The 144,179-nt window shown below is 44.5% G+C and overlaps 1 protein-coding gene and 1 long non-coding RNA gene across 12 annotated transcripts; one reads left to right on the top strand and one right to left on the bottom strand.

Moving 5' to 3' along the window:
• The first annotated feature begins 37,406 nt into the window (after positions 1-37,406).
• Positions 37,407-52,978, top strand: LOC110213135 (uncharacterized). The gene is made up of 3 exons (XR_002325897.2): positions 37,407-37,641; positions 50,736-50,821; positions 52,658-52,978. It is a non-coding gene; the product is annotated as an uncharacterized LOC110213135 (long non-coding RNA).
• Positions 52,979-77,517: 24,539 nt separating this feature from the next.
• SNX10 (sorting nexin 10) lies at positions 77,518-140,618 on the bottom strand. 11 transcript variants are annotated; one of them, XM_020993395.2, is made up of 8 exons: positions 140,286-140,617; positions 139,622-139,778; positions 109,985-110,037; positions 93,573-93,659; positions 90,179-90,279; positions 88,555-88,653; positions 79,879-80,094; positions 77,518-79,422 (listed from the first exon to the last, which is right to left on the bottom strand). In XM_020993395.2, the coding sequence occupies exons 3-8, from the start codon at positions 110,006-110,008 to the stop codon at positions 79,341-79,343; spliced, it is 609 nt and encodes a 202-aa protein (XP_020849054.1). In that variant the 5' UTR covers positions 110,009-110,037; positions 139,622-139,778; positions 140,286-140,617; the 3' UTR covers positions 77,518-79,340. The 11 variants fall into 11 exon arrangements, with proteins under 11 accessions (XP_020849054.1, XP_020849057.1, XP_020849056.1 ...); XM_020993398.2 differs by lacking the exon at positions 93,573-93,659 and having other exon boundaries at positions 140,286-140,618; XM_020993397.2 differs by lacking the exon at positions 139,622-139,778 and having other exon boundaries at positions 140,286-140,618.
• Between the last annotated feature and the right edge of the window lie 3,561 nt (positions 140,619-144,179).

Raw genomic sequence — 144,179 nt, 5'->3', positions numbered from 1 at the left:
CTTTTTCCCCCTTTCTTTTTTCATCATTGTTACAAAGGATGGTTTCCTAAGTAGGGGAGGATAGAGGAATGTATTCAGAAATGAAGGTGATATAAAAGCTAAAGATATCCACAAACATAAGAGTTTTTTAAAATCTAGAAAGAGGAAGAAAAAGGCAAATTTTATTATGGGCTATGGGGTGTTGCACAGGGAGTCAGAAAACTCCCCTAAGATGACTGTGAGAAGGGCTAAGGTTCCTTTAGGGAAAAATGTCATCTTTCCACCCCTTACATACACACACATACACACACACACACACCCCCTCTAATATTTCCAATCACACATGGCTAAGAAGATTTAGTCTGGAATTAACTTAAAAATCATATTAGGCACAGCATGCTTGGGTATTCTACTCTGTTTGCTATGGTCCATTCAAACAGGACTTCTTACTGTTCCTCCATTTTCTACCTCTTTATCTTTGCATTGACTTTTCTCAATGCCTAGAATGCTGTCTCCTTTTCTCTAGTTCTTCGAATCTCTACTTTCCTTCATTACTCAAATCTTGTGTCACCTTCTCAATGAAGCCTTTCCTGATTCACTCATCTGCTAATGCCTTCCCCTCCCAAAAGGAGCATTTATTAAGCACCTACGATATGTCAGGCACTGTGCTAAGTGCTGAGCATCTTTGTATATACCCATAGAGGTACACACTACTCCTCCAATAAAATGTAAGCTTGAGGGCAGGATTGCTTTATTTTTGTCTTTGTATCAATGTTTCCTAGCTTAATAATTAAGGATTTAATAAGTACTTATTGACTATGACATAGAGTGAGTTTGCTTCCTAGAGTTCATACATTCATTCAACAGATATTACTGAGCATTTATTATGTGAGAGGGAATTCGAGGACAAAGATGAAAAACAGTTCCTGCCCTCAGGGCTCTTACATTCTTCTGGGAGAAACAACACGTATAGAAGTAAGTTGATACACAATATGTACAAAGAAAATGCAGAGTAATATGGGTGGGTAGGAAGGGCACAGAACTGCAAACAGATTCAAGTTTACTCGGAGCACAAGGCTTTCCAACATAAAGAGAAATTTGTATTTTTGACCATATCCAAGCATCACTTTGGCCATTGGGTCAGAAGTTTGATAGTCATATGGAAGAGCCATTATTTGAATTTGCATCCTCTGAATGGAATTAGAAAAATAACAGGCAGAACTGAAACATAAGGATTTCCAATTATAAATTGTATACACTAGGAATTCAAGCCCTGACAGTGTCTGTGGGTAACAATACTTGAAATTCATTACAGTGCAGACATATTTCCATTATCCACCCCTGATTAAATTTTTCAGGGGAAATAAAGAGATCTGTAGTTCTCACCATACGCCTGCAAAGAATGACGATAAGTTCATGTGACTCAGAAAAAGTTTCTTTACTTGTGGGAAACTGCTTGTTACTCAACTAGAAAGGGCTCTTGGAATTGCAGTGAATGGCCAAAAATCTTGGTAGGAAGGTTCTTGGCCTAATGAGGATATCCAACCCCCAGGAAAAGTAGGGACGTTGGCCTCCAACAGAAAATGTCAACGTATTCAACTATTACCCCAGAGGGTGCAACAAGAGCCACAGGAGAGATTCTAAAGGAAGTCAGAATTAAGCTGGAAATCAGGAGAAATTGTCTTACCATTCAGAATAGGGACTGCCAATTGTATTTCCCTACGACAAGCAGTACAAAATATATCCTCAACTCAATGGTGGGAAGGGGATATCCCAGCTCTGACCCTGTTGGGGAGATCCCAAGACAGCAAGAGTCTGAGGAGGAGAAAACTCACTTGGTGTATATTTTTGTACCTTCTACGTGAGGAGAAGCCCTGATCACCTCAGTCTGTCACCAAAATAACTGGCCAACAATAGAAAGTGCTATCTCAGGAGGCAACAGGCTCCCTCTCACTTGGAAGTCTTCTAAGACAGCCCTGTCCTATGAGTGGTGAGTTCCTGCCCAGAACTTCTGATTGAGGAAGTGCCAGGCCAGCCACGTACATTCCTATCCTGATTCCACTCCTGATTTTGTGGACTTTCTCACTTGCCCTTGCAAAAAGGTACTACTTACCTTCTCTCCAATACCACCCCTGTTTTTCACCTCCCTTTTTTGTGCTATCTTCCCCCATTAGATTGTAAGCTCTTTGAGGGCAGGAAATGTCTTTTGCCTCTTTTTGTATGCCCAGCGCTTAGCACAGTGTCTGACATATACTGGGCACTTAATAAATGTTTGTGGAGTTGAGTTGAATTGAATTTGCTTGTATATGTACTCTCAGCACTTAGCACAGTGTCTGGCACCAGTAAATGCTTAATAAATGTTTTATCAAACCTAATCTAGGCTGGAGAGTTGGGTTTTTTTGAAGGTACTATAGAGAGAATTCTACAGTCTATGATTTGAGGACCTTCCCAACATTAACACTCTAATTCACATATATATAGTGCTTTAAAGTTTATAAACATTTCCCTCACACGAATCCTGTGAGGAAGGTTAGGTAAGTACCGTTATCTCCATCTTACCAATGAGGAAACCGTGGCTCAGTTGGGATATCCCCTTCCCACCACTGAGTTGGGGTATATTTTGTACTGCTTGTTAAATGACTTGCCTATGGCCACATAGTGAGCTTGTATCAGAGACAGGATTCAAATTCACATCCCACTGCCTTGCAATGCCAACTAACCCAATATATGGCCAGATGAAGGGTATTCAGGGTTAATCTCTTAAGAGAGTTGGTATTCAGGGATGAGAGTCCTGAAATATCATGGCTGATTCTAGCACAATTCTGCACTATGATTCCCATACATTTGGTTATGTCTCTAGAAAGCCCTGGAATCCCTTCATGTGATGATGGGCCTGCTATGTATGGTCATCATCAAACTTACCTCCCACTGGTCCCCTCTGAGAACTCCCCACTCCAGACCTGGAGTAATAACCTAAGCAGCACAGATTTGGACTAGGAAGGGACCAGAGAGGCCTTCTGGTTAAACGCCTTCATTCTACAGATGAGGAAACCATAGCCCAGACAAGTTAATTAATTTACCCAAGGCCATACAGGTACCAGAAGTTGGATTTGGATTCACATCGTCCAGAACTTCCTGGCAAGCAATGATAGCATTAGTCTGACACACATCTATGTCTTCCTTTTGCTTAATAGGCTGAAGCTGGCTCAGTACCACACAGATGTTGGGCATAATCCCCAGAAAGGAGGAAACCACTGGCCATTCATCTTAGTGACCCTATGAGAAATGATAACTTTCTCCTGAGTTTCAGGTTTGAAACTGACCCATGCATCGAGGTTTCCAACAGACTACAAGATTTCAAAGATGTTATTGTTCGTTCCCATTCAACAAGTATTTACCGTGCTGTCTCTCATGTACTTGGCAGTGTGTTGGGTGCTGGAGATATGAAGACAATGACAAAGTGATCCCTGCCCCCAAGAGGCTACCACTCTACAAACATACACAGATGGGTAAACATGAAGTAATACAAGCTCATTTCAAGAGGGAGAGAAAATGAAGGATGAGAGGATCTGGAAAGATGTCATGTAGGAGACACCAACCAATGCTATGTTTCATGAAGAAAAATGAGATGACTACTCTCTTAGAATCTTGTTACTCTCTGTGGCTGGGGTGAACTTAGTCTAAAATCTGCTGGGCTGCCTACTTCTCAGTCAGTGCTCCTAGACTGTCCCATGTCCTCCCACTAATTCTGCTGCCAGAGGAAGCTTTCCTAAGTACTAGTCTCCTGCACACATCACCACAATACCTCCACCTTCCAAGAAGGGTTGAGATCTCCCCATTAGCTACAGAATAAAGTCCAGGGTTTTCATGGCCAAACCCACACTTCTAAACACTGGAGAGGCAGCATGATGCATAGAAAACAACATTGACTCAAGTCAGAGGAGATGGTTTTGAATCCTTCCTCTAACGTCCACTACCTGGGTGAGCTTGAACAAGTCTTTTAAACTTTCTGGGCCTCAGTTTCCTCATCTGTCAAATGAGAGGCAGACTAGGCCATCAATCTATGATCCTGTGACTTTGAATTATCTCACCAACAAGTTATAATAAAGCATCCAGCCTTGTGGGATTGGCTTTTAGACCCAGGTAGGGCTGAAATTTATCCCTATTAAATTCCATCATATGAAATTTGGTCCAAAATTCTTTCCTGTCCAAACTTATGGGATCCTGACTCTGTCATCAGATAAATTAGCTACCCCTCCAAGCATTGTGTTACCTAAGGGTTTCATTAGAATTCCATATTTGTTTTTAGACAAGTCATTGACAACAACATTAAATAGTCCAAGTCAAAAAGAGATCCCTGAGTCATTCTCCAAAGACCTCTTTCCAAGCAGATTACTTGTTCAATCATTTCAGTCCTGTCCAACTCTTCATGACCCTATTTGGGGTTTTCTTGGCAAAGATACTGGGGTGATTTGCCATTTTCTTTTCCAGATCATTTTACAGATGAGGAAACTGAGGCAAACAGGGTTAAGTGACTTGTCCAGGGTCACACAGCTAATAAGTATCTGAAGCCAGATTTGAACTCAATAAAAGGAGTCTTTCTGACACCAGGCCCGTTGCTCTGTGCACGCTGGTACCACCTAGATGTCCCATCTCAGACACTTACTAGCTGCATGAGCTGGAGCAAGTCCCTTAACCTCTGTTTGCTTCAGTATACCCATTTGTAAAATGAAAGGATTGGATTTGATGACCAACTAAGGTCCCTTCCAGATTTAATTCTATGATCTTATGACCCTAATTAGATAAAACTATGCATCTGTCCAACATGAAAAGTATTTGAAAATTCTGGTGCAAATAAAGCATATTTCTCTGGGTCCCACATCTGATGCCCCCCAAAAATGCAAGAACCCTTTGTTCATCCATAATATGCACCCCTCACATTGTCCCTGCCAGTCCTTGTTCACTGATGACTCCCTTGTCCCCACGGCCTTTTTCTCCATCTGCATCCAAGCAGCTTGCCACCAGCATCTCTTGAGAAAAGGATTATGAGGCATTGCTATATTTTGCCAGAGATTGTATGAAGGGGATGACCAGCATCTATAGGACCTGTCAATACTGCCTGAATTAAACCAGTAACTGCTCAGTCTCCCCTTTGTCTGGCCTGTAGGACCACACAGATGAAGGCATTGCACAGGTGGGAGAACTGAGAAGATGGTCAAGAAAGGAAGAAGATCCGGCTCAGGTCTTGAATAACCTAGAGTGTTAAAATCCTAATCTATGTAATAATAATAATAATAATAATAATGGTAATAATAATAATAATAATATTCAAAAAACATATTACATACATGTGAGGTGAGTTCTACACTTACTGCCCTCATTTTACAGATGAGGAAACTGAGGCTCAGAGGGATTAGGTGACTTGCTCAGGGTCATAGAGCTGTGAAGCATCTGAGGCAAGATTAAAACCCACCTTTCCTGAACTTCAAGTCCAGCACTCTATATCCAACACACTCTACTTTTCTGTACATGTGTCCAGACCTGTGGTTCCATCAACATTTACCTATCAGGTATGGAGTGACTTGTAAAATGTAGCTTAAAGTTACTAAAAGTAACTTAAAGTCTTAAAGAATTGCTTGGGGGCACTGAGCTGTTTAGTGATTTAGCCAAGGTGGTCACATGATACATGTAGGATTTGAACCCAGGTCTTCCTGACTCCAAAGTCAGCACTCTGGCCACCATTCAATACCAACTATTAAGTGTAGCACTATCTGCTATGCTTACGGCCTTCAAGGTACTAAGGAGAGAGCAAAGAATGAGAAAGCTGGGTCTGCCCTTGAGTTAGAGAATGTGGCAAGCACACAAAGAATTCTGATATTTCTTTGATATTTCAATGGACCCTGGGGAGGGAAGGAGGATCCTCTCTCCAAAAGAGCAGCTCATCTACACTTTCCCATTCTGTGCAGTTCTTGAGTTCTCACCCATATGCTCCCAGACAGAGGATGAACCTCAAATGCTGGTGGCTTTCCTCTGGGTATTTAGACCTTTTGTGGGTCCCAGGGCAGCATGGCTCATACTCACAGCTCATAGCATGATCCACCAGCCTCCTTTTCTGATCCTACATTTCCCCAATGATGTCCTTTATACCATTTCTGCTGTGTAATGGGGACTCGGGATACACAAGGCACAAAATTATAAGGTCCTTAAAAAAGGCACAGACCAAGCAACCACCCAGGATCCAAAAGATTGCTCTTCTGGATGCCATTCAGGACCCCGTCTTCCATCTCCAAAGCCCTGCATGGATTATTAGATTCTGCGCTCTCCCTGATCTACTTCTCCAATTCTTAGCTCCCCTTGAAAGCCCAGCCCATTCAATCTCACCCCCCTCTGCAATCTCTCCCTCCTCTGAACTAAGAGCTCAATGTTATCATCTCTCTCATTGCTCTTTCATGTTATTCCTTGTATTCCAATTATTTGAGTGGAGAGGGAGTGGAAAGGTTGTTGGATCAGAGCTCAGACGAGATAGAAGCACTGAGTCCCAGAGTGGGACTTCAGACACCATCTCATCCAACTTGTACATTTATTCCTTCTGTTGATTATTTCCTTTTTCTCCAATTTATGCCTTGTTCGTACATAAGTTGTTGCCTACATTTTCCCATTAAACTTCCATTAAGTTCCTTGAGCACAAGAACTGTCTTCTGCCTTTCTTTGCACCTTAATAATGTACCTAGCAAATAGTAGGTGCTTAATAAATGTTTATTGGCCAAATATTTGACTATCTAACCATCCCCCACCCCCATAAAGTGGATGTCCAGCTTCCTCAGAAGACCTCTAGGAAGGAGGAATCCACTGCTCCCCATGGTGGCTCCTGCCCACTTTGGACCACCCTGCTTGGTAGGTGGATTTTCCAAACATCAAGTTTCAATTTGTCTCTCTGAAACTTCCCATCACTGCTCCTACTTCTTCCCATGGGGCCATGCACAAGAAGGCTGCTTGAGGTCAGGGAGCGTGCCTCATTCCAATTCTGTATCCCCAGTGTCTTGTACATATTAATAAATAATAAATCTTTATACTGATAAATAAATGTCTGTAGAATTGAACGGACACTTTTTCCCTCCTTTCATTTCTGTCTCAGTCACCTAGATTCCAAATAAGCCTCTAATGCATGATAATACAGCTCACTGCTGAATAAAATACTATGATTTTTTTTTTCCAAAATGGGCAATTCTCAACTTTCCCTGCTTTCTTGGTGGTAGTGTCCCTATTTAAATTCTCTCTCTCCAAATTGGACTCCTCCCCTGGCCCCAGTCAGGATTATTCAAAGCCTGAATCTGACGCATATTAACTGTATGATCCTAAGCAAGTCATACAGCCAGACTCAGTTTCCTCAACTTTAAAATTAACACAATAACCCTTGTATTACCCACCTCATAGTTATTGAGAGGAAAGTACTTGGAAACCCTAAATGGGGTAGCATAGTGGAGTGGGTAGAGTGTTGAGCCTAGAGGCAGGAATACCTGGATTCAAATCCTGCTTCAGACACTGACAAGCTATGAAACCCTGGGCAAGTCACAACTTCTCTTTGCCTCAGTTTTCTCATCTGCAAAATAAGAATGTCGGAGATAATGACTTCTAAGGGCCCTTTGAACTCTCTGTTATGATCCTTAAAGCACTGCATAAATGTGAGCAATTGTCTTCAGTGCTAAGGACAGCATCCAAGTGTACAAGACAGTGTGGTTCTTGGATAATGAACAGCATGAGAATCTGATCACTCTTTTTGCTTTCACTCCTTGCTTTACTTTAAGGGCTCCTTGATTTCTATGATTATTTTGCTGAGTGTCTTGACCATTACCAGATACTGCTGGTGATCTTTGTGGAGACATTTGGACTTAAACAAACTATGTTTGCCCAATCTGCTTTTCTATTTTAGGCAGACACTCCTTTGCCTAAATTCCTTGTCCTTTAGAACTGCTAGAGGGGGCAGCTAGGTGGCAGCTAGGTGGCTCAGTGAATAGAGCACTGGCCCTGAAGTCAGGAGGACCTGAGTTCAAATCCAGCCTCAGACCAAACACTTGACACTTACTACCTGTGTGACCCTGGGCAAGTCACTTAACCCTAATTGCCTAAAAAAGAAAAAAAAAGAACTGCTAGACATCATTGCCGCTGCAGCAACCCTCCTCCAAAACACACACACACACACACACACACACACACACACACAGAGAAACCTGACCACTAATTGGGTAGTTCAGTGACATCTAGAGACATCTTAGACCTGAAATCAATTTAAATTCCAAGCCTGATGTCATATTTTTCACTGGGCACTTTTTAAACTACCTATGGAATCTGAAAGATGTAATTAGCAAGGGCTCAAGTGGCTAAGCCCACTGCCAAGCCTTCTGCATGCCATAACACCTGCTGTTGTTCTCCCTCTGTCCTACCCTCTGGCAGAATACGTCCAGGTGCCCTATAAACCTGGTGAACGCTCAGCTTGATCTTATGCTGATGCCATCCACCTGTTAAATATTGGTTCTGAGCAAAAATATTGATAATTTGTTGGAAAATGAGATAAGTATATAGCCTTTATCTTCACAAAAGAGGCCATAAGCTGTCTTTGAGGATTTTCCACTGTTTTATTGCCTCTGGTTGTAGCTTAAGACCAGAGATAGGGATTTTCATGATTACACCCAACCATGTCACTTTCCCTACTTGAAACAACCTCAATGACTCCCTATTACCTCTAAGATAAAATTCAAAACATAACATTTTAAGCTTGACATTTAAAGCCCATTGCAATTTGACTGTCAACTACTTTTCTACTTATTTCATACTGCTCCCATTCTGTTTTAGTTAAATGGGTCTGCTAGCTGTTTTGTGTACATGATATCCCACCTCCCACCACCATGCCTTCATAACCTTCTATAAGAGGCTTTAACTGTGACCAGTGTCTTCCCCATCAAAGTTACCTGGTGTGTGTTTTTTTATTTTTATTTTTATTTTTTTGCCTTTTATTTATTTATTTATTTGGGGGTTTTTTTATGTATAAATTTATTTATCTTTAGTTTTCAACATTCCTTTCCACAAGTTTTTGAGTTCCAAATTTTCACCCCATCTCCCCCCTCCCCCACCCCAAGATGGCATGCATTCTGAATATCCCTTCCCCTACTCTGTCCTCTCTTTTATCTCTCTCCCCTTTTCTTATAAACTTCCCCTTCTATTTTCCTGTAGGGCAGGATAGCCTTCTGTACCCCATTTCCTATATTTATTTCCCAGTAGCATGTGAAAACATTTTTTTTAAACATATGTTTTTAAAACTTTAGGTTTCAAATTTTCTCTCTTCCTCCCTCCCCACCCACCCTCATTGAAAAGGCAAGCAACTCAATATAAGTTGTACATGTGCAGTTATGCAAAACACATCCATAGTAGACATGTTGTGAAAAACTAACTCTATTTCCCTTAATCCTAACCTGCCCTCCCATTTATTCTATTCTTTCTTTTGACCCTGTCCCTCCTCAGAAGTATTTACTTCTGATTACCCCCTTTCCCAATCTGCCCTCCTCTCTATCATCCCCCTGCTCTCTTGTCCCCTTTCCCCCTATTTTCCTGTAGGGTAAGACAGATTTCCATACCCAATTGAATGTGTATGTTATTCCCTCCTTAAGCCAAATCCTATGAGAATAAGATTCACTCATTCCCTCTCACCTTCCCCTGTTTCCCCTTCCACTGTAAGAGACTTTTCTGTTGTTTTTTTTTGTGAGATAATTTACCCCATTCTACCTCTCCCTTTCTTCTTCTCTGAGTATAATCCTCTCCTCATCCCTTAATTTTATTCTCCAGATATGACCCCTTAATCTTCAGCTCACCCTGTGCCCTCTATCTATCTATCTACATATACATACATATAATTTTTTTCCTCCAACTACCCTGATACTGACAAAGGTCTCATGAGTTATAAATATCATCTTTCCATGCAGGAATGTAAACAGTTCAATCTTAATAAGTCTCTTATGATTTCTCTTTCCTGTTTACCTCTTCATGTTCCACTTGAGTCCTGTATTTGAAAGTCAAATTTTCTATTCAGCTCTGGTCTTTTCATCAGAAATGCTTGAAAGTCCTCTATTTCACTGAATGACCATTTTTTCCCCTGAAGGATTATACTCAGTTTTGCTGGGTAGGTGATTCTTGGTTGTAATCCTATCTCCTTTGCCCTCCGGAATATTATATTCCATGCCCTGCGGTCCTTTAATGTAGAAGCTGCTAAATCTTGTGTTATCCTGATTGTGTTCCACAGTACTTGAACTGTTTCCTTCTGGCAGCTTGTAATATTTTCTCCTTGACCTGGGAACTCTGGAATTTGGCTACAATATTCCTAGGAGTTTTCCTTTGGGGATCTCTTTCAGGAGGAGATCTGTGGATTCTTTCAATTTCTATTTTGCCCTCTGGTTCTACTATATCAGGGCAGTTTTCCTTGATAATTTCTTGAAAGATGATGTCTAGGCTCTTCTTTTGATCATGGCTTTCAGATAGTCCAATAATTTTTAAATTCTCTCTCCTGGATCTATTTTCCAGGTCAGTTGTTTTTCCAATGAGATATTTCACATTGTTTTCTAATTTTTCATTCTTTTGGATTTGTTCTACTGTGTCGTGATTTCTCATAAAGTCACTATCTTCCAATTGCTCTATTCTAATTTTTAAGGAAGTATTTTCTTCAGTAAGCTTTTGGACTTCCTTTTCCATCTGGCCAATTTTGCTTTTAGGGCATTTTTCTCCTCATTGGCTTTTTGGACCTCTTTTGCCATTTGGGTTAGGCTATTTTTTAAGGTGTTATTTTCTTCAGTATTTTTTTGGGTCTCCTTTAGCATCACTCTCAGTTTTTCCTCTACTTCTCTAACTTGCTTCTCAAAATCGTTTTTGAGCTCTTCCATGGCCTGGGACCAATTCATATTTTTCTTGGAGGCTTTGGATGTAGGGGCTTTGACTTTGTTGTCTTCTTCTGGTTGTATATTTTGGTCTTCTTTTTCACCAAAGTAAGATAATATAGTCTGACTCTTTTTGCGCTGCTTGCTCATGATCCCGGCCAATTACTTGAGTTTTAAACTCTTTGTTAAGGTATGAATCTGCTTCCAGTGTGGAGAATGTACTGTCCCAAGCTTCGGGGTTTTGTACAGCTATTTTCAGAGATACTTGTAGGGACCTGTAAATTTTCAGTTCTTCCAAGGTGGTATGATAAGGGGTGAGGTGTTTACTCCTTTCCTGGCCTTTGACTACAAGTACTCCTTTCCGTCCTGTAACTGTGATGAGGGGCTCCTCTCCACAACCACTACAAGCTCCACCAAGCCAGCGTTCCTCCTCACCCCAGCACCGCCGCCCAGAACTGTGGCCCAGATCCAAACATGGGCAAAGCAAGAGATTCCTGCCTCAGCACTGGCAAAGAGATCCCTGCAATCCCTCTCTGATCAGCCACTCGATTCCCCCTCAGTCTGTGGGCCGGAAGCTGGGGAAGCAGCTGCCCCCCCCCAGGGCCACGCCCTTGGGGAATGGAACTGAAACCCCACCTTCCTTTCTCAGCACCCACAGAAACAGACTTTTCCCACTGACCTTCTAATTTGTCTTTGGCATTGGTGGATTGAGGAGTCTGGAAACCTCCACAGCTGCCCACCGATTCAGTGCTCTGAGGCCTGCTCCAGGTTTGCTGCAGCCTGCGTGCCCACGCCGTGCTGCGCTGTGCTCCCAGCCCGGCGCGACACACCTTTCTGATCAATCATCCAGGTTGTCTTGGGCTGGAAATTTGTTTCACTCTGTCTTTTTGTGGGTTCTGCTGCTTCAGAATTTGTTTAGAGCCATTTTTTATGAGTATTTGGAGGGGTTTGGAGGAGATGTCAAGCAAGGCACTGCTTTCACTCCGCCATCTTGGCTCAGCCTCCCCTGGTATGTGTTCTGTATGTACATGCTGTCTGCCCCTTTGGAATGTAAGTACCTTGAGGGAAAGGACCATTTCACTTTTGTCTCTGCAACTCCAACGCTTAGCATAATACATCGACTGGTAAATTGCACATACTATGTGTTTATCTGCATATATTCTGTAGCTTGCCAGTAGAATATAAATCCTTTAGAGCAAGAAGAGTTATGTTTTGGTCTTTATATTCTCAATGCCCAGCATGGTTCTTTGAAATTGGTCAATCTATCAATCAATAAGAATTTATTAAGTGCCTATTATGTGCCAGTCACTATACTAGAGATACAAAAACAGAAATTAAACAGTTCCTGCCCTCATGGAGCTTACATTTTATCAGAAGGGACATTTGTAGAATTGAATGGAATTGATAGCTGCCATGATGGCTTTCATCTACCACCATCTTGTTCTTGTACTGTAGGTGATCAGACCAATATGCACTAATGAGTTTCTTGTCATTTAGCCATTTTTAGTCATGTATGACTCTACCTGACCTCATGTGGGGTTTCCTTGGCAAAGATGCTGGAGTGGCTTGACATTTCCTTCTCCAGATCATTTGATAGATGAGAAAACTGAGGCCAACAGAGGTAAGTGACCTGCCTAGGGCCACATAGCCAGTAAGTGTCTGAGGCTCCATTTCAACTCATCTTCCTAACTCTGAGCCTATCCACTCAGTCATATAGCTGATTTCCAGTCAGGACCTTGCCCACTAAGCCATACTCCCTCCAATTTGAGGATGAGGTACTTGGAATAGGAATTTATCTTCTATTCAAGTGAATACATGTACAGATTACAGGAACTCCAAGAGTTTGTTTTTTCCTTCATTGTAGCACTGACTTTGTTACTCTAGTTTCAATATTTTTCTTTCCTTTCAAAGTGTTGTTATAATGAACTGATTTCACTGTGAGAAGATCAATGTGGGCACACTACAGTTTTTGCCTCATCACAAGACTTGGGTTATTTCTGATCAGGGAATGGAATCAAGTCCCCACTGGTAGCTCCACAAAGCTTTCTGTGTGTCATAGACCCCCTTTGGTAGTGTCTGGTGAAGCCTGTGGACTTCTTTTCGTAATCATGTTTTTAAACATATTAAAATAACATATGGAGGATTTCAAAGGAGACCAAAGATTGGTAAAAATAAAGATGGGATGTTTTTCCCATTCAAGTTCGCAAACCTCCTAAAATTTCTGCATGGACCTGCATCCTTGATATAGCTCAAAGCTCTTTTGGTCTTGTTTTGTGCCTTGGATAAACATGGTAACCACTCAAACATGGGCTCTGATTTATGAAGTAGTTGATGACTTGGCCCCTAAATTGTGTTCATCAGACTTTAAATGGCTCAGCATCCTAATTGCATGTTCACACAGAAGGAGGGCCATAGGGATGATTGCATAAACATGGCTTTCTTATGCCTGAATAGATAACTTATTTTAAGGACAGATTTAAGATTCCATGGTAGGACTTGTAAAAGCACCACTAATCTCCTCTGTTCATACTTCTGCCTACATGTCTATACAACCAAAAGAAAGTGGATGGTTGAGTCATGAAAGTCCTAGGTAGCCAATATAAATAATTTGGACTAAAAAAATCCATAGCTTTATTGATTCAGAGGTATAAATTTATGAATGGCTCTTCATTTCTGCTGACATTCTCTTGTGGAATAAAAATCAGGAACCATTTGTCTCATGAAAGTATTAATATGTCCTATTTTAACCATTCTGAGCAATATTGGAAACATCAAGTATTCTCCCTAGTTACTTTGCCTGTCCACGTTGGGCGTCCATCATTGGCTACTTGCAAGCTTCTGGAACCATAGCTTTAAAGCTGCAGGGGTCTCAGAAGTGATCTAGTCCAACCTCATCATTTTACAGATGAGGAAGCTGAGGCTGAGAAATAGTGACTTGCCCATGCTCACACACAAATGGCAGAGGTGGGATTTGAACCAATGGCTTCCTGACTTCAAGTCAGGACCTTATCCCCTAGGTCATACTTCCCCAAAGTTGAGGATGAGGTACTTGGGCTAGGAATCTGTTCAAGTGAATAGATGTATAGATTTCAGAGTCTCCAGGAAAGTTGCTAGGTTTGGGGGAAGGTGGAATGAAATTAAAAACCCTCCTCACAACTGCCCAAGTCAATATGGAGACTAAGCTGAATTGAGTTGTATGACCTTTGGTGTTGGAAGAAGAATGCTTGTCTGGCAGCCTCATCAACTAGACTTTGGGGAAATCCAGCTGTGGTCCATTATTTATTATTCAAAGGTTAGTGATCCAGTCAGGAACTTTTCAGATCCTTGACTCCTGCTTTTTCCTAGCAAAACCATCAAGAAAGCAAGACAGGAAAGAAGCAAAGCCAGAACCCAACCAATCACCTAGCAAATGTTTTGGATTCACTTCTCTGTGTCCACACTGGCCTTCTACACACACACACACACACACACACACACACACACACACACACACACACACACAAAATGTAAACTCCTACAAAGAAGGGAATGTTTTATTTTTCTTTGCAACCACAGTGCCTGGCACATAGCAGACACTGGATAAATGTCGATTGATTAATCTAACTTCTCCATTCTCCAAGCAGCTCTTGACTAGGGGGTGCAGTGGATAGAGTGCTGGGATTGGAGCCAGGAAGACCTGAGTTCAAATTCAGCTCAGACACTTACTTAGCTGTATGATCCTAGGCAAATCATTTTCCTTATCTATAAAATGGGGATAATAATAGCCCCTACTTCACAGAGTTATTGTGGGGATCAAATGAGTTAATAAGTTAGAAAGTTGAGTTAGGGTTAGAGAAAGTGTTTTTGCAAACCTTAAAATATCATATAGAGGTTAATTATTATTGTTGCTGTTGTTTATTATTATTATTATTATTATTATTATTATTATTATTATTATTATTACGTGGTTGGGACTCTGGAAAAGCTACCCCCACCCCAACTTAGTTACCAGCCTCTACCCTCCTCATCCACCAGATCTCTCCAATGCATTATTTATTTATTGGGGGGGGGGTGAAAGGAAGAAAAGGAAGTGATTTTTCTTCTTAATAGGTTTGCTCTCTTTGCTCCTGGTAGGATCAATGTAAGCAGAGCTGCCCTCACGCGTCATCTCCCCTCCTTTCCAAACTGCTTCCTTCCCTGGTAAATAATTCAGACAAGATAAAATAATAATGTGCTAGTAATTAGCCAAAAAAGATTTTGAAATGTTGTCCTCCTGGATAGCTCGGTGTTAATTATGGTCTGAGAGGAGTGGGGGGGGGGCGCCATATGAAGGTGAGCACGAGATAGCGGCTTCTGCAAGATTATTCCTGAGCAGAAGGATAATTGCAGCCCTGAACTCCCAGGGAGACTGTTGGCACTCATAACAAAATCTGCCTGGAAACGGCACAGTTTCTCAAATGTGGCTCTTGACCAAATTTTACTATTCTTCATTCTGCCCTGAATTTCCATGCATGGGGACAGCCCTTCATAGGATGCTCCCTCCAAGGCACCTAAGGCAAGGTGCCTTTCACCCTGGTCTCCATCCCCAGTCTCCATCTTACTTCTCATTCTCAGCAGACCAGCAGACCCCTGTCAGGGGGCTAGGAGAACCTGGGCCTCAGACTTCGATATTCACTGACATTGGCCCCCATGCCTGAATGTCCTCTTTCCTCCTCTCTGCCTTTCAGGACCCTTCTCCTCCCAGACTCTGCTCAGGCACCCCTTCTGGCACGAAGACTTCCCTGATCTCCCTCTCTACCCTCACCCCCCAGTTCCCACCAAAGTGAAAGGATTTTCTCCAGATCCAGTTTACCCAGAGAACTTTGTCTGAAATTCCCCTGCACCACCACCCCTCCATCTCTCATATTATGCTTGTGGGGTGTATGTTGCATTCGTCCACTGGAGGGACTGGAGATGATGATGCAATGCTCAATACAATACTTTGGTTGAGCAAAGTGATGACAGTTTAGCCAAAGCTATGGCCCTCTACTACTGGTGTGTGTGTGAGTGTGAGTGTATGTATGAGTGTGGGTGTGAGTGTGTGTCTGTGTCTGTGTGTGTGTTCTCTCCAGGCCAGCTTGTGACATCACATGGGCTCCGCTGGATGGTGGAAGGAGGCTGCTTAAACCAGGGCTCTCTTAATTCCAAGGATGTCACACGTTCTACTATCCCCCTCTGCCTTTACACAGCATACTACATGCAGAGCATTGCACTGAGTGCTGAGAAATACTTTGATACAAGATGTGACGAGCCCCTCTTTTTGTGGATGTTACATTCTAACAGTTACTTGAGGGTTGGGTGGGGAGGAGCATAGTGACCCCTGACACCTGTGTGACCTTAGACAACTGAGCCTCAGATTCCTCACCTGTGAAATGATGGCGTGGGACTTGATGACCTCTGTGGTCCTTTTAAGCCCCCAGTCTATGCTTATGAACTACTTATAATATCAATCGACAAATATTTATTAAGCACCTACTATGTGCCTGGCACTGAGCTAAGCATTGGCCATAAGATGGGGAGTGGGATGGAGCAAACATCATGATTTAGCTTGTTTTTCTTGAGCTGTTTCTTCGTGCCAGCATCGTTTTGCAACGATGTCAGATGCTGGGCATGGTCAGCCCTGATTGCCAGTTTCAAATCCCTCGAATTGCCAAGAGATGATTACAACGGGACAAGAGAAAAGACAGGGAGCTCACTACAGGGATCACACTTTTTAAAATAGACATCACGTCAGGAATGTTGGGGGGAAACGAGCCTGCCTGTAAATTACCTTTACTCCACTTTCTGGAAACGTTAGCAATACAATTCCTTCCCATCTCCCCACAATCCCCAAGTTCTTCCCCCTGCCCTTCTCTTCCCTAGTCCCCTTTCCACCCTGAAAGAGGCCTTTTGATTGTAGGTAATTATGGGTTTTAAAAATGCTGATCTACATTTCATTGCCAGGACATGCCTGCAGAGGGACAGATGCCAAATCAGTTTAGGCAGGAAGATGATTCTGTCTGTGTAACTAAGAATCTGCTGCCTTCCTTGGGTCCATTATGAGTCAGGGAGGGATAATCGATGGGATGCTGAGAAAATAAGCCTTGGAGAAAAACCACATATAGCCCTGAGGTTCCCTCCTCCTATGGAGACACAGGAGAACAGCCACCTCCTAGCTCTTGTGACATGGGGAAGGATGCGGTTTGCCACAAAAGAGGCTCGTGTGTAGACAAAGGACATACAACCCATCATAGAATCACAGATGGAGAGTTAGAAGGCACCTTCATGGTCAACTAGGCCACTGATCTTATAGATGAGGAAACTGAGGCACAGAAAGGTCAAGGAATTTGCCCAAAATCACCCAGGGCTCGGAACTGAACCAAGATCCTCTGACTCTGAATCTTTTCTCCCTCCACTGTACCACCCTCCCTCCTTCAACTGAACAGATGCTCATCACCCACCTTGTACGAGGCAACATCAAAGAGACAACACTAAGACGCAAGACACAATGGACAGTGTCGGTACAAGCAGCCATAACTAGGGTGGGGTGATCAGCACTTTGCATCTAGGGTGGTGCCTGATTTAGAGGGCCCTGCATACAGAGGGTTCTGACAGCACTAGTCTTATATAAAAACATCAGAGCTATTTCAGCAAAATGAGGGGCTTCAGAGGCCCATTCCACCTCTAAACTGATGACCCTTTAATATGGGCTTAGGGTCTAGGTTGCAGGAACGAAAGGAGGTAGTGAGATCCTCATCATTGGAGATCAGCAAGCAAAGGCTGCATGACCTTGGATAGGGTGTAGAAGGTAGGAATCGGCCTGAATGGTGCCCAAGGTCAGTAAAAAGAAATGCCATGGCCCCACCTTAAAATCTAATGAAAGAGCTTAGAGGCAGCTAGGCGACCCAGTGGATAGAGGCCTTGCTGGACCTGGAATCTAGGAACACTTGAGTTCAAATTCAGCCTCAGATATTTATGAGCTTTGTGACCCTAGATAAGTCACTTGACATCTGTCTGCCTCAGTTTCCTCATCTGCTGAAAATAAAAGGGAGGAGGAATATTAATAGCACCTAACTCCAAGGTCAAACACAATGATATTTATAAACCTTATAGCACTGTATAAACTTGCCTCCAGACTTAAACTAACTCATTTTGCACACACCCCCAACCCGCTACCTGCCCACCCTGCATCTTCCCACCAGCTTTCATTCAACATCCTTAGTTGCTAGATGGGAAGGAGTGTGGGGAGGGAAGGAAGGGGGCATTTATGGGCTGGCAGATGTACTAGGTAAAAAGAGGGTAAAAGCAATATTTGTTTTCCTATTTCTAAGAAGGTGCCTCAGGAAAGAAATGCACAGCAGCTCTGTAGTAAGTCAGGCTCAGCCCTGCCTTCCCTGTGGCACTCAGCCCTGGTTCTTTCAGGGCAACATCTTCTAGCCTGATAGCTCTGTTAGTGCTTCCCCCAGCCCAGGCTCACCCTCCCAGGGGAGAACAGTTGGCATCTCTTTCCTGTTCCTAGGCCTGGGGTAGCCATAATTGAGCTGTGAGCTCAGGATGTGTGGAAATGACATTTCTCCCCAGCCTCTTGTGCTGTGCAATTCCCTTCAGAGAATCAGAGACTGAGAGCTTGGAGGGACCTCAGAAGCCAGGCAGTCCAACCCCCCTCCTTTTACAGAGGAGGAAACTGAGGCCCAGAGAGGGGAAATCAGTTTGCCTGAGGTCACACAGACAAGAAGTGGCAAAACTAGGACCCAAATCCAGGTCCTCTGCTTCCAAATCCAGGATTTTTTCCAGCCCACACCATATTTCCATAAATCCTCCATGGAGGTTTTTACCCAACATGCTGGAGACCTCTGGCTCTTTTAACTAAACTTGGGCATAGCAATATAGCACATGGGGTGGGGTCTGGCCCATCTGGTCTGTGTCACTGTGGGACACTCACTGCCTCCAATTTAGGAAGACTTAGTCAATTCCTGAAGCCTTCAGGGGCTCCATGTTCTCATCCATGGGAGTGGTCAGGGCTACAGTGCAGATCATAATCCAGCCCCCTCTTGTCCTGAATGGCCTTTATTCACGTCCTGCCATAGACCACGCCCCAGAGAAGATCCCCCAAACACACAGGAGGTCTCCTGATCTTACTGCATGTTCTGGACAGCAGCACGGCATGAGTCTATCTTTTTAACATTGACATATTCCCAGTGACGTCACATGGAGACAAGTCAGGGATGAGACAACCTTGGGAAAATGCAAATTCAAATGACCTGAAGGGAAAGGGGGAGGGAGGGAGGGAGGGAAGGGAGGGAGGGAGGGAAGGAAGGAAGGAAGGAAGGAAGGAAGGAAGGAAGGGAGGAAGGAAGGAAGGAAGGAAGGAAGGAAGGAAGGGAGGAAGGAAGGAAGGAAGGAAGGAAGGAAGGGAGGAAGGAAGGGAGGGAGGGAGGGAGGGAGGGAGGGAGGGAGGGAGGAAGGAAGGAAGGAAGGAAGAAAGGAAGGAGGGAGGGAAAAGAAATAAGCATTTAATTAAATGTCTACTAAGTGCCAGGCACTGTGCTTAGCGCTTTACAATTATATCTCATTTGCTGTTTACAACAGCCCTGCAAGGTAGATGCTATTATTATCCCCATTTTGCAGCTGAGGAAACTGAGGCAGCCAGAGGTTAATGGCTTGATCAGGGTGACACAACTGTTAAACATTTGAAGTTGGGTTAGAACTCATCTTCCTGACTCCAGGGACAGGGCTCTATCTACTGCACCACCCAGCTATAAGATGGGCAAAAATAAATGAATATTTGTGCTGCCTAGTACATGGGGAGTTGTGAGGAAGATACTTTATAAACCCTTGAGGCATTATAAAAACATGAGTTGTTGTTTCATAGTTTCAGTTGTCAGTTGTCTTGCCTTCTTGCTAAATGACCCATCCATTCTCCTTTTCATTCATCTATGCCCTCGATGGTATCTTCTCCCACACAAATCATTTTTGGTCACATCTTTAGTGGGTTCAGAAAATCCACAACTAAGATTTCATGGGTGCAAGAAACTCCCATTGTGGAAAAAACTCTCTACTGATACAGATCAGCAACTCACCTGCAGCTTATGGTCTCAGCAAGATGAGTTAGGTACCAAGAGGGAAGATGATGCAGCCTTAATCACACAGTCAACTGTACATGCCAGACAAAGGCTGAGCTGGAAACCAGATCCTCCTGTTTCCAATGGCCAGCCCTCTCCCTCCTACACCATGTTGCCTCGTACTGATGCCAGGTGAATTATCATCAAAATCCCAGTTGTTTTGCCCGTACTCAAGTGGTATCAAGGTTGCGATCAGCAAGCCTATGGAGAATGAGCTTACATTCCCCCAAATACAAAAAGCAGTTATATTATCTACCTATGGAACAGTCCATAAAACATCCAATATAGGATATCCCAAATATCTCAGTACAGTTTTAAATTAAATACATAACTTAAAACCACACTAAGACATCTGGGATATCCTAGATAAAGGTATAATAGCATGAGGGAGACTTGTCCCAAGACAGTTTCTGTGTGAACTCCATCAAAAAAGATGGGAATAGGGGCTGCTAAGTGGCACAGTAGATTGAGCACCTGCTCTGAAGTCAGGAAGACCTGAGTTCAAATCCGGCCTCAGACACATAACACTTGTTCGCTGTGTGACTCTGGGCAAGTTACTTAACCCCAATTGCCTCACCAAAAAAAAAAAAAGATGAGAATAAAATAAGCAACAATAAGAATTCACATTTTATACTGTCTAAAGCTTTACAAAGAAAGCTCTTTGACCACAATCAGGTATGGTAAATAGAAAAGTGTTCATTCCTTATGCCCGTGTTGGATCTTCCCAACACTCTCTGGGCTGTTTGTAAACTTCATTCTTCCAAAAATTATGGTGTTCTATGACTTGTAGCCCCATGGCATCACTGAGAGAATCTCATTGCTAAGACGAACTTTTGAAACAGCAAAAACTCTGGATTTACTGAAAGCATGACATAGTTTCCCAATTGTGATTCAGCTTATATTCCTACTCAGTTCTAGGCCTGGTCTACTGCATACATCCAAGATCTACCAATGGCCCATCTCAACAAACTTCCCCTCCAATCTTCTATCATAGGCTGAGCAGTGCGCGTTTTTCATCTTCCTTGTTTTCTAAGTGTGAATGGTCTAAATCAATCTCTCTTAAAAGACATTCATCTCCAAATTCCCACACTTTGAAAAAAGCATAGGGCTCTCTAGAAGATTTCTTGGTGCATCAAGTACATGAGCATCTTCATGTAGTATGAACTGAAGACAACCCCTTAAAAGTAGAACATGTGGATCTGCTTGAAATACCAATCCTGCACGTTCCTCCTCAGGACTTCAGAAAAGAATATGCCCAAATCTCAACCAGGTTCACAGGGATGAAGGAAGTGATAAGGACAGACTGTAAGGATCTTCACATTAAAAATGAAGCCAAGTCATTCCCTCCACACTTGTAAATACTTAAATACTCTGCTTAAAGGCTCTTTCTATTAAATTCCTTCTGTGATTGGTGCTTCCCGTTATAGAGCATAATTATGTTATCCGTCATGTGCCAAAAGACTTCCTGGCCCACGTCAGCATCTATTTGGCTCCCCACTGAGTTCCTTTCATTCCCCTAAATGCACACGTGACAGTTCAATTCATCTACAGAGTTATGGACCCCTTAGAAAAGCAATGCAATTACACCAGGCAGGTGAGGGGAAGTCTATCTCTGCTTACAAAGAAGATTGGTAGATGATTTTTCCTTTTCATTTCAAAGTTGTCAACAGAGAGTCCTAAATTCATCATCAACAAAAATAAAGTTTCAATGGACTTCTCTCAAGCAGAGCTTCCAATTTCATCTTCACAGTTTTCCTACTGAAGTTACTAATTACCAATATTCTTCCCATAATGTCATATGGTTTTGAGAAATGGAACACTGGTGTCTTCTCTGAAGAAGTGAAGTCAGGGCTCATCCAAAAGGCAATGGAGAGGTGCCGGCTGGGTGTGAGCAGGCTCCAGCTCATTACCAATGAGGAATGATATAGGGAAAGTGGTAGAAAAGATGTCATTAGAGAAATGTATTCATGAAAAATAAGATGGTCACATGACAAAAGCAAGGCGCTACCAGGCAATTCAGCAGCACAACAGATGGAATGCTAGACTCGGAGTCAGGAGGATGTGAGTTCAAATCCTGCCTCAGATACTTAACTAGATGTGAGACCCTGAGCAAGTCATTTCACTGCTTTGTGCCTCAGTTTTCTTTTCTATAAAATGGGGATAATAATAGCACCTGCTTCCCAGGGTTGTTGTCAGGATCAAATCAGAGAACATTTGTAAAGTACCTTGTAACCCTTAAAGCTCTACACAAATGTTATGACTATAACCACTGGAGAGTCCATGTGCTCTGTTGGCATCCTTGCACTGTCTGGGAAACACCAAGAAGGTCTCCCAGCATGAGTGAAGCCCATATCTAAGACAAGGACAAGAGTCACACAGGATGGGCAGATAGGAATGCCTCACCATCTGCTTCTTTGGAAGGATTATGAACCTTGATGAAATCAGAGACACATTAAAATATTGGAGAATTAGATAAAGAAGATTTTTCTGCCCACGGGAAGATTATCTTTGGATCTTTCCAACTTCTTCTAGATTCTTTTTCATGATTTCTTTTTGTTTGTTTTGGCTTTTGTTTCCTTGAATTTTAGGACAAAGGTTATGTCCAAATATCATTGGTGTGTTTTTTTTTTAACTTCTGAGTCAGTCAATAACTATTTCTGTATCTCTGCCGTGTGTTCAGCACCACACTAGGGGCTCTGGAAGATAGAAAATCAGGCTAAGACATGATCCTGCCTTCAGGCAGATCCTCATTTATGTGGGGGGAAAGACTAGCTCTAAAACCATAAACAATGTAAGCGTATAATGAAGTGGTAAGTTATTATGGTGGGAGCCCCAAGTACTGCCGGGAAACTGAGGCAGGAAGAATCTGGGAGGGCTGCGGTGTCAGGAAAGGCTGCATGGAAGAGGTAGATCTTAAGCTAAAACACTGTATTTTTACCTTGTTCAGAATGCCTATCAAGAGAACGTAAGCACCCTGGAGATAGGTAAGTCCACTCCTGACTCCAATCTTCTCCCACCTCCACCCCCTGACTCTCAGAAACTGGTAATGGCTACTGCAGAGGAAGAGAAATTGGGAGGTACCTTGCTTTCTCATGGATTTCTAAGCGTAGGTCAGACACCAGAGAGCTGAGAATGAACGTTTGCGACCCAAAGAGATGTCAGCGGCAGGAAGACGGATAGATGTCTACAGACAGGCATGGCCATGCAGACACGGGCTTGCCTCCATGGTGCAAGAGAGAGGTCAGTTCATAAACAACGTTCCCAGATCCCGACCGACCCTTTGCAGAGCAAGGAGAATGTCAGTGACTTAAAAATCAGAACCACTGCTGAGCCCCCAGACTGGGCATCTGCAGCTCCCCCCTCCCCTGGAGCCAGGCTTTGTTGCTATTCCACCACTTCAGTCATTCTGGCTGTCTGTAACCCCATTTGGGGGTTTTCTTGGCAAACAAAGAGTGGGGTACCATTTCCTTCACCAGTCCTTTTTACAGATGAGGAAACTGAGGCAAACAGACTTGCCCAGGGTCACATAGTAAGTGTCTGCGGCCAGGTTTGGACCCACGAGTCTTCCTGATTCCAAGCCCAGTACTCTATCCACCATGCCACCTAGCTACCCCTCGGAGGCAGGCAGCACATTGGAAAGAGTGCACAGGAAAACATGAGTTCAAATCCAGACCCAGACACTTCCTAACTGCATGACCCTGAGCAAGTAATTTCACCTCTGTCAGCCTCAGTTTCCTCAAACTGTAAAAAACCAAAACAAAACACCCAGCACCTCCTTCCCAGGGAAGTTGTGAGGATGAAAAGAGACAATATCCATAAAGTACCCAGCACAGTGTCTGGCCCATAGTAGGTGCTTAATACATGCTTGTGTCCCTTCCTTCTTTCCCTCCAGCCCAGAGAGGGAGCGTTCCCTTTGATGTCAAGTTTCTAGACTCCCTACCCCTTTTACTGGAAAGAGTGGGGGTCAATGAATCTCTCCCTGTTCATCATCTCCCCTACTTCCCACTCAATCCACAGCTCTTACAGTACATCATGGGCAGCTTTTTGTGGCTGCAGAAACTGGGCACAAAGTGGGTGCCTGCTGATTGGCTGAACCAATGGAGGAACATGAATGGAATGGACTCCTATTGGGCCACAAGAAACAAACTTTGAATAGGAGGAATTTGGGGAAGCATGGGGAGGCTCGTAGGGAGCTCAGAGGAGCTTCCTGTCCTGCTGCTTACTTCCTAGGTGACCTTGGGCAAACCATTTAAGCTCTCTTGGATTCAACTTCATCTGTGAAAGTGGAGGGGGTGGGTGGGACTAGGTTACCTGGCCATGGCCCAAACCGATGATGACACAGAATCCAATCAGAAAACCAGGCTAAAGATGAAAAGTCCTTCCAATGAGAAGCATACATACAGCAAAAAGTACACTTTCCAACAAGTTTAGAAAAAATGGGAAAATGTTGTTGATGCCAAATCCTTAGGATAACAATTTACAGATCAGTGCTGATGACGTAGGTCGGTGAGGTGGTGCAGTGGATAGAGCACCAGACCTGGAGTCAGGAAGGCCTGAGTTCAGTTTGGCCTCAGACACTGACTAGCTGTGTGACCCTGGGCAAGTCACTGAACCCTGTTTGCCTCAGCTTCTTCATCTGTTAAAAAGAGCTGGAGAAGGAAATGGCAAACCACTCCAGTATCTCTGCCAAGAAGACCCCAAATGGGGTCACAGAGAGTCAGACACAACTTAAACGACTCACCGACAGCAACAGCAAGCCTGTGAACTCTGAAGACTAGCCTAACCCAGGTTAAAGGAGAGTGCCAGGGGCAGCTAGGTGGCGCAGTGGATAGAGCACCGGCCCTGAAGTCAGGAGAACCTGAGTTCAAATCCAGCCTCAGACACTTGGCACTTACTAGTTGTGTGACCCTGGGTAAGTCACTTATTGACCAATTCCCTAAAAATAAAATAAAAAATAAAACAAAGGAGAATGCCAATCCCAAAATGATGGTGTGCCCTCCCCCTCTTGGTGGAGAAGGACCGCCATCTATTATATATTACGTATTAGGGTGAGAATGGTGCATACACATTCAGATATGGCCATGGGGTTGGTCCCACTTAGCTGTTTATCTTTGTTACAAGAGAAAGTTCAATGGAGATCCCGGATATCAGGAAATCTTGTTGGTATTTTTAAAAGGCTTCAATAAACCTTTTCTGTGGGAAGTACAAATTCTTGCTCTTCTATAGGACGGAGTAAATCACATGTTCACACAGCAGGGAGGGGTGGGTACCCAAAGGGACGCTCCACCTGTCAGTGGGTGGAAGTGGACCCAACCTGATGCCATGCCCCATAAGTCCACCGCAGGAGAGCTATTTGTCTGAGCAGCCAGTGAGAGAGGCCTTCCATCTGTAATTAGGGCCCACAAGAAACAGCCCTTGCCTGTTCTGCTCCATCAGCATGGGCCCAGCAAACATCCTCATTTTCAATAACTCTTCCTCTTTATCTCACTCTGCCTGATGCCTAATAAGCTGATTGCTATTTACTTTGGACCAACAGCTAATCTGTTAATGATTGATTTTAAATTTTTACAGTCATTTGTCTCTGGCAGAACTTGGGACTTGGAAAGGCAGGCCTTTCCTACCTGACGAATTGGCTTTTCTTTAAAAAAAAAAAAAAGACTAAGTCCAAAGTCTTCTCTGCTGTGTTTTGCTGACAAACAATTGACACAGAGTTGAAGCAAAGCTAAAAATGAAATGGAGAAATCTTCAGATAAAATCCGTCTGCCTTTGAAACCAACTGTCAGCCCCTAATGTGAGTGGACATTTTGTTAATAGAGGTGAGGAAGGGGAAGTCTCTCCACGCGTGGAGCAAATCCTAATTGTACTATGAATTTGAAGAGCTTAAAATTCTAATTAATGAAATTGATGCTCATCACCCAGCCTGAAATAGGGCATAGAAACCAATGCACTTACCACCCTAGAGAATGATTGAAACTGCATGCCCTATGATATACGTATTAGTGGGATCTATGCCGAAGAGTGGATTTTGTTTGCTCCCCCATCAAAGGACTCGTGGGATGGATGGTGGTTATTTTAATTGGTAGCACGCAGCAGTGCTCCACTATTTAATCATTGCTTCTAAAAACGGAACAGCGGCCTAGAGGATATGGCTGTGCCCTAGAAAGTCGGGCTAGAGAATCCTGCGTAGGAGGGCTACGAGCTTTCATAAATGCTACGACATTAAGTTTTCCTTCGAGACTGAGTCTCTAATTTTGTCAACAAGAATGACCCCCAAGGCTGGCGTTCAAAGCAAGTGTTTATTAAAGTGCACCCCAAGACCTCCTGCCTCAAAATTGAATTACACTTGTCAGAGTGTCTTTTAAAAATGAAGGCGAGTCTGCCTCAGAGTGCTTTAAAATTGGATGAGCTTCTGTGTTACACTGTTGAACAGCAAACTGGATATCGAAGTATCTTTCCTGAGTACCATAGTTCTAAATAGACAGACTGGACACCGCCAGGGCCTCTAAAGGGAACCGCTAAACTATTTGAAGGAGAAAAGCACTCATTAATATTTGAGAGCCTGCAAGACGGCGAGGCTCCATCGGCTGTCAGCATTCCCAAGAAAAGAGAGAGCCAGCATTGGGGGCAGCCACAGTGGGCTGCCCACAACGGGCTATTGACCTCCCCGTGAAGCAGATATCAGCCGACAGAGCCTGCCTATCTCAGCAGTCGAGCTGGAAACAGGAGAAAGTGTTAAATATAACCAGGTAGACAGTGATGAATTGACATACTGGAAAATCGAACGCTTCAGTAATCAGCCTAAGGATCTGATATCAACAACATTTTTCAGTTTTGTCCAAACTCATTGAAAGGTGTACTTTAGCACACTCACTTCTCATTGGAAGGACCTTTCATCTTTAGGCGGGTTTTCTGATTGGATTCTGTGTCTTCGTCGGTTTGGGTCCTTCTAGGCAGACGAGACAGACAGGTGGGGTCCATGAGAGAAAACCAGTAAGAAGGATGAACATGGATATAAATGGGCTGTGTGCTGCCATTAATTAAAAGCAATTAAATATCTATTGAAATGGGTGTTTAGAGAGAATTCTGAAAGCCACAAGGTAAGAAAAGGCATCAGGTACTGTAGTCCAAAGACATAGTAAATGTGAAATATTGAAATATCCCCATATATTTAGCAGTGGGAAGCTTCCTTGACTATAATTCTAATTACAGAAGTCTAAGTAATGTCTGCATGGCTTCAGATAACTTCATTAAATCTTTGGGATATTTATATTATCCAAAGACAATCTCCATCCATTAGAGTAAATAAATCTTTTAAAATAACTTTTAAAATGCTTATAGATATGTTTTAGTGGAGTAGAGCTCACCCCACAAAGCACTTAACCCATATCCCTCACTCTAAGGGCTTCCATTTATCTCCCTATTTTCATAATTAACAATATCTTCATATAATTATTATCATTAGTATTCCATAATCATCATCATCATCAAAGCAGGCATTTCTATCGCACCTTGCATAAGTTGGCTCATTTGACCTGCACAACAATAACCCTGGGAGAAAGGTCCTCTTGTCTTTCCCATTTTACAAATTCCGGGTCACATAATTATAATAGCTAATAAAAACGGTGTTCGCATAGCTCTTTAAGCTCTTCCCGCAACCCTGGGAGGTAGGTGCTATCACTATTTCCATTTTACAAACGAGGAAACTGAGCCTGAGAGAGGAAAAGTGAAAGCAGGGCCAATTTTTTGCCTTTCTTTGTATCCTGAGCGCTTCACGTGGTGCCTGGCACATAGTAGGCACTTAATGACCTATAGATGACTGATAACTGACTAACAGACTTACCTACAGTCATATAAGTGTCTGAGGCTGAATTTGAATTCAACTCTTCCTGATTCCAAGTCCAGTACTCTATCCACTGAGCCACTTAGCTGTAGTGTCAATCAATCAACAGCATTTATTAAACACTACCAGGCAGTGGGGCTACAAATACAAAATGGAGATCATTCCTGCCCTGAAGCAGGACATTCTAACACAGGGATACAATACGCTTAGGGGAAGGTGGCATTTGAACCCAGGACTCACAAAGATCACTTTACTCTGAGGAGGTTAGAATAGAAGATCTCAGGGCAGCTAAGTGGCACAGTGGATAGAGCTTTGGCCTCAGAGTCAGGTGGACCTGAGTTCAAATCCGGCCTCAGATACTTGACACTTACGAGCTGTGTGACCCTGGGCAAGTCACTTAACCCCAACTGCCTCACCAAAAAGCAGGAAAAAAAAAAGAATAGAAGATCTCTGGTTCCGACATTCTATGATTCTATGATTACAGGGCATAATTGGGGTGCTATAATTGTAGCTGACAGAAAGATAGAGTGGCTGCCTCTAAGAACAAAGATGAAACTCCTCACAGCCCTGCCCCCCAGGATGACTGAGAAGGAATGCAGCCACCTATAAGAAGTCAATTATTTCATCATTCCTCCCCCCAGAATATGGAAGCTGTCGCATCTCTCCAAGAATAAGTTCCACATCATTCAACAGCTCCCCCCACATGAGACTAGCAGCCCGGGCAGAGTCGAGTCCCAGTCTATGAGAGAATCACTCGATCTCAAAAGAATTGAAGGGGACCTCAGAAGCCATGGAGCCCAAAGTATTCCCCTCTAATGTTCTCCTAAGTCTTCACTTAAAATCTTCCAATGACAGGGATCCCGCTTGGCATTTACTACCTTCCCTGGCTTCAGCTCCAGGGAACAAGATGCCCCTCACGGGACAAGCTCATCACTTCTAAGCTCATCGCTATGCCGCCCACCTCCCTCTGCCTCCTCTCCCTTCTCATTGGAAGGCTGGAAGGCAGAGAACCAAACTCCTCCCAGAGCCTCCCTTTGGAAAGGGCAGAAACTGGACTTAGATCACCTCACTTTGCGTCTGCTGCCCTGCCTGGTTTCAGCTCCACAGAACAAGATACCCTGGTGTCCCATTCCTCACACCCCCCCTGCCCTTTCTTACCTCCTTCCCCTTTAGATTATAAGCTCCTTGAAGGTATGGACTGTCTCTATTTGTATTCATTATAATTAATAAATTAGTGTTTAGGACAGTACCTGATATATCACAGACACCTAATAAATGTTTATTGGATTTATTGGATTGGATTGGAACCCACTCCCTTTCAGAGCAGCCTATTTCTATATTTTGGACAGCTCTAATAACCAAGCAGTTATTCCTTTCATCTGTCTTCTTGTTCTTCAGTCATTTTCAGTCATCTACAACTCTTCATTACCCCATTTGGAGTTTTCTTGACAAAGACATTGGAGTGGTTTGTCATTTCATTCTCCAGCTCATCTCACAGATGAGAAAATTGAGGCAAACAGGGTTCAATGACCTGCCCAAGGTCACACAGCTAAGACGTGTCTGAGGCTGCATTTGAACTCAGGGAGATGAGTCCTCCTGACTCCAGGCCCAGAGCTCTTTCCACTGCAGCACCACCTAGCTGCCTCCAAAAGTGGTACAAAGCACCCTAAGTAACTTGCAGACACACTAACCTGGATGAGTCAGGCAGAGGAAGCATTTGACCTTGAAATGTCTAGATGCGCTACCTGGGACAGCTCAGAACCATCAGAGAATGATAGACTGAGAGCCTGAAGGAAGGTGAGAGAGTGTTGTCTCTTCCAGCACCCTCCTTTGACAGACAGTGAGGCTTTAACTACAGAACAGGACACCATGACTAAGCTTCAAAGGCAAAGGAATTATTTTTCTTATATTTGGGAATGTAATTAAAATAAAAGTGCCTAAATTGAAATGTCTTTTGTAGATTGCAAGCTCCTTGAAGTCCATGACTCCATCTACAACCTAAGGACTGAGTCCTGGGATAATTGAGCTGGAAAGGACCTGAGGAGTCATCTAGTTCAACCCCTTGCCTACTTTTACAGATGAGGTAAATAATAATAATAATAATATAATAATAATAATAATAATAATAATAATAATAATAATATGAGCCCCAGAGGAATAAAGTGACTTCCCTGTGGCCACACAGCTAGTTAGGTAGCTGCTAAGACAGAATTCAAGGCTATCTCCTGATTTCCATGTCCTGTGCTCTTTCCAGCACAATACATTGACTCCATGATATTAATTCAAGACTTCAAAACAATTAAGTCCCTTTTATAAGACTAAAAACCACTCTGTTATAAAAAAAATTAAGGAACATAAAAAGCACTTTAGCTGAATTGAAAAACAAAGCCTGGTCTTGGCTCCATTTCATTCTTAGCTCAATAAAGGGATGGAAGTTTTGTTTAAACTTCACATTTTTAGACTCATTCACTTATTCTTTTTTCCCTATTCATTTATTCTTACAAGCAGTTTTGGGGAGGGTGCCTATGTGCCTAGACAATACTAAGCTCTGGAGGTAAGATGGAAAATGAGGGTAAGGAATGGTCCTACTTCCTCCCTAAGAGCCTAGAATCTAGCTAGTCGGGTGACACAGACACATGAAGATGTAATTAATAATACAAGGCAGTATGTGATTAAGTGATAGAAGTCTAGCCCGCTCCCACAAAGGGCTTTCACCAGCTTTGAAGTGGTCTATAAGTCAGCATCCACTCAGAATTGAGCTCTGGCCATATAGAAGATACATTTAGCATTCAAACAGCAAAGCAAATCAGTAACGAGAAAAGTTTATGGGATTCCACACACACACACACACACACACACACACACACACACAAGTGACCATTCTACCACTAAGGGAAGGGACACACATCCAGAGAACATGGATGAAGAAACAAATGCAGGAGACTTATGTGGCAAGGGGCCATACATGGCCAGGGAGACTCATGTCTCCAGTGCAATAGGGTTGTTAATGTCCCATTGTGGTATCATCACACTTCTCTTTACTACTCTCCCAGGCATCAAATCATCCTTCTGTGCTGTGTGTCATGCCTCTAAAACCCTCTTGGCTTCAGTTCTTCAGGGTTGTCTGACAGCTCTCTCTGCTCCCATCTACTACAATACAATGTCTAGGAACCTTCTTACTAATAAGAATAGGCTGAGTTCTGTTAATGCATAGTCAAAGGAATTCTGAGCCACCAAAATTAGCTAAGGACAGTGCCCCCAGGCTGATTAGGTCTATCCTTTTGACTGCCTCTGTCTGGCATTAATTTGAAGGCTTGTCCAAGACCACTTATCTGACTTAGGGTTAGAACATTCCTTATTACTCTCGTTTCATTGTTGATGTGGATCCTATGCCTCCCAAACCCAGGATCTGTGTTGAGGAAGGGATGTGAAGTCCATCTCGGTCCCACAATCCTCCCCAGAATTGGAATGAGGTTGAATCTGAGCAAGAATAAAACCAGGCAAAGGAGGCAAGGTCATGGCCTCCATCATCATGATTCACTTTCCTGACTTCATCATGTTAACCTGCCAGAAACTAGCAATGCATGGACATTTTGCTCTGGCTGGCACAAAACCTCAATACCTCCCTACCTAGGCAGTACATGTCATGTGGGCATGGAAAAGAAGAGGTTAATCTGGCTTGGCACCATCAGAAAAGACAGATTGGAAGAAACAGAAACTCAAGGTGGGCTCTGAAAAGTGAGCAGAATTTGGAGGAGGCAGGTGGGGAAGAAAGGTCTCCCAGAGGGAAATAACATGAGTGAGAATCAGAATTGTACATCCCACAATTGTTATCAAGAGGGCAGAGTTTGTGCTGGAGAGTAAAGGAAGCTGCCACAGAGTCAGAAACCCTGGCAAACTCCACCAGCTTTGAAAAGTCTCCGTAATGTGACCTCCTACCTACCTTTCCAGTCTAATTTCACAAGGCTTCCCTGCACAAGTTCTCCATTCTGATCAAACTCACCAACCAGCTCTTCCCATCCTTATTCCACCTCCTTCTCTTCGCATGCACAGCTCTGCAATAAACCCCCTCCTCACCAAAGCCTCACCAAAGCCTCAACTCCCTTCCAAAGTACAGCTCAGAGGCCACCTCCTGGAAAGGTTTTCTCATCTCCCATTACAAAGAGTCAAATCCAGTTGTCTCTCTCTAAATGTATTTGGGGAAGGGGTCATGGGCTTGTAGATTTAGAGCCAGAAGCAACCTTAGAAGTTAGCGGGTCCAACCACCTCATTTTACAGGTGAGGAAACTGAAGCAGAGAGAGGGGAAGGGGCTTGCCCAGGGTCACACAGCTAGTAAATGTCTGAGGTAGGATTTGAACCCAGTCCAACACTCTCTCCATTTCTCATAGCACAGCTCAGGTGTTGTAGATTACCCCTCTTAAAATTACTTTGTCTATCTTTTGTATTTATGTACTAGTATACATGTTTTAATACCTCCTATCCCCTGCCTCTTACTGCCACCCTGGACATTGTAAGCTCTTTGAGGGCAGAGATCCTTTTCATTTTATCTTTGGATACCCAGCACAGCCCAGCATACATTATATGTTTAATACGTGTTGATCGAATGTAATTAAATTAATACAGAAGTAAGATTAGCCCAGCCAAGGTGGATTACTGAAAATTCTGCCCGAGTTTGAAGGGGTACTATTTAATTATAACACTGATGATGTGAAGATGGCCAGGGCTCCTCATTCACCTTTACTGAACACCTGAAGCAAAGCTGCAGCCTTCTCAGTGTCCACCCTGCTCCAAACATGTACGTGGACTTAACTAATTGGAAGGATTGTGGGAATTCCCCATCATCCACACACAGCCCACTCCCCATTGATCACAACTCTAAATGCATTTACCTCTTTTATTTGCACTTAATTCAAATTCCTAACTTATTAATGTATTGGCTTAGTGTATAAACTTAACATCTGTCTGGGTCATTATTGTTTGTCTTAAACTGCAAGGTACCAAAGATACTTCTGTTTTAATTGACCTACAAGTCATATTCTCTTTCTCTCTCTCTCTCTCTCTCTCTCTCTCTCTCTCTCTCTCTCTCTCTCTCTCTCTCTCTCTCTCTCTCCCTCTCTCTCGTCTCTCTTTCCTCCTCCCTTCCCCTCCTCTCTTTTTCTCTAAAGAAAAAAAATTCATCCTCCCTCACTTCAGAGAGATGGGAAGCTACCAGAACAGTATAGTGAATACATTGGCAGACATAATATCTGTTTTGGGTGCTTTTGCCAAATTATTTTTCTTTGTCACAAAGTACAGTGGGTTCAGTCTGGAAGGGAAAAATGACTGGAATATCAAGACAAAAGGCATCACTAAAATGTTTTAGAAAGGAAAAGGAAAAATCCAAGCCCTCCTCTGATGCTTTATCATCTCCTAGAGGTGGCCCTGGGCTCCCAAAGTCTATACCTGCAGAGCAAAAGCTAGGAAGGCTGAAAGTACAGGCCTAGAGAATATATGTTAACTCAACTGGGGGCCCAAATTAGCTAAACTCAGCAGTATTCATCACCTGGTTGGCCTGAAGTGTCAAATATTTTGGCCACAGCAGCTGTCTTCTAAGTCATCAGGGGACTGAGATTCTAGCAGATGGAAAGGGTGCCCAGGTGAACAAATGTATGGGTCCTGAAAGCATTGAAGGGTTGGGTGATTGCACCACTTATCACAGGCCCGGAGAGACTCCAATTAGCTGGCTGCACCACTGACCATGTGGGACAGGCAGTCCCAGACAGAGCACACAGAAGAGGCAGAGCAGAACCGGCTGACTTATCAGATCCTGACTTACTAGGACCAGGAAGTGGGGGTCCCCTAGACCAAGCCTGAAAGTAGGGCCATTACATGCCCAACAGACATGGAAAACGGGACAAGGCAATAAAACGGGACAATCCAGCATGGAAGGGGGATGTCTGGCAACTCTGAGATAAGCACACAGTAGACACTATATAAATGTTTATTCCCTTCCCCCTCCTCCTGATCCCCACTCCAGGTTCAGCTCAAATGCCATCATGTATACCATCACAAGGAGTTTTTCCTGTTTTCATCACTCCTCCTACACTGAAATTACCTTATATGTAAGTATACTTCCCTCTCTCCTGGTCTCTGCAGAATTCTCCCCCTTCCCAACTCCCTCAGGAGACTCCCCCTTTCCAGTTCCTTTTTATTTGTTGTCTTCCCACGTTAGAATGAAAGGTCCTTGATGTGAATTCATCCAGCCATTCTAGAAAGCAATTTGGAATTATGCCCAAAAAGCTATTAAACTGTGCATACCCTTTGATCGGCAATATAGTTACTAGGTCTGTGCTCCAAAGAGACCAAAGAAAGATGAAAAATGACCCACACAAATCATCGGCATCTCTACACATTACTAGCAAAAGATAGAAAGAGAAAGTCCATTTAAAATTACTGTAGACATTATAAAATATTTGGGAGTGTACCTGCCAAAACAAAACCAGGAACTATATGAACACAATTACAAAACACTTTTCACACAAATAAAGTCAGATCTAAATAATTGAAAAAATATCAGTTGCTCATGGGTAGGCCGAGCTAATATAATAAAAATGACAATTCTACCTAAGCTAATTTTCTTATTCAGCACCATACCAAACTACCAAAACATTATTTTAATAGAGTTAGAAAAAATAATAACAAGATTCATTTGGAAAAACAAAAGGCCCAGAATATCAAAGGAACTAATGAAAAGAAATGCAGGAGAAGGTGGCCTAGCAATTCCACATCTTAAATTGTATTATAAAGCAGCAATCATCAAAACTACTTGGGACTGGCTAAGAAATAGATTGGTGGTCAGTGGAATAGGTTAGGCACAAAAGACAGCAGTCAATGAATCCAAGATTAGGAAGGAAGCAGAAAACTGGGAAAGAATTTGTACAACCAGTGTCTCTGCTAAAGGCCTCATTTCTAAAATACATAGAGAAGTGAGTCAAATTTATAAGAATACAAGTTATTCCCCAATTGCTAGATGGTCAAAGGATATGAACAGGCAGTTTTCAGAGGAAGAAATCAAAGCTATCTATAATCATACGAAAAAATGTTCTAAATCACAACTGATTAGCGAAATGCAAATCAAAACCACTCTGAAGTACCGCATCAGATTGACTAACATGACAAAACAGGACACTGATAAATGTTGGAGAAGATGTGGGAAATTTGGAACACTAATGCATTGTTGGTGGAGTTGTGAACTGATCTCACCATTTTGGAGAGCAATTTGGAACTATGCCCAAAAGGCTATAAAATTATGCATACCCTTTGAACCAGCAATACAACTTCTAGGACTGTGTCCCACAGAGGTAAAAACGGGAAAAGAACCCATGTGTACAAAAATATTTATAGTAGCTCTTATTGTGGTGGCAAAGAATTGGAAATTGAGAGGATGCCCATCAATTGGGGAATGGCTGAGCAAGTGGTGGTATATGAATGTAATGGAATACTATTGTGCTATAAGAAATGATGAGCAGGAAGACTTCAGAAAAACCTGGAAAGACTTATATGATCTGATGCTGAGTGAAATAAGCACAGCCAGGAGAACACTGCACACAGTAAACGCCACACTCTGCTAGACTTAGCTCTCCTCAGCAGTGCAAGGGTCTAAGAAAACTCCAAAAGACTCATGATGGAAAATGCTATCCACATCTAGAGAAAGAACTCTGGAGTCTGATGGAGTCTGCAGATGGAAGCAGACTATTTGCTCTCCTTTCCCTTTTTTGTTTTGTTTTATTGCTTCGTTCTCATGGTTCCTCCCATTAGTTCTAATTGTTCTTTACATCATGACTAATGGGAAAATGTGCTTAATGTGAATGTATAAGCAGAGCCTGTATCAGATTGCACACCATCTTGAGGGGGGGGGAGCAAATTTAAAACTCAAAATCTTATGAAAGTGAATGTTGAAAACTAAAAATTAACTAATTATTTTTAAAAAGAAAGATGAAAAATGCCCATATGGACAAAAATATTTATGGTAGCTCTTTTTAAGGTGAAAAGAACTGGAAAGTGAAAGGATGCCCATCAATTGGGGAAGGGCTGGACAATTGATGGTGTAGAAATAGGATGGAATATTATTATTGCTCTATAAGAAATGATGAAGGGCATCTTTCTGATGGCTCCTCCTATTGGTTTTAATTTTTACTTACAACTTCCCTAATGTGAAAATATGTTTAATGGGTATGTAAATGTAACGCCTATATCAGATCGTGCGCCGTCTTGGGGAGGGTGGGGGGGGAGGAAGAGGGAGAAAAATTTTCAACTCAAAAGCATATGGAAGTGATTGTTGATAAATCAAAATAAATTAATAAATTTTTTTTAAAAAGAAATGATGAAGGGGATAGATTCAGAAAAGCCTGGGAAGACTTGTATGAACTGATGTAAAGTGAAGTGAGCAGAACCAGGAGAATAATGTATACAACAACAATACTGTAAAGATTAACAACTTTGAAACACTTAGGAACTCTGATCAACACAATAGAACCAATCCCAGTTCCAGATGATTCATGATAAAAATCTGTCAGTGAAACCTTCTCAATTGATCGACCTCTTGTGCATATATTATACAATGACTTTTTTTTGGTGAGGTAATTGGGGTTAAGTGACTTGCCCAGGGTCCCACAACTAGTAAGTGTTAAGTGTTAGGTCTGAGGTCACATTTGAACTCAGGTCCTCCTGACTCCAGGGCCAGTGCTCTATCCACTGCCACCTAGCTGCCCCTATACAATGACCCATGTTGTTTACCCCTAACAATAAAGGCTTGTTGAATTGAACTGGCTTGATCCAGGAGCTGACTTTGTGCTCTTGAACAGGGAAAGACCCTCTTGATTCTAAACTAAGTTCTTCTTTGAAAAAGCGTTCCCCTTGGTTCTTTGGCTCGTCTGTGGTGGCAGCATGGCCTGTCCCGGGACCCAAGCCAGGTGTCAGTGGGGAATCCATGGCCATACTGTGTGTTTCCCCCCCCCACACTCCCCACTCAGATCTCCTTGGTAGCTGTGGAGGGAAGGTGCACATCACTAACACCTTTCCTTCCTTCTGACATGAGCTCCCAACTACCCTGTCTACATCTTCTGTAGACAGTTGTTTGCATGTTATCTTCCCCTTGGAGTGTGAGCTCCTCTGAGGCTGAGACTGTTTTTGCCTTTCTTTGTGCCCCCGTACTTAGCAGAGTGCCTGCCACATCGAATTCACTCCATAAATGCTTGTTAACCTACTAACCCACTTTCATCTCTTTGACCCAGGCAGTCGACAAGCACTTATTAGGCCCTTACTAAGTACCAGGCATTCTGCTAAGCATGGGGGACAAAACAGTCCCCATTCTGCCATTTAGAACCTAAGACAACTTGTCCCTGTCCCCCCCCCTCCCCCGCCCCGGCCTCAGTTTCAGTATCTGCAAAATGATTTTGGTGGACTAAATGATGCCCAAGGGCCCACCCAGCTCTGATGTCGTGGGAGGGGGCTGCAGTGGTAGGCTGCTCTCCATCACGGTCTGAAAGTAACTTGGTCCCCAGGTACCTCCCAGCATGGCCTCCAGAAGGCACGCGTAAGGAAGAGAATATGCAGAGTAAGCACGCCCAAGGAGACCCCGCTTCCTCTCCAAACAGCTGTTGGGGAATAAAGGAAAGCAGAATAAGGCCTCTGTGACCCGCACAAACAGCCCGCTAGCAGATGCGAGGAGAACAGGACTGCAGAGACAGGATGGACGGAGGAGAGGAGGCGTCACCGGGGCTTTCGAAGCCTCAGTACCGAGGGGTGAGCTATGAACCTGTGTCGGGGGCGGGGGCGGGGAGCCCCGAGGGTGCTGGGGGCGGGGCTGGGGGCGCGCGGAGCACTTAGAATCACCAAATACCAGGGCTGTCGAGGACGTGGCTGGGGGCGCACGAAGCACTCGGAACCACCACGCACCAGGGGTGGAAGGAGACTGCTCGGAGGCCTTCTGGTCCAGCCCAGCCCGGCTCAGTCCTCCCCCAGCAGCCCTCGGACTCCGGGGCTGCACCTGCCACATCCTAGCAGCCTTTTCCAAAGAACAAGGGAAATATGCGTCCTACTTAAATCTAGACGCCTAAAACTTCAGTACAAGAAAAGGATATTTAAAATAAATTTATTTATATATATATTTATATATATATATATATATATATATATATATATATATAATATATATATAATATATATATTATATATATATGTATGTATGTATATTGTCAATATATATATATATATATTGACTATGTATGTATGTATATTGTCAATATATATATATATATATATATATTGAAAAAGCTTCAGCACAATCCTCACTCTCTTCAGGATTCAGCAGCCCTGTCATCTAACCACAGCACACCCCTGTCACACTTGAGGAAAGTGAGGCTCAGAGAACCTTGCCCAGAGTCACACTGTAAGTTTCAGGGACAGGATTTGAATCCAGGTCATCCGATTCCAAACCCAGCCCTCTATCTCCGGTGACCCTAAGGGAGAACAGCTTTTCTCTTCCCCAGGGACAGTTCATGTCTGGGGTCCTCCAATAATATGTAGTGGCCAGTTTTCGAAGGCCTCCCGCAGGAGTATGCTCCCAGCTTATGAATGAATGAATGAATTAATGAACAAATGAAGGAAGGAAAGAAGGAAGGAAGGAAGGAAGGAAGGAAGGAAGGAAGGAAGGAAGGAAGGAAGGAAGGAAGGAAGGAAGGAGGGAAGGAAGGAAGGAAGGGAGGGAGGGAGGACGGAAGGAGGGAAGGAGGGAAGGAAGGAAGGAAGGAAGGAAGGAAGGAAGGAAGGAAGGAAGGAAGGAAGGAAGGAAGGAAGGAAGGAAGGAAGGAAGGAAGGAAGGAAGGAAGGAGTTTACTATTAAGGGTTTACTATGTGCCCATCCCTAGACTTGCTAAATCCATTGACTATCCTCACAGGATGACAAGTGCCTTGAACGTAGTAGATCCTCAGTAAGTAGTCAGGAGGGGGAAAAATTATATGCCCTCAGCTGGTCAGATGAGGGGGTTGAACAAGGTCCTTTCTAAGGCCTCTCCAACTCTAAAGCTATGGCTGAGCAATTTCAACAGAGGCTTCTGATTCTTGGAATTATTCTCTCTGATTCCCATTTGCCAGGACAAAAATGTGCTAAATAATAAATTAATGGGATCCATCCTATCCTATCCTCTGCCACTTCGCTAATGGATAGTTCATAGATAAAGGGCTGGGCCTAGAATCAGGAAGAAATCAGTTCGAATCCTGCCTCACTTAGGAGCTGTGTGACCCCAGTTAAATCACAGCCTCCTTCACCTTTGTAGCCTCATCTGCAAAATGGGGTTGGTAGTAATAGTAACTACCTCACAAGGTTGTAATAAGGTAATATAGACCATTTGCTTTGCAAACAAATCCCTACATAAATGTCAGCTGTGATGATGATGATAATGATGATGATGATTAATTCCAAGATTCAAACTAACTCAGGTATATCCCTCAATAGCTTTTTGTTTTTTTAATGCTTCAATCATTTCTTATCTGTTCTGCGGAATTTTCTTTTTTTCTAGTCTGGCTTCCTCTTCTCATCCTCCATTTGAATTCCAGAGGACAGAGGCAAGACTGGCTGTATCATAACTTGTCGCTAGAAACTGAGAAAAGATGTCTTCCTTCTCCTTACCACTGTTTCCACAGCTTCCTCTTCCTCAAAGACTCCAGCCCAAAATGACCTTTGTTTTCCCAGAACTGAATAAGAGACTGTGATTGGGCGTCTCTCTATCAGTCTCTCCCTCCCTTCACCTTTCCAGCTCTCTCCTCTTTCTCTGTCTCTGTCTCTCTCTCTGTGTCTGTCTCTGTAAGTTATTGTCTGTCTGTCTGTCTGTCTCCTCTTCTCTCCTCTCTCTCTGACAATCTATGTCTATGTCTTTCTCCCCTGCCTTCTGCTTCTCTCTCTCTCTCTCTCTCTCTCTCTCTTTCTCTCTCTCTCTCTCTCTCTCTCTCTCTCTCTCTCTCTCTCTCTCTCTCTCTCTCTCTCTCTCTCTCTCTCACACACACACACACACACACTAAATTTAGAGGTGAAAAGGACCTCAGTAGCCATCTTACCCAGCCTATACCCTAAGCCAGAGGGTCTTAACCTGAAACCCATGAAATTGGTGTTTTTTCTTTGTTTTTTTTTTTTGTTAAGTGGTTGACTGGTTTTTTTTTACATTTGCATTTCACTATAATTGGTTTGCTTTACAATTCTATGTATTTTATCTTATTCATTTAAATTCTGAGGACTCAGTGACTTTGTCAGGCTGCCAGAGTGGTCCATATGAACCCCTGCCTTACAGGACATCCCATTACAATAGGTAACTAAGTGGTACAGCGGATGGAGTGCTGGATCTGGATTCAGGAAGACCTGAGTTCAAATCAAGCGAGTCACTCAGCCTCTGTGTGAAGATAATTATAGCACCTCCCTTTGAGGTTGTTGAGAAGACAAAATGAGATCATCTGTAAACCTAAAGCACTATATAAATGCTTGCTATTACACTCATCCTTATTCTTAAAGCACTGGACAGACGTTGCCACCCTCTGGGTGAAGCCCTCCATCAAGGAGCTACCCTGCCCTCCCCCCTCCCTCCACTTTTGGATGCTCTGCCATTGGAGTCATTCTTCTGGACGATGAGCCAGTATCTGTTTCTTTGCCCTCTGGGATGGTGCAGACCAATTCTAAGCCCCCTTCCACATGACAGCCCAAGAGATGCTTGAACACAATGATCATGTCTCCCCCACCAATGTCTCTCCTCCAGACTCAATACCCCCAGTCCCTTCCACTGATCATGTATCATGGGCTTAAGGCCCTTCCTTCTTCATCCTGGTTGACCTCCTCTGAATGCTCTCCAGCTTGTCCATTACCAAAGCTGACCCCAGAACTTCCTACATGGCCTGACCAGGGAAGAGATCACAGCCCATCACTTCCTTAGTCCATCTGAGTGTTGGGTCCTTGAGCCCTGGGAGTCAGGAAGCCCTGCCTTTGACACACCCTGGTCATGGGACCTTGGATAAGTTGTGTCCCTGGTCAGTGCTCCCAAGACCCTCCTCCAAAAGAGAAAGGGGGGTAGAGGGAGACTTGTTCCACTTTACAAATCTCTGAATCCATAGGCAGACCCCAAGCCCATTCCTACCGTGAGCAACCTTCTCCTTTGAAGAGTTACCTTCAAACCCTTGTAGGGTCTTTACTTACCCTTAGCCTGATGAAACCAGCCCTAGTGCTGGGAAAGAGCAAAGGGCCATTGAATGGAGGGGGCCATATTCTGCACAAATAGATATGAAAAAAAAAACCAATGTCCACAATTAAACCATCACCATGTTGCTATATTTGAGGTCAAAGACCAAGGGCCTACAGCCCCAAAGAGTCACAAGGCAGCTTAACTGGGCTAATTTGAGTAGACCATTAAGACCATAAGAACTCCAGTCTCAACAGAGCCACAGAAGACTCCACCATTATCTTCAGTTCATTGACACTATAGACCAAAACAACTCTAGTCTATCATGTCAATGTGTACTCAGGGAGTCTTTAGGCCACGGATCATTTCCACCTTACGTCATGCAAACTCTGCAGGAGGGGCTCTGCTCCATGGCATGGATGAATACTTAGGGACTCCTACGTTCCTGGATCATTGACGGCGCATCATGTCAATGCATACTCAGGGAGCTCTTAATCCGTAGGTCTGCACATGCAGAGGACCCATGGACACTCGAAATCCTTATGAAATCCTCGTTACACTGCATACCCAGTATTCACTTTTCTAAATGGCATGTCAGCAGATTTACCGGGCTACAAATAACTCCTCCAAGGGGCCAAATACTTCTCCAGGCACAACTTCAGATAACAGACTATTGGCTTTGCAGAACTGCAGAGCAGCCGGGACAGAACTGGGCATTTTCTTTTGAATGAACAAAGGCAAAAGCACTTTGCTTAGAAAAAGATATTGTGCTCTCTCTCTAGCTCTCTCTCTCTCTCCCTTCCCCCTTCTCCCCCCCCCACATCTCTCCTTTCCTTCTCTTCTCTCTTCTTCTGTCTCATGTCTCCTCTCTTGATTCTCTTCCTCTATTTGTCTATTCTCTTTGGCTCTCTCCTCCATCTCTTTGTCCTTCCTCTCTTTTCCTCTGTACCTCCCATCTCTCACAATTTCTCTCTCTTCTCTCTCCTCTGACTCTTCCCTCTCTTTTTTTCTTTGTATCTCTGTTTCTTCTCTCCTTCTTTGTGTTCTTCCTTTCTCTCCTGTCTTTCTCCATGTTCTTCTGTATATCTCTCTTCTCTTTCAATGTCTAGGTTCTCTATGTCTCTTCTGTCTCTCTTTTTTCTCTTCCCTTGTGTCTTTCTTTGTACAATGTCACAAAACTCTTAGTTCAGTTTTAAGCTATTAAAGCTTAATTGCTTTTGGGATACCCTGTATACATATTTCTTTGTGATTCTTCTCTTTCTCTCTCTTCACTCTTCTCTCTCTGTGTCCATTCTTTCTTTCTCTCTCTCTCTCTCTCTCTCTCTCTCTCTCTCTCTCTCTCTCTCTCTCTCTCTCTCTCTCTCTCTCCTCTCTCTCTCTCTCTCTCTCTCCCTCCCTCTCCCTCTCCCTCTTCCTCTCCCACCCCTCCCCCATTTTTCTGTTCTGCCTTTCCTCTCTTGTTTTTGCCTTTTCTATCTTTTTTTTCAGAATCTTCTTAATTATGTCCTGCTGTTCCCCTGGGATTTTTCCCACTGAAGAAGCATTTGTCATTCTCCTCCTTCCACCTCTATCCCCAAACACTGCAATAACCCATCAGAGTCAGGAGTCATTTCTGGAATATGAGAATGCCCTTCCCTCTCTCTTTATTACCCAATTGATCATTAAACGGAGGGGGTATCCTTCCATCACTGTCCTTCCTCCATTATGGCATTACTGCCTCTCTCTCTCTTCTCACCTGGGCTGTTGGTCAAAGCAACAAAATCAAGCCCACATTGTCATTCAAAATGAATTCTGTGACATTTTTTACATCTTCCAATCTCCACTCCTCAAACCAGGCAGGCTGAGATTAGGTGTATGAAATTGAGAAGAGGGGACAGTGGGGGTGGGGGAAGAGACAAAGAGAGGTCAGGGGGCAGGGAGAGAAACAGGGTGGAGGGCAGACTCAAGCAGGAGTAAAGTGAGAGTAAGGGTCATGCTGTCACTGCCCTTGTCCCACAGTATGCTGCAATCAATGCAGCTGCCAAAGCAGCTAGGGAGCTCCTAGCTCATTAGCAGTCAGACCAGGACACCTGGTATCTGCTGCTGCATAACTGATCCATGTGTGTAAGCCCAAGGTGGGGGTGGAGAAAGAGAAAGGGGGGAAGGGGGAGGAAGAATGAGGGAAGAGAAGAGAGAGACAGAGACAGAGAGACAGAGACAGAGAGAGAGAGAGAGAGAGAGAGAGAGAGAGAGAGAGAGAGAGAGAGAGAGAGAGAGAGAGAAGAGAAGAGAGAGAACAGTAAGGGAGAATGGAAGGCAGGGAGACTGGAAAAGAAGGGAGGAATGAAGAGAAAAACAAGAAAAGAAGGAAGAGGAAAAGAAGAAGGGAGTAAGGGTGACAGAGAATGAGGGCAAAGGAAGAGGGAGAGAGCCCAAGAGAAGAGAAGGATGAAGAGGAAAGAGAATAGAAAGGGAGGAAGAGAGAGAAGGGAACGTCGAAGGGGGGGGTAGGAGGCGGAGGAGACAAGAGAAGTCGAAAGGAAGGGTGAAGGGCAAGGAGAATGGAGGGGGGGTAGACGAAGAGGATGGAGGAAAAGGAGGATAAAAGAGGAGGAGGAGGAAGGAGGAGGAAGAGGAGGAATAGGAGGAGGAGCCGCCCAGGGATGCCCTGCGCGGTGGACAAGCGGCAGGAGCCCGCCTGGCTGGCCCAGAAAGGCGAGGGTAGGGATCGGGACTAAGGCGGAGCCAAGGGGCCAGAGTCCTCTGCGAGGCCGGGAGTCTGGGACTTGGCGGAAAGAATGCTTTAGGGGGCAGGAGAGCAGAAACGGGGAGAGGGGGAGGGGGCAGGCTAGGCGGGCAGGTCTATTTGAATATCAGGCTCTGCCACACTCCCGGCTCGGCTGACAACTTCATTACCTCCGCATATAAAAATGACTGCCGGGGAATGCAAATAGGCTCCCCGTCTCACCCCCGTGCATCCATTCTCCTGCAGGCCACAGGCGGGCTGAGGACGACACCGAGCCCCGGGAGCCGCAGGCAGCAGCCGCGCTCCTGTCCCATGTAATCAACTGCGAAAGCTCACTCTAACCCTCTCCTCTCTCCTCCTTCTCTGTCCTATCTCTTCCTATCTCTGTCTCTCTTCTCTCTGAGTCTGTCTTCTCTGAGTCTGTCTTCTCTGTCTCTGTCCCCGTTTCTGTCTCTGCCAGGCACTGTCTCCTCCCACTCTCCTCGCACGGTGGAGCCCAGTGGGCCACCTCAGTGATGGGCACTGGCCAGGATTGGGATGGTGAAGGGAGGGAGTTGGCTTGGCCTGGTTTGGCTCTTCATTCAGAACAACTGAGCTTCAAATACAAAAATTGGGGGCAAGGGGGGGGCGGCACGGGAAGGGAAGGAAATCTTTTTCTACAAGGGATTTCTAATAGATGTTAACTAAGCAAATTACATTCTTCTGACTTAGGGATCTAATGCTTTATAGAAAATGGAGGAATTAACATTGGGGTTAAACCTGTAAACAGATTTCCTTCCCTTGACTAGCTCAGAGGACACACACACACACCCTCTCTCGCATGCTCTCTGATGAAGACCCTATTAAACCCAGTTCTAAGGAACTCTCCACGAGCACTTTCCATACAAGTAATATCACCCCAATTTTATGGATGAGGAAGTTGAGAATGAGAAGGTGAAGTTCCTTGTCCAAAGTCTCATAGCAGCCATTCGGTGGCATAGACAGAATTTGTACCTGTCTTCCTACCAGGAAGACCAACCCATTCCCCACTTCATCTCCTTCCATCGTTTTTTTAAAATATATTGTTCTTACCAACCTCCCCCCCCAACACACTCTCTCTCTCCCTCCCTCACTCCCTCATCACCTTGTGGCCATGAATTGGAAATCAAAGGAATGCCCAATAATCGGGGAATGGTTAAAAAGCTGTGGTATATGATTGTGATGGAATATTATGTGCTATAAGAAATGACAGGCAGGATGATTTCAGGAAAACCTGGAAAGACTTCCATGAACTGATGCTGAGTGAAATGAACAGAATCAGGAGAACATTGTATACAGTAACAGCAATATTGTTTGATGAACAACTGTGAATGACAGCTATTCTCAGCAATATAAGACAATCCCAAAGGACTTATGATGAAGCATACTATCCACCTTTAGAAAAAGAACTGATATTGATTGAATACAGACTGAAGCATGCTATTTTTCACTTTCTTTCTCTCATTTTTATGTTATTTGAGTCTTCTTGTACAAAATTACTACTATGGAAATCTTTTACAAAATTGCACATATATAGCCTATATCTGAGTACTTACCATCAGGATGGGGAAGAAGGGATAGAATTTGGAACTCAAAACTTTAAATAAAAATATGAAGGAGGAGGAGAAAGAAGAAAAAGAGGAGGAAAAGAAGAAGAAGAAGAAGAAGAAGAAGAAGAAGAAGAAGAAGAAGAAGAGGAAGAAGAAGAAGAAGAAGAAGAAGAAGAAGAGGAAGAAGAAGAAGAAGAAGAAGAAGAAGAAGAAGAGGAAGAAGAAGAAGAAGAGGAAGAAGAAGAAGAAGAAAGAGGAAGAAGAAGAAGAGGAAGAAGAAGAAGAAGAAGAAGAAGAAGAAACTGCATAATAGGAGGGAAAAGGAGTCACCTTGAATCAACCTCCAGCTCAAGAGCTCTCCATGGGCCCCAGAGTGACTCACCCAGGCTGGAACTGAGCATGCCTCCTCTAAACTCCCCAGACACTGCAACCCAGTACTCCTTCGCTATAGACAAGAGCCTTCCTACTTCATCTCCATAACAATAGCTAGCATTTCTAGAGTGTTTTCAAGTTTGCCAAGTCCTTCCCATGTTACCTCATTTGTGGGGGTTGGGGGAGGATGCTAACTCCTCAGAAGACCATCAGCCATGGGCCAAGTGAGGCAGAGGATCGCCTCTTCAGAGCTGAGGCACTTCAGAAACCTTCCAGTCCAATCCTGTCCTTTTACAGATGAAGAAACTTGAGCTCAGAAAGAAATCGTGAGCCCTCATCTTCAATTCCCCCTGGCAGGCAGGAGCAGAGCCTGGGTCTGTACCCAAGCCTTCTGACCTCACTGCACCACACTGTTTTTCACTATCCACAAATACTGAAGCCTCTAGGGTTTTAGGACAAACTCTGGGAACTTCCTCCTGTCTGTGCCCTAGTAGATAAGTTCTGGGGAGGTAGCTGCCTGAATCTCAGAGAGGCTCAGTGACTTGCCCTGGGCAACACAGCTGGTAAGGGTCAGAGGCAAGATCTGAACCCACACCTTTCTGACTTTAAACTCAGGACCCAACCCACCTCATCAATCTACCTCTAGGGCATAGACCTCATTTTATTATTTAGCTTTTCTTGTGGTCATTCCATGTTTGTTCAACTTGAGAACAGGGATTATTTCCCAGTCCTCCACTAGCCTAGCAACCATCCTAACTACTGATTACTGATGGGGACCTTTTAATACTAACCTTTTGCACCTGACAGTAATTTACAGAGGCAGGATGATGGAGACAGCACTGGATGCGGATGGAAGTAGGAGCCCTGAGTTAGTGTCTCACTGCCCAATAATTACAAATGCAGGATTTAGGTCTGGAAGGAATCTTAGAAGTCATCTAACCCAAGCCCACCCCATTTTACAAATGGGGAAACTGAGGACCAGAAAGCCAAAATGATTTGGCTTCAAGTCAACTCAGATTCAAAGGCAGATCTTCTAATAATAGGTGCAAGTGTTCTTTCCAGTACCTTAGTGGTTCCCAACCTTTTGACAACTAGGTGGGGCAGTGGATAAAATGACGGACCTAGAGTCAGGAAGACTCAGTTCCATCCACCCCCAGACGCTGACAGTGTGACCCTGGGCAAATCACTGAACCTCTATTTGCCTCAGTTTTCTTATCCAAAAAATGGGGGTAATAATATCACCAACCTCCCAGGATTGTTGTGAGGGTCCAGTGAGGTAGCAATTAAGAGCTTAGCACAGTTCCTTGCACATAAGCTCTATATAAATGTGAGCTAGTATTATTTTTTAATATGAGGGCTCCCTGCCAATAAAAAAAGACCCTCACATAAAAGGTACCTATATTACTAATATCTGTTGACTGAGAAAAAGGGCTTACAGAATGATTTACATATACTATCTCTACATAAAGGATTTCCCAAGTCTCATTGAAGTTTTAAGCTTTAATTGCTTAAACCTTTAATTTAACTGCTTAAAATTTCACTAAGACTTTTGAGATACTACATATACCATGTTGTAGTCTTAATATGCACTCACTTTCTTTTTTATTCTTTTTTCAAAATTTTTTAACATTTATCTTTAGTTTTGAGTTCCAAATTCTATCCTTCCCTCCTCCCTCCCTGACTTCCCCCTCCCCGAGGTGGTAAGCCATCTGATATAGGTTATCCATGTACATTTATGTAAAACATTTTGTACAAGAAGACACAAATAAAAGCAAAAATGAAGGAAAGAAAGTGAAAATAACATGCGTCAGTCTGTATTCACTCAATATCATTTCTTTCTCTGGAGGCGGATAGTATGCTTCATCATTAGCCCTTTGGGATTGTCTTAGATCATTGTATTGCTGAGAACAGCTAAGTCATTCACAATTCTTCACTGATAATATTGCTGTTACATTGTACAATGTTCTCCTGGTTCTGCTCACTTCACTCAGCACCAGTTCATGTAAGTCTTTCCAGGTTTTTCTGAAATCACCCTGCTTGTCATTTCTTTTAGCACAGTAATATTCCATTATGATCATATACCACAGCTTGTCTAGCCATTCCCCAATTGATGGGTATCCCTTTGCTTTCCAATTCTTAGCCACCTCAAAAAGAGCTGTTATAGGGGGCAGCTAGGTGGCTCAGTGGATAGAGGTCTGGCCTTGGAGTCAGGAGGACCTGAGTTCAAATTTGACCTCAGACACTTGACACTTACTAGCTGTGTGACCCTGGGCAAGTCACTTAACCCCACTGCCTAGGCAAAAAAAAAAGAGCTGTTATAAATATTTTTATACAAATAGGTCCTTTTCCCTTTTTTGGATGTCTTTGGGATGTAGACCTAGCAGTGGTATTGCTGGATCAAAGGGTATGCACAGTTTTATAGTCCTTTAAATATAGCTCCAAATTGCTATCTAGAATGGTTAGATTAGTTCACAATTCCACCAACAGTGCATTAGTGTCCCCGTTTTCCCACATCTCCTCCAACATCCACCATTTTCCCTTTTTGTCATATTAGCCAATCTGATAGGTGTGAAATGGTACCTCAGAACTGTTTTAATTTGCATTTCTCAAATCAATAGTGATTTAGAGCATTTTTCATAAGACTATAGATAGCTTCAGCTTCTTGGTCTGAAAACTGCCTGTTCGTATCTTTTGACCATTTATCAATTAAGGAATGACTTGTCTTTTCTATAAATTTGACTCAATTTTCTACACATTTGAGAAATGAGTCCTTTATCAGAGATACTTGTTGCAAAATTTTCCCCGTTTTTTGCTTTTCTTGTCATTTTGATCGCATTTGGTTTTGTTTGTAAAAAAAAAAACTTTAATTTTTTATCATCAAAATTATCTGTTTTACATTTTATAATGCTCTCTGTATATTCTTTGGTCCTAAAATTTTCCCTTATCCATAAGTCTGACAGATAAACTATTCTATGCTCTCTTAATTTGCTTATGGTATCACCATTTATGTGTAAATCATGTACCCATTTTGATCTTATCTTGGTATATAGTGTGAGATGTTGGTCTATACCTAGTTTCTGCCATACTGTTTTCTAGTTTTCCCAGCAGTTTTTGTCAAATAATGAGTTTTTGTTCCAAAAGCTTAGATCTTTGGGTTTATCATATACTAGATTACTATGGGCATTTACTATAATGTAATTTGTACCTAATCTATTTCACTGATCCACCATTCTATTTCTTAGCCAGTACCAGATTGTTTTGATAATTACCACTTTATAATACAGTTTGAAATGTGGTATGGCTAGACCATCTTCTTTCACATTTTTTTATTGATTCCCTTGATATCCTTGAGCTTTTCACCTTGTATACTATTGAGGGGAAGGGTTGCTTAGTGGATAAAGACAGCTGACTTTAGAGCCAGAAGACCTGGGTTTAATTCAGCCCTGCCTCTGGCACATACTAAAGTGTGATCCTAGGCAAGTCACTTAACCCCTAAGTGCTTCAGGTAAAATACTAAGACTATAAGCTGCACTGGTATAAGGAATTCCTTCTCCTGGGAGTTCCCTCTGCTAATGAAATCACAGGCACAGTCTCCATTCCTTAATATACTATGGCCCCGAGGATGTCTTTGCCACAACCTCTCTCATGCAGATCTTCATGGGTAACATGCTATAGCCCTCTCCAACCCACCAGGTCTGCTTCCATTGACCATTGGCCTCTGGACAAGGAGATGCGCCAGTCACATGTGGATTGAGAGGGAAGGGTTTTAACATGGGGAGGCCAAAGGCTGCAATACTATCAGAGGAATAAGGTCCACCACATGTAGTAGAGATCATCCGAGGAAGATTCATGGTGCACTGGATGGGAAATGAAAGCATCTGGGTTCAAATTCCAGCTCTGATTTTTAGTACCATGTGACCTTGAGCCAGTGACTAACCTCTCTGGGCCTCAGTTTCCCTATCTGCAAAAGGAGGTGCTAGACAAGATGATGTCTGAGGTGTCTTCCCACTCTTGATCTGTGATTCCAGGAAGATTGTTAGACTCCAGCATGATTTCCCAGGGCTGGTTATTTGGTCTGAGGTTGTCCAGAGCTGGGAAAGGCCCAATAAGGATGTCCTCTTATTTCTAAAGAGAAAGCCAGAATGACCCATTTCCATCAGGAAATGCCACTGGGGTGCCATAGTGCACAGACAGATGGGCCTGAAGTCAGGAAGACCCAAGTTCAAGTCCATCCTCAGACACTTCCTAGCTGTGTGACCCTGGGCAGGTCGCTCAACCGCTGCTTGCCTCAGTTTCTTGAACTGCAAAATTGGGATAGCAATAGCACCTGCCTCTCAGGGATGTTGTGAGAATTAAATGAGATCATATTTGTGAAGCACTTAGCACAGTGCCTGGTCCACAGTAGGTACTCTATAAATGCTTATTCCCTTCCCCATTCAATCTAACAAACATTTATTAAGGGCCTTCTATGTCTCTGGGACCTGACTAGGTATTGAGGATACAAAGACACTAGTGAAACAGTCTCTGTCCTCAAGGAGCTGACATGAGTGGGGAGGAGAAGGAGGAAGAAATAATGTGCACACAAGTAAATAAATTCGAATTAGATACATAGCAATTTCAAGAGGAAGAATATTACTAATGAAGGGGGAAATCAGGGAAGGCTTCATGTAAGAGGTGGCACCTAGGCTGTGCTCAGAAGGAAGTTAGGGATTCAGAGAGACAGAAATGAGACAGGAGGGCTTTCTTTTCATGGGCAGGCACATGCATAGGCATGGGGATGGCAGATGGGATGCTGGATACGGACAATAGCAGCTAGCTGGCCAGCTAAAAAAACTATAGAATAATTCACCCTTTCATGTACAGTCCTCCTTTTCTGTTGTTTGCATAGTGAAATGTGCATATTTGTTGATTTTTTGTTTACTTCCTATGAGGAAAAAGAAAACTGATATTTCATAAAAATATATAGTTACTAAAATCATGCTTACATGTTTTTGTGATATTTTCCACCTACAGACACATTTGTGAAGAAATGTGACAGAGCAGATCCAAAGCCCAACTTCAAGTCCAGCCTTTGAGATATACTAGTTGTGAGTCTGTGGGTAAGTCATTTAATTTCCCAGGGCTCCTAACATGCTCCATTATAATAATAGTAAGGTTTGCAAAGCACTTTACATGTATTATCTCATTAAATCAAATAACTGATCTGGACTCTCCGTAAAAGCACAAATTTACATTTGCAGCTAAAACAATACCTGACCAAGAACATCTGGATATTAGGATAACAATAAATATAATAAAAATATTATATTTATATATTATAATACATAAATATAATTATAATAAATAATATAATAAAAATAAAAATAATTTGCATCCCCTTCACCCCTACCCCGAAGCTCCAATTGCTACATAGAATCATGGGCTTCATTCTCATCCCATTCCTGTGAAGTATATAGAGGTGGGATTCACAACTTAAGTTGCAAAGGATGGGACTGGTTCAGGAATACATCAGGTCCATTACTGATAATTTACTGACACTTTGAACTCAGCCATCCCCAGTGAAAAGTAACCACGGCTGAACTTTGCCATCATTCACAGTAACAAAGGAGGTGCCCACCAGGCTCCTACCCACCATCTGTAACAGCGCCAAGGACAGAACCCTTCCCGATCTCTGTGATGGCCACCCAATGAATGTCTCTATTCTTTTACAGAGACAACATGGCACAGTTATCAGCTGAATTGTAGAACTAGGTTCAAACCCCACCACTGACACCTAGAACAGAGGCGGGGGAGGAGAGAGACAAAGGCACCTTGTGCAGCTTCCCGTTGGCCTCCATCCCCCTCAACCAAAACAGGAAAAATGCTGCCCAATGCACCTTGTTAATCCGAGCTCGCTCAAATAAATGTGAAGCGAAAAGGCTGGCTGGGCTAGCTAGCCCTGAGGTCCCCTTCAGCTCCTGACCTGGAAAGTCCGAGGATTTGGAAACCTCCAATTAGTTTCTCCAACCTAGCAACCGAAACATGAAGCCGAACTCTGAAAGCTGACCTTTAAATTCTAAAAGTAGCTTTCTTTGTAAAAATGTTAGTCAAATCCTTTTCTCCACGTACCTCCGCGGGTCTTAAATTAATGTTTGGACCCGGGAGCCGTGAGGCTTGTACGTTTTACCTATTTGTTTTCTACTTACGGCATGCAGGTAAATAGTGAATGTCCCACACATTTGTTTCCTATTTCCCTTCATCCTCCATTCCGAAGTTGGAAGGAATGAAATGTGCCCTCTTTTGCTAAATATATTAAAATGATTAAAACTCAACTAAGAAAATGCCGCTGAACTTTCTTTACTAACAAATGCCGTAACCTACACTAATGAGTCGACTGGGTTAAGAATTTTCTTCACTTAGCATTTCTCATTATTAATAAATTTTTGCGGTGACAACTGTAAAGTGAACACTTTGGATTTATGCACCTAACCTAATTACATATGCGGCATGTACGCATTCCATTATTTACTTGACAGATTCATTCCTTGATATCATAAATAATTAAGCAAGAATCAAATATTAACAATCAGATACATGTTAATTCTCAAATCTGAGGAAACAAACTATTTTTTTAATCCCCAGTTCAACAAGGACTGATTAAAATTTTTTCATTAGAAGTATTTTATAAGCAAAGTTCTTGATCTACTTTTCTTACTTTCAATGAAAATTAGAGGTGGAACCAATTATTCCTGAATTGTTTTATGGGGAAAATATGTATAATGATATCTCTAACCATCAGTTGGCCTGGGAATCTTTCTCTAACACTGCCTTCTCTTATAAATGAAACATTAGTTTGTATGCTTATTAGGCAATTTCAATCTGGTTTCCATTAAGAGCTACTATCAGGCACCATATTGGTTTCAGGAAATATGTAGTAACCAATTTCATCTCTCTAGAGCTGGAAGGAAACTCTGAGTCCACGGAGTCCAATCCTCCTCATTTCACAGTCAAGGAAACTGAAGCCCCAGCCACACAGGTATTGCTAAAGGCAGGATCTGAAGCCTGGTCCTTTAACACCAGAAGCATGGTGATTTGGAGCCAGAACTCCAGAAGCATTTAAACTCCAGAACCATGGTACCTTGGAAAAGACCAACCTTTATATAATAATTTCTCACCAAAGTTTTTTAAGACTGTGGCTCTCTATATAATAAGATTTGTAGTCTCATATACAATCCTCTCTTTTTCTACTCTCTGTAAATATACACAGAGACAATATATAGGGAAATATTTGTTTCATTTTGTGTTTGTTAAGTTCAGAATGTAAATAATAAAATGGAAAAAAAGTGGGAGGAAAAGACTTTGTGGTTCCCAACAGTCACCTGAATTTATCTAGGACTGAAACTTCTCCTCAGTAAACCAAGCTACTATATCCACTTAACAATCATTTTTGTGAGCGCTGCTTAAATGGTTTTTTATTCATGATACATCAGCATCCTCACTGATCAAACCAGTCTCACAGTTCACCAAATTTGCTTTTGTAGAGTACATCATACACTTTCATCATTTTAAAAATATTAAAGATTCATTAATAGCCATGTTATTCATAACGTAAAATTAATGCCAGACTGACAGGTTTTGCGAAGGTCTAATTCCCCCCCCCAAGTACATATACCATATCAATGTAGAACATACCCCTGATGGTAAATATTGATTATTTCCTTCCCTTCTCTTCTAATGCTAAATACAGAGCATTATGACATGACTGTCAGGGTTAGGAAGCCTCTGACCTACATATGTCATAATAATCATGTAAGAGATTGTTTGAAATATATCTTTGCAAAATAAACCGAGCCTCTACAGCACTGCCCCAGGTGGCCTGGCTTCAGCATTTACAAACACAGACACCCTGGCTTTTCAAGTTCCAATATAGAAAAGCACAGAGGGAGACACACCCACAAGCCCTCCAAGTTTGGGACGTAACAATGAAGAGAGGTGCTGTGAAAAGTTCTCCAAAGCAGCCAGTCATCCCTCTTCAGCCCGTACTTTTTTTTTTAAGTTTAGTGATGTCTTTTGTTTTTAAATATAGCAAGCTTTTATAGAGGGTGTCCCAAAAGTCTTAGTGCCGTCCTAAGCTTTTCAATCTTTTGGCACAGTCAAGGTTTGCCAAGCATTTTACGTGAGTTGCCTCATTGCATCTTCACCACAATCCTGGGAGAAAGGGGCTGGTATTTAGCCCCATTTTGCCTCAGTTCCCTCAACTGTAAAATGAGCTGTAGAAGGAAATGGCAAAATCACTCTGGTATCTGTCAAGACAACCCCGATGATACACATAATCATGATCACAAAGGGTCAGACACAACTGAACTACAGCGGAGGAGGAGGAGGAGGCGGCTCAGAAAGGTCAAGTAAATTGCTCAGAGACACACAGCTAGTCAGGGTCTGAGAGTAGATTCGAACTCAGTCCTTTGTGACTCCAAGTCCAGTGAGACCATTCTGCACAATATGCTATCTTGCTACTTCCTTCACATTCATTTCCAAATACGTCCCTCCCCCCTTCCCCTCCCCTCTCCAGGAAGCCTTCCTTTGATAGAAACATTAACCAAAAAGAGAAAAACAGGTCTTAAGCAAAACAGCCAGCACATCTGACAGTGTATGTGACATTTCACACCCATAGGCCCCCACCTCTCCAATAAAGGAGGGAAGTTCATCACCTCACTTCTTCCCCGGAGGCCAGCTTGGTCATTATAGTTATACAGCCTTCAGTTTTATCGATTTTGCTAAAGATTTATCATTTTATTGTTTTTCTGTTAACATCATTGTAGCCAATGGGGTTACATTTTTCCCAAGTTCTGCTTACTACATCAGGCATCAGTCCATATCATTCCTCCCATGCTTCCCAGAATTCCTCAGTTACCATTTCTTACAGCACAATACAATCTTATCACATCCAGCTGTTCATCTCAAGCTAGGTGGCACCGTAGTGCACAAAGCACTGGACCTGGAGTCAACAAGACCTGAGTTCAAATCCACCCTCAGACACTTACCAGTTTTATGACCCTGGGAAAGTCATTTCACCTCTGTCTGCCTCAGTTTCCTCAATTGTAAAATGGAAATCATAATAACACCTATCTCCCAGGGTTGTAGTGAAGAACGAAATAATATTGGTAAAGCCCATGAAAAATATTTGTTCCTTCTTGAGCCATTCCTCAGTTGTTCCTGTTCTATGAATACTTTTCTGTCCTTCTGTCCTGGGACCTTTGCCTTTCATGAGGTATATGCCTATCAGTTTACCCCATTCTATCTACAGCATCAGGTTTTCTCTTTAAACTCTTTACAGTCATACATATTCTATAAATTAATGGGAGCAAATGCAGACATTCTAGAAATGAGAAAGCCCTTCATCTCTTCAACCCTCTTAATCCCTTCATTCTCACCATCAGCCCTATTGGACAAAGATAAATCATGGACCTACTCACAATACAAATATGGCAGCATCTCTTTCATCCTGAAGATGGATGGTGCTTCTGAACACTTCTGGGAGGGCATAACTACTTATCTCCTGAACGAAACCTTCAAAAATATGCAACCTAAAAATATGAAAAAAAAATATGTTCACATTTCAGAAAGAATATATATGTGTAGAATAATAAAACTGACATTTCTGTAGCACTCTTGGGGTTGCCAAAGCATTTGACGCACATTATCTCTTTTTGAGCCTCTCAACGACATAGGGAGGAAAGGGCTGCTGCTATCTCCACTTTATAGATATGGAAACTGGGTGTCAGAAAGGTGCTAGCATGTTTCTGACAGAGCATTAGACCCCAGGCTTTCCTGACCCCATGTCCAGTGTGCTGTCTGCTATTAACTTCAGGACTTCCAGCTACACAGAGGCATAGGTTTTGGCCAAAACCAACTAACACCCTGAGTTATGCCCAAAGCCGCACCTGTTTAAGAACTGGCATTCATCTCAAATATGTCTCATTCTGCAGCCTGCCTTCAAGGGCTACCATGAGGTGAACCCCCATTTTTATACCCCCCTAATCCCTTCACCATCAGTCCCAACCCTACTGGACAGAGAAAAATAACTGAGCCCATGTGACATATAAACAGAGAACTTCCTAGAGTTTTTCACAAGGCACAGATTTTTCTGTTGTTAGTTAAGGGACTCGCATGTCTCTTGGTGTGTCTTAGCTGATATGAGTCTCCCTTTACTTGTAATAAATACTCACAATGTGCCTAAAATAACTGGGTTACAAAATTCATTCAAACCATTCTGAATCTGAAAATGGATCTGCTCAGCGAGCCAATGACAGAGGCTAAGTGGGCCTGCAGCCCCCCTGCCCACTGGCTCACTCCACCCTGCCCTTCTTACACTGGGAGGATGCTCAGGCCAGCCTTGTCTTCATTCACCTTCTGGCTGCACGCCTAACTTCTTCTCTACCTTCATGCCCCTTCCCTTCCCCCACTTTCCCCCTTCCTCTTTGTGTGCCATCTTCTTCTCCTTAGCTCCCTGAGGCAGGGTCTCTCCTTCTTTCTGTTGTATTTGTATTCCTAGCACTTGGTTCTATGCCTGGCACATAGTAGGCGCTGTAATAAATACTTACTAACTTCATTTAAGCAGTTCTCTCCACTCACTTTTGTAGGTCAGTAAGCAGGGTGGCTCCTCCAAATAGATCCCATGTGGCCGTGCCCAAGAGCCAGAACCAACCAGTTCTTGGCACAGCCCCAATCAGGGGGTGTCTTTTGTCCTCTTAACAAGGTGTCGATGACCAACCCAAAGCCCCAGATTGACTTACGTCAAGAAATTGATCAGGGAACTGTCCTGAACATGCCCCTCTTAGAAGAGAGTCACAAAGTTAGAGCTGGAAAGGAGCTCAGAGAGCATACCGTCCAGAGGCCTCATTTTACAGATGGGTAACCTGAGGCTCAGAGGAGTGTAGTAATTGTCCAAGGTCACATAGGTAGTAGTAAGTTAGTCAGTCAACAAGCATTTATTAAGCACTTCCTATATACCAGACACTGTGCTAAAGGCTGGATACAGAAAGGCAAAAATACAGTGCCTGCCCTCCTTAAAGGGAAACAAGGGAGACATACAAGATACATGCTAGAGAATGATGGAAATCATCTCGGAGGGAAGGCACTACCTGAGTCAAGGAGACCAGTCAGAAGCCTAATTGGTTAGAGGCAGAACCAAGAGGCAAGAAGCCAGCTCCTCGGTTCTCTTTCCATTGCCCCATCCTACCTTCTAATTAAATGACTAAAGAACGTTTCTTTGAAACCACCATTTTGAAAGCTTTCAAGATGGAGGTTATGATGACAGGTGCTCTCTATCTTTGGTCAGCTTCAGGGGAATCTGAAAATGAATTGCCTACCATGGACCATAACCTAAGATGGACTTATTTCAATGAAGGGAAACCTGATTCTGCTGAGTTCCTCATTCGTCTAGAGCAGCCAGGACATTCGACTCTGGAAACTAGTTAATGGTTCATAACATTTCAGCAATGAAGATATTCTAGAATGACCTAAAGCAGCACAAAGAGGCCCTTGTCAGAAGTCTGTACCCGAGAGAGTTGATGCAGAGACAAAGAGATGGGATATCATCAGCTCTCTCCTAGGAAGGACTTTGGGTAGCTAGCTCTTAAGATGCTCAACCTCTCCCTGGAAAGTGACAGCAGCCAGACCTCGGTGAGGTCTTATAAAAAATTCTTATCCCAAGACACAAAGTCTGGTAGCAGAGACAGATGTCAGCACCCTAATAGCTGGTCCTTTTTAGGAGGGAGGAACGCATGGGAGACGAGAAGATCAGGATTGTCACCAGGCAGTTGCCAGATTTCTAGCCATCCTGCGCAGTGGGCACCTGACAGTAGGAAATGAGTCAGAGGTGGGGACCAGAGGTGGCCCAGGGTCCAATAGATACCTCAAATGGCACTTAGCAGGAAGCCAAACAAGAATAAGATGGCACAGGAGAAATATTTCATACTCACTTTGCAATACTGTCTACCTGCAACCAAAGCTCACACCTCCCAGCTTTTCATCTCTGTAGAGGACAATTCAAATACCAAATTATTCATAACAGCACTTTTTGGGATAGCAAAAACAAAGGAAAAAAGGTGAGGACCAACAATTAGAGAATGACTAAACCAATTGCAATAAATGAACATAAAGGTATGTCATTGCCATGTAAGAAAGGACAGATATGAGGAATTTAGAGTAGTATGGGAAGATTTATATGAACTGATACAGAGCAAAGTAAATACAACCAAGAGAATAATATAATAATGACTATAACAACGTAGATGAAAACACCTCTGGAATGTAGCCAGACTAAAATGAATCACAATGACCAACCTTGGCCCCAAAAAATAGGTAATACAATGCACACAGAGACATGGTGGGCTATGGGTGTGCAATGTGGCATGTACCATCAGACATGTTTGGATTTGCAGTTGGTTTGTGTGATAGTTTTTCTTTGTTACAAATGATGGTTCAGTGAGGGTGGGAGAACACTGGGAGAGAGCATGATGAAAAAAAAATTAGAGGCATTCAAGAAGGTTTTTTTTAAATAAAATAATGTTTAAAAGCAATGTTTTTGTTTTTAAAACAAAAGCATTTCTACTTCATCCTATTGAGTGACTCCACTGTAGCTGCGCTAATCTTACTAACACCTAGACGATATGTTTATAGATTTCCCAACACCACCAGGAGGGTTTCCAGCCTTCCTATCAAGAATACAATTTTCTAGACTTACCTAATATGTCCATATTGTAATGACTACATGATTTAAGGCAGTCAGTGAGATAAAAATTGAAAAGCCATTTTTGGCTTCCAATTAATAATGAAAAAAAAAATCCATACTGTCCATTTGACCCACCAAGATCTCCATTTTCCACATCTTCAGTTTTATGCTTGAATGTCTTCTTCTGTGATACTGATTAACAGTCCCCTGACGAGCTTAGGAAAAGAAAATCTTCCCATCTTTTGGCACTTGTCCCTTTTGACAGCTCGAACGTATTTACATGAAATAAGAAACAAATATTTGTCATTTTTTTGTACAACCTGTCAGCACAAACTGAGGTGGTTTGGGGAACCTGTTCCAGAAAACAGGCGTGGCATTTATTGCGGGTAATATGATGAAAGGTCAAGGATTCACAAAGAGAAATGTTAACAATAAAAATATATCCCACTATACGCTCCCATTGTTATAAGCCTGGGTGATCACTTCAGGTTAATGAATGATACAATACACTGAGGACAGTAGATTCAGTTCAACAAGAGTCTATTATGTGCCAGGCACTGGGCTAGGTGCTGGGGTTACAAAAATAAAAACAAAGCATCCCCTGACTTCAAGGAGTTCACATTCTGTTGGGGGGGTGACAACATGGACATAAATTCATGTAAATTACCTTGCATATATAAAGTCATCCAAAGTAATCTCAAGGGGGAGGGGGTATTAATAATGGGGGTGGGAGGAGGGGAGATCAGGAAATGACTCCTGAAGGAGGCGGTAACTGCCTAGGGGTGGGGGGATGCTTGGGATTCTTAGAGATGGAGATATTTACTGATTCTCTAGAAATTATGGGTCTAAATGGAGCTGGTTACTTCGTACAGCATTAACTTTTAACCCACTTATAAGATTAGATTAGAACATCACTTAGTGCAGGGTCCTTCCATGAAACTCATCTAGGTCATAAGACAATCCCAGATCCATTCTGCCATGACAACCTGGCCCTGGCTCCTCCACAAACCCATTCTCAATGCCCAAACTCAACCACAAAGGCTAATATCTATTGAAATTAACAAGGGGGGGAAATTGCTGTAAGAGTCTCCAAAAGGAAATCCTGTCCAAGCTGCTCACTCGGCCTCCAAAGATGACCTTCCCCCACAATTCTGGATTCTTTTTCATTTCTTTGTCTAAAGGAATGCAGCTGTCCCTTTCCCCCTTCCTCCCTTCCCGATAAGCCTCTCTTTGGCATGTAGGGATCAGAAACTTCACAATCTGTATTTGTATTAGGGATTCAGCCCACATCAAATTGAAAAGGGAGCAGAGAAGGAAAGCAGAGCTTCAGACATGCAATTGTATATATGCAAATGCATGCAAATTTCTGCCAACATGTCCCTATCTATAACAGGACAACATCATGGGTGGCTATTCATGCCTTCAGCTACTCAGCTACTGAATGTGGCATCTGTGGCCGAAAGGATGGGCTATTCAGGGAATGCCAAAGCTGCTGCTGCTGGGCCCTGGTCCAATTGTGAAGCCTGCTAGGTGAGAAATTGGTGCATTCTTGGAATCTGCTCTCTTCTAGGGTGTTAGGGAGCAGGCTTCCTAGAGACAGAGGGGATGCCCTGGCATCCTGGGGGCACCTCAAGAAGTACCAGACCAGAGTCCAGGCAGGCTTCTCATGGCACTGGAAAATGTGCTGGCCATAGGGATGTAGTTTCTTCCCTTGCTGAGCCCAGACTGCCCCCACCACGAGACATTTCCATGAGATTTCTCATCCTGAAGCCAGGAGTAGTAGAAGGAATTTTGTTCTTTTGCAAAGTCCTAACATTGGAATGCAGGCTCTTAGAAATAGGGGAGGGAGTGAAGGTTGTTGAATCAGAAAATACAACCATTTATTTAACTCATTTGTGCCAAGTACTGTAGGTTCAGACAAAAATAAAACAGTTCCTGCCCTCACAAAGCTTTCATTCTATTGCCATGGCTCAGTAGGAGATGATAAAGATCTGAACTGCAGGTATGTCCACGTATGGACATACAAAAATGGACATACAAAAATATGCAAGCCAAGAGGAGAGGCCTGACTGATGGAATGATGTGATGAAGTCAGAATCTCAAGGATTGGGGACCCAATGCCAAGAATGAAGATCAAAAAGAAGGGGAGATCAAGGGTGACTTTAAAGAGACTAGTGTGTGCCTGAGAGGATGGTGGCACTATCAGCAGAACAGGCTATTCCATCAATCAGCATTTATTAAGCACCTACTGTATGCTAGATATTGTTCCAAGCACTGGTTCTATAAAGAAAAACAAAAGACAATCCCTGCCCTCAAGGAGCTCACAGTCTAATATGTGGGGGTGGATAATTAGTTCTGTTTGGGGGAATGTTGAATTTGAAGTAAAAATAGGAAGTTGATAATCTGAAAAGCACACAAAAAAAATTCAAGCTGAATATATAGACTACACAGTTACCTGCTTGGTAAAAACCCTAATTTGTTATCTCTTTGAGATGGAGTAAGAATATACACCTCATAGTAGAAGCATCTGCATATTTACACAAATTTTCTAAATGATTTTAGTGGCTTCCTGTTAGCCAGTGGGCATTGTGGCCACTCTTCTGACTTTATCAAAGATCCTGAATGATGACATCATTGGCATTGAGGGTGGGGGAAGGGACGGAAGATGGATTCGATTCTCCTGTCCAAATGGTATCAGACTGATGGGCTGTGTTGCCACCCATATATTCAGGCCAGGTACTTGAGGAAGTAGCTAGGAGGGCTGTGGGAAAATGAGTGGGTAGAGAAAGGACAAAACAGGTCATTCTCAAATGCACAACCATGTCTTTAATGGGACGATGGTCCGTGTGGACTCTTCAATGAGCTTTTTCCCTGGTGAGGCAAATATCTCCAGAAAACACAGGCTACCATATTTTATGCCTCCATTGATAGCGACATTCGGAGGATCATTAAACAAAATTCTCTTTCCAATGTTCAAATTGACAGTAGGAATTTACTCTCTTTGAAACAAATCTCTTTCAAGCATAAGAAGAATAGGGAATTAGGAAAAAGTTTGCCTGCTTCACTCTGAGACCCCAGTGTTGTTAAGTGAACCTCCAGGGTAATTTGCATGGTCCTGGTAAGCCACAAGGCATGCTGGGAGATGAAAAGAATTTATTCACCCCAACCTAAATAGCAAAAAAACCTGAAGGAGTGACAGATTGTCAGAAAGAAAGACTGACCCAAGGATATGAGCAGTAACCTTCAAAGGAATGAATCCAAGCTATCAACAACAACCTCATGAAAATGTGTTCTAAACAGCTAATTAGAGAAATATAAATCAAAGCAATTCTGAAGTTCCACCTCTTCCCAATCAGATTGGCAAGGCAAAGATGACAAAAGAGGAAAATCACTGCTAAATATGCCCATTAATACACTGTGAGTTACCTTTCAATTGATGCAACCATTCTGGAAAACATTGGAATTATGCCCTCAAGTTACTGCACTGTGTGTCTTCTGACCCAGCTGTTCTGCTAGTAGGCCTTAACCCCAACAAAATCAAAGAGTAAAAGGACCTATATGTGCTATATCTAGAGCAGCTCTTTTTGCAGTAACCAAAAACTAGAAGCTGAAGGGGTATCTGCCTATCAGGAAATGATTTGTGAATGGAATGGAATATTATTTTGCCATAAGAAATTGTGAAATGAATGGTTTCAGAGGAAATCTGAAACACCTCTATGAACCGATGAAGACTGAAAAAGGTAAAGCTAGGAGAACAAGGTGTACAATGACAGTGTTACAGAGAAAAACAATTTTGAAAAACATTAGAACTTCGACCATTGCAATGACAAACCATGAGTCCAAAGGACTAAAGGTGAAATACACCACCACATCCATCTGAAGAGACGAAGGATTTAAAATGTAGACTGAGCTAAACATTTTTGGACAGGGCCAATATGAGAATTTGTGTTACTGGACTATGTATATGTGTTAATCAGAGTTGGGTTTTTTTTTATTGTTCAATTGAAGGGGAAGGGGAAAGACTGTGGAAAGGAGAGATAACAAATGTTTGTAAAATTAATTTTTTTTTTAAAGAAAGAAAGAATTTGATCTCTGGGCCTCTTTGTTGTGCTGGCTGGGTGCAGTTATATATCTGACTAACAAAAAAGCTGAAACAACTCTTAGGCATGGTCAACTTCACTAAAAAAATTTCTTTAAGGATGAAGAAACCTCAATGGGTGGAAGAGCTCCAATACAGGGCAGGAGCTTCGCCCAGGAGCAGATGACAGAAACCACTCTACAGAGGGTAGAGGGAAGCAGCAGGGAGGCACATGAGGCTCTGACGGGACACAACCCTAAGGGGGTTAAAAATTTGTGGGAGACTGTGCCCCTTCGCATAGGGATGATGTTTCTTTTTTATTTAACTTGCTATTGTGTTTAATTAAGCACCTTTTGCTTTGAATTAATGTGTTGCCTGATTTGGTCTGGGACAAGTAGATGCATTCATGGGGGCTCAGAGCTATAGTTTTAGATAGACAAATTACTACCATGAGCCTGGATGTAGCTGGGGTGGGGGAACGGTATCGTAGTAACGGAACCTTAAACTATGCAAGCAACAATGTAAATTAGCACTACCCAGCCAACCCCACCAACACTATGTGCCCTTGGGAAAATTACTTACCCTCTCTGGGCCTAAAATGAGAGGAGTAAGATCTCATCTGTCCAGATCTAATCATCTAAATATCTACATATGCAAAGTACACACTTAGAAATGGTAACACCAGATAGAGAAACTTCAGCCTGTTTCTACAACATCTGTTTTTATCTGTTCAGGAGTGAGAAAACCTCACACTGCATTACAATAGGAAAATATTCAAAGTCACCCACACGAGCACACATGTAAACATGCCAGACACGTGTATACAGTGGCACGGAATGAAGGAAGCAAAACCAGGAGGACAAGATAAGCAAGAATGGCAATCACATACAGAGAAGGTTAAAAAGCCGCTGAGCTCAGATTCATGACAATCACGCTGCTTGGTCCCAGAGAACAGGTGAAGGAGCCAGGTTTGAATCCTGCTAATGAAGTCCCTCAATCTCTCTCAGCCTCAGTTTCTTGATCTGTAAAATAATAATCAATAATAATAATACCTAGCATTTAGGTGGGGCTTTAAGGTTTTCAGAGAGCCTTACAAATATTATCTCATCTTATCCTTACAAAAACCTTAAGCAGGCGGTGCTTTTATCCCCATTTTACAATTGAGAAAACTGAGGCAGAGATTAAGGGACCCAGTTCTGATGTCCCGAGACACTATTGAAACTCAGGTCTTCCTAATTCCAAGTCCAGAGCACTAACCACTGCGCTATCTAGCTGCCTAAAAATGGGGGGAATAATAGCACCCCCCTCAGGCTTAGTGTGAAGTTAAAAGGAGATAATATAAGCAAAGCACTTTGCAAACCTTAAAGAAATACATATATTTTTATTGGTCAAGAGGTGACAGCCTGTAGATATTGAACATTACTGGACCAACAGATGCTGTTGTTTTGTCCAACGGTTTTACTTATCTTTTTTTTTTTCCCTGGGACAAGGAATAGTTCAGTGGTAAGCAGGGGATGATATGTTGGTAAATAGGATGGGGGAAAAAAACATAGGAATAAAGAAAACATTTTTAAAAGAAAATCCATTGGAATGGGAGGCAGGGAGAGAATTTAAAATTCAAATTAAAAAAAAGAATGTTAAAAAATTTTATATGCAATTGTGAAATATTTAACAAACTAAATAAAGATATATGTAAAAAATAAAATTCCTGGACCTATCCCCTAATTTTTGATTCTTTCTATACTGGATACAGCACCTCAAACATTGTTATGTAAGCAGAAAAAAGTGTTCTCACTTCTACATCAAACTCACCTCCTAAGAGAGAGATGATGGACTCAAGATGCAGATGGAGATGCTATGCTTTGGATAGGACCAATGTGGGAATAATTTTTGCTTGACTGTGTATATTTGTTACTAGGGTTTTGTTTCTCTTTATTCATTTTTTTTTTCCAATAGGGGAAGGAGTTGGGGGGGAGAGATTTTTGTTAATCGAAAAAAATAAGATTTGATTTAAGAAAAAAATTAAACCATTTCATCTTTCTGTCAAAGCTTCTACAGCTGGGCCCCAGAAGATGCCACCAACACCTCTTCCACATGGTTCTTACCCCTGCCAAGAAATGACCATAAGCTTTCTTGGTTTATATGATTTGCAGCTCCTGCATCTATCCTGAGGACTCATCCTCTAACTCTTGAAAAAAAAAACAGTTTCTTCTGCTTCTTGGAGAGTTTGGACTGGCCTTCTTTTAAAATCACAGCCCTGTCCTCTAATTAACTACGCCAGTCAGACCCTCATTTGAATTTTTTTTCTTTCTTTCTTTTTTTGCTTTGCTCTGGAAGCTGCACTGTCAGCTGCCTTCATGGAGCACTTCACTCCTCGATGGCCTCACCCATGCCCAGGGCACTGTGGGTGTTCAATAAGCACTAGTCCTCATTAATAATTGAAAAGGCTTTAGAAGTCATATTGGACTGCAATCATCTGAACAGACACTTGGGAAGCATTCAAGAGACCAAGAAATTAGCTGTTTGCTTTCCTAAACACTGGTCAGACCCATTTAAAGACACTATGACAATAATGTTATTTTTATTATTTTTAATAGTATCAATAACTCAGATTTATATAATGCTTTCCAAAGTGCTTTATATACATTGTCTCATTTGAATTTAGGGCTTTGGTCACCCAAGGTGTTCATGGAGAATTTTAGGGTTGTGACATATAAAAAATCTGAGAAACATAATTTCTGGTTAATTATTCACTTTATTACTTATGGCTAGCAAATAATTAATAAAGGGATGGTCATTTGGCTTTGTCTCATAAACCAAAGACCCCTCATGGAGGCTTCTTGATGCTTATATACCCTTGGAAGAGTGGGTGTTCCCAACAGGCAGAAATCAACTCTGATTGGTTAACAATTCATGAGAGAATATGAGAGGTGGGTGTGTGTTCTAAGGAGAGGCTGGGTACTGACTCTGGAGTCATGGACAAGGAGAGACTCATCTTAACCCAGAATACTCTCTCCTTGGGCAATCTATACAAAAGGATCTGTCTTCCCCCAAGTCAGTAAACAATGAGTGATGATGCAGTAAGAATTCCACCTAGATTAGATTCTCCTTGTAAGGTCTTCTGGTTGGGTGAGGTGAGAAGCACATACCCAAAGGATTTGAGCAATCTCATCTATCACCAATGTCCTTCACAAGGTCTGGCTGAATAACCTACAGGGGTTTATTTCTAAATGAGGAAATAGTAAGGAAAAAACCTGGATCCCCCATACTAACTGGTTATTAATATAAGAAAGAAATAATAATTTCTCTCAAGGTTGAACTTCGACTTATGAAGACTAGATAATGGAATTGGGAGAAGTTATCCTTGAGATGGAAAGACTGAGGTACAAGTTAATTCTTGCTTTCAAGTAAATAGATAAATGAATCAGGCTCAGAACTGGATGGGAAGAGAGTGGACTGGGCCCCATCGGGGAAGGTAGGCAGAAGCAGCTCACCACCACCCATCTTTTTAAAAACCAATGTTTTCTGGATATTTCTATATCAAACAAATCAAGAAGCACCAGGATTTCAGAAGAATCAAAGCTGCAAATGACCCAAAAAGCCATGGAAAGATAAATTCTGCAATGTGTTACCAATAAGGCATTGATGGCATCTAGGTGGTGCCACGATGGGCTGCTAGGTGGCGCCATAGTGCACAGAGTGCTGGGCTTGGAGTCAGGAAGACTCATCTTGCTGAGTTCAAATCTGGCCTCAGACACTTCTAGCTGCGTGACAATGGGCAAATCACTTCTTGAACAAGAATCGTTTCTGTGTGCCTTGGTTTTCTTAGCTGTAAAAGAGAAATAATAATAGCACCTACCTCCCAGGGTTGTTACCCAGTTCAGTGAGATAACATTCGTATAGTGCTTTGCAAACCTTAAAGCTCTGTGGAAATTATAAATTATACCTTATTTGTTTGTTTGTTTATTTATTACACTATTATTTACAGTGTTAGTGAGTCTAGAGGAAAAGCCTCCAGGACGTTATCCACTATGAAGGATTTGTAGGAGGCCGTGAATGACAGCCAGAAAGGATAAAAAGACACAGATTGACTATGATCTTGGTCATAAAGGAAATGCGACCAATTTAGGAACAACATGGATCAAAATAAATATTTTTAAATGGTGTCTAGTTTTCTTCTTTGCCAAAAAGTGAGACTGAATTATAGCAGTGCGGATTTGGACTAGAGAAAGAATCCAGAAGAAGAATTTTTGAGATGGAACCTTCAAGGTCATGTAGCCCAACCTTTCATTTTCCAGAAGTGAGACTAAATATGAGGAAGAATTTCCCCAAAGCAAGAAATTGTGTAACATTGGGCTGGACTGCCAAAGTTGGAATGGTTGTAGGATCTCTTTCTCTTACAGTCTTCAAAGATAAGTTTGAGCCTCATGGTGGCGGGAGGAGGTGGGGCAGGTAATTAGGTCTGGTTCAATCTGCAGAAAAGGTATGTAGTCTTGTCCCCTATAGTTATAACAAGTGCCTGGCTATTAGTAAGAAGGAATGGCTTCAGTCTCCTCCAAATAAATAACCAACCAAAATATACTAAAAACCTTTTTCTAGCTTTTGGTATCTCTCTTCCTTTCCTTCTTTTATTTTTAACCTGGATATGCTCAAACATTTAATACTATTTAAATGTTTGGAGTTATGTTTGTTAAGATTATCAATATATACTGTAACCCAAGCTCCCTGCAGTCATGGGCTTCCTGAAAGCTACACAGGGTTCAAGGCGTGCTCTGAGTCACCACCTACTATAACCATAGTTCACAGGCCCCCACCGATGTTTCTTTTACCAGACCAACCAGAGGCCCCACCACTTCAAAGCAAATGACACGAGTAAACGGCATAGCAAAGTAAATAACAAGAAAAATTTCCTCCCATAGACACAGTGATATGCTGTTCCCCAGGTTACTAGAGAATACATACATGGTCAAGGAATATGCATCACTAAGGCAGGGGTGTTAAGGAGCCTTCCTAAGATCGTAGAATCATACATCTGGAGCTAAAAAGGGAACTTTGAGGCCTTCTTGAACAGTCCTCTCATTTTATAGATGAGAAAAGGGAGGCCCAAAGAGGTTACCCAAATTTCCCAAGGTCACACACATAGCAAATGTCTGAGGTAGGGTTTGAACTCAGAACCTCTGACTCAAGAGTCAGTCTGCTTTCTACTGCATCCTTTTGGGCTGGGAACACAGAAGGCGAGAGACTGAATATAAGCTAGAGCCACCCCTGGTCCCAGGGAAGCACGCCTACCTGTACCAAGCCCTGCTATTTACTTCCCCATGAAGCCTAAATATGTTGCTCTAGGGATGTCCTGCTACAAGCTCCTTCCTCTGCTATGTCTGCACACTGGAGGATCCTCTGCAGGTCTGTTCTCTCCTCTCTACCACCATCTGCTGGCACGTCATTCTGAGCTGCTGCAGATTAGTCTCTATCACTCCCAACTGCCCTTTCTCCTATGAACTGCAGCAGCCAGGCAGCCTTTGATAGGACTGGCCTGAATTCAGTCGCCAGTTTGACCACAGAGCCCTGGGATTTTTTTTCACTCACAGTAATTCCCAAAGATTGCCTGCTAAGTTAAAGGGGTAGGGAGCGTTAAAGTGAGAAGAGTGTACATATTGATGAATTTATAGATCCTTGAAATTTGAGGTCTACAATTAAATGAGGTGAGGAGAAAAAAAATCATTTGCTGAAAGCAACAATATACTACCAAGGTGCTAAAAGATTTAGATGCAATTAGCCCTGTAAGTAAACATCTACTGAAATGTACTTATATGGGAGAAAAAGGCACATCTACTCTCTCAGAGGAAATATTTGGACACTACATGAACATGTATGTATATGTGTCTAACCAGCAGAGACTAGTCAGATTAAGCATTTCATCAAAATATTCTTTTAAATTCTCTTGTCTACCAAATTAAGAGGTGATTTCCAGTCAAAGCATGCATTTGCAGCCCTCTAAATTGGAAGCTATCTGGTTTTTCCATTGTTAGGTCACTGGAGCTCAGGATAGAGGAGGAAGAAGAGAAGAAGAGGAAGAGGACGAGGAGGAGAAGAGGGAATGCTCATTGGCAAGCCAGAAATGTGCCTTCACACTCAGGACGCTTAGGATCACCTAGTGCTGGCCCATAGAGCCCAGGGCTAAGAAGACATACATCTCTGATCTGACTCCTGTCATCCACCAAAGCCTTCAGTTGTCAGCCTTTATTCGCCTAGACTTAGGGAAACTGGGTTTCTGAGCTCTGACCACAGGTGACTAGGAGTCCTCTCCTATTCCTACAAATCAAAGGATTTCTTCCCCAGTGAGGAAGTTTCTGGAGGCCTTTGATAACCATGCACCCCTGAAATAACAGTTCTTCAAGTTTGCCTCAAGAACTGTAATAAGCAACCTCCACCTCCCATGGAGAACCAGATGCCCATATCAAAATCATAGAATATTATAGGTGAAATGGATCTTGGTGATAATAGACCTGATCCTTACAGAATACCTTAAGATTGGCGGAAAGCTTTATTCGTTTGATAACCCTGTCAGAAAGACCTGAGTTCAAATCTAGCACCAGACATTTACTAGCTGTGTGACCTTGGACAAGCCACTTAACCCTGTTTGCCTCAGTTTCCTCATCTGTAAAATGAACTGGAGAAGAAAATGGAAAACCACTCCAGTGTCTTTGCCAAGAAAACTCAAGTGGGGTCACAGATTTAGAGCTGGAAAAACCATCTCATCCCACCCTTCACTTTACAAATGAGGAAACAGAACCCAAACACTCACCCAAAGTGGCCCAGCCTAGATCCTGCCCAGCTCTTCCAGCTCTGCCCACTTCCTCCGGCACCATGATGCTGCAGGTGATTTATAGCCCAGGTAAGCATCCTTCTTACTCTGAGGAGTAAGCAACTGGACACTTTTAGAATTTTTCAAATGACATACCATTCCTTTAAAAAAAAAAAACTAGCCCTGGGTGAAAGATTAGCCAATCTATCCTTACTTGAAGTGTGTTTATAGACACCATTCCCAGTTCTTGCAATGGTTTACACCAGTTATCTTAAGATTAGAGAGCACCTCCCCTGTTGACCCCTCTGATGGATATTGTTTATCTTCATAGGTCCTAAGGATTCCACTCATAATAACCCCTCACTCTCCTTCTGCTTTCAGTGTGAAGGACAACATGATTATATTAAAGTGAATGGTCAGAGTTTATCTTGATACATTAATTTAACTTGACCCAAAACAAGAGACTCATCAACTGAGTAGCCGCAAAGAAACATTTGGACCCAGCATTTCAACCTCGGATCAACCCTTAGACCAGGCTTGAAGGCACTAACATTCAGAGTCTTTCATTATTTTGTTTAATCCAGTCATGTTCAAAATAAGTCAGCCATTCTCAGGCTTGGAAGTCTTTTTGCTGGAGACAGATTGTCACTGCAACCGTGTCTGTGTTTGTTGTAAAAGGCTGGAGTCCATTTTCTGTTGCCTCTTTCAAAGCATGACATTTACCTTAAAAGCATATTTTAGCAGCAGGTCAGCAATAAATCTTGTTGGAGAAGTATAGATGAATTAACAACATATTGGTTAACTACAGCAGGGGCCTCGCTTCTCTGTAAAAGTTGAATCCTTTGGACTAATGCACTTGTTACTACAGACTTCTTTATCAGGGAAAAGACGCAAAATGTTTTCAGTGTGGGACTCTGCTTATCTTCACGTATAAATGATCCCTATGGAGGAGCTGCTGGATTAATCTTATCACACAGTTCAATAGGAAAAAGACTGTTCTTGAGAAATACAAACCAACCATTTTGATTCATTTCTGGGACCTGCAGGAATCCAGGAATTTGCCGATTATCAAAGCAAAAATATGGGGGTGGGGAGATGAAAGATCATAGGTTGACAGCTGGAAGGGAGATATCTGGTCCTGCCTCCTTCTTTTGCAGATAAGGAAACTGAGGCCCCTAGAGGTTAAGTGGTTCCATGAAACTGTTCTGCTACTTTCAGATCATCAGAAAGAGGCTGGACATCAATGATTTTTTTTTTATTCATTAAGTATTATGCAACGTGGAAAAGAAGACAGATCAGATTACAGGCGAAGTATTCATTCTGTGACTTCAGGGATTTGTGTGGTCTGACCAGGAGACAGGCAACGTGCTTGAGAGGAGCCCAGTCTCTCTTTCACCATTATGAATTATTCATTTATGGACATGGCATTACAAGAAATCACATTTTCCCCTGCTAAGACTCTTAGACTCTGACTCTCTCTCTCTCTCTCTCTCTCTCTCTCTCTCTCTCTCTCTCTCTCTCTCTCTCTCTCTCTCTCTCTCTCTCTCTCTCTCTCCCCCTCTCTCTCTCTCTCTTCCTCTCCCCTCCCTACCCCCAGAAATCCAGAGTCCATATAAAACAGTTCCATTTTGCCAACAGGACCAATCCCTCCCTCCTTTTGCCTTCTCCCAAGGTGCTTGCATAACCACATCGCCTTATGATCACACGACTGCAATTAATGTATTCTTTCACCTGGCGACGCCGGTGCTCCACAGAGATATCAGCTGGGTGAGCGAAAGTTCCTTCCCCTGGTGCAGGAAGGTGATGTCCTCCCCTGGTCCTTCCTTCCGCCCACCCCCAGAATCCTGCCCTGCCCCCTGACTGCAGCCTTAGCTCGCCCTCACTAAGCCTCACTGTCATGGAAATTCCAGATGCTACCAGAATAAGGGGCTCAATCCCTATTTGCCAGCTCTAATATGAAATCTGTCAGAGCCCAAATGAATGAGTTCCAAATTCCTTACATCACAATAACAGGTTAAGACTGGTCAATTAATTACACCAATCCTTCCCGATTCATTGTGCGGCGGGGGCCCAGATTGTGTCTGGCCCACACAAGGCCTTTGGGCGCCTGCTGTTTTGCAGAAGGACCCCGTTTGAGTGGAGGCTGCCTGTGACGGCAAAATGTTAAATACCACAGGTTAAATTTGCACTTTTCAGAAATTGCTTTAGTTTTTTAAAAGATTTTAAATTAAAACACAGAGCATTGTTGGGGTACAATACAGAGACTAAGGGGGCTCTGGCTGAATGGAAAGAGATGCCCCACAGAGGCGAGTGCCCACTGGTGGCCTCCTGCATCTATTCCCCTATTCCCATGTCTCTCTTTGAGGAGAGAGGGACATTTGGGAGAACACATAGGCTGTGTGCTAATTGGATCCTGGACTACCTCACTATAAACAAACCCGATCTATGAAAAACCTGGGTTCACCCAAAAGATAAATAAAAAGGAGACGATTCATTTTACAAGAGGATGTTTCATTTTACAAAAGCATTCCAATAAAAACTTCATTAGCTAACTAGCTCCCACTGGACTCGATGGGATGGTGCAATTTACAAAAACATGACTCGTACGTGTTTTCGTTTGCAGGTATGTGAGCGTATGCCTTTGTGTGGGAAAGGGATGGTGTGCAGCCACTGCACTAGAAACTTGCGTGGGCGCTGTGCCTGAAGAAAACTCCCAATTGGCCAGCCCCTCCCCCTCATAAGTTCCTAAAAATCTGGAATTAGAGGGATCAAAGATCACAGACTGAAAACTGCAAGGGACCTTTGGGGCACCTATTAATCAGTCAGTCAACCAACAAGTATTTATTAATAACAAATATAAATATCATAGCTACTAGTATTAATAATGATGAGCTCACAATGCTATGGCACAATTCTACAGCACTTTTACAGGTGAGGAAACTGAGGCAAACAAAGGTTGAGTGACTTGGCCAGGGTCACACAGCTAGCAAGTGTCTGAGGCCCAATGTGAACTCAGCTTTGATTCCAGGTTCAGTGCCATATCCACTGGGCCACAGAATCTCCCACATTAGCAACTATATATGATTTATAGCCTTAGATATTTGCCTGGGCCAGTGAGACATCTAATGGCATACTGGTGATCACAACATTAGTATGTTCAGAGACCACATGTGAACAAATATATGTACACATACACACATGTATTTGCTACGGTATATGTACAGACACAGATCATATATGTAATTACCATATGTGCTATATATGTGGTATGTGTGTATAGCTATAGACACAGACATATTAGCTATCTATGGTTTACTTACTACAGCCCTGAAAGGCAGATAATGCAAATATTACTGTCCCCATGTTGCTGATGAGAAAACAGAGTTCATGGAAGTCAAATGACCTTTGCCCACGGTAACTGATCTCAAGTAGGAAAATGGTAAGAGCAATGGCGTTGCATCCTATCTCTACCCCTTATTTGCCTTTATAAACTTGAACAAATCACTTCTCTGGCTTTCTTCAGTTTCCTCATCTGAAAAATAAGAGGAGTGGGACCAGATGTTAAGTTTTAGAATTAGGAGTTGTACATTATTTACGACTGTACCAGCAATATTCTGTGTGTGTGTGTGTGTGTGTGTGTGTGTTCCCAAGAAAGCCAGTTTGGGAGTCAGGAAGACCTGGGTTCAAGTCTCCCCCCTTTGCCATTTAGGCATATATTGCTGTGTGACCCAAGCCCTCATTTAACCCTTCAAGTGCCTCAGATAATTCCCCAAAACTGTGAAGCTCTAGAGCTGGTGCTATCTTCATTGGTACAGGAAATTCCTTCACTGGGACTCCTCTTATCAATTCAATCACAGGTCCTGACGCCCTCCCCCCCAAAAAAAAACCCAACTTGATGTACAGCATATACTTTATAAGTGCAAAGATGGGTAGTGGCCTCCAAATCTTTTTGATCACATGCCTATCAAAAATTTCTGGATATGCACTTCCAGTATAAGTTTATCTATTTACTTTAAATTACACGCCTTTGCTTTCATACCAATAGTTATGTACACTATAAAAACGTACACAGAAAAAGAGATTAGAAAAGGATGAGATAATGATGAAATGATATCGGATCCTGGGGCACTAGGGATGCCTAAGAGTTTGTAGAACCCGCGAGGTGCCGTGCTCAGACGTCTATTTTGTGAAAGCCATTTTGGCAGCTGTATGAAGATCATGAATTGTAGTTGTCAGGGAGACTGTTGCAACAATCTAGGTGAGAGGGGATGAGGGTCAGAACTAAGGGGGAAGCTGTGTACACGGAGAGAAGGGGCCTACTTTCACGACCACCAGTGTGAACCCTAGGTACAGCCTGCCATCCTTGGTTCTAGCACTGCATGCCCCATCAGTGCATTGCGAATTAGACCTGAGGTGCCAGTCTGTATCTGAGGTCCAAGGTTCCGAAGGATGCGTTCTCTAAACAGGGGTTAGGGCTTTACGTATGTGTGCATTATGTGTTCTAATGTGCAGATCGATATTGAAATGGAAAAACAGAAACACATAAAAGTGAAAAGTGGTTGATGCTAGAATTGGGCGTCTCAATCACGGTTTTCTTACACTCCAAGCGATGACTCCCATAGTAGTGTTCCCTAGGGAGAGTTGGGGCGCTGGCCGCCCGCCTCCGCGCCCGTCTCGCGAGCGCCTCCAGACGGCCTCCAGTCCCAAGGCTACATTGTAGCCAATTACAAAGGGGCCTTTCCACCGGCGGGCTGCGGGGTCCGCGAGCAGAACCTGCTAAGCCGCGCTCCTTCCAGAAGCCTAGGAATAACGAACTAGACGCAGCTCTTAAGACCAAGGGGGGATCCGCGGGCGGCCAGGGAAAGGCGGGGGACCCAGAACGGCCGGCGTGGGTGGGCGGCGGGCTTTTGTACTGGCAGGCGTGCAGAGTGGACACCCTGAGGAAGGCTGTGGATTTCCGGCCCCAGAATTAAGGCCTTGGGCTCCCAGACCTGACCCTCGAGACCAGGGCACTCGTGGAAGTCTGGGCCTGCTTCCTCCTCCCGACCGCGCCCTGGCTCCAAGTTGCCCGCCCCCAGGCCCGCGAAACAAAGGGCTTCTGCGGAACCCGGGATCGGGGGCGGGGGGTGGGTCCATCCTTACCCGGCCCGGACAGGGCCTCCTCGTCCCCGCCGTGCGTGGCACGCGCACGCACACACAAAGGCGTGCCCTTGTACCTCCAGTCCCAGACAGACGCACGCGTGCGCACGTACACCCAGACCCAGACAGACAAAAGCGCGTGCACACGCGCACGCACGCAGCCACAAACTGAACCACACGAACGCGCGCACGCACAGACAGACCTACAAACGTGGAAGCAGCCTAAGAGAAAGGCTAGTGCGCAACTAACTCTCCCCTGATGCAGATACAGGCATAGGTGCGGTACACGCTCATATATATAATCTACACTCATAATCAATGACCCACACAGGCGTGCAGGCACGACACTCGCAGTTACACGCACGAGTGCACACGCACAGCTGCACACACCCACTGCCACAGACATTCAGCTAGCCACGCAGGCGCACATAAACACGCACAGACTGGCGTAGACACAACGAAGTTCGCCGGCCACACAATGGCGCTTTTTTTTTTTTACTGAATAAATGAGTCTTTCACCCAACACAAAACGTGGAGACAGGTGGGGGCTCCCTCCCTCTCACTGATGCACGGTAGTGTGTGGGTGATCATTAAAGTCCTCGACCACAGCTCTCCACCCCCGGATAGGACTGGAGAGAGGGGAGGAGGGGGAGGCATCCCAAGCCACAGCCACCACCACCCCCTTCCGTGGTCCTATGTGGAGTGGGGTTTAATCCTGGACAAGGGGGCTCGCCAGGCCTGGGATTTTATGCAGCCGGGGCTCGGGGCCCCCACTCAGCCTGTCTGCGCAGTAAATTGCAGTCTTTTTGTGGACGTGGTTGTTCACACTCCTTCTCCTCCCCCCGCCCCTTTTTGTTGCGGTTGCTATGGGTTACCAGGGCGGTTGCCATGGGTTACGGGACCAAGGCCGGCTGCCTGGTTACCTGACAAACAGTCCCAGCAGCCCGAGCCTGCTGGAGACTGTGCATACTGCAAGCCAAGGCTGGGGAGGAGGGGAGGACGCGCGCGTGCGGGGCACACAGAGAAACACGCAGAGAGAGCGCGTGAGCGTGTGCGCAGGCCACTGAGACAGACCCTCGCACACAGTCAGTGTGTGTTTGCAGCTTCAGGAAAACTACTGCAAGTGGGTGGGGGGGAGCAATAAAGAAGGCCCGGAGGTAAGAAGATAGCCAGAGCGCTGCTTGAGAAGCTGCCCGGCCTCTGGCTGCAGAGCCAGGGCGTTGGCGAGGGGGACCAAGGAGGGAGGAGGGGAGCTGTCTCTCGAGCTCGCCACCGAGAGTGTCCAGACACAAGAGTGTAAAGGCACGGGTAAATGGGGCTTCGTCCTGGGGGTGTTTTTCCTTTTTCCGATATAGTCCATGGTTCAGAAGGCGTAGGAATTTTGCAGAAAAAGAAAAGGGTCGTGGACGAGCAGAATGTAAACTGCTAAATCAGTTCTGTCCAGTGAGTGCACTTGTCAGGACAATGAGGGAGGAAAGTTTCCTGCAAGAAAAAGAAGCTCCAGAGTAGGGTCTGACTTCAGGGGACAGTGGTGCCTTGGGGCTGTCCTTCTGCAGGAGGGACCCAGAATTGTAAACACTGGCTCTTTTTTTTTTTTAAGGCAGCGTTGCTTACCTTATTTACATATTCTTCAGATTCTCATATCCATCATACGAACTGTAACCATTTCTTGTGAGAGGTTTTTTTTGGGGGGAGCGTCATTGGAGGGACAGCGGTGCTTTGTAAAGTTGTCGCTAAAAACTTTAATTCCATGCAGCATAGAGGGTTTTTTTTCATCTAAAAACTTTATTCCAGCCCCTCTACACCATAAAACCAGCAAACAACAATTTTTTTTTCCTGGAAAAAAAATATTTCCACCCCGGATCAGGGTGAAAAGGGTGCATTGTGTTCTAAATGTAGCAACAAAATATCTTGAAATGTTAAGGATGTTCAGTTAGAAAGAGTAAGGAGCAAGGGGTTTGGGGGGAGACAGATATGGGGGAGCATTTTTGTCTTAAATATTTAAAGGCCTATCTTGCATACACCATTGTGGCTCAAGGGCTGAAAATGTCCTTGTGGCTTGACGATGGGGAATCTTCAGGGAGCTAAAGAAGATTATTTCCAAATAAAACTAAAATGGTTGTTGAATATACTTCCAGAATTGGGACTAAATTCATCCTTTTTTATTTATAAGAACTGCTAAGGAAATTTGCCTCTTCTCTTTTCCAAATACATGTTTGTATTTAATTATGCAATAAAATGTGAATTAGTCTTGGAGAAAACTGCCACGCTGGCAAAACCTTTCTCAACGGACGTTGCTTAGAAATGCTTGTGAGCTTAAAAATACCAAGTTACTTCCGTGGAGCACTGTCCTTTTGGTAGCAATTTTAAAAGCATAACATTTAAAAAATATATTAATTATAATCCTAAATGTAGGACTTTTGAATAGCATAACAGGTCTTTGAATTTCGTGGTGGAAACCTTCAAGTTCCACATAAACCAATTAAAAGGAAGGGTGAGGAGAGGTAGGGAAGTATTGCCTTTAAAAAAAAATCCCAAATATCTAAGTTAATAAGAGCCTAGGAACGACTACTCCCAGCAAACCATAAAACGTTATCAAGTATTTGACATTTGCTTTTTTTATATTTATTTTTTAAATAAAAAAATTTAAATAAAAATCACTGAATGGCACTTACTCGCCATGAGTTACCCTAAGTGTTTTTGCCTCCATGGAAAGGTTTATATGGAATCAATCCAGGTAAGTAAGAATGCCAACAAAGATTTGAACAAAGCATGGAAATGGGGGTGGGGGGGGAGAGGTTTAGTTCAACAGAGCAGCTATGTCACATCCAAATTCATGACACTGGCAGGAAATAACTTATTTAGTCGACCTGTGTTTGGAAATCAAGACAACCAAACCAAAAATAACACCCCCAAACTTTAACCGTAAAACAACCATTTGGGAAAACTAAATTCAATTTGCCAGCATTCTTTAGGTGATTTTAGAAATAAAGATCTCAGTGAAAAAAAATGAATGTTTTTTTGTTTGTTTCTCAGAAATAAACCAAACAGGCCAGACTAGATTTCTTCACGTTTAATTTAGAAACAAAAATCCACTGAATCTTACAGGACAAATTACAAGGTAGACATTTTGATATTTATGTTACAAGATCTAAAAATAACAGTAAAATTTATGGCTGATCACGTTTTCTAAAAATATTCCAAAAATGAAATAGTGATTGTAAATTCAAATATATATTGCTAAGAAAAATAAATAAATCTAATACCTAGATGGCAAGCCACCCCCTCCTTCTTCCCTTACCCCCACCGTTACCACGGTGATTAGAAAAGCTCTTAAATCTTGGGGGAGGGGGTTCCCCTGTTTTCAATTAATGGCTCTCCCATGATGCAGTAACAGGCCTCACATACTAAATCAAGATCCTAAGCAAAATCTAATAAGAGTTTAGAGCAAACAAGAAAGCAAGACAGCAAAATTAAGAGAATAATTCTTGTCTTACGTTTTTTGTTTTGTGTTGTTATTTCAGCACAATCCTTTGACCTCTATTAGGAGCTTATTAATAATGGAATGGCAAAAAAACTCCGAAAATTAACTGCCTTTTGTAACCATCTTCCCCCAGCCTCCAGGAGGAAAAGCTAAGAGAAGCAACAAGTTACCTCCATTTCTTTGTAAATATCTTCCTGCCGGTTTCTCAGAAGGGAAACCGATTACTTTGTGCAACTGGACAAGGAAGAAATTTGGATAATTATCTTATTAAAGTGCTATGTCAACAGAAAGTTATCTAAGGGCATATTTTACTAGACTGCAACATTTCTCAAGTGTAGCCTTAAAGGGGGTAAGGGAATCGATACTTTTTTTTTTAATGCATAATCAGTTAGTTAATCTTATTTCCTAAGCTAGCAGAATACTTTTTGGTAAACATCATCTTTAGTCTTGTTTTTAAGACCTGTCTTTCCATTTAATGAAGAAGTTAGTAACAACCCTTAGAAATACTGAAAAATATCAAGTGAAGAAATGACACATTTTGAAAGAAAATAAATGAATCTCTTATCTGCCAAATGCATGACAAAAGCAAGGCCGAGGATCCCCAAATCTGAGGCTTAGGCTGATCCTTGATTGTGAAGATGTTTTGCTAAGTCTGAAGGGACATTAATTGCCATATTTATTTGAATTTGCACTCTTGAGTAAAAAAAATTTTAATACTGGTCTGTGTTCCTAAGCTGTATGTTCCATCTGTGTGCACAATAAATCTAGCTGGTACTGAGTCAGCCACACACTCACACCAACATCCCAGTTTTTCCCTGTATAGGGGATGGAGCCACAAGGTATCAGCAAATCTTGGTGATCTACTGCAACGGGGGATGGTCTTTGCTCGAATAGGGCCTGCAAGATCCTGTGACAGGTTTCAAAAGTCTGTTTGAAGTGACATGTTAATGTAGGGGAAATGCAATATCCTGCTTTTCAACTGTGTTTATATACCAAGTGTATTTTTAATTGAACAAAATCAAAGGTTTTACATAGCATATACAAGTTTAAATTCACACCTTTACATTAACATAAATCATTTCCTATTGGAGCAGGAGCTGATTCATCAATCATTTTTATCCTGAAAATTCAGTATTAGGCATTTTACTGACTCATAGCCAAGAGAGTTTTCCTTCTCCTCTGCCTCGACCAAAATAAGACAACATAAAATCCTGAACTGGGAACCATTAATGAACTTCAAAAAAAAAGGGGGGGGGCAACAGCTTTGAGAACACACCACCAATCACGTCTCCTTGACAGAAGTGCTTTATGTAGGGAGGTACTATTGTGAACCAACCCTGTCCTTATGACATGGGCATAATTTCCTATTTCTAAGATAGTAACGTGAAGATAATTTTTCAGGATTCTTGAAGAGTGGGGTTTGTTTTACATCCGTGTGGACTGCTGTCTTTACAACTGTGACCAAGCCCGGAGGATGAACTGCAAAAAAAAAAAAAGAGAGAGAAAAAAAATAATAAAAAGAGGAAATTGGTTTTCACAACACACTCAAAGGCTGAGTAACAGAGGAGAACTTTAATTATCTCCAGTCACAAAGAGAGACAGGAAATTTGGACTTTTAATTAGCCATTTGGAGTGCAGTTGGATATTTTTTTAGCTAGATAATTTAAACGCGAATAATTCAAGTCTGACTAAATGAAATTCACATAATCAGAATGCAGATAATTGAATTTCTACTGCATTCATTAATTCAGTGTGGAGGTGTGTGTGAAGACTTCTATGATGAGCTGTCACAGCTCAATAAAATCTCAGTCAATTACTTTTTTCATTATCTTAGTATTACATCAACAAAAAAGTGAAGAGTGTGTGTCTGTACACAAATATGTGGAATGTAAATACATATACACATATATGAAAAAAATGAATGTAACAAAGTACCTTTCTGAGCCGTACTCTATAGAATTGTCTTTTTTCCCCCCCTCATCATCTTCTTCGGGAAAACGTCTGTTTGAGGAAGCAAACTTATGAATTGCTTCAGCAACAGAATATCTTGTCTGTCCAGAAACACAGGCCTCAATATCTTCAGAACTTAAGTGACTCTGTAAGAAGAGGTGAAGTCTGCTGTCCGAGAGCAAAAGGGCATTTTGTAGGATCCTATTTAAAAATACAGACATACGTAAGGTTGGGAGACTGCAAAGGATGACTGTGTGGCCTGAAAAAGAAAAACATTTTTTAAAATATCATGAGAAAGATCACATCAACTAGACCTACAATTAAGGTAGACACCTATTAAGGTGATGTTAGCATATGTTAACTTTTATTAAATTATTTGGAATTTTAGGTGAGTAAAAACATGAAGCTAATAGAGAAAGACATCTGTTATAAGAATAACTCCAAGGGCATTTCTGCAATTTACCCATCTGCCATGGCTGTGCAGAGCAATTACAGAAATGTTTTGCTTATATAATCATAGAAATTTATTCTCCTTTAAAGAAGTTTTTCAATGGCTAACCACTAACTCAGCTCAGTGATCTTTACTGGTTAGACTGTACTGAGACATCAAGTTTCTCAAGGACGCTTAGTTTAAAACAAATACATGTGAATAATGGGATACCTTAAGTTTAGACATGTTTTACAAATTTGCTTTGACTTATAAGATGTATATGCTTAGATATGGACATATGAAGTCTGGCTTAAGTAAGATTTTTTTTAATAATCCTAAATCTGAATTTAACATTTCTCCCATATCTTTACCTGCATCAGGATTTGGGTTGTTAGAATCAGCAACCTAATTTAAGAATTATTTCTTTTCATTAAGCATGTGGCTAGAATCTGAGGCACCTGGGGTGTCTGTGAAGTTAAACCTCTTACGTTACAGCAAGATTTGTCCAAAGATATGACCAAAGATTCTAACTCTCGTATCACAATTATGTCTTGGGGACATTACTACATACATACTAAATTCCAGCCGATGAGTAACCATGGATATATTGTAATGGAGGATCTTCTGTTTAGGAAACACGCTTCCTCTGATTCGACAATTCATGTAAACCTAAACACTATCACCTCTTACCCAAGCCCAGGAAGGTCTGGGTTTGATCTTTGATGCATTGTTCAATGATAGGTGAATTTCTTGTAACTGACATAACACAGGAGCTTGCAACAACAACTTTAAGTGGCCAGAATTAGCGCTGTCCAAAATCCAAAGACAGGCTTGTGGAATTACGGAACTTTACAGCCAGCTCTGTGGAATACAGGTTCTTCCCCATCAAACAAAATGGACCTGATTTTTTCTGGTTTTGGAGACTTGACTACATGAGGAGTGTGCATATGGGGTTTATTTTTATCTCCTTAAAAATCTAGGGTTATCAATATGATGGAAAGACTCCATTTATTTAGGCTCATATATATGATATAGATAGATAGAGATGGCTATATATAGCTCAAAATGAGATAGCCTGGATCAAATGAGATAATAATTGTTAAGCTTTTAGAACAGTGCCTGGCACATAGTAAGTGCTATATAAATGTTAGCTAATACGCCTAGACGTATGTACATTTGTATTATATACAGAAGAATATTTTTTCTTTTGAAGATGCACTTTGAGCCTTTGCATCCTGTGAGGAATTGGTATTTGCACATGTCTGCATGTGTGTTCATATGTGTATGTGTGTCGATGTGAGTGTGTTTAATTATACATATTATATGTACACAAGCATGAATGTGTATGTGTACAGGTATATAAATTGTGTGGTTATGCATACAGACAGGTGAGAATGTGACTCTCAGTATAGAGACTGTGATAAAATGCATAGACTGAAAATGGGCATTTGTGCCCAGACACATGAATATTCGTCCGTACGTGTGTCAATGTGTCTACACCGATCCCAGTACCTAGTACATTAACATATTTTGTGTATATGTGTACACATGTATACAATGTATTTCTTTAATATTGTGCTTTGCTAAGTGCTTGTATCTTTGAAGGACATGGCATGTACATTTATATTTATGTGAACACATATGTGAACATACTTAGCAAAGCATTGCATCAAACAAAAAAAAATCACACACACACACACATAGAGATTTCCTCCACAGACAAAATAGACCGAGGTTTCCTTTTCCAGCCTGGTCCTAAAAGAATTTCTAAACAGCACAAGTTTTGGGCCACCCAAAGATGGCTAAAGGGTTGATATTTTTTAAATGTGATATTTCCAAGCCAGAAGTCTAAATCATTCCCCTTTGCCTTGCCCCCCCACGCACCCCCCCAAAAAAACCCTAATGTGCTCATTCCATGAAAAAACGGCACACAACACTCAATTCCAGCCACTATCCTCAGTTTGACCCCACTCAGAAAGTTTGCTTTCTGCATTTGCAAATGACTCTCATGCATTAAATATTTCCAGTGAGGAGGAGCTCGGTAAGGACCCCGCCCATCGCAATAAACTTTTCTGCGCTGGACGTGGGGGGAGGGTCGCAGATGGGGGTTGAGGGTACAGTTTCACCCGGGGCTTCCTGCCCCTTACCTTCAGCCCCTTCCTGCCCGCCAGCCTGGGGATAAGTAACTCTTCCTGAGATTGAACTTAACTGCTTTGTTGCTGTGGAAATGAATTTTATTTTCTTTATAAAATAATGGGCAATCTTTAAAATTGATTTCCGACGGTTTGAGGCATTACACCACAGAAGTAATGAGCACTAATGTCAATGATATCGGACACAAATTCATTTTGGCTTTATTTCATGTCTAAAGCAATTCGCCCAAGCCTTGAACTGCTCAAGCGCCGTTATTAACTTGCGAGCAAGCTAACACATGGGAGCAGCTAACGAACGTGGTAAGAGCCAGCCTGAGCCGAACCTCAAGGCTACTGGCCCTCTTCTCCGGCTATAATTCAATTTCCAATTTTACTTTACATTGGACTCATTAGTCCAGAGTTTTCTTTCCTGCTTAATGGCGCCACCTGGAGGGCACACCGGCGAGGCGCCGGAGGGCTCCAGCCGCAGCCTCCAAGGCTGAGGCCGGGCCGGGTGGGGCGGGGCCAGGCGGGGCCAGGCGGGGCCGGGCGGGAGGAAAGATGCTAGAACCCCCCTGAGGGCACTTTTCCGAAGCAGCTGCATCCCGGGCCTTCTGAAGGGGTTTCATTTTCTGGCCACTAAGCTGGCTTTGGAGAACACGCTGCCAGTCCTGGAGTGCTGGAACATGTTTTTAAATTTAAAAAAAAAAAACAGGCTTCCTTTCATTTTTGTGGGAGCAGCGGAAAAAAATAATCCTGCAGAGGAATTACTAAGGAAAAGGAAATGGGCATTCACAGTGGTCTAGCGCACTTCACTATAGCTCACCCCTCCCTGTCATGCTTCTCTTAATTTGGACATGCTGCCTTTCAGATGCTCCATCATTCCCCCGTCTTATATTTACCATACTTTCCCTAAACCAATCGGGATCCGATCCAGAGAACCTAACACGTGCCATATACAGTGCTGGGGATACAAAAACAAAATGATCCCGTGGAAAGGGTCCTGGTTTTGGAATTCAGAAGGTCTAGGATCAAATCCTACCCATTACAACCTTCCTGACCGTCCCTTCTCTGCCTCAGTTCCATCATCTATAAGATGAACAGGTTGGACTAGAAAGCCTCTGGGGTCCCTTCCAGCTCTAGCACTATGAAACTATTTAAAAAACTGGCTTCAAGGAACTAACATTCCCCTGGGGCTAGAGGTAGGGCGCAAAGAGAATAGATACACCATGTCAAGTATGATCATCAGTAAGTGTGATCATTCATGGGTGCTCCATGCTGAGGATGCAAGGACAAAATGCAAAACTGCCTGCCCTCAAGCAGCCTACATTCTCGCAGGTGGAAGAAAGGCCTACAGCCTGTAAACAGAGACGTGAACATGTGATCTTTTGGGGAGGCAGAAAGGAGCAACCACCAATGGGGGTGACTCAAGTTTTCCCATAAGAAGTGACCCACGACTGGGGGTGATGAATGACACTAGACAGCCTCAGAAAAACTGAAAAGTTGTAAAACACTTCACGTTTGATGGGGACTCTAAACAAATCTAATATAAAAGACTGACGCCTCAAACAAGTCTCGAATCTCCAATGGAATAGGGATTTTAAACAAACAATGGCTATTCTAAATAAATCTGCCTCACAAAATACATTTACAATTTAATACTGAGTCAGCACTTTTACAGAAAGAAGGAACAAAAAGGAAGGCTTGACTCAGCATCCAAAGTCTTCCTTTTGAATGGCTCTCTGGGAGAGAGGGACGCTGGGAAATGCAGGTGATGTTAAAACAGAAGACACACAAAACATTTAAGTCACTCCTTTGGCTTCACAAACTGAAGCTGTACAGAGACAAAGCATTTCCCCCTTTACACTGGACAGTCCAAAATCTGGCTTCCCTCACTGTGATTTTATTAGGTGCATTATACACACACAATTCTAATAGAAAGCACCGATGGGCTGCACCAATCTGTTCTCACGTTGCCTCATGATTTCCAGTGTCTCTTGGAACCTGGCCTAATAGCAGCTGCCTTTTTGGACAAGGGGGAAGGTTAACTGTTGGATTTAGGCTGTCTAAAAAACAACAAATTGACTGTCTGTTTGCATGCAGCCATTTGAGAAAGAAAGCAAACTTGGTCAGAATCACTGAAGACATCCATGATCTGTGTTCTGGTGCCCTCTACTGAACACAGACTTCCGACAGGAAAGGGGAGGATGTTTTCTCAGGGCCTTCTGAATCAAGCAGGTGAAATGAGCATGGCGGCCAACATTCATGAATGGGAAGATGTGCTAGCTGGCGCAGATTCAACCAGTGAGCTCCCTACCAGCTTCAAATGTATGATGCTATTCATCTACATAAACTAAGAGAAATTTTTAAACAGGAAAACCAGATGCCAAGGTTAGGAAAGGTTGGCAGTAGATGCCAGCTCACTACTTCAGCCCTGCCTCTCTCCTTTTGTCTCCCCTTATCAGCAAGTCACCTAACGTCTCTGACTTTCAGTATCCTCCTCTGTGAAGTAGAGGTAATAATAACTGCACCTAGCAAATGACACCAGACATTCAAATTAGCCAGTGAGGTGGGACAGTGGGTAGAGACAGCACTAGAGCTGGAATCAGAAAGACCTGAGTTCAAATCCAGCCTCAGACAGTTATTAGCAGTGTGACCCTGGGTGAGTCATTTCACCACCTCCTGCCTCAGTTTCTTCATCAGCTAAACAGAGATAACAATAGCACCTAATTCCAGGGTTATTGTGAAGATTCAATGAGATCACATCTGCAATGCACTATGCAATCTTTGGAGTACTATCTATAAATGGTAGCTATTCTATCATGCATGTAAAGTGCTTTGCAAAAACATTTGCATCAAACTAGTATTATTACTACTAGAAAAATACAGCAAGCTAAGGCCCTAGGAGCAGACTTTTTGCAAATACACCCCTTACTGTTTAATTCTGTAACTTTCCCATCATATAAATAATAGAGCAAAATCTATTTTACATTTAATCAGTAGAAGGAAAAAAACATGCCATCCTACACAAGTTATACATGTGGGGCACAAGAATTTTTACTTAAGACATATGAACCCAACAACTAATCACATTGGAGAAATGTAGGAATGACAGCCACTGCTGTTCGTATAGCATTTTAAGGTCTGCCAAAATCCTGGGAATCAGCTACTGAGTGGACATAATTGTCCCCATTTTACAGATGGGGAAACTGAGGCTTGCAAGGTGGCTTTCCCAGACAGGCAGTGTGGGACTCAAATCTAGGTAGTGCCCTTTTTACTCTACTGGAATGATTACAACAGATTTTCAAATAATGTCATTATCATAATTTAATAATTATTCATTAGATTAATAATTTAATAATAATTTTAATACTTCTGGCTTTCATTAGGAGGTGCTTGTGGTTTTGCATCTTCTATAGGTCTCTACGGAGACCCATTTGGGAGGGTGACGATGGAGCAGAGAGGGCCACACTTGGAATTCTGACCCTTAGGGGCTGTGCGACTGTGGTAAGACTGAGGTTTCAGTTTCCTCATCTGTGAAATGGGAATCATGTTGTGAGGAAACCCTACCTAACAGGGGTGACATGAACCTCAAATGACAAAAAGCGTGTAAAACATTGTGTAAACCATAACTCACTTATTTGCAAAGGCCAGCTGCTACTACTATTATCATTATTATTAGACCTGTACAGCTCTGAAGTGTACTTTGTTTCAAAGATGCCTTGAATGTAGCAATGTAGCAGGAATGAGCTTCCTCCAGAATGGCCTTTTGAATACCAATCATTTGAGGAAGATGGAATACTATCTAACGCTAATGCTTTCAGTTTGCAGCTTGGAAAATCGACATTTTTAAAAACAGATCCATAAGCACAGTAGATTTTACATTTCAATGCACTTCATAATAACATATATTTGCCCCCATCAGTGTTCTGTGCACACCAGCCATGAAAATGACTGCATTTTGTGCTGCGCCCATGTTCTAACGACTTCTCTGAATACATATCTTTTCCCCTGAGTTGCCTGTAAGCTCCTGGAGGGCGGGAGAAGTTCCTTTTATCTCTCTATCCTCAGCTCACCATTCAGTGCACAGAATAGGAGCTTAATAAATTTTTGTTGAACTAAGACTTGTAATTGCACTGATGTGGGGATGGTGAACACCTTCCCCCTCTCTGACCTGCAAAAGCCAATTCCTTCACTTGGACAGATCTACTGAGGTCAGGGTGTGGTCCCTGACCCAAACCCCATGCCAAGGCCTCAGGGGAGGACCCAAACAGACTTCTGCTGACCCCTGACCTCCCAACAGACCAACCAAGGAGAAGCAGCTCCGGCCAGCCCCCACCCCCACCCCAGAGGGCACATAAGCTCTAGTCAGCCCCTTGCCCAGCCCTGACCTGGGAAAGCCAATGATGGGTACATGGCTCCTGTTCAGAAGAAGAGCAGGGTCTTTAAGGAAAGACCTACAGCAGTGTGGTAACCCTGAAGACTACATCTGGAGGCCCCAGACTCAAATGGAGGGGAGAAGGGATAGGAAGGCCTCAAGGAACACAAAATGCATCCAGAAAAGTAAATACACCTTACCTACATAAAAGCAAAGTAATTTTCATGGGGAGGAGACAAAACACTGATGGGGTAGGGGACTCATGTTCTTATGAGGTGCATTAAAATGTGGGGAAGGGGAGTGGGGGAGGGGCCTGGGAAGGCTCCCAAAGATCTCTTCTTTGTCAAGCCAAGGGCTGCTCTAAAGGACACTGATGGTGAGGGCTTCCAGAGACTCAGCCTGGTGACTGTCTGTCTGTGACTTGCTCCTCTGGTCCCCTCTCTTCCTTACATCTTCCCTCATTTCCTCTCCTTTTTTCTCTCCCCAATTTCCCTCTATTCATCTATCATTTGGGTGTGTCCTGCACTAGGGGCTGGATCTCCACCCCCCTCAGCTTGTATAAAACCAGAGTGTGACCCAGACTCGGTGTGAAGCGTCGTTCAGCTCTGTTTGTTTTAGGAAAGGCAGGATGGTCCAGTAGACAGAGAGTCGGCAAGACCAGGGGTTCAGGTCCTCCCTCTGACACATCCTGGCTGCTCCCCCGGCCAAAGAGGAGCATTGCAACCCTCCTCTCCCGATGCCCAGAGAAGTCAGGGCAGACTGGAGCTGGCTGGAGCCAACCCTAAATTCTAAGCCATTCTATTTCCCCGGCGGGTGTGGAGGCCTGCAGCGTCTCTCCCCAGTGAAGGCAGCCCTGGATTGCTGCTCTCACTCTCAAGGCCTGCAGGAGCTGGGGCCTGCTCCTCTGGCTCTGCGGAAGCACGTGACCCAGGCTGCCTGGGCAGTTTTCCATGACGAAAAGCCTCAGAAAGGGAAAAAGAAAACCAGAGCACCCCCAAGGTGTCGTGCATCTGGACCACCACTGGGTGGCGCTCCAATACAGGACATGGATAGACTTTTTTTTTTTTTTTACAGGTTCGGAAAGAGAAATCGGTATCTGAGCTGCAAGGGACCTCAGACCTAGAACCTGAATGGGAACTCAAACCTGACAAAGGAGTGTCATCCCACCCTGCCCTCCAAGGAGGGGAACTGCAGTAAACCCACCTTACATTTGTATGACCATCCCCCTTTGAAAACGCACCCACCATCAATACAATCATCATTTATTAATCTCCCCAAAGGTCCCCACCCCACGGCTAGGCACTGAGGCTGCAAAGGCCAAGATCAAAGAGCTTAGACCGGGGAGGCAGTTCGGGAGAGGCTGAGTTCAAATCCCACTGTGACACTGTGGGCTTGTGGCTTAGCCTCAGTTTCCTCATCTGTAAAAAAAGATCCCTGCACTAGACAGCTTCTTGGGTCCCTTTCAGTTCTAAATCTACGTGACCCTGATTTCTAGCTTGACTCCCTGGAGACTTTGGGGGATTTCTTGGTAAAGCTCCTACTGGAGAAAGCAACATGTCCACAGAGAAGTATATACGTATTGCTGAGAGCTATTCGAGAGACTTTCAATTCAACTTGACAAGAAGCACCTACTATGAACCATGCACAGTGCTCAGAGCTGGGGACACACACACACACACACACACACACACACACACACACACACACACACACACACTTACTTTCTCAGAAATTCTTCCAGGCCTTGACGTCGCTGGTCAACATGCTGCTGATTATTCATGTTGAAAAACAGGTTTTTAGAAGGAAGTTCAGGAAGCTGTCTAATAATAAAGAAAAGGGGAAGGAAAAAAATCCCTCTCTTAGTAAACCCAAATGAAGTAATCTTGTAATCAAGCTGCTTTCGCCAACACACAGTGAAGGAACACAAGGTAGGGCAGGGGGGAAATCACAGCTTTTCATCTTCATGTGGAATGTAAATAAATGGACCTGGAGGAAAAAGAAACTACTTATTCACTGCCAGTGATAAGCAAGAAGCCGGAAAAGCCCAGAGGAGTCTTTTCAAAGTTGCCGACTTAGACGCAGCAATGAAAGAAATGTGGGGTTTGACTCATTATCTTGGGGGAAAATATGAAATTCAGTGATCCAGCCAGCATTTCCTCCTATGTGCGAGGCACCTGCCAAGGACCAGAGATACAAAGACAAGTGAAAACAGTCCCTGCTTTCATGGTTCTCATGCTCTACTGGGGAGGTGGGAGAGAGATGTAAGAATATACTAATAAGTAAATAGAGTCTAATTGTGAGGATAACAGGGTGGGGGTGGGCCAGCCCAGGAAAAGCTTCCCTTTGGAGGTGGGACCAGGAGGGGCTTCGGAAGGAATGGAGGACGGCCCTGGGCAAAGGCCTGTGGAATTCTGGGAGCATCCAGGGGCCTCACCTGCCCAGAATGGGGAAGAATGTGAAATAAGTTGGAAACATTGGCTGAAACCAGACGGTGAGGGGCTTTAAATGTCAAGCTGTAGACAGCATATCCTATTCCAGAGGTGATGCTCGATGGGCAGGGGAGTGACCTGGTAACAACTATCCTGACAAAGATGAATTCTGCAGAGACTATCTTGGAGAGGCAAAGGCTGATCAATCATCATTTGCTAAGGGCCTCCTAGGGCAGCTAGATGGCACAGTGGTTGGAGTACCAGGCCTGGAGTCAAAAAAATCTGAGTTCAAATATAACCCCAGACACTTACTAGCTATGTGACCTTGGGCAAGTCACTTCATCCTGCTTGCCTCAGTTTCCTCATCTGTAAAATGAGCTGGAGAAGGAAGTGGCAAACTGCTCCAGTATCTCTGGGGTCATGAAGAGTGGGACGTGACTGAAATGACTGAACAACAAAAAGGCCTGCTACGTGCGGGACACTGTGCCAAGGACTGAGGATACGAAAAGCCACCAGGACAGTCCCGGCCTTTCAGGGGCTCACGGTATAACGAGGGACAGAGACGACCTGCGAGCCAACATACAGAAGGCAAGCTACCACCGGATAAAGAGGAGATAATTAACCAAGGGTTGGGAAGGACCTGCGTGGGGAGCCCATGAGAGGTGATCACAGCCGCCCGGGGGAGGTGCTGATGGTCACAACGGGGCGATTGAGGCCGTGGGAGTGCAGAGAACGGACCAGACAGAGGACACGGTTAGCAAAGAGGCGCCCAGGGGCCGAGGGCTGCAGTCTGGGGGCAGCCCCGATGCGGCGCCCACGGAGGAGGTCCAGGTGGAAGGGGACCGTCGCCAAAAGTCAGCCGGAGGGCTCGAGGGGCCTGGACGAGCTTTCCGGATCTCTGCACAAAACCACTTACATCAGCAGCGCGTTGCTCTGCAGGCGCTGTCGGAGCCACACAAATTCCCGAAACCGCCTCCTGACGCACGAGGTTTTCATTGTAAAACACATGCTGTTGGTCTAGGGAAAGGAAACGAAAAACGGTCAGCCTGGTCAGCTTGAAATGAATTCTTTGCTTCAGGTGAAGCGTCCGCGAGGAGACCAATGCTGAAAAATATGCTCAAGTCAGCAAACACCTAGTAAGTGCCTAGTAGGGACCGGGCACTGGGGATACGGAGGCAAAAAGCTGGCCCCTGCCATCAAGGAGCTTCCATTCTAGCAGGGGAGAGGACATGCAAACAACTCTGTACAAACACAAGATCAACTGAAGACGTACCCCTTGAAGGGAAGGCACCAAGGTTAGGGAAGACCAGCAAAGGGAGGAGGAAAGGGAGCAAGCATTTATTAAGTGCTTACTGTGTGCCAGGCACTGTGCTAAGCACTGGGGACATAAAGAAAAGCTTCCCCACTCTAGAACCCTGTGAAGGCTTTTCCTTTGATCTAGAACCCTGTGACGTGCTCCCTTTTGCTCTGGAACCCTGTGGGGTTGCCGATCCCGTACTCTAGAACCCTGGGCTTTCCTGCTCTAGAACCCTGTAAAGTGCTTCCCCTGCTTTAGAGTCTTGTGATTAACAATCCTTCACAAAGGCCAAGAGGGCTTTGTTCAAGAGAGACGGGCCCTTCCCATCAGGAGAGATGGCTGTCTTTCTACCTGTCAGCTCTGTAACCTTGGGCAAGTCTCATTCCATCTGAGCCTCAGTCTCTTCATCTGAAATGAGCAGCTAGGCCCTACAGCCTCTAAGGGCTTTTCCAGCTCTAAACCCTCTGAACCCTGGGCCAAAGAAGAGATATAAGAGTGTGAAAGTGCCTTCAGAGGAATAAGAAAGGGCTAAGTTAGTTCAGAGGAAGGAGAAATCACTCCAGGTTGGGGCAGTCAGCGAGAGGGGCAGCTAGGTAACCTTGTGGACAAGCACCAAGCCTGGAATCAGGAAGACCTGAATTCAAATCCTGCCTCAGATACTGGCTAGCTGTGTGACCCTGGGAAAGCCTCATGACTTCTGTCTGCCTCAGTTTTCTCACTTTTAAAATGGGTACAGTTAATAGCAACTACCTATAAAGTGCTTAGCATAATGCCTGGTATATAATAAATACTTTTGTTTTTGTTCAATTGTTTCAGTCATGTCCAACTCTTCAGGACCCCATTTGGGATTTTCTTGGCAGAGATACTGGAGTGGTTTGCCATTTCCTTCCGTAGCTCATTCTACAGATGAGGAAACTAAGGCAAATAGGGTTAAGTGACTTGCCCAGGGTTCCACAGCTAGTATGCCTCTGAGGCTGGATTTGAACTCAGGTCTTCCTGACTCCAGGCCTGGCATTCTAGCTTCTGGGCTGGGCCACCTAGCTGCCCCCAAAAAGTCCTTTATAAATGCTTATTCCTTTTCCCATTCCCTACTCTGAAAGAGAAGCAACCACTCAGGAATTTGGCAACATCTGGGAGTCAGCCTCATTGTACAGATGAGGAAACTGAGGCAAACAAGGTTAAGTGACTTGCCCAGGGTCACACAGCTAGTGTCCGAGGCTGCATTTGAACCCGAGGTCTTCCTGACTCTGTGCACTGTGGCGCCCCCCCAGCTGCCTCAGTACCAACCCATTTTTGAATGGCTTTGTTTCTTTGCTGTGGGTGTCTTAGGGTAGGAGGTGAAAGAAAGTTGGGGGGCCCAGAGCCAGGATTCTGGGGCTCGGTGCTGTAGTGGGTCGGCTGGTTGTTTTAACTCCAGGTTCACTTATCCACAAAGATCAGATTAACAGAGAAATCGCCAAGTTTGCATTTCAGCTGAGCCTCCAGACAAGGCCGACAAAGCTCCAGAAGAGAATTTAGGATCATAAGAAAGTAGCCCGGAACAGGGGAAGGACAGTTATCCTCAGAGTCAGGAAGACCTGAGTTCAAGTCCCACTTCCAACCGATATTAGCAGTGTGACCTCGGACAAGTCACTCGTCTACGAAATACCCCCTCTAAGGTTATAAATGGCACAGGACACGGCACTGACAGAAAAGGGAGTTTTCTTTGCCGGGAGTCCCCTCCCTCCTGCTCCTGGAACAAGACATTTCATCTCCAGACTCCAGGCGCTTGCACCAGCTGCTCCCTAGGCATGAAATGAAAAATCTCCCTCCTCATCTCCACCTCCTACAGGAAGCCTTTCTTGATCTCCCTGAATGCTGGTGCCTTTCCCCAGTGGCTGTCTCCAGCGGATCCCATCTCTGTTTCGTTTGCACATAGCTTTGTGTGTTGTCTCCCCCATTAGACTGGGAGCCCCTTGAGGGCAGCAACTGTCTTGCCTGTCTTTGCATCCTGGCTTGGCACAGTGCCTGGCACATAGTAGGTGCTTAATAAATGCTTAATGACCGACTGATGACATCCAAGATCCAAAGAAACACAGAACCCTAGACTAGTCCTCCTATCTCCGTCTTAAAGGACGGCCATTATGAACCAGGAGAAACCAAGGACAGTCATGATTTCCCCTCCAGGCTCATACTCTGGTCTTACTCCAAATAACACGACAAGCCCGCTACTCTTTAGTGTTGTTGTTGGGACTTTTTTCCCCCTATAGGCAAGATGACTCAGGCTCTGGACTAAGGTAAATTAATGCCACACAATTACTCACTCCCCATTTTCTAATTACAAGTGTAAAATATTCTGCATCTCTTAAGGGGAAACACACATCTGTTTATCTATGAAATTTATTTAGTGATATGTTCTATCCCCTCCCCCCCAAAAAAAAGGAAAGAAACAAAGGAGCATTTAATGAGGGAATTTCAAATTTCATCCTATCTGGGAATGGAAAGCTCCACATTCACCAGAGCACTAAGGAAAGACAGTGTTGCCTAATGGTTAGAACCCTAAAACTGAAGTCACTCAGTTAGGCAACTAGCATCTTTAAGCTCATACCATGCCCTGTGCTAAGTGAAATCCAACCTTAGACACTTAGGAGCACTTTAAGGTTCAAGAAATGTTTTCTGTGTTATTTTGTTTATTCCTCTCCGCTTTCAGATCCAGCTACATTGTTATTGTTATCACCATCACCATCATCACTGTTGTTATTTACTGTTATTATCATCATTAACTGTATCATTATCATTATTGTTTATCATCATCATCATTACGATTACTCTAAAACTGCACTAGGTTTCCAAAATAGTTTTGGGAGCCAGCTTTAAAAGCTGCAGATGGTCACTACATTAAGTGGTAATGAAAACGAACTTCTCCAAAGTCAAAACCCTGTCCATTCTTCTCCAAGTCCACCATGACTCCCCAGCAACCACCTACGAGCCCCCTTGCCTTTGTCCTGATCCTTAGGACGAATCTTCTACTCACATGGATGCAGATCTCATAGTCAATGTAGGAGTGCCAGAAGTCTTCCTTCTGAATGCGAGGATCCCGGACCCAGACGCTCACGAACTCCTGGGAAGTCATACCAAGCCAAGGAATTTGTTTTAGAATAAAAGGGGCCTTGAAAGCCTAAAGAAGGAGTGACTTGGGCAAATAAAACAGGAGACAGTGTTTCAACCCTCTAGAAGGAGAAGTGAGGAGATGTGACTCATTGACCGTCAACACGCCTGGGAAAATTCCTGCCCACAGAGTCAGCCTACCCAAAAAGGAACAATTTTTAGAGTAAGGCAATGAGGAGATTTTAGTTTGGAAACAGTTGGGATTTCTCCCCCAAATTTCATTCAATTCAACAAACCTTTAGATAGTCATATCGGATTTGTTAACATATAAGAAATAATTTCAAGAGGGTATTTCTATCCTCACCACCATCACCCCCCCCCCCCCCCCCCCGCAATAGAATAGACACACCTTGAGGACAGGAACTGATCTATTTTTGTCCCTGTATGCTTAGCACCTAGCATAGTTTGACACATAGTAGGTGCTTAATAAATGTTTGCTAAATTGGATTGGATTGTAATGATCTTACGACAAGGGAAAGGGCTGAAATCCCAGATGGCAACAGGGAAGCGGCCCCCAACTAAGGTCCCAGATCCATCCTTTCCTTCGACAGAGAATCTTACCTGGTTTGACCCCTTCTCTAAGGCAGGAGTTTCCACTCAAGCCTCTCAGGAAAACATTTTTGCACAGATATACACTGATGTGTGTACCTATACTTTTAAATTATACAATATAATAACACACTATTAATCGTGTATGCTAAAAAAAATACAAAAATAGACATTTCAAAAGAATGAGATAAAAATGAAATAGCATTTTATTTGGGAGGTAATGGGGAGACACTGGAATTTCCTGGGTAGGAGAATGACCTGCTCTTTGGGAAAATCACTTGGGCAGGGGAGTGGAAGGTAGGCTGGAGGGGTGGGGAAAGACTGGGAGCATGGAGGCCGGTTTTTGTCTTTCTGTTTCCAGCATCTAGCAGCACCTGGCACATAGCAGGCCCTGAGAGATCGTCCCATGAAGAAAGAGGGCATCCTCAAAGCCTGGTTCTACTTGACCAGATGAGAGCCTTGGAGACAGATTCTGGCCACGGGTGACTGAAGGCCAAGAGGAAGGTCCCCTTCCTGTCCATAGTGACTGAGTAGATGCTGAGGCTCAACCATCCCCCTCCACCTCTTTTCCCCTTTCCAATAATGAATCCACTCAGGACCTTTTTGCGCTGTCTGCCAAGGAGGAATGAAGGGATGGGAAAATGGCCTAATTCAACCTCAATTCACAAATATTAAGGAGAATACGTGTCAAGTCCTATGTTCAACAAATCAATGGCATGAGAACAGGAGTGAAGAGGCAGGGTTAGGCGACAGCTGTCAAGAAAAAGATCTGGAGGTTCTGGTGGGCCACAAGCCACAGAGAAAGGAACTTATGAAACCTCAGGTAGCATTCCCAGAGGTGCAGCCTCCAGGGAGAAGGTAGGCCTGGAACTCTGCCCTGCACAGGCCCCCAGGTCACATTCAGAGTTCACACTCTACAGCAATCCTGTAATTCTACAATTCAACTTGGGAAAAAAAAAATTGACTGGGGCCTTTCCCTTCTTTCTCCAGCTTGTGAAATACACAAGCCAGGCCCTGGCCATGTGGTTTGTGGTTAGCCGATGATTAGACATGTGAGGAAGTAGGTGATGACCCATATGAGTCAGGACAAGAAGAAAAAGCCAGGAGGAGGGCTCACATCTCAGAGATGGGCATCCCCCACTTCCTCCCAGCCAGATGAAAGAATGTGTTGGCATCTCATTAACAATAAGGGTAGGGATAATATAATCCAATCAACGTTTATTAAGTTCCTACTGTGTGCCAGGCACAGTGCTAAGCTAGGGGATACAATTAATAAGAAGAAAGTCAGTTCCTGCCCTCAAGAAGCTTACAATCTGATGGGGGAGACTGAGGCAGGAAAGGAAGAGGCATAAAGACTGCATTTGTGATATCATAGATACAAGAACTCTCTACCAGAGCAGGTCAGCACCATCTAGAGCACCACAGAGCTTCGTTGAGGGTCACCCAGCCAGAGGCACACTGCCTATAATAATAGTAGTAGTAGTAGTAGTATTAATAATAATTTAATAATGTTACTAATATCAGCTTATATTTGTAGCATATTGTCTCCTTTTCAAAGCAATATTAACCACCCTATGACCATCATTAAAAAGAGGTGTGAGATTTTCAGAAATTTTAAAGTCACAAGAGCAAAATAACTGAATTTGAGTCAGAGGAACCTTGAAAAGTGGGGGGAATCAAGTTGGGAGGGGACTAAAAATGCAATACTTTTTAAAAAATCATACTAAAAAAGTTACGTTCTTATTCTAATCTAGGTTTTTAGCTAAATCATTATGTGGATCTTGCCCATAATACTACCCTGTTTGGACTCATATTGAGAAACAGAATTTATTCACAGAAAAACTACAAATTAGCTTTTAAATTATTCCATTTGTCCCACGGAGACACCGACAACGACCAGTTATTGAGCTCAAAAAAACAAAATTCACCTCGATTTCTCTGCCACCACCTCTCTCTCCACACTCCCCATTTATGAGAAAAAGGCTTAGGAAAAAAGCTTAATTTCCTCCAATGTCAAGATGAAAGAGAAAGCATTCATTTCCAGAAAAGAAAGTGAGAAGAGAAGGAGATGGGGAGAAAAATCAATGTACTACCTGCAACTTAAATAAGTACCCGTGGTTTCCTGTCACGACTGCAGTTTCTGCTTCCCTGAGTCAGTCAATTAACTTCTGCCTGACTCAGTTTCCCCAACTGCAAAACGGGGATAATATCAGCACCTACCTCCCAAGGTTGTTGTGAGGATCAAATGAGATCCTAATTGTAAAGTGCTTAGCCCAATGCCTGGCACATAGTAGGTGCTAAATAAATGTTGGCTCTTAGGCAGAATGAGACACATTTTTTGAACATGGACAAGATCGGAATTTGTTTCATTTGGCTGTGCAGACCAATTACAAGGGTTTTGCTCTTCTCCTTTCCCTTCTCCCTCAGTGCAGTGGTGGAAGAGAAAAAAATAATTTTTATACTTAAAAATAACAAATTTAATTTTAAAATGAAATATGCCAGCTCCCACCCTCTACCTCCAGGTCTCCATCATGTTTCTGAGAAACTGTTTGCATGCAAAGGAATAGTATTATACATAAGAAATGAAGACGAAAACTTGGAGAAATTTGGGGGATGATTGTATGAACTAATGATACAGAGAGAAGTAAGCAGAGCCAGGAGGGCACTTTACACTAGAACCCTAATAACATTAAAGGAAAACAACAGAGAAACACTTCAGAGCACCAGTCACTGACGGTGACTTCAGGGGACCAATGCTGAAGCATACCTCCAACCTCTAGGCAAAAAGGTGGCGGACTACAGGTGCAGAGTGAGGCAAACACAGATATGGTCCGTGTATTTTGGGGGGGGGGTGAGGCAATGGGGATAAGTGACTAGTGTTAAGTGTCTGCTCTGAGGCTGGATTTGAACTCAGGTCCTCCTGACTCCAGGCAGGGTGCTCTAACCACTGCGCCACCTAGCCACTCCTGGTCCACGTGTTTCTTTTTCTGTACTTACTTGAAGGTCAGAAGGCAGATATCCAGTCCAACCCATACAACAGGACTCCCCACTGTAGCATCCCTGACCGGTAGCCATGTTTGAAAACCCCTATTCGTTACAAGGGAAAGGTCCAGAGCTGAGGGAGGGAGTCATTGCAGAGCACCCCTGATGCTTTTTTAAGTGAGCTTCACCAGAGCATCTTTTAATAGCTCTCATTTTCAGGTCATTTTCTAGAGCAGATGACTGCCACCCTCCGAGCTAATGACTAACCGCCCTTTCCCTGGCTTGGGTCAGTGGTTCTGCCCACTTGTCCTGGGCCTCCCCATGACTCCAGGAACAACTTTGACTGTGACTGCCCACACAGTACTAACAGCAGACTGGTTTCCATCAGCACTAAGAGAAGGCTAAAGGGCACACTCTGACAAGGTCAGGAGGCTGTCCTCACTTCAGCTGGCTCATGTTGCAACCGAGGCAGGCTCTATCCTCTTGCTTCTGCCTTAATCTCCAGAGAAAGAGGCTGTCCGAGGACCCCTGGGGGCAATGTGCTCCTCTGAGTTAATAGGCTGGTTTTACCAACCAGGCACTGAAAACCACTTGGGGGATGGCACATGTACCCACTCACATTCTCAGAAAGAGGAGTCACCATGTGGGGACCTCCATGGCCCCACTATCCATGGATCGCCTCTTCTCTGCTCTCATCCCCTTTGACCTTCCTCAGCACTCGACCCTGCCGACCACCTGGGCTTCTGAAGGCTTTAGTCTGGGGTCTCTAAGACAATTCCTGGTTCTTCTCCTATTTTTCAACCCTCCTTTATCTCTTTCACCATCTCCTGGAGGTTCAAACTCAATTTATTCAAGGTGCCACAAGGCATTATCTACTTTGGGCTGGAAGGATAAGGTGTTCTTTCGAAGATATACCTCAATCTCCTCAACTATAAAATGAGGCGGTTGGAACTGATGGCCATTTTGGTCCCTCTAGGTTTTAAATCTAGGCTTTTATGACCCCCTAATGTCTCAGATCTCCTAACTTTCCCCCCCATTTCCAGGAAAAACTCCAGACAACTGAGTCTAGAACACCATCCAACTCACAGGCCCTTCAGGAATGACTGCTGATGCAGTCTGGAGCCGGTCTCAAGTTTATCTCTTTTGCAAAAATCTCAACTTTTGCAAAAGTTGTCTGCAAAGATAATGCAAACCAGAGACAGTGTGGTCTGGGAGATAAAGAGCTGACCAGGAAGACCGGAATTCGAGGTGATGCCAGACACATTCAGGCCGGTTGTGTGGCCCTGGACAAGTCATATTTCAAACATCCTGTTGCCCCAAGCCAATGGATAGAGGCCAGCCCTGGAGTCAGGAAGATCTGAGTTCAAATCTGGCCTCAGACACTTTTTAGCTGTGTGCCCCTGGGCAAGTCACTGAACTCTGCCTCAGTTTCCTCATCTGTAAAATGAGCTGGAGAAGGAAATGGCAAAGCACTCCAGGATCTCTGCCAAGAAAACCCTAAATGGAGTCACAAAGAGTCAGACACAACTGAAAAAACAATTCAACAACAATTAAATTGCTTTGGTAGTGGGAGCTCCCTATGCCAAGGAAGTCACAGGCCCAGGCTCTGTTCCCTGGCACAAATAATCTGATTCATGCTGTTTATCATAAATGTACGTAAAAATACTTAAGATTAAGCTGTTTTAACTCCTCCAGAATCATCATTTTACACACCAATATCCGAGGCCTACACCGACCACATCTTGTTAAAGAGTCACACGGTATATGCCTGCAAGGGATCCTAGGTCATTCAGCGCACCTGCCCTCCCCCCTCCAAAAACAATCCAAAGCAGTAAAATGCTACCGTTTGCAGCTGATCGGCAGACACCGCCCAGGAACTCGTTCTAGTCATCCCACTCATTCATTCAGCAGCCACTTATTAAGCCCTACTATGTGCTGGGCCTGGTATACAAAGGCCAAAATGAAGCAGTGACTGGCCTCAGGGAGCCAATGGGGGGGGGGGGCACATGTAGATAGAAAAGTTAACAGAAAGCACATAAGGAGTGCTCCTGCAGGGAGAAGGGGAGTAAAGGAGGACTGGCTAGGGCTTCCTGGAGGAGGTGGCCCTTCAGCTCAGCTTTGAAGGCAAAGGGAGATGGCCTGGGCAGAGGACAGAGGCGGCGACAATGCTACATCCAGCCAATTAGCCACTTAGGAAGACGAAGCTCGGTAATAAGGAATAGACCTAGAGAGGTGGGCTAGCCCACGCTGGAACACTCCCACCCAGCTGTTCTCTGGAATAGAAGAGGGAGGGGCCCGTGGGTGGGGCCTTCCTCCTCCCTTTTTTAGTTTTTTATTTAGTCTCTTCAGTTAGATTTTAGGCTCCTCAAAGGCAGGCATTTAGCACAGTGCCTGGCACACAGTAGGTGCTTAATTAATGTTTATTGTATGACTGCCAGAAAGGCTTTAAGGGCTGAACAGAGAAGTTTCTGTTTCACCCTAGAGACAGAGAGGGACTCGTTGGAACTTCTCGAGAGGGGGCTGACAAAATCTGTGTTTCCGGGCCTTCTTAATTAGATCCAGCCAGCTTCCTAAAGAAAGCTGGCTCATTCTCAGGCAGCCCAGAACCTCCTCTCTGCGACATTCTCTGCTGCAGGATCACGTGGATTTCTTGGGGAAACGGTCTAAGCAGCTGGTGCACTCCATCAGTTTAATAATCTTATTAAGCATTTTAACGATTGCTCGGCCTAATGAGAACTCAAGGATGAAGGAAGAAGGCACAGGCTGACTAGCATATACCCTTTCCCTCCTGCCCTCCCAAAGACAGGCATGGAGCAGGGAGGGCATGCTGGATGAGGGAGGGCAGGGCTTTCGGTTCCCCCCACGAACACTAGGAGGCCAGCTGGCTGCTGATTAACCGAATGCGTGGGCTCCAAGAAGCCACTTCTCCAAGGTTCAGTTCCCTTATGCATTGAAGGAGGACAACACATCTCTACCACCAGCCTCACTGGGCTAGGCTCAAATGAAATCGGTCAATCGACAAACATTTATATTGAGGCCATCCTTCATGCCAGGCACTGGCCCGGGAGCTGAGGCCCTCCAGGATCTTGTATTCTCTCAGATAATGGAAGTTGGGTGCTTCCTAAATTAGAAATCGTGTTAATTCTCCACGATATTACAATCACCTTCTGACTTTTCCTATTCAGACATGTGCTACGTTTTGTCTTGTCTTCTTTGCCTACTGATGCTGCAGAACCGACCTTGTCTACGTGGCTATTCTCCCTAACACAATCAGAATCCATCCATGTTCTCCGCTGTGGATCCAATGTGCCAGGGCCCCCTCCCCTTCTCTTAACGCCAGTGGAGTCCCTAGGTGTGACCCATCCAAGGACATCCTAACTGAATGTCCCACAGGCATCTCAAACTCATCATTTCCAAAGCACGACTCATTCTCTTTCCCCCCCAAACTCCCTCTTTCCAAATTTCCTGTTAACATCCAGTCTCCCAGCCCAGAATCCCAGTGTCCTCCTGGACTCCTCACCCTCTCTATCCAACCTGTTGACAAATCTGGTCTTTTCCACCTTCACAACATCTCTCCACCCCCGCAATTACCAGCCTAGCACAGATTCTTACTTCTCACCACTCTAGCGCATCCTACACTCAGCCAACAGGGTCGGGGTCATTAAGAGTACTGCACAATTTCTTAAAGACAACCCATCCCATTGTCCTCCTCCTGTACAAATCTTGGGCAGTGCTTGCCCAAGGCACACGAAGAACCAGCTCTTTGGATTGTCTGGCCAATGACATATCATAGATGGGATTCTTCATCCACTTGACTCACAGGTTCACAAATCAAGAGCTCAAAGGACCCGGGGGAAGGGGGGGGTGCACCTAGACCAATGAATTCCCTTATTCTACAGATGATGAAGCTTGCTAAGTCACACACAGGTGTAAGAGACAGAGGCAGGATTTGAACCCAAAGTCCTCTTATGCCAAGCCCAGAATCCTCTCCACAGCACTTTTATTTTTGACTAATTAAGAATCTAATTTAGAAGGCTCTGCCACAGTAGATATTGAAACTGGAGGATCCCGGTTGCTAAGAAAAGCCCGACTAGAGGCTATAAGATATTTCTGGATGTTGTCCCAGGATGACATTTTATGGAACAATCTCCACCTCACTGCCAGTGAACAAGTGAATCTTCACAGGAACCCTTTTCTGATCCATCTTTCTCCAAGGGAAGAAAAAGAAATGACAGAATGGAGAAGGTGGGTTTTTACCCCTGCACCAAATGGTTTCTTATTTAAAAGATGTCTTCTTCAGGTATCAGGTAATTCTTATCAGACAATCTCTGGCAAACTTAATTAAACAACCGTTTATGAAGGCAGAAACCACAGACACAAAGAAAAAGGGAAGCAGGCCTGTCCTTGTGGAAATGACATTCCTCTGAAGTCCAGTAGCTGACCGAGAGGTACATAAATACAACCATTTTAAGCTAGCACAGCTTAACTTCACCAAGACCCTGCATATAAAGAGATACAAAGTAGTTGGGGGAGGAGGGGCACCAATCACTGGAGTATCAGGGAGACAGATCTTGGGATGAGCCCTGAAGGGAACGAGGCTGAGGAGGGTTCCAGGAAGCCCACCCCACGCATGGGGGCAGTCTGGACAAAGGCACACAGATGGCAATAGTCAAGAAGAAGAGTTTGTCTGGAGTCTCTCAACAATTAGCAAACATTTATTAGGCACCTACTAGGTGGCTGACACTGCGGAGCTCTGGGGACCCAAATGAAACTGTCCCTGCCCTTGAGGACTTTATACAGTACTGGAGGATTTTACTCGATCCGGGCAGATTGTAGGATTTACAGCAAGGAGCCCAACTCTACCTGACCAGGACAGACAAATAGTCGTTCAATGTCCACAAAGCCATCAAATGAGATCATCTTATCCCACTGCCTCATTTTATAAATGGGGAAACTGAGGCAAGCCCAATGAGATCAAGGGAGCTTGCTCGAAGCCAGACAGGGAGCAAGCAGCCAAGCCAGAATTCAAACCCAAGTCTCTGCCCCACGCTGCAGGCTTCTCCTACCATAGCATGGCCTCTTATCTGGTTCTTCTTATAGAATCACGTCAGTGGGTCCAACCTGTCACTTTGCAATAAAACATAGGCTTTTTGTGGACCTAGAACTAGGAATTCCAGTGCTTGGGGCCAATTCAGGAGGGAGCTGGTGCCACAGAGCACAGGCTGACCCAGATGCTGATACTCTAGGAGAAGAGACAGCCAGTCCTTGGGGAACCCAGCTCATGGGCCTGGGAGGCTATTGTGGGGGGGGGGGAGCTCAAGCCTGAATCAATGGTACCAGGGTGACAAGACCCTAATGGATAAGACCTTAGGAGTGAGGCCCCCCCTGCCTGCACTGCTGATCAGCATAGGAGCAGGACATGAGTCACTTCCCATGGAGAGAGAGCCCTCCCCATATCAGCCTCCTGGGGCAGAGCCCACACTAGTACCATACCCAGGCTCTTGCTCGCTCTCTCGCTCTCTCTCTCTCTCTCTCTCTCTCTCTCTCTCTCTCTCTCTCTGTGTGTGTGTGTGTGTGTGTGTGTGGACAGTGGTTAGAGTGCTGGATTTCGAATCAGAAAGACAATGAGTTCAAATCTCACCTCAAATATTTACTTTCTGTGTGACCCTATACAAATCACTTAAGCTCACCCTCAGTTTCCTCATCTGTAAAATGGGGGTAATAACTATCTAAGCATTAACATATATAAAGCACTCTGCAAATCTTAAAATGCTATATAAGTGCCAGCTATCATTATTACTATTGTTGGAAAAAAAAGACTTTGTCCTAAGGATGGGCAAAGGGCTATGATGGGTTAGAGCTAGAGAGTTAAAGAGATGGGAGACTCGATTTCCTAGACATGACAAGGGTCTAGACAAGATTCACTTTTTTGACCAGAGAGGCAAAAAGTCATTTTGTTTCATCCTCACTGCCTCCTCCCCCTTTTATTCTGTATTTTTAATCTATTCCATCCCCCCCCGCCATGATAAGGCTATCTCTAATGAGCATCCCTCATTTAGGGCCTGTTTCTTTCACCCCAAAATCGAATTCTGCCTCCAAAACAGAATCTAGCTCTATAGCAAGCCTGGGGTTTTTCCACAGGAACAACTAGGAGATGCCTTGGGCCTACCCAACAGGTGTCCTAAATCACCCACTGAAAGAAATTCTGTAGTTCCCGTGGACCAGTTGAATTTAGGGAAGGGGATAGATTCAGAGTCACACGGGAAATGGGGGAAGTGGTGAAGGCTGTGCAACTGAAGCCCTAAGCTACCAACCCAAGGAAGCCCAGAAAATGCCAGGCTGACAAAAAGCGGTAACTAAGCAAGACTCACTGTTTTTAAATGCCCCACTGTCAATCTCTGATGTTGCGCCTCTGTACGTTTCTCCACCTGCCTCCCCCTACTGAATCCTCCCCTCTAATAAAAGAAAACATTGAATTGAAGCCAAGGAATACAGCGTCTGGGTCACCTCGTGTATGCTGCATTCCGTTTCCCCAGACCCCCACCGAGAGCTACACAGGGACAAGCATGCTCCCCTCCTTACCACATTTCCAGGACCAAGGTCAGTTACTCGATTCAGCAGAGTCCTGTCACAGAGCCGTTCACCCCATGGCGGTCAATGTAGTCATTATTTCCCCAGCTCTACTTTCCTCATTCTTCATCACTTGAAGCAAGTTTTCCCATGGTTCTCTGGATTCATCTTCCTCCCTTTTTTCGTCTGGGCCTGAGATTTCTTTAGTGTAGAGAACTCCAGGTGAAGAAATTCCCCTTTACAAATGCAGAGCTGTACCTGCTCTAAAATTTAAGAATCTTGGAAAGCTTCCTGCGTCCCTAAAGGGCCACACAGCCTGGCATCCAGGAAGCACTTAATAAATTTCAATAATAATTTTATTATTAAAAACAATAGTAAATTAATAAATGTTTGTTGACTCTATGACTAACAGTCAGTGTATGACTTGAACCCAGGTCTTCCTGATCCTGAGGCCCGCTCTCTATGCCTGCTCCTCATCCTTTCTTACAATTTCCATAGAATTGTCAATCAACAAGCACTAATTAGCAAACATTAATTAAACACTTACTACCTGCCAGTGCTAGAGATAGAAGGAGGACCTCAGAGTGCATCTTGGCCAATCCCTCCATTTTGCAGATGAAGAAACCGAGTCCTGTCGAGGTTGTGCCTTGCCAAGGTCACACAGGTAGGAAGCAGCAAAGCAAGGATTCAAACCCAGGTCCTCTCCCTTCAAATCTGGTGCACTTTCTAAGGCTCCATTGGGCTCCTCTATCACATCCATCAAGCCAAACACCTACTAAGTGCTCCTTTTATTCTGCAGGAGATATTTGTACTCATTCCATCCACCTGGTATTTTCCAGCCAGATTCTCTCCCTCGTTCATTTTGGGGCTCCCGCACTTCACCCCCACCGCCCACCCCTGTGAAGGCACTTCGCTAGGCACAGGCTCAGCCACACCCAAGTTCTTAAGCACCAACTGTGTTTGCAGCTTGGGTTTTGTTTTTTCTGAAACCACGGAGTGCACCATGATGAATATTTCAGTACAGATGGAACCTTTCTTTCTGTCATTTTCCTCCTTGGGGAATACATTCATTAGGGAAATCTATGGGGCAAAAAAGTATGAAGAGTTTAATGACTTTTCTTATATAATTAAGATTCATTTTAAAGGTGCTTAGAAATAGTTATTAAGAAGAAAGTTCACAAAAAAAGGGCAGAAGAAATGGCTGTCTAATGGAATGAAATGCTTCTGGCATATGTGATTTCCACAGTGGGTGCTCTCTCTTCCCACCTCAGCCTTTTAGAACCCCTTCTAGGCTCAGCTCAAATGGATACTGAAGGTGGCACAGTGGATAGAGCTCCAGCCTTGGAGTCAGGAGGACCTGAGTTCAAATCTAGGCTCAGACTTAACACTTAGTAGCTGTGTGGCCCTGGGCAAGTCACTTAACCCTGATTGCCTCTCTAAAAAGCAAAACAAACAAACAAAAAAGAATAATGAATCAATAAACATTATTAAGCACCTACTGTGTGTCAGGCACTGTGCTGAGCTGGGGAAAACAAAAGAGTCAAAAGACAGTCCCTGCCCTCAAGGAGCTTACCATCTATTGGGGCGATGTGCAGACAAATAAAACAAAGCAAGCTGTTCTCGAAGAGGCTCTGCATGACCCACTCCAGCGACTAGGGGCTTTCCACAAACCATACTTGGGGAAACACCTATAATGTGTGCAGGTTGTCCCCACCAACAAGCTGTGTTTCATTGTGGTTTCTGAATACCCAGCACCTGGCACGCGCTTAACAAATGCTTCCTGATCGATTTGATCGGACACAGGCAGCAGATGGATGGAGGATCTAGGTCCTGGGGTGAAGGGCAGGGGGAGAGGAGGTCCAGCTGGATTGCTTGGGGAAGCTGCCACCTTCTTTTAATGACCCCAAGTTTCTCCCTGGAACGCAGATGCATCTTTTTACATACCAATCTCCTTCCAGAGCTATTTTATGGCCATGACCAGGAGAAATGGAATCCCAAAGAATTGAAGTTGAGATTCACCCCGCAAAAAACAAAACAAAACAAAAAACAATGGAGAAGGGCATGATGGGCACCCTGAAATGCATTATAGTCAGGGAAGCTTCTTGAAGGTAGGGACTGCCTTTTGCCTCTTTTTGTATCCCCAGAACTTAGCAAAGTGCCTGGCTTATAGTAGGAACTTAATAAATATTTACTGAATAAACGAACCAATGAATTCAAAGAGGTGAAAAGGATGCCATTGAAGGAATGAATGAGGAGGAAAAAGAAGATAGACCGACCTCGTAGGGAGAAAAAGGGGAGAGGGAGGGAGAGAGGGAGCACTGACTGTCACGCCATGTGTTCTGCCTGTAGCTGCCATATCTGCAGAACAGCAGGAAGGCTCCTGGCACTTGGGCTGGACCCTCTAACATTCATGGCAGGCCAGGGATAGTCTAACAGGAAAGAAAGCAGATGCCCATTAACTAGGGAACGGTTAACCAAGCTCTACGGAATGTGACTGTGTTATAAGACATGAGGATTACTGAGAAGCATAAGAAGACTTACGTGAACTGAAGCAGGGGGAGGAAATAGACAAGTTAGCTACTACAATGTAAATGGAAAGAACCACCCACCTCCAAAACTGAAATTGATGCTGTGAAATTACAATGACCAAATGTGACATCAGCAAGCCTGGACTGGAGAGGGCAGCCAGGGGATGGCGGTAATGGGCAGGACAATGAGACCAGGCACCCACTGAGCCCTGGGGGGGGGGGGGGTTGTTGACCCTCATTAAGCTCCTGATTTCAAAAATTCTGCAAACCAAAATAACCCTCTCAATGATCCTGACGTTCTTCCAAGCCCGCTACTTTTTGTGAAATGTTGGGTTTGGGCTGGCTTTATTTTCCCACCTAGGTTAAGTTTATCTGCTAAAGAAACAAATTCTCAAGTGGGAAAAATGATTTGAGGGTGAGGAGGGGGGAAAGGGCAGGAACTGTAGGAATAAAGAAGAGAACGGAAGAACCCTGCTTGTGGCCTTTTAGAAACCTCAGCATCACGAGGCATCAGATGGAAGGAAAGGAAACCTCATGTCTAGGAAAGCTCCTACGCGGTCTCCTTACTCAGAGGTTCCAGGCTGGCTGCCTGCCTCCCAGGAAGCACCACCTAACAGGACCTTACATTTGCTTCATGTTAGCACAGAATTACACAATCTCAGAGGCCACTGAGGCCAACCCAGACCTGAACAAGAGCCCCGCCCCACCTCCTCTACAACCTCCTCTTTGCTTGAAGCCCTCCAGGGATGAGGAACTCACTACCTGTCCTAGTTAATTGGAAAACCCAACATATTAAAAAGTTTTCGATTAAATTGGGCCAAACGCTGCATTCTGTAATTTCCACCCACTGCTCTCAGCTCTGCCTTCTGGGGTTCAACAGAACACAGCTCATCTGCTTCCTCATGATGGCCCTTCAGATACTCCTCATGCCCCCTCTTCTGGCCAAACTCTAGATTGTCAGTCCAATCAGGACTAAAATATTAAGATGCTTAAAAGTCAGAAATAGCCCAGGGGACAGCAGATTTCACCAAGTCTTGTCTACTACTTACTCTTTCTTCCTGAGGCATCCAGAACCTCCGTGTTTCTCCAGATTCTATGCCTCTTCCTTCCTGCCTTAGCCTGTCTGTCTCCCCCCCAAACTGGGCTTGCACTCAGATTCACACGGAAAGGATCTAGCTAAATTTAGACTAAAGTGTTAATGATGGTGAGTACGTAGATGCATACCTTGCTTTATCCCAATGCAGAAACCACTTTATCCCCAAAGTAACTAAGGTATTAATGGTGACACTCAGGCATTGATTACTGATGAGTTCATCATATTTAAGGCAAAGCCAGCTTCTTCACTTGTCTCTCCCACCCATACCTCCTCAGGATGTTATCACAGTCTTTGTAGGTCAGCACTGTCTGGGGCAGCCAGGTGGCCCAGTGGCCTAAGGTCAAGAAACCCTGACTCAAATCCAGCCTCAGACACTTCCTAGCCGTGTGACCTTGGGCAAGAGATTTAGCCTCTGCCTGCCTCAGTTTCCCCATCTATAAAATGGGGATAATAGTAACACCTACCTCTCAGGGTTATTGTGAGAATCAAATGAGATAATAATCATAAAACTCTTAGCACACTGCCTGCTGCATAGTAGGTGCTTTAGAAATGTTAGCTATCGGGGCAGCTAGGTGGCGCAGGAGGACCTGAGTTCAAATCCAGCCTCAGACCAAACACCTGACACTTACTAGCTGTGTGACCCTGGGCAAGTCACTTAACCCCAACTGCCTAAGCAAAAAAAAAAAAAGAAAAAGAAAAGAAAAGAAATATTAGCTATCATCAGCATCATAGTAGAAGGAGGCTCCTTGCCTAGGAAATCACAGGTAATAATAATAACAATAATAACTAAAGCCCTAGGGAAAAAGTAACTAAACAAAGGCAATTGTCCTGCAGAATCAACTGAGTCCCACCCCAAATGAAGCAACTCTCGTAGCAGCCCCCAGGCTCCTGAGCCAAGCCGGTCCTTTTGGACCCCAGATCCCAGATGAGAACCCGCCTTCTGAACAAAAGGCCCCTCAGAGCTCATCTGTCGCTCAGATATCTGCCTCACCCCCACCCCCACCCCAGTCAGATGCTCCGCTGCTTCTCCATCACTGGGAGTGGGGATTCAGTCTGGCCCCATGAATCATCTTTATTAAAGTATGTGCCCATAATATTTTAATTGTAAATTAAAGCTTCACGCCTGGATGAGGCTGAATGCATTCTCATCTGGCTGAGGCCCTCAGCCAAGGCACATTAATGGGAGGCTCCATCAGCCCCCACACCGTTCTGGGGGGAGGGGAACCAATGCTCCGGTGGGGGGGGGGGAGCGCCTCTGGCCCATCCTTTCACTCCTCTCCCTAGATTTATTAAGACAATAAAGCTGTTTTACCAAGGCAAGCTGCAGTGGGTCCCCTGCCTCCACCCTCCAAAGAGGAATGGAAGGGGCCAAATTCCCAGCCTGGCTCTGCCCAGTGGATGGCCTGGTGATCTCGCTCCCAGGGCACTGGGAGACCAGAAAGAGGGATGGGCTCCACTCAGTCTGAATGGAGGAGATTGGGAGAAAACAGAAGTGCTTTAGGCCAAACCGAGCCCAGCCTGCAGTCCGATCTCCAGCTGGCACAAACACACGGGACCTCCATTCAGGTCTCCCTCTGGGCTGAGAAAGAGGCATGGGCAGGGTGAGCAGGAAGAATCTCCCTCCTATTTTGGGCTGTTAGAAAACTTCACTAACGGCGACGTGACTCCCCACTGCAGCTGCTCTCCGGGGGACTTCACCCACACATGCAACTTGGTGTGAAGAAGGAAAGATTTAATTTGGAAAAGTAGACGCATAAAGAGGATTTGAAACCAGGAACCAGGGGGCGCCTGGCGGTTTTGATGGGGAAGGAGCGACGAGGAGCTACATTTAGGGAGGCCAGAACTGCTTGGTTACCCAGAGCCCCCTAGGTGAGGGAGGGGCCTTTGGGAGGCATCACAGATGGAGTTCTGGATTTTAACTTGGGCCTTCCAGACTCCAAGTCCTGCCTCAGAAATCTACTAGTTGTATTACCCCAGGGATGTGGCTTCACCTTGGCCTCAACTTCCTCATCTGTAAAATGGGGATACTAAAAGCACTCTCCCCACAGGGTTGCTGGGGGGGGTTGCTTTTTTTTTTTTTTGGTGAGGGATAGGTAGCCTAACTCCTCAGGTGTCCATAGATTCTCAAATAAAATCCCTTCAAACTGCAGCAGTAAAGGAGGTGACCACCTGGGACAGCCCAGGACCAAGGTCCCTGTTATTTTTGCCCTGGAGGGCTTTCGGCCAAGAGTGAAGGTGAGCTCCACCCCCAGGGAAGGCGAATCTCCGCCTGGCTTGTGATACCTCTAGTGGCTCCGTGACAATCTGAACAGAGGACCACGGTCATCCAATCCAATGCCCTCATCAAACAGAGGAGGCAACCTGAGGCCCCAAAGCTTCGGTGATGCCTCTGGGCACATAGGGAATATGGCCCCGCAGCAGGATTAGAACCCAGACCTTGGACACCAACCCTGGCCCTCTTCCCCATGCACCACCTGCCTCCTAGGTGAGGACAGCCTGTGTAGCCTCACAAAAGGTCTCCCTGTGGACTATTTCATGATAGAAGTGACTTACTGTTTTCTTCTCCTCTGGAAACATCTTCAGAACTTTGCCCAATCAATGGGAATCTGAAAAACAGAAGAAGACGTGATCGATCCTTGGGAACCACGGTGGGCTGAGGCCCCACGGGCACCATTTGCCTTCACCCAGATAGAATAATGACCCGCAGTCCATCCAGCTTTCTGGACACCAGGCATCGCCTTCACCACTGAATACAAACCTACCACATATACGGTCCCAAGCTAAGCCTAGCACCAAATTGTAAAGCACAAAGACAAGCCTGCCCTCCGGGAGATTACTGTCCTCTAAGGGGTAGATAAGTCATGGCCAAGGAACAACCGAACTATGACGGATATTTTGAGCCAAAGGAATTACAGCTAAACACAGAGAAGGCCCAAGGCAGGGCTCGCCCTCAAGGGGCTCACGGTCTAACAATGCTTCTCCCGGCTTAACTCATTCAATCTAATTGTATGAAGAAAGGACCATGCCAGAAGCCTGGAAAGGTTGAGGGGAGTCACAGGGTGAGGGACTTCCCATGCCCAGCAGGGAAGAGTTTGTACTTTATCCAGAGGCAGTGAATGGGCAGACACCGAGGCCCTTTCAGTCACATTTGTGCTCTGGGTGGGGATGAATGAAGTGGGATGCTCAGAGACCAGCCTCCCTCGAGCACATTCACTCACACTTAAACACTTGTACACATAGAAACTGCAGCAGTGAGCAGACATCGTGCAATCCCTGCCGGCCCCATCACACCAATTACTCACATTTCTAAAGGGCCTTCACGGCTAGAAAACGCTTTTCTGACAAGCACCAGGAGAAGGTGTGATAATGTCGTTCCCATTTTACAGATTAAGGCACTGAGGCTCAGAGAGGGAAAAAAGTGACCAAGGGGTCACATGACTTGTGTCAGCAAGGGGATTCCTGTTGATAAGGGGCAGTCCAGCTAGGCTGGCGATCTGGATTCCCAGTTCAGAATTCTTTCTGCAGGACACGTTGTCATGCTAAAGAAGTACGTTTCAGAGGAGTGAAAGTCTCCCACTTCCGTTCCTAACTTCACTTGCACTGTACTCCCACTCCCAGCGAACCTGATTTCACTTCCTCATTCTAAGCCCCCTGAGTTGTGTCCTGTCTGGCCAGGGACCTTGGTCACTTCTCTTCTGCCCCTGAGAGCTCAGGGACTCGGCCCAGGGGGCCTCAGGCAAGCAGTCTGGGAATTCTGCCCCTGAACCAGGACACGCAGACTCACGTAACCCACTACGTAGCATGGCACGGTTTGCAAGGCCCCTTTACGCATGTTTGTCCTCTTTAATCCTAGGCAGACCTGATGCCTCCCAACCCCCGCCTCCGCTCCTCTCCCCTCCAGGGGTTCCAAGCCTGGCAGCCTTTGGGCCACCCACCTTGGCCCACGCTCTGGTCTGCTGCTGAGGCCACCTCAAGCCCAGGCTAGAGCAATCCAGAGAAGTGAGGCTTCTGCCAATCCAGGGCTGGAGGGTCCCCATTCCCAGGACATCCCAGGCCAAAACTCCTGAAGGAAACATAAGCTGTCTGAGGGCAGGGATGCTCTGGCTTTTGTAACTACAGCTCTAGCTTTTAGCGTGGGCTTGGATCATATTAAGCTCTTAATCAATCAACAAGAGCTTATTATGTGCCAGGCACAGTGCTGAACCCAGCTTTGCATTTCATACAGCCCTACTATGTGCCAGGCACAGTGCTGAACCCCAGCTTTGCATTTCTTCATCTTCATCATCACCATCACCATTATTCATACAGCCCTACTATGTGCCAGGCACAGTGCTAAACCCCAGCTTTGCATTTCTTCATCTTCATCATCACCATCACCATTATTCATACAGCCCTACTATGTGCCAGGCACAGTGCTAAACCCCAGCTTTGCATTTCTTCATCTTCATCATCACCATCACCATTATTCATACAGCCCTACTATGTGCTAGGCACAGTGCTGAACCCAGCTTTGCATTTCTTCATCTTCTTCATCATCATCATCATCATCATCATCATCTCTTTTCCGCTCCTGGACAATAAGGATCTCTTCAGGCCTCAGGCTTGTTTTTAACCCTGGAGGGGCCCCAGGCCTTGGTCTCTCTCTAACTTGGTGATTTTCACAGATAATCTCCAAACCTCAATTCCCTATTTATGCTTCAATAGGACAATACTGGACTAAGCTGGTCGGGGAGTTTACCCACTGTCCATTGATGTCATCAGCTGGTAGCTACATAAAGCACCATAACTAAAGCTCCTACTGTGTGCTGGGCTGGAGATACAAGCACACACGGGAATCAGTCCCTGCTCTCTGGGAGCTGCCCCCACCAGACTGGTAACCGCCAGTACAATTAGCCAGAGACGTGCCCTCCAGGAAGGCCCAGCAATGCAGACCCCGATCCATGGGAGGGCTGGGGGAGGAAGCATGGGAGGAGAAGACTAAATAACAATTTAATGCATTAGTCCTTCAGTTCTTCCCACCAGGCTCTAGCCTTTTATTCCATCTCAGGTGATTAACTGAGCACTTTCTGCCTGGTAACCAAGTCCCCCTCCTAGGCCTTCAGTCTAAAGAAGAATGTCTCTTCTTGGGATCCCATTTCCTGGGGTGGGGGCGAGGTAGCATCACAGGAAGCTAGATTTAGGATTTTTTTTTTTTGCTTTTAGGCAATTGGGGTTAAGTGACTTGCCCAGGGTCACACAGCTAGTAAGTGTCAAGTGTTTGGTCTGAGGCTGGATTTGAACTCAGGTCCTCCTGACTTCAGGGCCGGTGCTCTATCCACTGCGCCACCTAGCTGCCCCTAGATTTAGGATTTTAAGAAGCCTCAGAGACCAGCTCCTTCAAGCTCTTTCATTTGACAGATGAGGAAACTGAGGCACAAAACAGTTTAGTGACTTGACCAACATCTCATGGATCCTTGGCTCACAGACTGGACAGGACCTTAGAGGTCACCTAGTCCAACTTTCTCATTTGACAGATGAGGAAAGGAAGGCCCGGGCACTTGAAGGGGCTTTCTGAAGATCACAGCCAGCTGGCACAAAGCAAAGTTGAGATTCCAGTCCAGATCCCTGACTGTATATCCAGAGGTTCCATGAGCATGTCGCACCTGGCCCCTCACATCCTGCTTTGTTCCTCCTGGACCGCAGCCCTGGGAATTAGCCAGAATCCCCACTTGCCAATCTGGATGTTCTCCTTTCTAGACCCTAGAGCCTTTTCCAACCCAAGCTTCCCCAGTGGCCCGGCCTGGATGCCCGCTTCAGCCTTGTGCCCAGGTCTGGCCCATCCCACAGCTGGCCAATGACCAGGAAGAATTATCTGGGAACAGTAACAAGAGGCCATGAGCATTGTAATTGCAGCTCAGGAGGGCCAGAGCCCAGGGCACCCAGGGTCACCCATGACGGGTGGAGCCAGGGAAGGAAGAGGAAGATTCGAATCCAGGCCACGAGCTTCACCCGCCTCTGCTTGGGGCTTGGCTTGCCAAAGCCTCACTCTGGTGTCTGGAGAAGGACTAGAGACAGAAATCAATCTCACCGTCCTGAGATGAGGACTGGGTGGGGCTGTCTTCAGACAGGAGAGAGCAGGGTCCCTGGAAGGGGAGAGGCCTCTGCTCACATGGCATGCAAGGCTGGGATAAGCAGGGCTTTTCAAACAGGTATAACTTCCTTATTGCTTTGTTATTTGTTATTTTAACAGAAAAAAACAAACATTGTGTGTAGGTTTCCCGGGCCGCAGAACAGGTGCAGAGTTTTGGAAACCAACACCTTATTGGGTAATGCGCCTACCTGGAGAGGAATCCAGGTGGAATAGCAGGTTCGGGGGAGGACGTCAAAGGATGACGGGCTCCTGAGAGGGGAGCAAACTGATCCCAGGCTAGCCCCGGAACCAACCTGGGGCCTTCTCATTTTACAGGTGAGGAAACTGAGGCTGGGGGAGATGACATGGGTGGCTTGCCCACCCAGCATCACAAAGGTAACGTCCTACATTCAAGGGCAGCCAGCCTAGGAACAAGGAGCATTACTGCTACAGGCCCCTATGCCATGCTTCCTCAATTAACAAACGCTCCAGAAATAAAGCCAGCTACCGAGACGAGTCAGAGAGGGAGCTCCCCACCCCCTCCACTACCGCCACCCCCAATCAAGGTGTAGCATCCACACACACCTAGGTGATTTCTTCCTCTAATACGTAATTCTCCACCCTTAGCCCTGGGATCAGCAGTCTGTCCAATTTCACAGCATCAACCCATCTCTGAAGAGCCTAAAACCAAAAGGGAAAATCCTTCACAAACCTAAGGGATACATGGGAGCCACTGGGACTATTGTTAACCCGACTCTCTGGGACACTGGGATGCGTGGGGAACCAGAGCCCGAAATGTTTTGTGACATCCCAAGGCTCTCTGGTTGTTGACTTCTGTGAGTAAAAAAAAAATGCCGTTAACAGATTTGTATAAAATCGGGAAGTCTGGGAATCAGCCCACCAGTGTTCAGCACACAGTAGGAGCTTGACAAGAATGAATAAACGAAGCACAGAAAATTATGATTTCACATAAAGGAACTCGCAGGCTCAAAGCAGCTGATGTTGCCTTAGTAACCAAGAGCAGGAAATTCAGCTTGCTGTTAGAACATACCCATCCTGCCTTTGAGATGACTGGGGGAAGGGTGGAGGGAGGGAGAGAATTTGGAACTGAAAACAAAAATAAAATGATTTTTAGAAAACAGCATGCCCATCCTATCTTTTTATGTTGGGGGAAGAGGAGAAGAGGGATTGATGGAGGGCAGCTTTTATCACACTGGCCAAAACAATAATAATAACAAACGTTGACAAAGCACTTTAAGTCTGGAGTTGCAAAGCACTTTGGGTAAATTATCTCATTTGAAATGAAGCAATCCTGTGGGTTGAGATTAACTTGATTCTGAATCTAGAGTCAGAGGTTCTGGGTTCAAATCCAGCCCCTGCCACTTACCACTGTGTATCCTTGGCCAAGTCATTTATCTTCCCTAGGTCTGTTTCTTCATCTGTAAGAGGGAGTAGGCTCTAAATCTAGGATTCCTGCTCAACATTCCACTCCTTATTTATTAAGCACCTACTCAGTGCACAGCTAGTTGTCAAGGATACAAGATGAAACAAATGCAGAAATCATAGGTTGGGAAGAAGGGAGAGGCTATAGACAGGTGCAGGTTGCCTCCCCTCCTTTCCAGCGGCTCTTCCCATTGGCTATCAGGCTTCACATCCAAGCAACAGTTGGGACACCAGGGATGAGGACAAAGAAGGACTGACAACCATCCCAGCAGGTTAAGAGGCCAGGAGATTTGCCCAGGGTCACACAGCTCTGAGTACCAGAGGTAGGATTTGAACCCAGGTCTTCCTGGTTCCCAGTCTAGCCCTTTAGAAATGTCTATCACCTCTGTTGCCTAGCAAGGGCTGTGTAGACTTGGCCTGCAAACATACAGACTGGTTTCAGGCCCTTTTCTCTGGCCAGGGAACCCAGAAATTGCAACTGATTCTCTCCTTCTTTCGGGGTCATTCAGACGCACAGACCCACAGACCGTGAGAGCTGGAAAGACGCACGGCCCCTCCATGAGGGAAGAAGGCTAGTCTAGGTCACACAACAAAGGCTCAAGAGCCACATTCCCTGCCTCCTGCACTCTGCCAAAGAAATCTGGAATTCGGTCCAGAGCTAGCCTCTGGATTGGCCTTGGACGAAGCTGGTCAGACTTCTGCTGAGAATTTTGAAAGGAAATACAGAAGATTTCACCACCAAACTTGAAAGTCACTGACGGGTATTTTGAAGTCTCCCATCACAGTCAAGACCCAACCTGAGGAATTTGTCTCTCTGGCCGCAGAAACCACGCACATGCGTGTGTGAAGGATGACCTTTAGGAAACCAGTGGTGCTTCTCCGACTGAACAAAGGTTCACAAGTCAATCTCTCTGCGGTTTTATCTCCTGACTCAATGGATTACAGAATCTTAGCCTTAGGGGGGAAGGCACCCCAAAGGGATACCCGAGCCCTCATTTCAGAGGAGGAAACCCAGGAAGGCCCTGAGAGATGAAACAGTCTGGTCTCCCTGATTCCTTCCACCCTGAGCAATTCTACCACGAAAACAACTCTCTGGTGTCTAGAAGGAGCCCCAGACTAAGTGGCCCACGCCGCTATTTACCACCTTTGTGCCCTCAGAGAAGCCCCTTGGCCTCTCCCTGAACCTCAGTTTCCATAACTGTGAAATGAGAGGTTGGATTAGATGTCCTGTTCTAAATCATCACTATTATTGGCAATCATAACAATAGCTAGCACTTATATGACCCTTTGCAAAGCACTTTACCTGGGTGGTAGGTGCTGTTATTATCCCCATTTCACAGATGAGGAAAATGAGGTTCAGAAAAGTTAAATGTCTTGTGAGGAGTCACACAGCTAGTAAGTGTCTAAGGCGGAATTTGAACTCGGGTCATCCTGAAAGAGGGCCAGTGCTCTGTGAACTATGTCACCCAGATGAGGACGAGATGGCCTCCTGATCCAGCACGTGATGGGGCTAGATTCAATCACAGGCCCTCAGGTTACAAACTGCAATGGAGTTTAGAGATCCCCGAGGCAGCCCCCTCACTTTATAGATGAAGACAAGTGTTTATTCTATTTTTTTATTTATTTGGGGGTGGGGGCAGTTGGGGTTAAGTGATTTGCCCAGGGTCACACAGCTAGTAAGTGTCGAGTGTTTGGCTGGATTTGAACTCAGGTCCTTCTGACCTCAGGGCCGGTGCTCTACCCACTGAACTACCTACATGCCCCTAAGACAACAGTGTCAAAGAAGGCACTTGCACAGGGCCACCAGGCAGCGTGCAGCCAAGCCCGGCTATAGAAAGCTGCATTCTGTGATTTTTGAGCTCTTCATTTAGCCTGGCTACGCCGTCCCCTGTGATGCGCTGCCCCTCTCGCTCTCTTCTCCAGGGGAAAGATGGCTCTTACTCTACTTTAGATATTGTTTGTAGGTAGTTAGTTGTTTGTAAAGTCCCCCAATTCACAGTGGAGGAAAAGAGACCCAGTGGAGACCGTGGGATCCCAGATCTAGCAAGGGCCCCGCCACAGGCTATCTGGTCCAAGCCCTTCACTTTACACAGGGACAATGGGACCACTCACAGTCACACAGCTAATAAGTAGGAGAGCTGGGATTTGAACTCAGATCCCGAGGCTCTGGGAGCAGCATCCTTCCAGGAGTCCCCACCATGGAGGCCTCCTAGCTGTCTAGGCTCAAGGTTAAAAAGCCAGTGGGCATCAGAGCCAAAGCTTGGGCTCTTTCCCACCCGAGGGGCAGCCCCGGCCCCTGCCCCCTTGTTCCCAACTGCCCAGGGCCTGGGAAGGGCAGAAGTGAGGTAAGGGCCTGCCTGAGGATTCCTCCCACAAGTCCTTTTGTGTTCTGAAGATGATGCAAAGCCCTTGGGCATAAGCTGGGCTGTTCAAGGTCTCCCAGGAATCAGCAGGAGAAGCAGGGAAAAAACTAACCTTTCCCACACACATAAACATCACTCCACTAGGCCTTGGCTCTCGCAACCCCGTGTCCTGGAGGGACAACAGGTTTAAAGCCTGAGGCCTGCTTCGGACCAACTTCAAGTCTGGCCAGAATCCCGCCTTCTGCAGGAAGACTTTGCCAGCCCCTCCCTCGGTGGGAACTAACCCACCATCTCTCTTGGCGATAGCTTACACGTGCAGAGTGGTTTGGGTGTTTTTAGGATTAGACCATAAGCTCTAGGAGGGCAGACACTGTCTTTTGCCTTTCTGTGTATCATCAGGGCTTAGTACGATGCCTCTTAATTCGTGCTTATTGCCAGGCTAGGTTCAAATTCCTCCTTCATCACTTGCTACGTGGATGACTTTGGACAACTCAACCTCTGAGTCTCATCTTCATTTGTGTAGACCACATGATGCCAAGTCCCCTTGAGCTTGGAAGCCCTGAGTTCCAATCCTGCCTTGGACACTCACTGGCTATATGACCCTAGATACATCCCTTCATCTCTCCTAGCCTCAGTTTCCTCATCTGTAAAATGGCAATAATAATAATAATAAATAATAATAGTACCTAATTCCCCAGGTTGTTGTACAAATCAAATAAGATCACGTATATAAAGTGTTTCATACATATACATGTTAGTTATTGTTGTAGTTGTTATGATTACAAATCTGTGGCCCTGGTACATTTTAGTCTTAAGGTGTAAGCCTTACAAACACACACACACACACACACACACACACACACACACACACACACACACACACTCCGAAAGCACGGTTCAGACTTTACTCCCAAGGCCAGAGAAACAAAAACACTTATAGCTGAATATGTCTAGATGCACCAAAGACATGAAATCAGAGGCCCAGGGGAAGCTGCTGGGTTATCTGGCATCTCTGTGACCACATGCTTATCAAGCCCAGTTAGAGGTCACTCTGGCCAGGCTGGAGGAGGCTGCTCAAGGGCCTGCTTCCCTTATGCCAAATTCGCAGAGCTGCTTCCAAGACTTCCCTAATGTCCTAGAATGTGGGAAGACCCATCAGGTCTCATCCTAGCAAAAGCCCCTCTTTGTGCATGGCAAGGCACTCTCTCCCTAGTAACAGAGCTATGCCCCTGCCTGCCGGAGCCTTAGAGTCTAAGGCAGGTGGGGATTTCTTTGCAGGACATTTGCAGAGAGGTCCAGAAGAATGGAGAAAAGACCACTGGATTGGGCAATTAAGAGATTGTTGATAATTTTGAAGAAAGTAGTTTCAGTCGAATGATAAGGTCAAGTCTAAAGACCCCTTTTCAACATACTCTGCTAAAAGGCAGAGATTGTCTTGGGCAGCTAGGTGGCACAGTGCATAAAGTGCTGAACCTGGAGTCAGGAAGACCTGAGTCCAAATCCAACTTCAGATACATACTAGTTCTGTGACCCTGGGCAAGTCACTTAACCTGTTTGCCTCAACTTTCTCATCTGTAAAAATAAGATGGAGAAGTAAATGGCAAACCATTCCAGTATCTGCCAAGAAAACCCGAAAGGGAGCACAAAGAGTCAGACACAACTGAAAATGACTAAAGAGATGGTTTCACTTTTGTATTTGTATATCACATGAGGCATGGAATAAAGCTTGTTGATTGATTTGTGACTGTGGATTGAGAAAATGCATAACGATAAAAGCCTACTATTAAGACAATGGGATATGTGTAATTGGGAAAATAAAATACTATTTGAATAAATAAATAAAGGGATGAATAAATGAATAGGTGAATAAATAGATTAATAAATAAAGGCAGTATTGCCAAGTAGAAAGCGCCCTGGATTCCTACGTAGAAGACCCGGGTTGGAATCTGGGCTCTGTCACTATATTACGTTGGGACAAATCACCTCTCTGCACAGGCTTCAGCTTCCTCATCTGTAAAAAGGTGAGGTTGGATGAAATGGCCCCTGAGGGCCCTTCCAGTTCTGAATCTATGACCTATGCTCCATTTGCATTTTTAAATGATGAAATGTATGTGTGAGATATTAAGATGGCGGCCTCTTTCTCACCCCAAGCCCCAGATCACAAGTCGGGAGCTGGGGGTCCAAGAGCCCTCCTTGCTCTCTAACGTTCAGGGCTCCTATTTCTAAGGTTTAAGCCCCAGAGGACGGCCAGGACCACCAGGCCTCCAGGGGCAGTTGCAGCAACTGGGACAGGGAGTCAAGAAACATGTCTAGTTAAAGAACATCCCTTTCCAATGCCTCTTAATCTTGGCATGCTATCAATGGACCAAAGTCCAAATCAGAACGGCACAAACATGCCAGGGAGGAAAACAGAGGGCAGGGGTGGGGAAGGGGAAGCGGGGGTGGGGAAAGAAAATCAGGCCTGGATTTCCTCCAGCAGAGGTTCAGGACTGCCCAGTAAAATGTAAACTCCTTGAGGACAGAAGCTCTTTTTTCCCCATTTTGACCTTGGATTCTCCCCCTCTCTCATCTAATCAGTTGCCAAATCCTCTACTTTCTACCTTTGTAACATCTCCCTTTTTTCACCTTCCCCCACCCTGGGGCAGGCTCTCATCACCTCACACCTGGACTTTTAGCATAGGCTGCAGGTGGGGCTGCCTACCTCAAGTCTCTCCCTGCTCCAAACCATCCTCCAGTCAGCCACCAAATCAATTTCCCCAAAGTACAGGTCCCACCGTGTTACTCCCCAATCAATAAACTCAACTGGTTCCCTATCACCACCAGGATCTAATACAAAATCATCTAGCACTCAAAACCTTTCATAATCTGGCTCCTCCCTACCTTTCCAGTCTTTTTACACCTTAACGCCACTTCCTGACTTCCTTCAAGTCTCAACTAATTTCCTTCCTTCCAAGAGAAGCCTTTTGCAGTCCTCTTTAACCTTATTGCCTTCGCTCTGAGATTACCTTGAATTTTTCCTATCTATATCTTATTTTCTGCATGTTGTCTTCTCCATTAGACTGGAGAGCAGGGCTTGGGTTTTTTGCCTTTCTTTGTATTTCCAGCATTTAGCACAGTACTTGGCACACAGTAGGCTCTTAATAAATGCTAATTGATTAGCTGATTTTCTGGTACGTGATAAGTGTTCAATAAATGCTAGTTGACCATAACTTACTTCAGACAGTAGGAGCTTAACAAATGCCAGTTGACTTTACTTGACTTTGAGTGCCCAGAAACAAGCACAATACCTTGCACATTTTCACTGGACTAAACTCATGTTTTCACTGGTCCAGGGAACTCTCAGAGAAGAAACTCTCTCTATCAATGCGTATAATCTGTAATTTATAGCTGTAGTGAACTGAGACCCTGAACTCGGTTACACAGGAGGCCCAGAGTCACTCAGCTGCTAGGTATCAGAAGCCAGACTCAACCCAGACTCTAAGTTCACTCTCCAGGCACCATGAAAGGCCATTTCTTGCCCTGCATGTGGCAGTCCATAATAAATGCTCGCTGGACTGAGATGGATTGGTCCAGCAGGAGCAGGCTACTACCAGAGTTTGCTTGTGGAGACCTGGGGAATGCAAGGAAAGGCTTTCCTGGCTACAGGATGCTAAAACCACAGCAAATGCTATGCCATCAGAGGATGAAGAGGAGGGTGAGATCCCTGGATTCCTACTTCTGTAAAGGAGTGGGGGAGGAAGATTATGTGCAATGGGATATTTTCTCACATCTAAAACTCGATGGTCCCATAGTTATGCAATTGCTGACCCCAGTGTATTAGTCACGTGAGCCCTCATTTCAAAGAGATCTCAGTACAGTGTTAAGTAGTCTTCACCTAGCACATTACAGAAGACTCCGGAAGCACTCAAATATTAAACTGTGGAACAACGACATATGAATGTAATAGACCCTTATTGTATGATTACAAATGATGAAGAGTTTTTTGCCTTCTAGTGAGTAGGGAGGGGTGGAAGGAAGAAGAAAATTTGGAACTGAAAATAATGAAGAGGAGGAATTTGGAGAAACTAGGCAAATTTGTGCCTCTTTTCAGGACTGATACTGGTTATTAGAATTACTCAAGAGTTCAGTTTCTTTTTTAGTGTTCTTTCTACTTGTAGTCACGTGATAATTACTATTGGTGGATTAAGTTCACTTGGACTCAAAAAACATTTATTAACCATCTACTATGTGCCAAGAACTGTGCATACTGTAAGATTCTTAACATTTGCCTGCCTCAGTTTCTCCAACTGTAAAATGGGAATAATAATAGCACCTACCTCACAGGGTTGTTATGAGAATCAAATGAGATCATATTTGTAAATATTCACAGAACCTAAAACACTGTATAAATACTAGCTGTTATTAGATAAAGAGAAAAACAAGAGACCCTGCCCTCAAGGAGCTCAAAGCTATTTGTTGAACAAACATGTATACTAATAAGTCAATATAGACATGAAAGACAATATGGCACAATAGTTAGAGAGCTGGCCTTAGAGCCAGGAAAACCCGGGTTCAAGTCCTTCCTTGGACGCATACTGGCTCCAGGCACCTCCTTAAGACTATGCACTTCAACACCTACTAGCTGTGTGACCCTGGGCAAGTCACTTAACCCTGACTGCCTCACCAAAAAGACAAAAAAAAACCCAATTTTAAAAAGACTATGCACTTCAGGGAAGGTGCAGCCCCAGAATTGGTAGAAAAGTTTTCCTCAACTAGGAATTCCCCATGCCAATGAAATCACAGGTATTCACTCTTTCATACATATATATGTATATATATACACACACATATATATATAATTAATGATATAGTATTAAAAATCAAGGAATCTTGTTAATTAGTTGCTATGAAGTGGGACTCAAGTCTATAGTCACAGCATACTCAGAGCCAGAAGAGACATGAGTGATCATTTAGTCTCATCTGCCCATTTTACAGACGAGATAACTGAGGCCCGGGGAGATAAAGTCAAGGACACACAGGTTGAACGCGGTGAAGCAGAATTTGAATCCAGGTGCTCCCCAAGTCTAGCATTGAAGAGATCGCGAGAGTCCAATTTTGATACCCCACCTATCGAAAGGTGGAGCTTGGCAACTCCAGTCTACTGCTCTAGGGAAAGTGAGGCATTGCCACATCCCTTTCTGGAGAGGAAGCATCAAGCCTTCCCCTCCACTCGCAGCTGTCTGCCTCTGGTGCTTTATCACGCTCAGAGCGGACCCATAGCTCTCCAAAGCGTTACCAGACGTCTGAAACTCTCTGCGGCGCGAATAACTTTTCTTTATAAGCTTTCCCTTGAAGTCACCCTGGGATAACGAATCAATGCTCCTCCGTCTGGGCCAGACTCCTGGTAAAGGAGTCTCATTTAGCAGAGGTGCCTGAGCTCAAAGGCAAGTGTCCAGAGAGGGAGGGGACATCCTGATTTTTCATAGACAGAATCAGGAAATCACTTAACATCAGAATGGAAAGGAGCACCCTTTTGAGGACCTCCAGGAGGAGGGAACCCACTGCCCTGCCTGGACAGCCCATCCCACTTTTGAAAAAGTGTCAGCAAGTTTTTCAACTTTCAGTCAGCCTTTTTGGGAATTTACAAAGGCTGCAAACAGTTCTGCCCTCAGGCTGAGCAAGGCTGATCTCTAGCCCACATTTCTTCTGGGGGATAAACATCTTTCGGTTCCCTGCATCAATGTCTGATCAAACTCAATGTTTTTCCGAAAAGCGGTGCCCTGAATTGAACCCACGCTCCAGCTGCGATCTGACCAGGGCAGGTTGCCAAAGGACTCTCGCCTCCCTGGGACTGAGCACCGTGACTTTCCAAACACAGCATCAGATCTCATGAGCTTCCTTGACTCACTGAGCGTGCACACCCTCTGTGACCTTTTTCCGACAAGTGACCTACTTCAATGATTTTGTTCGAGCCTCTGCTTTTCTGATCCTCTCTCCAGGAGAACCCATTTATTTCAGCTTCCCCTCAGCCTTCTCTTTCTACCCCCTTTGTGACCTACCGTCATCTCAGAATGTGCTTTAAAAAAGAAAATCACATGACATTCATAGGTTACGTTCAGATTGACATTCAACAAATTTGAAATAGGGGCATCCATAATAAAAAAAAATTCTAATTTTCACTAAATTTCAGCCTTGCCTTCCATAACCTGTTTACCTCAGTTTCCTTGGCTGTAAAATGGGGATAAGAAGAGTATTTACCTTACAAGGCTTTCATGAGGATCAAATGGGAGAATATTTGTAAAATGCTTAGCAGAGTGTTTGGCACATGGCCAGTGCTTAATTAATGCTTGCTTCTTTCCCCCCTTCCCCTCTTCTGTGACATAAGATAAAAACCACAGGTTTCAGAGTCATTTAGCTGAACGAGACAGCTCCATCCTAGATCATTAAAAAGACACAAACATACAGAGTGTATATGTTTCCATTTTGCCAGAAGAGGCCTCAGATGCCATAATCAATCAATCAATAAAGAAGTGCCTACTGTGTGCAAGGCACCGTATTGGTATATGGAGACATAACCTGGAGTTGACCTCAGTGAGTAAAGCATCCTTGGATAAGTCAGAAGCTGTCCTAGCTCAAGGGATAGAGAAGGACCCCAATAGCGCCCAAGCCCAAGAGAACTCCAGGGTGAAGAAACTCCTCTGGCCAAAGCAGATCAGCCTCTTAGGGGATAAGAGAGCTGCCCCAGGCACTGAGAGGGCAAGGACCTTGTCCAAGGTCACACTGCCGGGATGTCAGATGCAGGGCTCAAACCCAGGTCTTCCTGACTCCAAAGCCTGCTCTCTACCCACTACTCCACACTGCCTCCTCTTGTAAAGAATAATAAAATAAAAAAGAAAGAAACTTAACTTTGTTACCTTCCCAGGAATCCGGTGCTCGGAGACTGATTCTGAGTCTTCTGTCAGCTGATTGCTTAGTTACAAAGTCTATTTTAACAGCACAAGCAGACCATAACTTCAGCTTGAGGAAGAGGGCAGGGCAGGTGGAGGAGTCCACCCCTTATAACTACGGCCCTCGGCCACAGGCTCTGCCGCAATATCCTGGCAAAGGTCCAAAGAGCTGCTGAGGCTGGTGCCAGCCACCCCCCACCCCCACCCTGTTCCTCATTTCTGTACAAGATCCGTGTAAACAGCTCAGTCTCCCAGAAGTGTTTCCAGTTCAAGTTCACAAGGCCACCCAGCAATGAGGAATCCCAGATTAGGCTACAATACGTATATGTCACCTTATTCCAATTGGAAAAAGTTTCTGTCAAGTAGATGGATAAGCACTAGTAGAGAGAAATGCAGTTCACATACCTTCGTTAAAGGTTCTCTTTCCTTCTTTCTCCTATCCTAACCCCCCACCCCACTCCCAAGAGAAAACAACCAGTTGCTTCCTCATTTGACCAGGGTCTTTTTTTTTCTCTTTTATTAACTTTCACTTACATACGGCACTTTTTTCAAAGCTAGAATTAGGGGCTTTTCCAGTAAATGAGGCTCAAACACTGAATCCAGCAGAGAAGTCGTCACACAATAATCACCAGCATCTACAGCTAAAGTCATTAATCCAACCAGACCAAGAGGGTGTTATCAGCTCCACCCTTTCAGGCATCTTTGACAAAGAGGAGTTGTGGGCACAACCCACTCCCCCACTTCCTCTCTTATAACAAAGAATTTTTTAAAAGAGGGAGAAAGCAAGGTCAGAGAAACCAACCAATACATCAAGAGTCTCATATTAAATGCAATATTCTCCCCCCTTTCCCCACAGCCTCCCAACTCCACAAAGAAGAGGAAAGAGGGAGAGGAAGGAGGCTAACCGTATATTTATGGTTATCAGCCAGGTGGCACAACAGGTACTAACATCTGCAATAGCTATAAAGGGCTATAAGACGTTGAGGTTTGCTAACAGCTTTATAACTAATTATGAGATCCTCAGAACACCCGTGCGAGGTAGGTGTTCTCATTATCATCCCATTTTATGGAAGAGAGGAAAGAAGGAAGGAAGGGAAGAAGGAAGGAGGGAAGGAAGGAAGGGAGTGAGGAAGGGTGAAAATATAGAAAAGAAGTCATTCAGTTTTTCAAGCTGAGTCTGAGACACTGACTTGCCCAGGGCCAAGTGTCTAAGGCAGAATGTGAATTCAGGTCTATCCATTCTATCCACCTCACTGTGAGATCTTCCAGGCAGAAGACACATTGGTTTGACCTTGCATACAAGCACAGAACACAGGACCTAGGCAAGGCCAATTCAAAGCCTGAGGAAGGTTGTGTTGTGATACATTGCACTGGGAGTAAAGCCAATGCTGTGGGCCCTGGCCCAGGATCCCTCCTCCATCTCTCACTCCACCTCCGACCCCACTGCAAAGGTGGTTCGTTCCGCATTCCTCAGATGCCTGTGATTTCCGTCAGTGCCTCCAATGGATTCAGCAGCATGAACAGTCCCAGGTCAAATGCGCGTGTGTCATCTCTGTATGTATTTTGCAAAATTCTTGCACTGGTTGACCGGTCTGCAGACTGGGCTCCCTGCCCCCTACCCACATGGGGAGCAGGGACTCTTCCCTTTGTATCTGACACAGAGCAGGCCCTGCCTAAGAGCTGGCTGAATTGTCAAATGCTTTGAAAGGCCCCCAGCTTCAAAAGATCACCACACAGAACAGCATCAAATGCTCTGAAAAACAAAAGCAACCCTTAGGAATGGGACGTGGGAAAGAGGGGCCCAGCCAGCCTAAATAGAAGCCACAGCCAGGATCTCCCAGTGATCTCCGGGGAGGGTCGGGGGGGGGGCACTATGCTACAGCAACTGGGACATGTGGCCACTGGCAGTTGGTTCGGTTTAACTGGTTTTCTTTGTGGTAAGGCGGGGTGGGGGTGTTGAGGTTTGGGGCCGAGTGAGCGGGTTAGGGTTATGATGGCATCAGAAAGCCATGAGAACAATCTATGTATACACTTGATGAAGCCACAGAGGGTGCACAGAGGCTCTGGCAGATGACAGCCCCACAGCCCCACAACTGAAGAAAGATGCAAAGAATGAAGGAGTCCACTTTCCTGATTGTTGTTACAATCACAGGGGCCGCCTTGGTAGCCACCTTCACTCGGCACAAATCCACTTCTGAGATGAAATGGCAGCTCAGAGGGCACAACCAGGAGGGTCACAGCTGGCGCTGATGTCCAAGAGCATTCACTGATGGGGCATTCGCTGAAGAAAAAGCTAGCCTGGCAGGGCCTCCCCACAGAGGGTCCTTGGGCATCCAGGAGGCTGCAGGAGATGACTAGACTTTTATTTGGGGGGAGGGGTACTCAGAGGGAAAAAAGAGGAACCGTCAGTGACCTCAGACCACTTCCAAATCTGATCTTGGCTGGATCATCCCTTAGAATCCAGGGGATCTGACTGTGGGTATCTGTCCTATGGCCCTGAGTCAGCTCCCCTGACAGTGGGGTCTGGTAGCATCTACTGGTTGGCAACATTGGAGGCATGAGATGCCCAGAGTGTTCTGGGCATGTGTCCTCTACTCATGGGCCACACCAGGTATGTTCCTTCCCCACTGGGGCAGGATAACTGGGGGATAATATGCTCCTGTGTCTGGGGGGAAATTTTTTCTTTATTAGCTTGCTATTCTATTTAATCAAATGTCTTCTGGTTTAAAAAAAGGGGGGGAGGGGAGAGAAGAGAGAAGGGATGAGGAAGAAAGGGAAGGGGAGGAAAGGGAAAGAGAGGGGAGGAGAGGGGAGAGAAAGAAAGGGGAAGGGAGAGGAGGAGAGGGGAGGGAAGGAAAGGGGAAGGGAAGGGAAGAGAGGAGAGGGAAGGAAAGGGGAAGGGAAAGGGAGGGGGAGGGGAGGGGAGGCAGATCAGCAGTTGGATTCCAGAGTCCTAAGCATGGAATTCCTAGAACTGAGTCAACCAGACTGAAGCCTCCCCCCCAGATGGAGAAATCTGCCCTGTGAACCATCTCCTGGCCTGGCTTTTCTCTGCTCCAGACCCACCCCAGCTCTCCAGCCTCAGGGTCACAGAATCCCAAAGAAAGCTCCCTCTCCTCCAGGTCCATCCATTACCACACCTGAAAAGGATGCATGTAATGATTTCAGAGAATCAGGAAGATTATCACAGATGGGGACAAGTGAACCTGGAAACAAGCCACATCAGAATCACAGAAACAGAAAAGAAAAATGACCCTTAGGAGACAACAACAGCAGCGACCACTCTTGGTCTCAAGGAACAGCTACTGAAGCCCCTTTCAGAGGTGGGGGTCTAGGGGTGAGGAATCAGACACACATATGGTTCAGCTGGTCCATTTTACTGAACTGTTTTTTTTTTAATATGGGAGGATTCAATGACAGAAAAATTAAAAGGCATTAATAAAAAAAAATATAACAAACACTGGTCTAACTGAATCAAAAGACAGCCCCAAGCATACAGGAAGCACTTAATAAGTGCTTGTTGCCTGAATGGCCATGCATCTCCATTCATAGGATTACCTAACCGGTGCAGAGGGACACAGAAGGGCCTTCAATGTAAAACCATTGCTTATCAGGGCAGCTAGGTGGTGCAGTGGATGGAGCACCAGCCCTGGATTCAGGAGGACCTGAATTCAAATCCAGCCTCAGACACATAACTCTTACTAGCTGTGTGACCCTGGGAAAATCACTTAACCCCATTGCCTAGCCAAAAAAAAAAAAATGTTTATCCAAGTGGAGCATAAAGTCCCAATCAAAGAAGAGATCTGCCCTCAAATGTTCATTCCTGAGTTCCCATCACCAGCTGCCCAGTTTCCATATTCTTGCTACCTAGCTGGGTCACTATGTGTGAACTAACTTTGAAAAGACAAAAATGTAGATATTCCCAGATTTAACCATATTTATGATGCACCTGCAGCTTACAAAGCAATGGGGATCCATATATGCACTATGGCATAGGCCTTGCCCTCTCAGAGCTTGTGATTTACCAAGGGATGAATGAATAAATGAATGAATGAATGAATGAAAAAGCATTTCTTAGGCACTTACTGTATGCCAAGCACTGTGCTATACACTGAAGATTCAATTACAAATAGTAATGAGAAGAAAGGTAAACATGGGTAATCATGCTACCAGCTAGGCTGACCAACGTTCCTAGGCACAGAGAGTCAGGAGAAAGGGGGAAAGAGGGAGATTTTTGAGCTGGGGGAGCAGGGAAAGCGTCCTGGAGCAGGGGTCACCCAGACAAGGGCCTTGAAGGACGGGAGTTATTCCTTGAGGACCCCTTCCAGAACAGGGCAGCATTGAGTTCAAATGTGTGGCACCAGGAGACAAGAGGAGATGGAGGCATTCTAGGTAAAGCAGCATTCTCGTTTGCCCAGAATGCAAGGGCACGCTGAAGGAAAGGAACAGGAAACAAAGCTGGAGAAATGTCTAAAGGAGGCAAAGATTGGAGAACCGTGAACTGCCAGTTTATCTTCTAGGCCAAGAGTCCTCCAGACGTGTGTTTGCCTAGAAACTTCCCCCCACAGGCAGAGACTTCCCCATTCTGCTACTGCTACCCCCCCCAGCAGATGCCCACTCTCCCCAGCTTTGGCATCTAGAAGGTCACAAGCACAGCTCAAGCCTCCCATGATGAGAGCCGCTGCCTCTGCAGTGAGTCCTGTGGAAGGGAGAAAGAAGGGGGGAGGGCCTGGGGGAGGCAAGGAAGGGCAGAGGATCCCAAGAATGGATCTGGAGACCTGGGCACACCTGAGATGCTCACTCAGCCGCCAATGTATTTGTGTGACTGGATCCATCACCAGAAACAATACTGTATGCACCGTAAACAAGAACAGTTTGAAAATCACTGCTCTAGGTAACAGGGAATGGTGGAAGGCTTTTGAATAAGGGAAAAATAAAGGAATTCTTTACTTTTTTGTGTCATGGACCCCTTGGGAAGTCTCTGGACACCTCAGAATAATGTTCTTAAATGCATAAAATACACAGCATTATGAAGGAAAACAACTGTGCTGAAATTAATAAGTAGTTGTTTTTTCCTCATCTAAGTTCATGGACCCTTTGGAAGTCTGTGGTTCAAATCCTTCCTCTGACACTTATCTCGCTGCCCTCTTGGGCCCTCAGTTTCCTCTTCTGTAAGATTATGGAATTAGGTGTAGAGGAGGAATAGCAGGCTGGACTCCCAAATTCTCTAAGGTGATGGAATCTTGATTACTGTCATAAAGATTTTTCAATTTATTGATGCCTCTAGTTTTTCTATCACAGTTCAATCTAGATATCTCACACACCACACACACACACACACACACACACACACACACACACACACACACACACACGTCTTCTCTTGCATGAGAAGAAGACTGATGGCGGCAATGGTGCCCTCGAAGATGACCTCAGGTGCTGACCCATGTGAGATCTTCCAGGACAAATACAGCATCATGTCGGCCACCTGATTCATTCCCTTATTATTCATCATTAGTAATCATCAAAGAACAAAAACTAAGGCAGCCCCTCACTCTGGGAGACTCAGGTTTGGGCTGAACCCTAATAGAACATCTCAGATCCTCACTCACTTTTAAATTCATGGTCATCTCAGTAACCAATTCATTTGGGAGTAGAAAGAGGCATTTGCCAAAGGAAGCAAGCTTCCAGGACAGAGCAATAGGGAACCAGCTCAATAAAGTGTGGCCAGCTCTTTATGCTCCTCCTCCTGACCACTTAGTCTGCCTGGGGAGTGTAGGAGGGAGGAGGAGGGACAAGTATTTATTAAATGCCTACTTTGTGCCAGGCAAAGCACTTAACAAATACTGTCTCATTTGATCTCATTGGCTCCTGTTTCTGAAGTTAAGACTTTGGGTTGCCAGGCACTTCCTTCTATGAAGTCTTATTTTCTTAATAATAAATCATAAAGTTGTCATTTATATGTCACATTAGAATGTGAGCTCCTTGAGAGCAGGGGCTGTCTTGCTTTTTTCTATTTCTTATTTCCAAGACTTAGTAAAGTGCTTTGTACACAGTAAGCATTTAATAAATGCTTTACTCATTCATTCATTCATTTATTCATTCATCCATAAAAGGATTGATGGCCGGTAAGTCTAACTCGATCATTGGATCCTAGATTGACAGTTAGAAGGAACATTTAAAAGACATCTACAGTCTGCCCTTTCATTTTCTACATGAAGAAACTGAAGCCCACACTGGTTAAATAAAAATAATAATTAGCATTTATATAGCACCTACTGCATGACAGGGACTGTGCTAAGTGCTTCTGCCCAGAGTCACAGAGCTAGTAAGATTCTCAGGAAAGATCTGAACTCTGTTCTTACTGATGCCAAATCTTGTGCCCCACCCACTATACCACACTGCCTATGTCCTAAGGAAGAGAGGCAGCATTGGAATCAGAGAAGCTGAGTTCAAATTCTGACCTTCCCCCTCAATACTCATGTTAGCTGTCTGATTTGGGGGCCAGCACCTTTGAGTGCCTCAGTTTTCTCCTGTGTAAATGGAATTAATAAGATTGGCACCATCTAACACTAAGGAAATATGCTTTGTGAACCTTAAAGTGTGTTGTATGTAACAGCGACCTATACGGGTTACTGCTGTGATTCTATGGAGGAGGCAGAGGTTGAATTGGGTCTTGAGGTGAGGCCCGATTGAATAGGAAGAGAGAAAGAAACATGGAGAGCAAAGACTCACAGTCACATGTGGGGGACAATTAGAAAGATCACGGTTTAGAGCTGATGGGGGCGTCAGAGGCCAAATCCCTCATTTTAAACAGGAGGTTAAGTGACTCTCCTAAAATCACACAAGTCGGAAGGGACAGGGATAAGATTCAAACCCAAGCCCCCCATGGCCATCCCATCCCATGCCCACTCACTTGGGGCGGAGGAAGGGTAGATTATGTGGTAATAACTTGAACACGCATCCACTGGGTTTAGACTTTGTCCTGCCACCAGTAGGAATCTGGGGGTGCTTTTTGCAAGATGGAAATGTATTTTAGGGAGATTAGTCTGAAAATAATGAGCAAGATGGATTAGAAAAGGCAGGGAAAGGAGATGAGGAAGGACTCTTGCAATAATGTAGGCAGGAGGTCAGGGAAGCTTGAACGAGGTAGGTGAGAATGGAACAAAAGAAACGAAGAAATAGGAGAAAAATGTAGAAAGTCGAGAACCTGGGTTCAATCATTTTGGGAAATCCAATCAGCCTGCCTTGGACACAGCTGCCTGACCTATAAAATCAGTGGGCTGGGCTAGATGGCCCATAAGATACCTTTTCTCTCTCAGTCTATGATCCAAGACATGGAAATGGCTTAAGTGCAGATAAACAGAAGAAAGGAAAGAATTAAACATGACTTTCAGGTTTCCAGCCCAGATGACAGGAAAAATGTGTCACAGATAGAAATAAGGAAGTGGAAGAGGGAACCAGTTTTGAGTAGCAGGCAGAAGGAAGAGGCATTCAGTTGGGGACTCACAGAGGACAACTTGCAAGTAGAAATACCCAGGAGGGAGGGAGACACTCCTGACTGGGTTTGTATGGAAGATTAGGAAAGAAATCAACTGCTGGGGTAAAAGCTCCCTACTCCATAAAAGTTGCTGAGGACAATAGAAAGAAGTCTGGCAGAAATTAGGTTTAGACCATGATCTCATACCATGTTTCACCACAAGAGAGCAGGACTAGAGGTGAACTAGAGAAAGGCCCGATATCAAAAAATCTCTTTTGCAGAGTGTATCCCCTCATATAAAAAGTAATAAGGGAGCTATCAAGCTTTGTGGCCTCCACTCACGGCAAAGAAATGCAACACAGGAGGCGGCAGGCCTGAGTTCCTGGCCCAGCTCTGCCACTAGCAAGCAGTATACAGGGCAAGCCATTGTGTGAAATAACAAGATCCCCGAGCCTCAGCCTCCTTATCAATAAAACAATCAGCAGGGGAAGAGAAAGAGGGGATTTCAGTGGTCTCTGAGACTCCTTTCAGCTCTGCTGCTCAATAAATAGAGGAAATAGTCAGACTGAAAGATTCCATTCACCACAGGAAAGAGGAACCTGCCAGGAACTGTGTGACTGGCTGGTCCTAATTCGGTCAGAACAAGATGTAGTTAATCAAGTAAGACATTTGAGGATGTGAGAAGTAATTTTAAAAACCAATCCCTCCCCCCAAAAGGGGAAATAGATCAGAAAAAAAATTTTTTTAAATTTAAATATAAACAAATTCAATTTAATTTTAAATAGGGAAATGTATTGTTTTTCCCATGAATTATAATTGTATATTGTTTTTTACAACACCTTCATTTTTTAATATATCCCCCATACACCCAGCAAGTTATCCCCTGTAAAAAAAAAGTTTTTTTAAAAAAGAACATTTTAGCAAAACTAACCAACATAGCAACCAGTCTGATGGTATATACTATATTCCACAGTCACGGTCTGATATTTCAGCACACCCACAGTCTGACACTTTGAAATGGGTGAGAGAACATTTTCTCGTGGGGGAGGAGGAAGGGAATAAGTACTTATATAGTGCTTACTGGGGTGCCACTCACTGAATTAAGCACATTTAACAAATGTTCCATTAGATCCTCATCACAACTCTGGGAGGTAGGTGCTATTATTAGCCTCATTTTACAGATGAGGAAACTGAGGCAGACAGAGGTTGAGTGACTTGCCTAAGATCACACAGCTGGGAGGTGTTCAAGACCAGAATTGAACTGGGCTCTTCCTGACTCCAGGCCCAGAGCTCTATCCACTGCGTTACCAGCAGCCTCTGCCCCAGGGTCCAAGCTCCATCCTTAAAATAATCATCATATAGTTTTGTTTATGTTTCCAAGATACCAGGAATTTACTCCAAGAGCTAATTCCCAATAGATAGATAAGTAGTCAAAATAATCAATCAACAAAAGAGAGGATTTTTTTTAAGTTCTCGAAAGAATTATAAACTGTTAAAAAAAAATACAAAATATTGCTCCAAATCTTTAATAATTAGAGAAATACAAATCAAAACAATTTTGAAGTTTTGACCCATTGGAAAAGTTGTGACAAAAGATAGGAGTAGTCAATATCTGAGATACAGGGGTGGGGAAAGGCAGGCTCATTTATACATTGTTGGTGGAGCTGCGAATGGGTCTAACCATTCTGTAAAGAAATTTGGAATCAGAAAGTGATTAAAATTCTACACTTTAAACCACAGACCCCACTACAAGGCACAGACCCCAAAGAGGTCAAAGACAAAAAGAAAGGCCCTACATAAACATGAGGGCCCCAAAAAGGCCCTAGAAAATATTCTTAGCAGCACTTTGTGGGGGACACCTTGATCCCAGCTTTGCATCGCATTGATACAGCTGTCCTTCAAATGACAAGAGGCTTCTCAAGTGGTGATAAGACGGAAGTATCTCCCTATGTGTTTTTCCCAGGCAACAGGTAACCTAAAGGTAAACCAATGAAATAAACTTCCAAACTCACAAAGCATTAAAAAAAAAAAAGAAAAAAGAATCAGTCCTGCATTACAAGAGCACAGACCAGCAGAAGGCCAATCAATGACCTTCGTGGGGCCTAGAAAAAGGAGATGGATGGCAGTGTTTCTTGGAGACCACCCTGTCCTCCGATGGGAACACTCACCCACTTTTTGTCCCTTCGATATACAAGGCACACAGCGTCAGGCCCCAAGGCAACTCTAGAGGGACCCTAAGCTGAGTAACAAGATTCCCCTCACCCATCCACCTCCAGGGGCCTTTCCTCCTTATTTCCCAAGCAACCTTCTCGCCCTAATTCAGTTTCTCAAATACTGTTCCCTCCTGGGAATTAAATCCACAAGCTGGCCAGTAAAAACATCCGGTCTGCTAGGTTCTTCTATTTTCCACTGTAAATCATTCAGTGTCCTGCTGCTACAAGCTAGTCTCATGTGAGCTGAGGTGGCAGGGGACAGCTTTCCCAGGGCCTCCTCACCTCCTGCCCATTTCTGAATCCTGACATTTCAGACCTTGGACCCATGGCACAATACCGTGGATTGGAAGAGCCTAAAATAGATAACCCAGGAGGCCTGGCAACCTGTCCTAGTCACCACTAATGCTCCATTAGGAAACACATTAGCAAATAGGTCTAGAGGTAAATCAGTAGAGCCCCAGCCTTGGAGAAAGACTACTGAGTTCAAGTCTGGACAGCTCTGAGACTGTGGACAATCCACCACACCTTAGTGTACCCACCTGTAAAAGGGAGAGATCAAAATCAGCAGAGGCCAGCTGTGAGGATCTACATGAGAAGATGCAGCTGGATGGTGCAGTGGATAGAGCCTTAGCCCAGGAGTCAGGAGGACCTGGGTTCCCAACTGGCCTTGGACTCGTATTAGCTGTGTGACCCTGGGCAAGACACTCAACCCCAATTATCTCCAAAAAATGAGAAGACAGAGATAGCAGGACTGGATAAATGTCAGTTATCAATCATCTTTTGTTCCCTCAAATAATTAAAAATAGCCTAATTTAGCTATCTAAGCATCTGGACAGTAGAGAAACACATTTTTTTTAAACTTTAAAAAAATTCTGTATTTAATAGTATTTTAATTATTTTTCCAATTACATGTAAAAATAATTTTCAACATTCATTTCTGTAAGATTTTGAGTTCCAAATTTTTCTCCCTTCCTCCCTTTCCTCCCCAAAATAGCAAGCAATCTGATATAGGTTATACATATGCAATCAAGAAACACATTTTTTTTAAGGCAATTGGGCTTAAGTGACTCACCCAGGGTCACACAGCTAGTTAAGTGTCAAGTGTTTGGTCTAAGGATGGATTTGAACTCAGGTCCTCCTGACTTCAGGGCCGGTGCTCTATCCACTGTGCCACTTAGCTGCCCCCAAGAAACACATTTTTAAAGCCATGTATTAATACCTACTCACTCCAATATGCAATGGATTCAAGATTTCATAGCTGAGTACTCCCTCCAACAATGCAGATTGCAGCCCACGGAAGCCTCCCCAGCCTGGGGAGTCACGTCTTGCCTAAGTTCACCACGGCAGGTGGGAGGGAAGAGGGGAAAGGGGGAGGGGGAGGGGGAGTCTACTCAGTGAGCTGGGAGCCTTCCTCAGTTCCTCCTCCCATCTACAGGATACCAATGGGGCATACTCAATGTCAACCAACCAAACATTTTATTAAGCACTCACTATGGACATAGGTAACCCCTGCCCTCTTATGTGATTTTCCCATCTTTTTCAAACATACCTTTCTTCAAAAACATCCTTTGTCAATCAATCAATAAGCATTTATTGAACACGTGCTGTGTGCTGGGCACTATACTAACAATATAAAGACAAAAGAGAAACAGTCCTTCTAGGGGTTTACATTCTACTAGAGGAGACAATATAAAGAGACAGCATGGTGCAGTGGATACTAGACCGAGACCTAGGAAGACCTGAGTTCAAATCCAGCCTCAGACATTTACTAGCTGTGTGACTCTGGTCAAGTCGTGTGAACCTATCTGCCTCAGTTTCCCCATCTCATCTGGAAAATGAGCTGGAGAAAGAAATGGCAAACCAGTCCAGTATCTCTGTCAAGAAAACCCCAAATGGGGTCACGAAGAGTCCAACACGACTGAACAACATAATTAATTCTTGCTGTGGATGCACTATAACCTGCTCATGCCCCCTATCGTCCCCACACATATTTTGCTTAAAATCAACAGAGATGTGAGAAGCCCTGGGGAAAGCTAACTGTCCTCGGCGTGAAAGAAATGAGACGGGGCCCAGAAGAAATAAGGGGGCTGAATAAGCCAGACCAGTCAGCAGACCTGTAGGCTGAGGCGGCAATTCCTGTGTACGATGGCCTTGGGCTCCATGTCACCTCCAGAGCTGCTGGCTAGACAGTATTTTCTTGCCCAGACTGGTCACAGTTTGTTGTGACTGGATTATTTTGCTGTGGTTTTGCTTCTGGTGACCTGGGCCAGCTCTCCAATCTGGATGCGCTCCCAAACACCTGTGGCTCTTTTTAGCCTGAGACTTGAGTTGGGGGAGAGCATTTGCCAGGGGAACTCACGCCTCATCTTGTCAGAGGTCTTTGCAGACTGGAACATCTCAGGCACTGAGCATTCCTTTTCTAGTCTGAATCATGCCTGAGACATTTATTAACTGTGGGAGCCTGAGTGAATCAAGATACCTTCCCTTAGAATTATAGAATCACATCCTCAGAGCTGAAAGGGACTTCAGAGGTCATCTGGTCCCCCCAGCCCAGTCTCGCCAGAAGGACATGAGTGAATTTAATCCTCCAGCCTCACCAGGCCAGTCTGGAGCAGAGGCGCACAAGGCACCTAAGTCTTCCTGACTCTAGGGCCCACTCTCTCCACTGCATCACAGTGGGAGCTCCTCTCTATCCCACCCTTCCTTCCTTCCTACCACTCCCATGAGCCTCACAGGTATCCCAGGGTCATTATCTCTCCATCATCCTTCCCTCTCCCCCCACCCCAATACCTCTACTTTCCCTGGGCATAATGTACACTGTTTATCTCACACATAAAAAATTACTCAGGACAGCTCCAAAGGTAGATGCTATCAGAGGCATTATTCCACTTAACAGATGAAGAAACTGAGTCTCAGAAAGCGTAACTGACTTGTCCATGGTCCCACAACTAGTAAATGGGAGAGAGAAAAGGTTTAAACTCAAGCTTTCCTGACTCCAGAAGTCCAATGCTCTTTCCACTATAATGTTAAAGCATCATCCTTCCCACTCTCAACACAAACTTTAAGTCCTGTAATCAGACTGCCGAGTTAAGAGGGTCGTCAATCACTGACAAAGCCTCTCCCTTCTACAATCTACTTCCTAAAAATGGCAAAGTTGTCAACCACCGAACAGAGGTTATTTACAAATTTTCTCTAGAAGAGCCTTTTTTTATTTTATTGAAACCTTTTTTAAAAATATCCTTCCTCTCCCGATAGAACCTATAACAAGAAAAAAACCAAGGAATAGTGGCAGTGTGTGCATCATTTCAAACCAATAGTCCCCCGCCTTTGTGCCAAGAAGAAGAAAGTGTGTGACTTCACCCTGTCTCCTCTGGGAGAAGACTGAACAGCCCCATTATAGAAAATGGACTTAATCTACAATTCCATTTACTTGCCCTGAAAAAAATAAGGGCTGGTGCACATATTCTCACACTACAACTGACAACGAAAATCACGTCATCTCCAGATGAGTTTTCTTTGAAATGCTTGGATTTGCACAAAAGAGCCGGGTGTCAGAAGAGCTGCCATTTGCCCACCCAGAGCTCGGCGTGCTGCTTGATCTTGCGTGGGTCTGACCTGCTCTGTGCTGCTGAGATTTCCTATCAATTGACCAAGCCACAAGCATTTATGAAGCACCTCCTATGTGCCAGGCTGGGCTGAACACTGGGGAAACAAGGAAAGGCAGAAACACAAGCCCAATGGTCTCCAGGAGCTCATGATCTACTGGGGGAGGCCGCATAGAAATAAATATAGCAGGTTACATGTCATTCAATGATGATATGTAGATACAAACAGAGCAGAAGTCGGCTAAGCCTAGGAGGGAAGGCTGGAGGGGCTACAGGAGGGACTGGAAAGGCCTTCTGCAGATGGTGGTGTTTGAGCAGCCCTGAGCTTGGCCCCAGCTGCTCCACTCCACAGCGGGTAGGGAAGAAAGGGGCCTCATACTTCCTCAGGGACCTTGGGAAAGATGCTGCACATCTGGGCCCCAGTTACTACAACTGCAAATGAGTGAGCTGAACTACATGACCTGGGAGATGCCTTCCGACTTCTCAGTCCTCGGTCTTGTGACAATGGATCTGAAAGCAGGTTGGTTTGGGGGCTGCCCTAACCAGGTCCTCATCCTTCCCTCCAAAGATCACGGCATCCCCATTCAGTAGCTTTAGTGCCTCTACTTGGGGTGTCATATATACTTTATACACATGTCTGTGCACATGTATGTCATGCAAACATGTTATCTCCCCATTGGCATGCAAGTTCATTAAAATAAAACAGCTAAATATGGAAATGAGCTTTGTATGACATCACCTGTGTAACTGATGTCATACTGTTTGCCTTCTCACTGAGTGGGGATGAGCCAGAGGCAAGGACAGAATTCAGAACCCAAAATTGTTTAAAAAAGAATGTTAACAATAAATAGAAATTAAAGGCAAAAAAGAAATAAAATGGCTAGCATTTATATAGAGCTTTGCAAAGCTCTATCGCATGTTAATTACAATTAATTTGATTATCACAGCAAGTCTGCTTTAGTTATCCCCATTTTACAGATGTGGAAACTGAGACACAGGGAATTTAAGTGACTTGCCCAGGGTCACCCAGCTAGCAAGTGTTTGAGGCAACACTCGAACTCAGTTCTTTGTCTTTTTTCTTGCTCTATCCTTTGTTTCACTTTTGTCTCCTAATCCCCAGCACTCAGCAAGATGTCTTACCCAGGGTAAGTGCTTGGTTAATGCTTGTTAAGTGACTTAATTCCTGCACTACCGACTTAGGGGCAAGTCATATCATCTCTGGGCAGTAGAATCACTGCTGGGCCTGGAGTCAGAAAGATGTGAGCTCAAATCCTGCCTCAGACACTTAGCTGTATGACCCTGGGCAAGTCACTTAATTTCTGCCTCAGTTTTCACAACTGTAGAATGAGGATAATAGTAGCACCTACCTCGAAGGGTTGTTGTGAGATCAAATGAGATAACATTTGTAAAACACAGCACAAGCTGACGCTGGCACACAGTAGGCTATATAGCAAGCACTTATTTCCTTCTCCCCTTCTGGGCCTCACTTTCCCAGTCTGTAAAAATGAAGCTGGAAGGGATGATGCCTTGAAACTCAGACACTCCTTGCTTCTCTGAGCAGCACGTCTCCTGCGCTTATCTAACATTATCATTTCCCCTGAGGGGCTCCTCCTTCCCAATGGCTAAGGCAGCTTGGAGGACCCACCTCAGGGACGTTAAAAATCTAGACACAGATCCTTCCTTCTCGAAGCTCATCCTTCAGCATTCCCTAACTGGAGGAAGTGCGGGCTCCAGCCTTCTCCTGAGGTCCCCACGGACTTCCCGAGAAGGTCTACTGAATAAACAGAGCATCGTGACTCTGTCTATTCCGATTACGTTCGACCTCCTCCCCGGGGATATTTATCGAAAACTTGAACCTCGCCATATAGCGGAGACCAGGCTGGTCTGCACCAATGCCCGTGACCCGGCCCTCCGCCCCACCCGCAGCTAAGGAGCACAAGCCGGGCAGGTCGGGCGCATCTGGAAGGAAGGAGATCCTCCCCGGCCTAAGCAGTCCCACTCTCACCACCCCTCGCTACGACAGAAGAGGGAGCCCGGCTCCCCTCACTTACGGCTCCTGGTTTCCTCGGTGCGGGCAGAACACACAGAGTAGCAGACAGGCAAGCCGGCGGACGCGCGAGGAGGGTCTGCGGGCTCCTACGCAGCCGCCGCAGAGAGCAGAGAGCTGTCTAACTACGCGCTGCGGCTGTGGGGAGGCCTCCCCGAGGCCTGGGGGGAGGGGGGACAGTCAGACTAGGCTGTAGCATGTGACTGGTACTACTCCTGCTCCAGCCCTTGCCCAGTCCCTACCCAATCTCTGCCCAGCCCCTGCCCAACCCCTGCCCCAGACCCAGACTCTGCCTTAGATCCAGCCCCAGATCCCTCCTCTGAGCCAGTCTCTCTGACCCTGACCTAGCCCCCACATCCTGCCCCTGACCCAGACTCAGCCCTTTTCCCAGATCCAGCCCCAGATCCCTCCCCTTCCCAGCCCCTGCCCCCAGACCCCGGCCCTAGCCTCCAGTCACTGCGCAAGTCCCAGCTCCTGCCTTGGTCTCACACCTAGATCCCTCCTCTGACCCAGTCCCTAACCCTGACTCAGACCCTGGCCCCAGATCTAGCCCCGGATCCCGATCCAGCCCCAGATCCTTCCCCAGCCCCAGCCTTTGTCCCTGCCCCCGCCCCCAGACCCTAACCCAGCCCCATCCATAGTCCCCATCCATAGTCCCCATCCCATACCACTAGGGCCAGCTCTTCTTCCTTCTTCCGCCCGGAACCTGATCGGAATATTCTAGAGCGAAGCCCTTTCCCCACCTTCATCCGCACCCCCGATCTAGGAAGAGTTTCTCGAACGCGCTGGGCCCAGGAGTTCCCTGGGAGGGCTCGAGCTGTGAGGGAAGAAGGAAAACCCAGGCTTGTGCAACGGCGGCCAGCCCGCAGTTGAGGCAGGCTTTCTTGATGGCCCAAAGGCGATCTCGGAGAAAGTCTCCCCAGCAGCCAGAGCCAGCTAGGTTTAAGCTCCAGCCGCCTCTGTGGGTTGTCAGGCTCATCTGCTGGCGCCTGTTCCCTCGTTAACCTTCCTTAAAGGGAAAACAAATAAATGCGCTTTTCCTGAGCCAGAGAAGGCAACTTCCTCAGTGTAGTGAAAGCGCCCAGCTAGGAGTCTAGGCGTGTGCTTGGTTGCGTCCCAGGCTGGCCACATTCTCCCTTTGGACCCTCGGACAAATAAGTCACTTAACTTCTCTGATCCTCAGTTTTCTCATCTTTGAAATGAAGGGCAGCATTCTTTCCCTACCTATCTCTCAAAGGACTGTGGGGAGGAAAGTGTTTTGGAGACTTTAAGTGCTATGAAATGCATGGGATAATTGTGGGAAAGGCTCAACCTTGTGTCCCACATAAATGGAGCTAGACCAGGAATCAGGAGGAATGGAAGGGAGAGGACACAGAAACAAGAATTTATACAGAGCATATACTAAGTTCTTTACAAACACCATTTCATTTGGTCCTCACAACAATTTTGGGAACTAGGAGAAGTAATTTCTCCCATTTTACAGTTGAGGAAACTGAGACAGAGAGAGAGAGAGAGGTTAAGTGACTTGCCCAGGGTCACACAACTAGGAAGTATTTCCAGCTCAGGCTGGATTTGAACCCAGGTCTTCCTAACTTTATCCACCAAACCACCTAACTGAATATCAGGCTTAAGTATTGGTACCTTTGAATCTTGTCCTGAAAACCTAATACAGGAGATAGGTATGACAAGACCAACGTATGTCTGTGAAACCTGGACAGTCTACCAGCACCATGCCAGGAAATCTAACCGCTTCCATTTGAATTATCTTAGGAAGATTCTGAAGATCACCTGGCAGAAAAAAGTAGCAGATACTGAGGTCCTTTCCCCAACTAAACTGCCAAGCATTCCAACTTTGCTTCAGAGAGCAAAACTCCGATGGGCTGGCCACGATGTTTGAATGCAAAATGTACACTTGCCAAAAAGACTATTTTCTAGAGAATTCACACAGGGCAAACACTCACATGGTGGTCGGAAGAAGCAATACAAGGGGCAGCTAGGTGGCAAAGTGGATAGAGCCCTGAAGTCAGGAGGACCTGAATTAAAATCTGGCCTCAGACCAAACACTTGACCCTTACTAGCTGTGTGACCCTGGGCAAGTCACTTAACCCCAATTGCCTAAAAATAAAAAATAAAACAGAAGCAATACAAGAACACTCTCAAAGTCTCTCTTAAGAACTTTGGAATTGATCTTGTGATGTGGGAAACCTGGTATGTGCCCTCATCAGAGAAGGTGCTGTGCTCTATAAGCAAAACAGAATTGAAACATCTCAAAAGAAATTCAAGATGTGCAAATTTAGAGAATGTTCACATGGACTATTTGTGTTCAACCTGTGGTACGGCATTCCAAGCTCAAACTGGTCTGATCAGGCCCAGTCTGGACACACTGAAACTGGACTCTAGCACAGTGATGGCATTTTGGTCGTCTTGGAGAGCAGGACAACAGCCAAAAATAAGGGACGAAACAATCCATGCCCTCAAGGAGCTTACATTTTAACATCAGCTGTTTGATCATGGGCCAGAGAACCACTCAGAACTCTCTGAGCCTCCCTTTCCTCAGCTGTAAAATGGTGACCCTAACTCTTATACTACCAACCTCAAAAGGCTGTTTTAAGGAAAGTGTTTGGCAAATTACAAATAACAATAACATTAAACATTTGAGAAATACAAACAATTCTTCCCCCAAACTAGTTTCCAGGTTATTACAGCTTCAGTTAAGATGGTGTAATTTAGTCAGTCCTTTCAAACCAAAATCTGTCAGATTTCAGTCAGACTACCTCCCACCCTTGGATAAATAGGACAGTCTTTGCCCTTGATACCTTCCCATCTCTCCATTTTTTTTCTTTCTGGTGAGGTAATCGAGTTAAGTGACTTGCCCAGGGTCACACAGCTAGTGTCAAATGTCTTAGGTCCGATTTGAACTCAGGTCCTCCTGACTCTAAAGCCAGAGCTGAAACACCTAGATGCCCCCAATCTCTCCTTTCTTTCAGAGCCACCTCCTATACAGGGCCTTTCCAGATTCTTCCTTCTCCCAAAGACTTCCCCCCACAAAAAAAAAAAAATTACCTTGTCAATGGCCTTGTCTTCATATTCCAAGTATTTTATATATTTATATTTATATATCACATATAATTGCAAATATAACCTATATATGACATATAACACACACATAAATACTTGTCTCCGCTGACAGAATGTGAACCCTTTCAAGACAAGAAACACTTAATTTTTGCATCCCAAAGCCCAGCACCGAGTAGGCATGTCATAAATGCTTAGTTGATGAGATGGCTACTGAAACTCACAAATGCATTTTCCAGATTCCCCCCCTTCTCTACCTCCCAGTCAACAAGCATTAATTAAGCAGCTCCTATGTGCCAGACACCATCCTAAGCTCTGAACAAAAGAGGCAAAAAGAGGCAAAAGACAGTTCCTGCTCTCAATGAGCTCACAGTCTGATGGGAGAGACAACATTCAAACAACCATGTACAAACAAGATGCTGAGGTCAGGGGCAGCTAGGTGGTGCGGTGTATAGAGCACTGGCCTTGAAGTCAGGAGGACCTGAGTTCAAATCCGGCCTCAGACCAAACACTTGACACTTACTAGCTGTGTGACCGTGGGTAAGTCACTTAACCCCAATTGCCTAAAAAAAGCAAAAAAAAAAAAAAGAAAGATGCTGAGGTCAGCCTCAGGAAAATCACGAAGATCAAGGATTGGGTAAGGCTTCTGAACTTTCGTTGAGTCTTGAAGGAAACCAGGAAAGCTGGGAGGTGGACATGAGGAGGAAGAGCATTCCAAGCCTGGGGAAGACAGTGCAAATGCTCAGAGCGCCACATTTGAGGAACAGCAAAAATTAGTGAAATTGAAGGAAAATTTGTCCCCCTCCCCCCAATAATATTAAAGTAGAAAACCAAATACAGCACCAGGCAAGCCTGCCAAGAGCCCTTCCCCAGCTAGACTGACTCTCTGTGTCTGACTCTCTGTGATCCCATTTTGGGGGGGTTTTTGGCAGAGATACTGGATATTTGCCATTTCCTTCTCCAGCTCATTTGACAGGTGAGGAAACTGAGGCAAACAAGAAGAAGTGACTTGCCCAGGGTCACACAGCTAGTAAGTGTCTGCAGATTTGAACTCAGGAAGATGGGTCTTCCTGACTCCAGGCCTGGCACGGTATGCACTAGGGCACGCCCTAGCAATCCTTTCTTTTTGCTAATGCAGTGAATCTATTTCTGCCTCTGGTAGCACATTCAAGTCTGCAGAGCATTGACAAGCTCTGGAGATACAGCACAAGAAGTCTTGCCATTGGGGAGATTATACTCTACTCCAGGAAATAACTCACACTGACGTAAGTAAAGTAGATAAAAAAAAGTGTCTAAAGGATATAATTCAACAGGCTTAGAGCCCTTGAATTCCCAGACACCACCCCCAGCATCCTAATTTATGGCTTGTAATCTCAGTATCAATGAGAAACTCAGTTCCTGTTCCTTTTCTCAGTTCCAAGCTGGGGGTCACCTTGTCTCTCCCCGCTCGTCCACAGATGGGTGGGCCTGGCTATAGGTGGGGCACA

Source organism: Phascolarctos cinereus, unplaced genomic scaffold (genome assembly GCF_003287225.1).
Source record: "Phascolarctos cinereus isolate Bilbo 61053 unplaced genomic scaffold, phaCin_HiC Scaffold_1;HRSCAF=81, whole genome shotgun sequence".
Classification (NCBI taxonomy): domain Eukaryota; kingdom Metazoa; phylum Chordata; class Mammalia; order Diprotodontia; family Phascolarctidae; genus Phascolarctos; species Phascolarctos cinereus.
The sequence above is the reverse complement of the archived record's forward strand: the minus strand, read 5'-3'. Positions and strand labels throughout refer to the sequence as shown.

Excerpts from the sequence above, each read along its gene's own strand:
- SNX10 (XM_020993397.2), bottom strand. The coding sequence starts at position 110,008 with ATGTTTCCAGAGGAGAAGAAAACA. Across the intron at positions 93,660-109,984 it reads TTCCAGAGGAGAAGAAAACA|GAGTTCGTGAGCGTCTGGGT; the intron begins GTAAGTCACTTC and ends ATGACTTCCCAG. Across the intron at positions 90,280-93,572 it reads ACTATGAGATCTGCATCCAT|ACCAACAGCATGTGTTTTAC; the intron begins GTGAGTAGAAGA and ends TCCTTTCCCTAG.